Source organism: Tasmannia lanceolata, unplaced genomic scaffold, assembly GCF_043159265.1.
Source record: "Tasmannia lanceolata isolate RefF3 unplaced genomic scaffold, GAP_Taslan_0.1 ptg000024l, whole genome shotgun sequence".
Lineage (NCBI taxonomy): Eukaryota > Viridiplantae > Streptophyta > Magnoliopsida > Canellales > Winteraceae > Tasmannia > Tasmannia lanceolata.
This window is the reverse complement of record NW_027518701.1, coordinates 9,582,389-9,726,567: the sequence shown is the minus strand read 5'-3', so window position 1 is coordinate 9,726,567 and position 144,179 is coordinate 9,582,389. Positions and strand designations below refer to the sequence as shown.

Below are 144,179 nucleotides of genomic sequence, written 5' to 3'. Positions count from 1 at the left end.
AACCTTGTAAAAAGACTTTGTTAAATTCCTTCAGTTTAATTTATATTATGTTTGGATCTGATATTATTTTGTTTTGCCTTGTAAACTTGTAAAGCTTGCTTTGCAGGTATACGGCACTATCATGTCCTACGCCGTGAGTATGGTTTGGAGAGTGACAGAAAAGTGGTATCAAAGCCTAGGCTTTAGGTCTCATGTATAAAAAATCTGAAAGTGAGGATTGAATTGAAAATTTGGGTATTAGAACCATGTGAGTTCTTAACCGATTTTGACAAACTGATTTATGATCTTTTTAGACTAAGAATATAACCGATGACTTATCAACGAAAGGAATTTTAGGCATGACCTAATGCATTATTAGAATCTTGATTATGGTACTAAGAACTAGTGGTATTCTAGACTCGGTTTTGTACATTGTGAGCACTTACGCTTGTGACCATATAGAGTATTACAGGTTAACCTGAGAATTTGGGGATTCGAAGAACCTATCTTATGATCTTGAGAACTATCAGGGCTAGCTCTCTCAGTCCCATTCCTGATCAAATAACATCCCAAAAGAACGAACAAAGAATGGAAGGGTGTGTCGAAGGGTTCCAGTAATTGGTGTAAAAAGAGATGCTTTATGGTCAAGGAAGATAGGTTTCTTTCTGTCTTTCTTTCCTAACTAACATGAAAAGAGAGACATGCGAGTTCGACTCTCGTTCTATGCATGTTCAGCAGTCCTTGTCCATGTTGGAACTGTTGATGGCAGTACCGCTCAACTACGAGATGCTTGAAAGTCGATGTATCAATGTTCCGCATCGAGCCCCGAAATGGCAAGCCATGCTTCAAGCTAAGTCAGTTGGGATCTAATTGATTTCTAAACTGAATGAACTATCTCTATGTGAGGGCTATAAGTCCTAGTTTGAACCCAATAACTATCTGAGTTCAGCTTGGTGACTCTGTAGGTAGCAAAAACATGATTGTTTATTCATCCAGATAAGAAAATATCGAAAATCTAACAGTGCAGAAAATGGGAAGTGTTTATTTGACTATGAGTGAATTGACTACCTATCGATTAGGATTTTGTTAAAAAGTCAGAATTTGGATTTTGAGACAATTATTGTTTAAATTGATAATATTAGACATTAATGATGAATAATTATGAGGATCCCATGATGGACTTGTGTGCACTGGGTATGCCCAGTATGACACACGAGTTAGTTGTGATATTTAGAGACCACACGATAGACTCATGTGCACAGGGATGTTTGGTTCAGCATGTGGGTTATTCGTGTTGGATTGAGATGAGATAGTACAATGAGTTCGTATGCATTAAGGATGCTTGGTTCAGCATGTGAATTGGTTGTACTTGTGTGAGATAGCATAGTCTCTTATAAGGAAGTAGAGCCTTTCGTTTCGAGTATGAGTTAGCTATGTTCGTATGGGACAGCATGCTGAGATTGTACGTATTTGGAGTGCTTTGTCCGGCATGAGAATCTATTATATTGGAATAAGACAATGTAGTCACGGTAAGGACTACAAGCTTTTGGTTTGGAATATGAGCTAGCTGTGCTGGTATGGGATAGTGCTGTGAACTCGAGAACCCCAGGAGCTTTTGAGATATTGTGTTCTGTGTAGGAAAAGAGACCATAGTCAAAAGTTTACTACTTTGTTCATCCGATGTTTCCCTTTGACAAGATTTTGATTGCTTTGCCTTGTCTTATGCTCATCCTCGTCGAGGCATGGCTGATTGTTATCAGATTTGAAGTAACTGTAATCTATCACAATCTAATGAGACATTCCATATCCTATCCTTGTATTTATTGAAATTTTGTTGTCTTCCGAGAAACCTTCTTAATCTAGTTAGATCAAAGATCACTAATGTTATATCTGAATAAATTCCGTTGAAATTGATCTTGAAATTGGAGAAAACAAATTTAGTTACTATTGATCTCTTAAATCATGTGCGTCATTGTAATCTAAATCTAACCCAAAGCTTCACCTCAACCTTAAGTTGTAAATTAAAAAGATAAATGTGTTACTTCTATAAATCTGAAAGACATGTTTTCGAATTAGAACTCTAGGGTAAGTCATTGTAGTACGCCCCTCGTTTCACTCTTATGGTGAGTATATGGTCTTCGCTTGTGAGTAGAAAATTTCGATATAAAAGAAACTTCAAGAAAAATGAACTTAGTATTGAACCGGGTCCGTATATATATATATAATTTGAATAGTACATGTATCCTTGTATTTGGGCCTTGGATTAAAGCCATCTCAGCTTGACCTTTGTTCCACTCTTTAAGTGACCTTCTCATTTTATCTATGAGTAGAAATTTTTACAGATTTGGAATTGAAAAGGAACTACCTGATATTTGAACTCAATAGTGAGACTTGACCCCTCTTAAACCTTGAGATTATGAATGTGCGCCGCATGTGAGATTTGATCCTTTGTCCCGTGCTCCCAAACTTACCTTGTAAGTATCTTACTAGGTTCGAATTTCCCTATGATAGACTGGAAGAGACCATCTTTGTTACTATGAATCATTGATCATTTGCAGTTGGGATACCACCTTCTGAAATGTAGTGGACATATAAAGACAAACCTAATTTTGTTTGAATCCTATAAGTGCATTGTCAAGCTCTACACTTGAAAGTAAGAACTAACTACTTAGTATGAGTATGAAAGGAAGTGTCTAGAATGAACCTTACAGATATTGTGTGAACCTATAGCCTAGAGCTACTCCATTCTTTTAAGATATAATGTTGTCAATTCCTCAGCATGGGCATTCCTCCAGCAAATTACCCTGTTCTCAGATATGCAATCCTTTTTAGTTCTTCTCTTTTACCATTACTGGTTGTTAAAGAATTATTTATCTGAAGAGTAAAGGGGGAATGAATGAAAAGGTTTAACTAGCTAGTCAGAGTTAGCATTGGAAGCCTGCTAGATTTGGTTTTTTAAAGAGTTAAGGGGTGATATCAATTAAGATCAGTGTTGAATGACAGGTAGTAAAGATCGAGGGTGGGAAACACCAAACTATATAGAGATTCAAAAAGGAATTTTTTGGGAGAATAACATGAAAAAGAGAACTAAAGTTTGAAGTTGCGGATAATGTACTTCTGAATGATTCACCCACCAAGGATGTGATGCATTTCGAGATTAGAGTATAGTTTAGTCCAAGATTTATGGGACCTGTTTAAATATTGGAAAGGGTGGGAAAGTAGCCTACAGATTGGCATTGCCCTCATCCTTATCTGGAGTGCGTAATGTGTTTCACGTATCCATGGTACAAAACTATATGCTGGATCCAAGCCATGTAATTGATTTAGCACCATTAAAACTAAGAGAGGATTTGTCCTTTGAAGAACAAATTATTCGCATTGTTGATTGTTAAGATCAAGTTCTCAGGAGAAGGACAATACCATATGTGAAAGTCCAGTTGCAGAATCACTTTAAACGTCAAGCCACTTGGGAGCTGGAGGAGAAGATGAGATCTAAATATTCGTCATTATTTGATGACTTAGGTATGTGATAAGTTAAATTTTGAGGACAGAATTTTTGTAAGGGGGTAGAATGTAAATACTCGAAACTACCCCTACAAGCAAATTCATCCCCCACTTTAAAAGAGGGGCTTTTTTTTGTCTTAGAGTAAGTCTATTTGATTACGACTTCTTTAAGAAAGCCTATAAATACATCCTTTGTGCGTTTGTGAGAACAAAACCAGCCCTAAAAACGTTTTGTTCACCCCTAAGAGAAGAATTTTGTGGGAAAGGAAGAGAAGATAAAGTTTTGTAATCAGAGATCACGGATCAAGGTAAGATCCATACTCGAAGTTGATTTTGATCATTAAAGAACCCTAGAAAGGAATTCTAGTGTATTTAGATGGGATGAGATAATGATTAATTGTGTTCAAGATGAACCTTACGCTTGATCTTAGATTCCTTAGGGGTTATTTTGTCTTTGAATCCTCAATGGATCCATGATCAAAACTTTGTAGTTTTAAAAATTTAGATTTGAGATATTTTGACCTAAAAGCTTAGATTGTTTTACAATAATTGTCTATATAATTTTGGAGCATGAAGTTGGGTTTGGTGGATTCACCCCATCGTAAGGGGTCCATCGGATCCTATCTCATGCGATTTTGATTTCAGAAGAAAAAGTTATGTCCTCTCAAAGTTTGGGGAAAATCGGCCAAAATCTAAAATTCATGGCCCCAGGAGAAAAACCAATCACGCGGCTTTGGACGCCCGAACATCAAGGTTCGGACATCCGAACCAACTGGATCGGGTGATTTTCAAGCAGTATTTCCCGTAGACAGCCCAACTTCAAAAAATCATTACTTCTTCGTTTCTCGTCCGTTCTCGATCCTCTTGTACTCTACAGACATGCCGGAAGCGCGTAATTGCTGTTAAAAATGATTTCAAAAATATTTTAGAACTATACAATGAGTTAAATTTCAAATAATTTGAGGGACCCTAGTTTGGATTACCGTTCTTCTCTCGTTTGACCTCGTTTGGTTTAGGAAATTGGATATTTATGTTTTGGTTCATATTTTGTGTTTCCCTATTGATAATAATGGAATGATTGTGGTATTAGGTAATCTATATTGAGTCTGGAAGAGTTCGAAGAGAACATTTGAGGTACGTAGACACACAATTTTTTCAAGGTGGTACTACTGATAGGTGTCATGAGGAAGAACCTCATGACGAGTCCCAGATCACCAGTTCAGTTTCTCTGAATCTCTCTTTAGGGTATTTGCAAAAGGAAACAATTTTTGAAAATCGTGTTATCTCAAAAATGCAACCGAAATGCCTGTTTTACACAACACTCGCCTTTTGGCAACTGAAAAGCCTATTTTACACAGCACTCGCTTTTTTCGGCATGAACCAGTAAACCCGTCTCGCCGGGCATTTCAAATCAGTAAGTTAGCTTTAAGTAAAAAAACATACATTTTTTACCCAAATACACTTCACCCAAAAAGGTTACAATATTAGACTCGTTGGAATTTCCTTGGAACAAGGAATCCAACGGATCTAACCGCACGTGATTCGGAGTCAAAACGGAGAAGTTACGGACCGCCGAAGTTTTCCAATAAGAGACGAAAAATCACGCTTTTCGAAAAAGCACAAAAGGACGGGAACCCCCACAAAAATACCAAAATACCCTCAAGGATGATGTCATCCATGACATCACCCATTAATTACCAAAATGCCCTCGATGATGTGATCCATGATGTCACCGATGACATCATCAGGGTGAGTCACACCCACCCAATTTCCAAAAATACCCCCCCCACCAAATCTATAAATAGGGGGTAAGTGTTTTCACATCTCCTCCTCTCCCTCTCCCTTTTTTGGTTTTCACCATTCCCTCTCTCTCTCTCTCTCTTCCCCCTTTTTGGTATATAGAGCTTACTTCGATGTATATCTAGCCCAAAAACCCATCTAAAATTCAAGAAAAACCCTAGTTTATTTGCTTTTTAGAAGAGAGAAAGTAGAGAAACACTAGGTAGCTCACACCGGGTGTGGGCACTCTACAGAAATTCCGAAAGTTCGGAGCGACATCCTCTTTTTACGCTGTTGTTCTGCCGAATTTCGCAGAACGACGAGCTACTTTTCAATAGTAGCGTTGTTGTTCTACCGAAATCTCGGCAAACTTGAAGCTTTCTCATCAATACAGCGTCGTTACGCCGTCGAAATCTGGATAACCTCCGAGTTTCTCTTTTTCAAACAAGCGCGGTTACGCTGCCCAATCCTCCACCGGCAAAACTACATTTATTTAATCACTTTCTAGACGCGCTCAAATTGCCTCCAAAATCTATGATATAGATCCCTCTACCTTTCATTTACTTTCTGCAATTTACAGCTTTCTGCGCTTTCCTTTACAAAGTAAGTTACGAGGTGGTGACGTCATAAAATTCGAAGTGTTACGCTAGGCAAATTATGACATAAATCCCTCTGCCTTTCTTTTACTTTATGCAATTTACTGCTTTCTGTACTTTCCTTTACAAAGGAAGGTACGAGGCGATGACGTTATAAGATCCCTGGTGTATATTGCCTACATCTTATAATATAAACCCCTCTACCTTTCTTTTACTTTCTATACAGTCTTTTTCGATAGATTTGGCGCCCCTTTTTGGGATCAGTTGCGAAACCCTGTTTGGGTTTGTGACATATGATCTCGAGTAGGATAAAGCCACAACCGTTTATTTTTTATTTTTTTATAAATTCATTTCATTTACATTCGGGAACTAAGCATAACCAAAATAAAGGATAAAAAGTTAAATTATCCTGATTCAAATCCTTCAAAAAATGCCAATTCAAGTTAAGAGACCGAATTAATCCGGGTAAGAGGGGTGCCTAACACCTTCCCCGATTGTAACCACAACCCTTACCCAAATACATGTAAGGACCACGCCTTAAAACAGAGCAAAATATAAGGTTCAAAAGCCCAGAGCAAAAGAACCCCATTGGTTACTGTTCTTCCAACGAAATTCGAGCCCCAATGCTCATTCATTTGGAAGAACAGACATGGGTCCTAGGCCCTAACCTAGGTGGCGACTCTGAATTCTATATCTCGCGAAGTTAGGACCCCGGTCCCGAGTTCGTAAGATACGTAGATCAATGAACACCCCCTTTGATAACCTGATGTGATGATCCCTTGCCATCCTGCGCAACAAGGGAAAAAACCGGCTCTCACATAACCCTATTCATTTCAATCTATTACTGTCTATGAGACCTCGTACCATATATTGTATCTGCACTATCTTAGAAATTAGCTTGGGTTTAGTATGCCTTTTTGTAAACCTTGGAATCCTACAACTTTGGTATTTGCCAAGTTTCTATTTATCGCTCAGCTATTGCTTGGATTCTTTTATTTGTAATATGAGACTTTGAACTTTTGTCGAGAATCTTTTATCAGCTATGTTTTGGATCCTTTGACACTGTTAGTTATGGACTTTGGATTCATTATCTGAACACTTTTCTGTGGAGGCTTGGTATTTTTGATACCCACCGTGGGGGTTGTACATTGCATTTCTAATACCTACCGCGGGGGTTGTACATTGCATTTCTGATACCCATCGTGGGGGTAGTACATTGGATTTTCAGCCCGTCAGTGGGACAAAACCATGACCCAGGAGCAAAAGCAATTCCATGGAATCTTAAACGCGATAAATATCAATAAATCTTTCCACAACAAAAGACACACATGCTTGATACAGATTTTTCAAAAATATAACATGTTAGTAACGAAATCGAAAATGATTATCTTTCCAAAATATGATTGTTAAGAAACATGAATATAATAATGGAAGCATATATACTATTTTCAATTGACATGGTTTCAAAAGCACTGGTATAGGGAAAAGCACTTACCACTGTCGATTAAAATATTCCTCATGGACAAATTCTCTAAGCCAAATCACCAGGTAATATCCCTCTATAATCAAGATGTAAGCCTAATGGTTTAACCCTTGGCAATCTTCTATCTTGTTTTGATGATTTCAAACCCAAGTGATTCATTGTGTACTAATGATTTTTGTGTTTAGGCTTTGTGCATGTATTGAAGATGACATCATCAAATCAAAGTCTAGGATCTTGGATTATGGCATTGAAGCATTTTTGGAGATCATGGAGCCAAAGACAAGTGAAGTGATCCATGGAGATGAAGTGCTCAAGAGTTGGAACGTTAAGGAGAAGAAGAATGAAGCTCATTTGAAGATCAAGTTCAAAGTCAAGTCCTTTAGATTGTAAAAGTTCAATCCACTCTTAGGATTTCATAAGAGACACTAAGGGGAATTGAATTAAGACCCTAATTAAGTTAAATCAACAAAGTTCAATATTTAACAATTTTTTAAGAGGATAAAAGTGAGTTCTTCATTCTTCTTTGAGATTGTAACGATGGTCTACGATTTGGCCCGTCAAGAAAGGTGAACCCGGTTTTCGTGAGAAGGGGTCTACGATTCGGCCCTTCAGAAAAGGTGAATCCGGTTTGTAAAGAGGGTCTTATCCCTCGTTGGTGGTGATTGTACCTCTCTCTCCGACCCGGGCTTTGTGTGGCGTCGGATTTAGTGGAAAAAAATTCCAAGGAGAACCAACTTCCGGAGTGGAGTAGGCCTTCAAGGTGGAGGACCGAACCACAATAAATCTTTTGCGTCGTCTCTTTTTTGGCAATTGTCTTTCTCTCTTTCTCTCCATTATCTCCTTGTGTAATTGTATGCTTACGCTTTCATTGGCACTTAGATTTATCTTTCATATCTTATATTTTGTCAATTTTAATCCACCAATAATCAAGTTGTTGCATGTTACTTGTTCATTATTTTAAATCAACTTGATTAATCAAAACTTAAAACAAGGGTAATTTTGAGAAAAGCCTTGAAAGGTAATTTTTTTATAAAGACCGGTATTTCAAGTTTCTTCTTCAATTCTCTCTTTCTAGGATTTCTTCTAGAGAAAAAGATATGGGTTAATACTAGTTAATCCTAACTCCAGCTACACCCATTAGCGTTAGCTGGGCAAAAACACCCCAAGGTTTATGGCGTTTCAACTTTGTTTTAGATGAAGGGCTGGTAACACATTGTATTAGTATAGCTCGATAATGTGATTGAATTATTTGGCTAATGAAAGAGAGGTCCATGCCATATTCTCTTCCAAGTTGAGTATTTCTAAGTGTTTATTATTGAGAACTTTTAGAGCTGCTCATCTGGAATAGTTTCTTTTTTTTCATAAAACTCTAAACTCAAAACTCCATGCATAACAGAATTTAAGAAAGTCAAGATGATGAGCACACCTCCATCATTCCTGCCACTTGCTGCTCTTTTACACACATATTAACAAAATTCAGACACACTCATTGACTTTGCTCACATAAACAGCCATAAACACCTCTCTCTCTCTCTCTCAAACACCCACCAACAAACACATCTGGGTTGTTTGTATTAAAAGAAGGAATTTTATAAGGAGAGAAAAGTTTCTTTTGGATCCATGAAAAAGGCATTAAATTCTTCTACCTATGAACTCACTATAAATCACCCACAAAGCTAAACGAACTGTCCCATTTCCTTCCTCCTTTTCTAACCAATAATGCCTGAATCCCAAACATCTTTGCAGTTACCAACCTTAGACCTCTCCCAACCCTTAGACCAGTCTTCTCTCTCCTCCCTCTCTCAGGCATGCCAAAAGTGGGGTTTCTTCCACATCACTAATCATGGCATCTCAAAAAACCTCTACAACAAACTACATTCCCTCTCCAACCACCTCTTCGGCCGCCCTCCTGATACCAAATTCAAACTTGGACCCTCATCACTTCTCAAAACCTACACTCCCCATTTCATAGCCTCTCCTTTCTTTGAAAGCCTCCGAGTCTCCGGCCCGGACTTCTTTGCCTCTGCTAAGAGCTCATCCGACGTCCTCTTCGACCCTCCTAATTCGGAATTTTGGTAAGAACATGAACTCCTCAGACTCCCAATACACTCTATGTTACTGTTATTTATTTGGCTTTGTTGAAGTATAAATGATTAAATAACACCATCTCCAACAGATTAAGCTTTTAGAATAATTGTTTGTTTCACATGGTATCAGAGCTATTGTCTCAAGGCAGGTCTTGGGCTCAAACCCCAACAACTCCTTGATATTGAAAATCCACGTGTACGGCCAACCCAAAAGAGGGACCACACGTGAGGGGGTGTGTTGAAGTATAAATGGTTAAATAACACCATCCCTAACAGCTTAAGATTTTGGAATAATTGGTTGTTTCACAGTTTTTCCTTACATTCTGTTTCTTGTTTTGTAGTGACATATTGCAAGAATATGGAGGCAAGATGACAGAGTTATCAAAGAGGATAGTCACTATTCTCTTAATGAGTATGAGTGATGGTTTTGAAAAGAAGTTCTTTGAATCCGAATTTAGTAACTGTCATGGGTATTTGAGGATAATCAACTACACTCCCCCAAATAGTGTTGAAGATGGAGACGTCGAAGGGCTTGGAATGCATACCGACATGAGTTGTATCACGATCGTCAATCAAGATCATATTGGTGGGCTTCAAGTAAAATCCAAGGAGGGTAATTGGATGGATATAAATCCACTAGAAGGGACTTTGGTTGTGAACATTGGAGATTTACTGCAGGCTTGGAGCAATGGGAGATTAAGGTCATCTGAACATCGGGTTGTTTTGAAACGACCCGTGAACCGGCTTTCTCTCGCTTTCTTTTGGTGTTTTGAGGATGAGAAAGTAATCTGGGGACCTGAGGAAGTGGTGGGAGAAGGGAAAACAAGGCTCTACAGGCCATTTGTTTGCTTGGATTATATCAAGTTTCGGGAGAATTTTGTGCAAGGGAAGTTTGAGAGAGTTGGATTTACTGTTAACGATTTTGCCGCAGCTGAAACTTCGAATGAACTGCCCCCATGACTGAGCTTGAGCAGACTGGATATGGGTACCTATTCTTTTATTTGTAACATAATATAGTGTTTATTTGTTCTTTCTAATGAACTATCTTTCATGGGCTTATAATATAAGAGTTTTGTTATTCCGAGTGTTTGTGATTGAATAAAGACACAATAGGAATTTGGTGATTGAATTTTATATGAGGAAATTCAGGTTGAATAAAGACGCAAGTTGGGATGGTAAGATGGGGGTTGGGTTTATAATTCCTATTGTGTCTCTTGTGTGTGTGTGGGTGGGGTTTATAACCTGTCAAACAATAGATCTTCTAGTCATTCGATCAATGATGAAGACAGTTCTAGTTGTTCTTGATAATTCAATTTTGGCTTCTCTGCATCTTGCAAATTTACTTTCTATTATTGTTTCTGGAGTTTTTATACTCTGCCCGATCGTGCATGCCCTTGAAAAAGGCGCCACCCATGTTTGATCCAACATCAGCCCCCTTTTTCATCTTTTTAAGGGCGGCTGTTGGATCAAATATCAAGGGCAGCCCTTTTTCACAAGGGCATGCCCGATCGGGCACCATATAATTTCTCTTGTTTCTGGAGTCTGACTTATGTTGTATATAGAATTCATATGCATGAAGTTCAAATAAAATGCATTAATTAAAGTTAAAGGCAAAGATTAGAACTAGTGACCAACCAATGATCGTGCAGTATTGGTGCTTGCTTGACCCTTCCAATCTCGTAAGCAGAGAACATGCCCTATCTAAAAGAAGAATGCCTTCAAATTAATTCTAAAATTCAAAATTTTCAACTAGGATCCTTATGAATTGTGGGATCATGATTGGATCTCGTTATAGAGATTGATCTTTGCTTGATCTCCTTCCTCAGTCCCCCCAAGTTGAGTAATGAACCAAATTGTTCAGTCAAATGGACATATTGTGAGAAATTAACCTTGAGCCATATTTTCTATGAAAAAATTAACATATTAATTGTCACAATCCTCTCTCTCTCTCTCTCTCTCTCTCTCTCTCTCTCTCTCTCTCTCTCTTCCATGATGGGATGTCATGCTACACTACCAACTGTTGGTGCAACTACATTGTTAATTTTTCGTGGAGGTTTGCAAACCCAGTCATCTTGGAGAACCAACTCATGTGCTGCCTTGACATGATCTTAAATGAATTGAAAGAATTGGCAACTTGATTCTTTTGGACCAAAGAAAGAAAATAAATTACTGTAAATGGATAACCCACTTGCTTAGTGTGCATTGAATTGAGAAGCTCAAGATTTGGTCACTTGCATTAATTAACCACTTTCTCAACAAATTCAAAGAAGACATCATAAAATAATGAATAGATCATTCCTTCATTCCCACTACATATTTAATAATTGTGTAGTATCTTCACTCCAACTCTCATCTTTTGAATTAAGGGATGAATTCAAATAACCTTTCTATAAAAGGAGATTTTATATGGTGCCCGAGCGTGAAGTCCAGTGCAGAACTTCACGCCCTTGATATTTGATCTAACAACAGCCCACTTTTTAAGAGGATGCTGTTGGATCAAATATTAATAGCTGTAAATTTGTGGTACCGCCCGCACTAGACTTCACGCTCGGGCACCATAGAATTTCTCCTATAAAATTATTTAAATTTGAGAAATGCTAAACTAAAGGGCGCCCATGCAAAAGACCAGCTACAAGGGTGCCTCCATTGGGCCATCTAACTAAGGTCCATTTATTATTCCTTAAATTTATATTTTTCTGTGCTCAATAAATACACTTTGGTGAGATGGTCCGAAGGGGCACCATTCTAGCTGGTTTTTGCAAGGGAGACATTCAGTTTATCCTTTTTATTTTAATTTATCTTGCATTTTATGGTCATTCTGAGGGTTAATAACCAGATTTTTGTTGGAATAATAATTCAAAAAAGTGAATTAATTGCAGCTAATGGGCCCCACCCAAGTCATGTTTACTTTTCACGTTGAAGAGTTAGAATAGGATACGTTTTCCGATTCGGTTCTCAGTAGTTATCTAGAGAAAGTTTAATAAATATTTTATTTAGGTTGAGTGTAGTAGCGTGAAGGTAGGATTTTATGAAAAGTAGAAATGTGTGAGTACTCTTTTTACCGTTGTTGGACGTGAGCACCAACTATATATACGTTTTCTCTTATTATTTATTTTAGATGAATTAAAAGTTAAAAAAAACAACTGTGAAAGTGTTGTAAAAATTTCTATGGAGATGGAGAGAAATATAGAAGAGAAGAGATTCTTCAAGGCGCAATGTCGCTTTCCTTAAGACAATATTCGCCCCCACCAGTAAGTCTGCAACGGGTACCACGAATATGCCTCCAAGATACAATGAAACCAGGTGTAATCACCACCAATATATCTGTTGACGCTTTGCACCAAGTGAAAACAGACCCAAGAATCACCTTAAGAATGGAACAAGTATTTGAGACTACTAGTTACTGTTTCTGCAGAAAACAGTATACTAGATTTTTGTTACTGTAAGAAACATGTAAACAGTAACTTTGAAAGCTTTAGAAGAGAGTTTTTTTTTTTTTTTGGGGGGTTTAGAATTTGTCAAATTTCAAGTCTCACAAGTGGATTCCAAATTGTACTTGCAATGGTATGTTTCTGCTCTTTTTATAGAGCTACTGGTGTCTTTTCTGTTGAAAACACACCCTTACAGGGCACCTCTTTAGAGCGGGTTTGATTCTGGCCGTTAGATCACGCCCATCCACGACTCTACGGTCTAGATCAATCCTGGAATGACTATTGGGTTGTGTAAAAACCCTTTCAACCCTTAACCGCTAGATTTCCCATTCATGGTGCAAATCGCACCCTTTGGTTCTTGACCGTTGTGTAGAAGGGACACAACCCAACGGTCATCATCCACTAGCCGTTGCACTACGATCCGACGGTTCGGATCGCACCCAATCATGCACTATCCGTTGGAGCCTCTAGGCCCACTGGGCCAACCGTTGTGCCCGAACTCAGGCCCAACCCGACCGAACCATTCGGTCCACCCGCTTGAACTATCCAAGACGATCTTGATCCAACGATCAATCTTAGAATGACTATTCGGTTGTGTAAAAACCCTTTCAACCTTTCAACCCTTAACTGCTAGATTTCCCATCTACGGTGCAGATCGCACCCTATGGTTCTTGACCATTGTGTAGAAGGGACACACCCCAATGGTCATCATCCACTAGCCGTTGCACTACGATCCGACGGTTCGGATCGCACCCACTCATGCACTATCCGTTGGAGCCTCTAGGCCCACTGGGCCAACCGTTGTGCCCGAACTCAGGTCCAACCCGGCCGAACCATTCGGTCCACCCGCTTGAACTATCCAAGACAGACGATCTTGATCCAACGGTCCAGATCAAATCAGGAAAAACGAAAGGCTCCAATCGCTCCTCACTACGATGCGAAGTGCAAAGTGCGCCTAAAAAAGCGCCCTATAACCCATTGCCCACGCCGCGCGCGCGTGTGCGTTGCACCGTCTCGCGGGTCCACCCAATGGCTAAAGCCCATTGAGTATTAAAAGAATAGAGAAAAGAGGGAAAAGCTATTTAAGCTCTTCTCTAACTTTTTTCTAATCCGATGTGGGACTATCTTTCACAAGCACCTTTTTCCCTCTTCTCATTTTTACCAAACAAAAGCACCATGTTTTTAAAATACTTTTAAAACACCATTTGTTTTGAAAATTACACTTTTTCCCTCTTCTCATTTTTACCAAACAAAAGCACCATGTTTTTAAAATACTTTTAAAACACCATTTGTTTTGAAAATTACACTAACAGAAAGAATACATACGTTCATTATTTTTTGCTCTTTTCTTTTTAAGAAAAGCCTCTTTTATCCTCTTTCTTGTTCTTTAATTTTAACAAAGTGGTATCAAACCACAAGGTCTTGGGATTTCTCAATCGAGTAGAGAGCATATGGCCTGGGGCGAATTCAAGAAAACATCGGCAAGGGTTCAGTAAGTTCGCAACATGGCAGGTAATACTAATTCTTCAAATTTTCAGCAAAACGTTCATTTATTTAAAGGTGATAATTTTTATGTCATATGAATTATCGGAATTGGTAGAGAATGGGTATGACAATTTTGCAAAACAGGAACGATTGATTGCGGCACAAAAAAATGAATTGAAGGAGAGCAAAAAGGAAGATGCAACGGCTCTTTTCCTCATCTAACAAGCTATGATATCAAAGGAAGCATGGGATTTGCTTCAAGATGAATATCACAAGGTACTTCGAAGGTAATCTCTGTTAAGTTACAAACCCTCCGTCGTAATTTTGAGAATTTGATTATGAAAAATAATGAATCTATTCAAGTTTTTTTCTCAAGAGTTAGTTCTATTGTAAATCAAATAAGAACTTATGGGAAAATTAGATGATAAAAAAATTGTTGAAAAAGTATTCACGAGTCTTCCTCATAAATTTAATCATGTTGTTGCTGTCATAGAAGAGTCTAAGGATTTATCTACATATTCTATAAATGAATTAATGGGTTCTTTGCAAGCACATGAGTAGAATTGAATAGGATTGTAGAAAATCCACTAGAACAAGCGTTTCAATCAAAAATGAATTTGAAGAAAAGATCAGGAAGAGGCCGTGGATTAGAGAAAGAGGCCAATTCAGTGGTCATCAAAGAATTCAAACTGAAGGTAACCATGAATCTACTTCATTATTTTGTTCTTTTTCCAATAGATCAAACCATGTTGATAAGGATTGTTGGTGTAAGGATAGTGGAAATCAAAATAAAAATTTACCACAATATTTTTATTGCAAAAGATATGGTCATATTGAAAAAAAATTGTTATCAAAAGGCTAAGGAACAAGTGAATTTTCATGAAAAGTGATGAAAAAGAAGATAACTTATTTTTATCATGTCTTACTGCCAATATTGAATTGAATGATGAAATATGGTATTTAGATAGTGGTTGTAGTAACCACATGACCGGGAACAAGGATTATTTTCTAGAAATAAATGAAACTGTCAAACTACGAGTAAGGATGGATGATAACAATCATGTTAATGCCCATGGAATTGGTCTTATAGTAGTTTCTACAATGTTCCTGGGTTGGCTCAAAATTTGCTAAGTTTGGGCCAATTGATAAAAAATAAGTATCGTGCTATCTTTGATGAAGGAAAATATAAACTTTATGGTAAGAAAAGTATGAAACTAGTCTTGTCTACTAAGATGACAAAAAACAAAATGTTTCCACTTGTGTTTTCAAAACCAGTATTCAATGCTTTTAGTGCATGTGATGATGACTCTATGTTATGTTATTGAAGATATGGACATGTGAATTTTGGTGGATTGTCTTTAATACATAAATAGGATGGAAAAGTGTGTGAAGCTTGTGTTTTGGAAAAATATCACCGTGAGCAATTTCCAAGTGGCCTTACGCAAAACTTTATCCTTGAGCGAAAATAAATATTTCATTCTATTTGATGATGATTACACAAGAATGACATCTATTTATTTTCTAAAACAAAAAGATGAGGCTTTCTCGATCTTCAAGCAGTTCAAGGCTCTAGTTGAAAACCAAAGTGGCCATTCTATTGTTACTCTTCATATTAACTGTGGTGGTGAATTTATTTCCAAAGAATTTCAAGATTTCTGAAAAGAAAGTGGAATCGAAAGACAATTGACAGCGAGCTATACCCCATAGCAGAATGGAGTCGCAAACCGAAAAATAGAACATTTGTTGAGGCAGCAGAAGCATGATAAAAGATAAGGGGTTACCTAATGATTATTGGGAGGGAGTAGTGGCCACGGCGGTATACATATACAATTGCGCTCCTACAAAAGCAGTACAACAAAAAACTCCATATGAGGCTTGAAGTGGAAGAAAACCCAATTTGAGTCATTTTAAAATTTTTGGTTTTATAGCCTACGCTGTTGTTCCATCTGAAAAAAGACAAAAGTTAGATGATAAAAGTAGAAGATGTATTTTTATTGTCTAGAGTGTGGAGACAAAAGGGCATTGGCTCTATGGTCGTATTTCCAAAAAAGTTGATCATACGTCGTGATGTTATTTTTAACAAAAAAGATGCTTGGAATTGGAAAAATGTTGTGCAAGCCCCTTGAGATTTGTAACGAAAAATGTTCTAAATGGAAATACATCATGTGAAACACCTTCCCTTGACATTTGTTTACCAAATGCTAATGAGTCACCACCAAGTTCATTTGATGATTCCACTCCCACGAGAATGCTGATATATATGATTCGTCTGAATTTGCTTATTTTGCAATGGAGCCTTCTAGTTTTGTTGATGCAGTGAAAAAGAAAGAATGGCGTGAAGCAATGAAGGAAGAGATTTGATGCAATTATGAAAAATAACACTTGGACATTGGTGGCTTTGCCTCCAAATAAAGAAGCAATTGGACTTAAGTGGATCTACAAGTCCAAGTTCAATGTCAATTGTTCTCTCTAAAGGCACAAACCTCGATTAGTTGCAAAAGGTTATGCCCAAAAGCCAGGTATTGGTTTTTTTTAAAACATTTGCACCTGTAGCTAGAATGAATACTATTAGAATTATTTTGGCTTTAGTAGCTCAAAAGAATTGGCAAGTTTTTTCAACTTGATATGAAATCAGTCTTTCTAAATGAAAAACTTGAAGAAGAAGTGTATGTGGATCAACCTCAAGGCTATAAGATCAAAGGCATGGAGCATAAAGTTTACAAATTAAAGAAGACACTCTATGGGCTTAAATAAGCACCAAGAGCATGGTATAGTAAAATTGACAGGTATTTTCTTGAAAGCACATTTCAGAAGAGTGCTAGTGAACCAACTCTTTATGTTAAAATTTATGGTGATGATATTCTAGTTGTTTGCTTATATGTGGATGATATGATATACACTGGAGTTCTCTTGATATGATTAAGGAACTTAAAGAGAGCATGTTGAAAATTTTTGAAATGTCAAATTTGGGTCTATTGCATTATTTCCTTGGAATTGAAGTCATTCAAGGATTTAATGGGATTTTCATATGTCAAAAAACTTATGCTTTGGATTTATTGAAAAAATTTGGAATGGCAAATTGTGCACCTTCCAAAACACCCATGAATACAAATGAGAAGTTTACTTTGCAAGATGGAGTTGAAAAAGCATATGAGAAGATTTTTAGAAGCATGATTGGCGGTTTGATTTATTTAACTCATATAAGGCCAGATATTATGTTTGCTGTTAGTATTATTTTCAGGTTTATGCACAGTCCAAGCAAGCATCATTTTGGGGCAGCAAAGAGAATTATGAGATACATCCAAGGCACAATCAATTTTGATATTTTGTACTCAAAAGTCACTAATTGTAAATTGATTTGTTTTTCAGATAATGATTGGGCAGGTTTCATTGATGATCAGAAAAGTACAACGGGCTATTGTTTTAGCCTTGGATCGGATGTCATAGCATGGGCATCCAAGAAGCAACTTACTACAGTGCTCTCAAGCATGGATGCTGAGTATATTGCTGCCACAACTACAGCTTGTCAAGCAATTTGGCTACGAAGGATTTTGCGTGATTTGAAGGAGGAACAAAGTGGGCCTACGTGGATGTTTTGTGACAACAAATCCACAATTGCCCTGACAAAGAATCCGACTCATCAAGGGAAGATGAAGCAGTTTGAGATTTGTCACCATTTCATTAGAGAAGTCACAGCCAAAGAAGAAGTGGATCTAAAGCATTGTAACACAGAAGATCAAGTGACAGATATTTTCACAAAAGCTTTGCCAGAAGACAAGTTCAAGAAATTTTGTCAAATGATGGGAGTACAACCATTCACTTAGTTTGAATTAAGGGGGCGTGTTGGAATAATAATTCGAAAGTGAATTAATTGGCGGCTAGTGGGCCCCTCGAAAGTCATGTTTACTTTTCACGTTGAAGAGTTAGAATGGGATACGTTTTCCTATTCGGTTCTCAATAGTTATCTAGATAAAGTTTAATAAATATTTTATTAAGGGTGAGCTTTATCTGAAGTTAGGATTTTAAGAAAAGTAGAAACATGTGATTACTCTTTTTACATGTGATTACTCTTTTTACAGTTGTTGGACGTGAGCAACAACTATATATACGTTGTCTCTTGTTATCTATTTTAGATGAATTAAAAGTTAAAAAAAAGTTGTGAAAGAATTCATACGTTCATTATTCCTTGCTCTTTTCTTTTTAAGAAAAGCCTCTTTTATCCTCTTTCTTGTTCTTTAATTTTAACTATTTTTCCATATCCACTTGTGCTTAATCAATCAGCATGCTTGGGTTACAAGGCTTCATTTTCTTTTGTAAGCAAACCCAAGTTATTTTAAAGGCTCTAAAGAGAAGGTTCTTAAACCATTCTATTGCTTTTTATGCATTTTGAATCCAGCAAACAATGCTTAGTGAGAAAGAAATGAGAGTATGAGAAGAATTCCAAACCATTTCAAATCAAGAACTACTTAGTTAAGGGAAATTATATCCACTCACAGTCTCTATCTCAAAATTCATTGATTGGCTATTGGTACCTTTTAGGCACATAAATGTAATAGCCAATGAGAAAAACATAAATTAAGAAAGGTTGTGTAATGTTCCTTTTTTAGAAACATTGATAAAGTGTTGTCAACTTGATTAAGGTGTAAGGATTGGGCCATGTGGGGCCCCTTTTTGTGTGTTTGGGCGTCATCCATGGGGACGGATTGTCTGGAGGAGACCCACTTGATTCCCATATCAACAAATACTTGCTCATCCACTCACCCACTGATGGGTGAAAATATCATTCGATCACCCTAGCAAAAATGAGCAAAAGAGAATTGCCTTTCCCATCAATAGACACACAAATACAAAGGGGTGCCTCTATCATTTTAACGCCAACGTAGAAGCAATACCAAGAGAGTGGTCTTCCCCATTTCATGATCAATTGCATAAACCAAACGGGAGAGGGTGTTTATATCATTTCTGCCTCAAGTTATAGACAAGCACAATAGATGGCCATGTCATGGCCCTTTGGTCCATGCCCTAAAGAGGGACTCCCACTCCATAGGCCGTGAAAGTGTGTGTCGTCCACACAAAACCCTTCCACTGAAACCAGCTCTCCTCTCAAATTATTCTGGTCTCTGCAGCCACTTCAATGTGAATAACATTCCATTATTCAACTCAGGGTTAAAATTTAGAATTAATTCCATTGAAAATTGCTCAATGCCAAGCATGGGACATTTTCAATCTTTTCAACTTCTCAACCATCGTGACAACTTGATTCACCATCGCTTTAATTTCGATAGGCCTTGACTATCACCTTTTGTAAATTTCTAACAATGAAAGAGTGATTGAAGTATAAATTTATGAATCGAACTTCTTGTACCATTGACTTGGAGCCCACTTTAATCCGTACAAACTCTAATTCGATCTTCAAACCATGTGCTCTTTCCCTTGAACTGCAAATCCTTCTGATTGTACCAAACATATCTCTCCTTTTAAATCCCAATGAAGAAAGGCATTCTTGACATCTAACCGATCAAGCTCAAGTGGTCTAAGCTAGTTGCCAAATCCAAAACCTCTCATGTGAATGTCATTTTCACAACTGGAGAGAAGATTTCATCAAAACCAATACATTTCTTCCACCCAAAGCCTTTCACCACCAAACAAGCTTTGTACTTCACTCACTTTTTACTGCCATCCTTTTTCAGGTTGAATCAATATTTGTTTTTAATGGCCCTTTTGCCCTTCGAAATCTCAACTAACCCACACGTATCATCTTTCTACTGAGAATTCATCCCATCCTGCATAACCTTCATCCAATTGCATTTGTCTTGATGAGATTGTATCTTCTGAAAGCATTCTTGCTCTGTACGAAATCTTTGAATAGGAGGTTCTAATACCTATGGTTGAGGGACTACTCCCCTTACTCATGATGCATCATATCATTATGACCATCTACTTCTTGTTCATGATCATTATCATCTTCTTCTTGCACTTCTCCCAATATGTAAGATGTTGTGGATAACAAATAGATGTAAGATCAAGAATATCATCAACTGCACGTTTAGATTTTTCAACCCTATCAAAATTTGGAAAAGTTTGGTCTTCATAGAGCACAATTATCATCTTCACTATCCTCTACCTTTCAATACCTCATAGTCTGTAATGGAATTCTTCATTTCCATAGTCCACAAATATGCGTAGTGTAACTTTACCATTGAGCTTTAATCTTCGCTCTTTGGACATATGAGAAAGGGTGTTGCAGCCAAACAACTTAAGATAGTAGATTCTTATCAGAATTATCATGGTTCACCAAGTATCATCATAATTCAGCATCAAAGTCCTTTTTTTAATTAGAATTTACATTCATTCATAGAGATCTACTTGGTTTCCAATCAAACGACTAGAAATCTAATATTTTGATAGGATAACCTATCTAATATAGATCTTCCAGTAATTTGATCAACGATCTAGACCATTCTATTTGTTCTTAATAATTCAATTTTGGCTTGTTTGCATCTTGAATATTTACTTTCTATTTTATTTTATTTTTAGAAAAGTGACTTTTTGTATTCATACTATGAAATAAATAGGGTACCAGCAGTCCCGCCGAATTACATAGTATGATGGTTGAGGAGCATACTTCACAACCCAAACAGACTGTGTACAAACTTCTTACAACCCTAAATAAAACTCCACCTTCATCTAAATTCCTTCTATAGCAACCCTTCCTTCAATCATTCACTGCACCATCAAAAACCTCCATCCAAAAACGGAAACAACAACTTCATCCGTGAAGAGACCGAGGAGTAATTATGCCTTGAAATACATCAAGGACAAAGCATTTTTACACCCACCTTGTTTAGAATCATCGCCATAGGTAGAAATGGTTATCCAGGGGAAAGGAAGTTAATTCCCCATAGCAGCGAAAGATAAAGTCCCTCAAGGACACTTTGATTAACCTAGTACCCCATCCTTGAATTCTGAATAAAACTTTACACGGGTTTCCAGCCCCCCACAGAAAAACATCCACCCTTGCGGCAACCAGATACACCCATCCGAATATTTACTTTCTATAACAGTTTCTAATGTATGATCTTATATTTCCACATAGAATTCATGCATCAAGTTCAAATTAAATTAATTAATTATAATTAAGGCAATGATTAGAAGTAGAGACCTATCAATAATCAAGCAGGATCAGTGTCTGACCCTTCCAAATTTGTAATCAGCTGAGACATACCACAATCTCAAAGAAGAATATATGCCACTTTGTACAAAGTTAATTTTGGGTCCTAGTCCTTTAACATATTTGGAAAATCAATTCATCAAATGAAGGGATGAATTTCTAATTAACTTGAACTTCAAAATTTTCAATGAGTATCCCTATAAATTATAGAATCATGATTGGATCTGGTTATAGGGATCTATCTTCTGCTATCTTATTCTTTATTACATATATGATCTCCTTTCTCATTCCGCTCTAGTTTAGTAATGAAGGAGCCTGAACACCCAACCTGAATCAAATACCTTGAAAAAAAATCTTGGAAAGAGATTTGGTGAAAATGATACCCAATTGTTTTGTCAACGGATAAAAAATCTTGGAAAGAGGTTTGGTGAAAATGACACCCAATCTTGGAAAGAGGTTTCGAATAAATGAGACTTCATTACCCCGTTTCTGCTATGAAATTTCAAAGGCCTTTCAAGAATGGGCATATTGTGTGAGTAATTAACCTTCAACCCTATTTTCTTTGAAAAAATGATATCTAAATATTCTTTGTACCTTAATTAATACTACATTCCCTTAAGTATGGAGAAAGTAACATATTAATTGTCACAATCATCACCATCTCTCTCTCTCTCTCTCTCTCTCTCTCTCTCTCTCTCTCTCTCTCTCTCTCATTGTGAACTCTCTTACCACATTGTCAACTTTTTTGTTCCTTGAATGTTTGCAAAACCAGTCATCTTGGAGACCCAACTCATGTGCTGCGTGGATATTGACTTAAATGAATTGAAAGTTGGCAACTTGCCTCTTTTGGACCATAGAAATGCAATAAGTTACTGCAAATGCATCAACTACTTGCTTAATATGTTTTCAATTGAGAAGCTAAGCTTTGGTCACTTGCATTAATTAATCACGTTCTCAACAAATTCAAAGAAGACATCATAAAAGAATGAAAAGATCCTTTAGAATGCCTCATGTTTCATTAATCCCACTATACATTCAATAATTGTGTATTACTTCATCCAAATCTCATCTTTTTAATTAATTTAGGGGAAAATTCATGTACCCATTGTGAACTCTCTTTGGTTTATTTAGGAACAAATAAACTATTGGATCCAAAATAAAGCAAACAAACCTAGATGTGTAAAACTGCGAAACAATACTCTGCAAAAGAAAACATTGCACTCTAATCTTTATTCACACGTTCAGCTTTAATATATACATCAAGATGTTTGAATAAAAAGAAACTATTATAAGATAACTACTACCAGCTTATAGTTTGGTCTCAACAAACGAATTTGGTTCAGTCTTTATGGCTGACTTATAGTTCGGTTTTAACATGGCAGATTTTTGGTCCAATGGGACCGATTTGTAATTCAGTCTAGTGTGGCCGATTTATATTGTGAGCAATTTGTGGTCTCATGCAATTGATTTCTAATACGACAGAATTTGGTCTAATATGATCGTTTTTAAGAAGTGCTCAAAGCTATTTGATCTCTGCCAGGATAATATGGGTGTTCGGTTTCTCCAGCATTCTAGCTGTAACATTCCATCAATTGAATGAATGTGGGGGGTCAATGTATACACCAGTTTTGAAATTCTTCAATGGATGTTTGGCGGCGATTATTTTCATACATGATGACCTTTTCAAAGGAAAAATTACTAGTAGTTATTTTTCAAAGTGAAAGCTACAAGTGGAGGTAGCGATACAAGCAGTGGTGTGAAGCTTACAAGCGGTGGCAGTGTCCTTTGGAAGTTACTAGTGGACAAGTTGATAGGGCGCAAGTACGGCTACGCTCCCAGATATCGCCACATGTCATCCATGCACGGATATAGCCCAACCATCATGAAGAAAGGCGTTGGAAAACGGCAAAGACCACACGATCATGACACGTGTCGCCCTCTCGCCGCCCAGGTCTCATCATCAATTATGGAAGGAAAAGGCCGCCAAAGCCATGCGCGCCGGCAAGCCAGGGGGACGGCCCAATCCTGCAAAGGAAGGTTTTCTCTCCATAATGATGAAAAGGGCCGCACACGTCCCTTTAAAAGAGAGGGAAAGGAAGAAGAAAGAGATAGACTTTTTCTCTGGAAAAAGGACCTTCCTCTGAAGAAAAGAATTTTCACCCGTTCTCCACTCTGCCACACCGGAAAAAGAGGCGAGGCAACAACAGAGGAGGCTAGGAACTCAATCCTACTCTCCCTGCTAGTCCCCTCCGACCCACTCACTCACGCACCCAGGAAAGATTCCGCGCGTTGCCCCTGGTAACCCTGATCGGAACCCCTTCCCCCCTCTCGCTGTTCTTTATATTGATTGGTCGAAGGATCTGACTTGGGTGTCGAAGCGGTCGTCCGGGACCCACCCCGGACCCCCCCGACCCCCTTTGTTTGTGATTGCAGACCCCGCGGAGGCCCTCTACCGACCGAGCGATCACAGACCCGGATTCAGACGCCATCATATTGGCGCCATCCGTGGGACTCATCGAGTACTGAACGCCTTATGGCGATGAGAAACCACACCAAACAGGAAGAGATAGGGGTAATGACCAGAAGCCAGGCTCAACGCGCACAAACCAACACCTCAAGCTCCCAAGAACCCAACTCACCGCCCTTGGGCCGACACCAGCCCTCCTCTAGCGCCCCGCAGATGGTCCCCACCATGGAGATGTTTAACGAACTCCGCCGAGAACTACTCCAGTGCTTGCCTCCTCCGGCCCCGGAGAGGCCCCTGACGACACAGGACCAGACGGAAGCCTATGACGAAGGCAACGAGGAACAGCCAGGGGAGCATCATCCCCGATGGAAGCGAGCACCGACTCGCCGGACGCCGTCCCCTTCAACGAACAGCCCTTTGCCCCCCGCAACCAGGGGATACCAGCGAGACAGCGGGAAGCAGGCCACACTAAGCCGCGCCCCCCGTCCAGGCAGCCCATCTCCAGGAACCGCCCCTGGCTCGGGCGGAAGAAGTAGCAACGTCAGCACAACCGCCCGGCTTGGATCCGATAGCCGACCTACAAAGGCAAATCCGAGAGGTAAAGCTAGAAATGAAAAAATCCTATGCCCACGGCATCCTCGATGAGTGGGAAAAGGAGACGACATCCCCATTCACCTCGGAGGTCTTAAAAACCCCAGCAGAAGCAGGCACATACCTCTCCCGCTTCGGTCTATACGATGGAAGCACGAACCCCCTCGAATTCCTGCAAACCTTCAAAAGGGTAATGATGCTCTGAGGCGCGTCGGACGGATTCATGTGCAGAGCCTTTGCGTCCCTACTAAGAAAAATTGCTAACGACTAGTACATGAGATTGGAGCCCAACTCCATCGCATCCTTCCACGAATTCGGGAGGAAGTTCAGCGCAAGGTTCGCCAACAACCACCTCCGCCATGATCCGGCGGACGCCCTCTTAGCCCTCCGGCAGGGAAGAAATGAGACCCTAAGAGACTTCATGTTAAAATTTAATGCCGAACTGGCCCAGCTTTCTAACATGGACGTCCAAATAGCGGTCGCAACGTTGAAGCACGCCACCACCGATCCGAATCTCAAGCTGCATCTCACCCTCAAGCCACCACGGGACCTGCAGGAACTTGAGTCCAAGGCCGATAAGTTCGTCCGAGTAGAAGAAGCCTGCGCTCGAGAGCAAAATCAGCCTGGCCCCGATGAGAGGAAAAATGATGGCAGAAGGGCCATGAGGCCACGCGCCGATGAGAGGCAGGCGGGCCGAAACCCCGTCCCCGTCTTCGAACGACTGGGAACCGCCCCACTGAAGTTCCCCCTCTCCCACGTTCTACTAGCTATCAGGGATCAGGGTCTCCTGACCCCCCCAGGAAGATGGCCACAGACCCAAAGAAGAGGTCCGCCAGGAAATTCTGCAAATTCCACGGGGACCACGGCCACGAAACTGACCATTGCTTCCACCTCCGCCTACAGCTGGAAAAGCTGGCCGAAGAAGGGCACCTAAATCAGTATCTCAGGAGCCCTGACGAAAGCTCGCGCGAGGTCCAGCACCCGCCCGACGAGCCCAGAGGTAGGCATCGGTCACCCAATAGACGCCGGTCCAACAACCGTCACCGATAAGCCGACACCGATCCCCCAGCAGGCATCGCTCCCGAAGCAGACGCCGATCCCGCAGTAGACACGACACGCACCGCCACCAGCGCCCCCGGAAAGAGGAGCCCCCCGAGCAACCACAGGCCCGTGAACAGCCACCCACCATTATCGGAAAAATCAATATCATCACGGGTGGGCCGGCAGCGGGAGGGCCGACAACCGTCGGTCGGCGGGCATATGCTGAACGTGTATTCTCCATGGATATGCCTTCCAAAAAGGCCCGAACAGATCCGCCCCGTGAGGAACAGATCATCACTTTCTCCAACAACGACCTTGACGGGCTACAAGTCCCGCATGACGACGCACTGGTCATCAGGCTAGTCATCGCCAACTTCGACATAGGAAAAATCCTAGTCGACACAGGAAGCTCCGTCAACGTGCTGCACCTCGACACTTTCGAAGAAATGAAACTAGGCAGAGAAAGGTTGGGACCCACGGAGTATTCCATCTACGGGTTCTCTGGTGCGTCCGTACGGGTCGACGGCAAGATCGCCTTACCCGTGACTTTTGGGACATACCCCCTCCAAAAAACCATCCCGGCCACCTTCCTGGTTGTGGATATACCATTCACTTACAGTGCCATCATTGGGCGCCCTGCTCTAAGAGATTTAGGAGCAGTAGTCTCCACCCCCCACCTCAAGATGAAATTCCCCACTCCGACCGGAGTAGGGGAGGTCCGGGGACAACAAATGATAGCGCGCCAGTGCTACGCAGCAAGCCTGAGAGGAACCAATGCCCCGGCCGAAAACTTCGCGATCGATAGCGAAGATCCCCGGCAGCGGGCTCGCACAATCAGAGGACAGCCCACCGAGGAGCTAGACTCCATCCCCATAGCCCAAGATCAGCCGGAGAGACAAGTCCGAATTAGTTCCCTACTCAAAGGCACCCTACGAGATCAGATGATCGACTTCCTCAGAATCAACAAGGACATGTTCGCATGGTCTGCTAAAGACATGCCGGGTATACCCAAGGAGCTAGCCGTTCACAAGTTGAATGTGAACCCAACCCTTAAGCCCGTCCGGCAGAAAAAGAGGAACTTCGCAATAGAGCGTCAAACTCACATAAAGGCCGAAGTGGAAAAGCTACTACAAGTCGGGTTCATCAGAGAAATCTGGTATCCCGAGTGGCTGTCAAACGTCGTCATGGTCAAGAAAGCTAGCGGAGGCTGGCGGGCTTGTATAGACTTCACAGACCTGAACCGGGCCTGCCCAAAGGACCCCTACCCCCTCCCGCGCATAGACCAACTCATCGACACCACATCCGGGCACGAACTTCTCACCTTCTTGGATGCGTTCTCGGGCTACAATCAGGTCAAAATGCATGAGCCGGACATCCCGAAAACAACGTTTATCACCGATCAGGGCGTCTACTGTTACACTGTTATGCCTTTCGGTTTAAAAAATGCGGGCGCCACCTACCAGTGGCTCGTAAATAAGCTATTCCAGGCGCAAATCGGCAGGAACGTAGAGGTATATGTCGACGATATGCTGGTAAAAAGTCGGAAAGCCTCCAAACACATCTCCGACCTTCAGGAAATTTTCAACACCCTGCGATGAGCCCGGATGAAGCTAAACCCCGCAAAATGCGCCTTCAGGGTAACTTCTGGAAAGTTCTTGGGATTCATGGTCAGCCAGAGGGGGATCGAGGCCAACCCCGAGAAGATCCAGGCCATCCTAGGCCTGGAACCCCCGACAACGGCGGTAGAAGTACAGAGGCTCGCAGGTCGAATCACGACCCTCGGCCGATTCATGCCCAAATCGGCGGAAAAGTGTCAACCCTTCTTCAAACAATTAAAAAACATACGGGAATTCGAATGGATCCCGGCCTGCCAAGAGGCCTTCGACTCCTTGAAGCAATACCTTCAGACACCACCCGTACTCGCCAAGCCAGAGCTGGGGGAAGAGCTATTTTTATACCTGGCCGTCAGCCCCACGGCGGTGAGTGCGGTGTTGACCAAGCAAAGCAACAAAAAGGAACACTCGGTGTACTACCTGAGCAAGACTCTCCACGGTGCAGAAATTCGGTACCTAAACATAGAGAAGTTCGCCCTCGCGGTCGTCAGCGCCGCCCGAAAGCTCCGCCCTTACTTCCAGGCCCACCCCATTGTGCTTCTGACCGACCAACCCCTGAGGAAGATTCTCTAGAAACCAGAAACCTCGGGTAGGATGATAAGTTGGGCCGTCAAGTTGGGAGAGTTTGACATACAAGTCCGCCCGAGGCCAGCTATTAAATCTCAGGCCCTCGCTGACTTTATAGTGGAATCCACCGCCCAGGCCGCGGAACCAGCAACAATGGAAAATGGCGAGGGCCCCACCGAACAGACGGCTCGCAAAGGCGTGGCCCCTGACTCAGCGGAACAAAGCGACGAGGTCCTTTGGACCCTACATGTTGACGGTTCAGCAGGCAAAAAGGGCACGGAGCGGGAATGGTCCTCCACGGCCCAGAAGGATTTACACTGGAATACGCCCTCAGGTTAGATTTCAAAGCCTCCAACAACGAGGCCGAATACGAAGCCTTACTAGCAGGACTAAGTCTAGCCGCAGAACTCGGCGCGGGAAAGTTAAAAGTCCATAGCGACTCCCAGCTCGTCGTCAACCAAGTAAACGGAATATACGAAGCCAAAGGCCCCAGGATGAAGAGATACCTCCAGAAGGTAAAAGAAAAGCTGCAAGGGATGGGAGAGGTAGAGATCCTCCAGGTACTGCGAGACATGAACAATCAAGCAGATGCATTATCAAAAATGGCCGCCGAAGAGACCCATGACTTCGGCACCGTGCTCACAGAAATACTGGCCCACCCCAGCATCGACGAGGTGCAAGTTTTGGAGATCCCACCCGGACCAAACTGGATGGACCCCATCATGCGATACCTAAAAGACAGTATACTACCCGCAGATAAGCTGGAAGCCCGACACCGAACCTCAAGAGCCGCCCACTACGTGGTCCACGGGCCCAGGCTCTACAAACGATCATACACATGGCCGTACCTCCGATGCCTGGTGCCCTCTGAATCAGACTACGCGCTGCGAGAAGTACATGAAGGGATCTGCGGAGACCACGGAGGCGACAGGACTCTGGCTCAGAAAATTGTGAGGCACAGCTACTTCTGGCCCACGATCCTCAGGGACGCCAAGGAGTTCGTAAAAAAATGGAGCCCATGCCAAAGGTACGCGACCACCCCCCGCCAACCGGCCACACCATACACCACGATAGCAGGACCCCTGACTTTCGCCATGTGGGGCATGGATCTACTCGGACCCTTCTCGAAAGCCCCCGAGGGGCATACAATGTTATACGTCGCCATCGACTACTTCACCAAATGGGTTGAGGTCAAAGCTGTGGCAAAACCCAATTCGAAAGCAACGGAGAAGTTCTTCTATCACGACGTGGTATGCCGCTTCGGCATTCCAAAGACACTCGTAACGGACAACGGTCCCTAGTTCGCAAGCGCTGAATTAGGCAGATTCTGCGATAACCTAAGCATCGAGCACCGTTTCGCCTCCGTTGCGCACCCGCAGGCCAACGGGCAGGTAGAGGTAACTAACAGGATCTTACTTCAGAGCCTCAAGAAGCGATTGGGAGAAGCCGGGAAAAACTGGGTAGAAGCGCTACCTAGTGTCCTCTGGGCTTATCGAACGACGCCGCGGACCTCGACTGGAGAATCCCCTTTTAGCATAACCTTTGGGGCCGAAGCGGTCATTCCGCTAGAAATTGGCCTCCCCAGCTTCCGTACCGCGAATTATGACGAGCAAGAAAATTCCGAACTTCTCCGGAACACCCTCGATCTCGTGCTCGAAAAAAGATAGCAAGCCCTCCTCCGGACCGCCACCTACCAGCAAAAGGTGGCACGGTACTACAACGCCCGGGTAAAAAAGCGCTCGGTAAAACCCGGAGACCTGGTACTACAACGTACGGAGGTATCCGACCCCCGCAACACCGGTAAACTCGCACCTAAATGGGAAGGACCGTACAGGGTCGTTCGAGCACTCCGCCTCGGGGCCTACCAACTAGAACGCCTCGACGGGACCCCAGTCCCTCGAAGTTGGAGCATGGACAACCTCCGAGAATTTTACCAGTGAAGAGACAGGGTAAGTTCCGTGTTTTTCTTAAAGGCATGACGAATGTTTGTTTTGTTTCTTTTTGTGTCTACTAGAAGCAAGGATGTATTTTCTCCTTAAACGAATCAATGGAATAGCGTTTCTACTTAAAGCTATACGTATCTCCACTTTCCGGCCTATAATAAATGAGGGACCCGAAAGAAGACAGGGAGTGAGACAGAGGTAGCATCGGGGCCGATCCCCCCGAGAATACCCTAAAACGCTCCCCATGAAGAAAAGACCTCCCCTTAAAGGGCAGGCGGGATCCATTAACCCCGAACTGATCACTCGAGGGGAAGATAGTCCTTCCGCAAAAAGACACCCCACGGGGTGCACTAGGAATATTCTCGACGGTCAGATTGAAATTCAATACCAAAAGGCTCGGATAACCGGAGCACGTCGTATATATAAAAAATAAAAATAAATAAAAAAAGAAGAAAGCAGAAAAGAAGAAGAGAAGAAGGAGAATTCAAAAGTTATTACAGACCCACAAGAAAAAGAAAAATATAAGATCCAAAAAGACATCCCGGCATCACTGAGCCCCCTCAGAGGTCTCAGTAACTACAGGATCCGCCAGGGCAGCCACCTCCACCTCGACCAGCTCCGGTGCCTCTACTGGTTCCGGCGGAGGATCGACCTCAGCCTCGTGCATCAGTTTGTCAAGGGGAAAGGAAGGATCAACCTCGTGCACACGTCGCCGGCATTCAGCAAAAGCATCAATCTCAACATCCATGCTAAACGCAGCCGCAGCCTTAAGGAACTCCTCTGATCCACGCCACTCATCCCGCGCCTCCGCCAGCTCCCGGGTATGCATTCGCCGGGCCACCGCCAATTTGTCCGCCGCACGACTTCTCCCCTCCATGGTTTTCTGGAGGTCTTCCCGAAGTTGAGCGACAGTATCATCAAAGGTCGCTCTCTCCGCCCGGGCTCTGTCCAAGTCCTCGCTTAGCTGCCGGTTTCACTCCGCAAAGGCACTTATCTCAGCCTCATCCTTGAGCAGGCACTGCACCATCCTCCTGGCATAGCTCTGGGATTGCAAAAGCAACCTATCAAAAAATTACCGACGTACGTTCTCAAAATACCAAAGAGGGAAACGTACAAACAGAAAACCGGCCATCCGGTACTTACGCAAGATGTTGATTGAAAATAGTGAGCCCCAAGGGCCCTACGATCATAGCCCTCCAACTCAGCCTCGTCGCCAGGAAGGGCGGTCGTCACCCCCAGCTCCACCCCAACCCGGGGATTTGCAAGAACGCTATCCTCGACACCGATCTTCCAGTCAGGCTTAAACAGTTCTCCTCGCGCCTGGAAGCTCTGCGGAGGAAGCACCACTCGTTCCAGAAGAAGTTTGGTCATAACCGCCCCCTCCATCCGACTTGGCACGTCCTCCGCAAAGACAGGAGGACGCGCCACACGAACAACGTCCCCCTGTCAAGCTCCAAAAGATGCAGCCCTCTTGGCGGACGGCTCCGACTCCGAAGCAAAACGCCCGGCCGCCCCCTTTTCTCCTACCGCTCGAGCAAAGGGGCTAGAAGGCACGGATGCCGAGAGTCTCGCTTGCGACCAGCCCAGCTTGGCCGCGGCCATAAAATCAGAAGGGATCTTCTTGTGACTCGTCAAACCTTTCGTCACCACCGCAACTCCCTTCCCCTTCCCAGCGTCGCCGGAAGAAGACATACCTCCTGCCAAAAACGGGAGAACAACAAATGCTCAAAACGAAGGGAAGCAACAAAAAAAAAAGAGGAGAAACAAAGAGAGAGAAAGAGGGGAGGGGCTCACCACGATGACTGGCTGAACTCTCCCCCATTCCCTCACCCGTACAACGGACCCTCCTCTCCACAGCCCCCAGCAAGCCAAGCCTCTTCAGGCTCCTCTCCCATTTAAACTCGAAAACGTCGATAGCCTCCCCGGAGGCGAGCTTCCCCAAGTCAAACTTGCTATAGTCAGACTCGTTGGGGAGGGACTTCCTTCACCACTCAACGGAGCGCCTCCAAGAGCGAGGAAAGCCCCAGCCAGCGTCCGACGGAGGGGTGATGAACACGTACTCCTCCTTCCACCTTTCGATGGAGGAAGGCAAGTTCGCCGCCATTTTCACCTGAGGACGCTGGGTCAAATATAGCCAGCTGTCCTCCCCCTTCACCAATGGGCTAAGGGCAACACAGGCCTGGAGCAGCGGAAGGGTAGGCTGAACCTTATGAAGACCTGCCTTGGCCACAAAGGCCAAGAGAGTGGCCAACTATTGGGCGCCAGTTGGGAGGGGGCCACCCGGTAAAACTCAAGGGCCTCTACTATAATGCCCAAGAGCGGGAACCTAACCCCCGCCCGAAACGCCTCCACGTAGAAAGCTACCTCTTCCTCAGTGGTACCTCCACACACCCCCTCTACAAAGGAAGGAACCCTAATCCCATAATCATCGGGAATGTGGAACTCCCTCCTAATTTTCTCCGCCGCCCCTTCTCCCAAAGTGTTCCTGAAACACGCCACCCGACCAGGACAAATGACGGCACCAGACCGAATATCCCCAGTCTCCGCCTCGCGAGCAGAAGAAACTCGAGCCAGAGATTCCGAAGGAGCGGCCCCCACCGATGACCCAGAGGCCCCGGAGCTATCTCTCAACTCCGTGGGCTGCTGTACATCTTCAAAGACGCCACCCCCACCCTCTACAGACAACCGCCTCCTTTTTCTCGGCAGAGCCCTCTCCACTACTTCTACCGACTCAGAAGAAGGGCTCTGAGGTATAGTCGCGATGGACATCATAAACTATCAAGCGGCAGAGTGAAAAAAGAAAAAAAAGACACAGAACTCACCGGCAGAAGGTTGGTGAACAAGCAACGCGCAGAAAAATCGCCGCGGAGGGAAACCCGTCTAATCCGAGGAAGACGAAGACATAAAGCAAAGAATGAGATCCCCAAAAGCCTTTAAAAAGGGCGAGGGTTTCGACACGCGTCGTTTGGTTTCCCTCCTTTTCTAAATCGATGGGACACGCACACGTGGCGCCGATTGGGAAACCCGAGGGAATCGCCAAAAGTCCCACGCGGAAAAGACGCCCCTACCCTTACATGGCTTCCCCAGCAAGCCATCCTTAAACCCTCACCGCGCTCAACAGCAAAAAGGCTCGGAACCCGTCACAAGGGCCCGGCGTACATATCCACAAGATGGAAAAAACCACGTTCGATGGCAAAGGGCTCGGAACCCGTCACAAGGGTCCGGCGTACATATCCACAAGATGGAAAAAACCGCGTTCGATAGGCTCGAGCCGCGCGGGAAAGCAAACATGCACGGGGAAAGCAAGTGCGCAAGAAGAAGGCAAACATAAGATATAAGTTGTAAGAAGCAGAGAAAAAGAAAAAAAGAGCCATTCATAAACTACTTCCTTCTGGCCCACGGGCCTACAAAAGAGGGGGGAGTAAAGACAGAAGGCACGCAGGCCTGGCCCCCAAGGCCCCTAACAAAAAAAGAGACGCAGAAAAAAGAGGCTCCCTCTAGAACCCTGCTCATCCCGCCACCTCCTGCTCAGATCGATTGGCCGCCAGAAGAGTCCTCCGCATCGGAGAGCTCCTTATCACTCTGCTCCCCCCTCCGAAGAGCTCCCCCAGCGGCCATTCTCAGCGAATCGGGACTGGTCATTTAACTAGCGCACCCGATTCCTCAACAAATCATTCTCCGCCCGCAATGCCGCAATCTCCCGATCCATGTCAATCATCCGACTGCAAACCGCCATCTCCCTACGATAGACATGGGAGAAAAACAATCGGTGGCAATGGACAAAAGCTTCATGGGATTCCCGCTCGTAAAACGGAGGAAGGAGAGAATGCGGGGAAAACTCTGGAGGCGGGTTCCTCTCAGGAATCGTTTGCTGGGGCCCCAACCCGTCGGGGTTACCCTCGGGATTGCTGGGAGGACTCCCCTCGGTAGCAACTCTCCCCCCACCACTGATAGAGAGACCCTAGAAAGACGACGACATCTCTGGCAAACCTGAAGAAAGGCCGGAAGAAAAAAAAATGGGGAAGGCAAAAGGCAACCTGCATGAAAGCAGGAGAGCTCACCCCTTATAAAACTCTGGGGCATGAAAACGAAGCGGTTGCCATCCGCGTGTTCGTTTCCTATTGAATGACCGAGCGGCGCCGCGTGATGGCAACACAATTCCTTGGGAAGGAACCGCCGGACGAGACAGCACGTCCTCTCAAACTCCAAAAGCTCCCATAAATGCCTTCGACACGATGTTCTCTGGCCAGGCAAGCAAGCCCGTTCCCCAGGACCAATCAATGAACTAAAGGTAATATCATGATGAGATATAAAGGCGGCGCTATTCCCAAAACACGCCACGTGTCGCCCCCCACGCCTATATAAAGCTTAAACTCTGTAAAGAAAGGCGAGGGTGTGGGACACGATCCCGCGAGAGGGGTGGGGCGCGAGCCGCCATGCACTCTCTTGGTCTCTAGTACCCACGCGATTGGCGTGTGCTTCTTAGTGTTGATTTAGATTCGTCTTTTATGTGAACTTGGGATCACTAAGGCAATCCGAATTCCACATAAAAAAGACTGACAGAGTCGCCACCTAGATGTGGGATCTAGGACACGTAATTAACCAGAAATCTAGACTCGCTACCTGGTTACAAGAATGGAAGGTATGGGGATTTATCCACCACATGCACCATTCCTGCCCGATAATCGGTCTTCGATTCCAAAAGCTAACTCTTTTAAATTTATTTTAAATGGCTCATTCAACTCTATGTTAATATGTTATCTACGGGACATGCATCCTATGATTTAATTTCAATGTGAATCCTAAATGTGTATTTTGATTTCTTGATTTGTCTGGATTCAATCTAAGTGCAAGTTCTCCTAAGATTCTAATCTCATGGAAGATCCTAAGTGATTTAATTAAGAATTTACAATAAAATTAAAATACAAAACACCACAATTTGTTGTGGTGCCGACTCGCGGTTGGTATGCCGTCAGACATCCAAGCTGCCTACGTACCCAAGCCTCACTGGGATCAGAGTCGACGTAGTTTGGTGCACCTAAGCCAAGCTACTTATGCCTAACTCAACTAGGACACCGACCTAGACAGAATTGACTGTTTCAACAGTTTTGAGAGAAGTTATTTAATTCAAGTTGAGGATTTTATTATCTTAGGATTTCATCTGAGATGCTATATGATTCTTATCTAAATGCAAATTGTTCCTTAGACTAATGCAGGTTTGCCTACATCCTAGGTTACTAGGCTCGTCTTAAGGAAAGATTGGGTGACTAGTGTGACTAGACCTATGGCACGGTTGTTATACATAACAAACGTCCGTGATGAGGCTGGACTCCTAACTCTAGGACTCCCTAAAACTTAGGACACGACACAACACTAGTGTTCCTAAATTGGGCTCTAATGGTTCTTAGATTGGAAACCATAATCCAATGGTTCCGGAAGACTCGAGACAAATCAATTCAAATTCTTGAAGTTAATTAATTTCAGATTTCATGGATTTTCGATTTATGGACACTTGAGGATTACCAATGGTTCTAGGGTTCACCAATTTCGGCCCAGAATAGCATCCAAGGAAGGGAATCGTGCGTTCTTTCCTTGCGCAATTTAATACTTAGGTTATAACATCTTATTGCCTGGCATATCTCAGGATTTCCGTGGACAGTAACCTCGGAGCCAACAACATGCTATAGCTTAAGTATTCAAATTGTCAAAGATCGGTTGCAATTGGGATACGATTATGGATGCACTGACCATTTTTCCAGGGAATTCTAATGATCCTAAGATTTCTGTTTCAATGGATTAAGGAGTTAATGTGTGACAGAGATTTAAGGTTCTTTAGAAATATTCAGATGATTTTCAATTAATTTCGGATTTTCAATGAATTTTATCAATTTTAAACATATGAGTGATTTTACAAGTGAAATTGTAGCAAACGAATTCGAAATGAGTTGAAATTTCTACAGCAGCAAGATATGATGAAATGTAGCTTACGGAAAGAGTTTTACAGATTTTTACATTAAGCTCATATTTAATTTCGATTTAACAATTGATTGACCAGATTGCACAAATAACACAGAAACCACTAGAAATATGAATCTAAATTCAATGAAATTTCTACATTAATAAGATATAAGTAAAAATAACATACTGAGAAATTTTCATGAATTTTGGAAACCATTTACTATCAGTTTCAGATTTTTTAATTTTCAGACCAGATTATGAATTAACCCTACATCCCATATGAAAACAGATCGAAATCACTTGAAACTTTTACAGTAACTAGAAATGTGAGATTGAAGACTACTGTAAAAATTTTAAGAATTTTAGTTGTGATCTGATGTCAGTAACAATTCCTCCAAAAGCTGGTAAATTTCAAAGAAAGCATAAAATAATATACCAAACAAATTCTCAAAATTCTCAAAATTTCATGGTAGAATGTACTGGTATCATATTAGTTTCCCACGAAATTTCATTAATTTTGGAATTCATTTAGTATATATTTTATTTTCGAAACACTTATGGAGATCATGATTTTGAGCATACATATTTAATTTTCAACTAAATCCAATTAAATACTAAAAATCATGCAAATATACCAAATAATTCTAGAAAAATCTAAAAATTAAGTACCTACCTGTGATCGAAATCCTCGCCGAATCCGAGAGCCGAAAAATTCGAAAATCGCACCGCCGCTTGATCCGCTTCCGCTTTCTTTCTCTTTTTCTTTGTTTTATTTTCTTTTATATTTTTTTTTTATATGGAACAAGGGAGAGAGATGGGGAGAAACAAATAAGGAGAGAAAGTAGATAATGATAGTGTGAGAGTGAGAGAGTGAGAGATATTGAGGGAGAGAAAGAGAAAACTATCCAAAAACAATGTGTTGTTTTTTTTTTTTTTCTTCCTCTCATCACCTCTCTTTATATAGTGAAAAACTTAGTGGAGAGGTGGAAATAAACAATGAGAATGGTGGGTGTGGTGGAGAATAATGGAAATAAACAATGAGAATGGTGGGTGTGGTGGAGAATAATGGAATATATAATGGTAATGGTAGGAATTGTGGTGGGGAATAATGGAATATATAATGTGAATGGTGGGTGTGGTGGAGAATAATGGAAATAAACAATGGTAATTGTGGGAATGGTGGTGGGAATAATGGAATATATAATGGTAATGGTGGGAATGGTGGTGGGAATAATGGAATATATAATGGTAATGGTGGGAATGGTGGTGGGGATAATGGAATATATAATGGTAATGGTGGGAATGGTGGTGGGGATAATGGAATATATAATGGTAATGGAGATAATGGTGTTATTTTAAAGGGAAAAATGAAGTTAGTGGAAATGGTAGAGAAAGTTAAGTCATGCTAATGGTGAGTCCCACATCAGCGGGTTCCGCACAAGCGGGTCCCACATCAGCGGGCCCTACACAAGCGGGTCCCACATCAGCGGGTCCCACACAAACGGGTCCCACATCAGCGGGTCCCACACAAACGGGTCCCACACTAGCAGGTCCCACACCAGTGGGTCCCACACAAACGGGTCCCACACTAGCAGGTCCCACACTAGCAGGTCCCACACCAGCGGGTCCCACACAAACGGGTACAAATTCTCCCTAGTTTAGATTTTTCTGAATAATCCTTCTCAACATTTAGCGGGAAAATACGAAACACGACGGAAATGACCAAAAATATTTAGAAATGTAACAAACGGATGCGGGAAAGAAAGACTTTGGAAAACCGACGGAAAACAAACCCTAATTTCTTTATCGATTAAGGTAGAGCAAAATGGGGTGTCTACAGATGCCCCTCTTTGGTAGAGATGACGTAGTCATCGAATACCAAAGTCAAAATGACAGAGCCATTTTGCGTAGCTTTAATCGACAAAAGACTCTACACAAAACGGAACTTAGACGCAAACATTTACTACCTAATGCAAGGCCCTAAATGAAATCCTAGAATTAGAACATAATAAGAAATCCTGATGCGGTGCCGTTTACAAACGAGCAACGAGAGAATGAGATACCACTTTCGAATGGATTCCGAACAGAAAGAACAAAGATCGTTCTCAAGCGGTTTTTTTTTTTTTTTTTTTTTTTTTTTTTTTAAAAAAAAAGAAAATGAGACATCTTTCACAAGCGGGCTCAAGGAGGATAAGAGACCATTCACAAATGGACTTAGACAATGAGGTACCATTCACAAACGGCCTCAAGGAGGATATGAGACCATTCACAAATGGACTCAGAAAATGAGGTACCGTTCACAAACGGGCTTAAGGAGAAGACGAGATCATTCACAAATGGACTCGAGAAACGAGGCACCGTTCACAAACGGGCTCAAGGAGAATAAGAGACCATTCACAAATGGACTCAGAAAATGAGGTACCGTTCACAAACGGGCTCAAGGAGAAGACGAGACCATTCACAAATGGACTCGAGAAACGAGGCACCGTTCACAAACGGGCTTAAGGAGAAGACGAGACCATTCACAAATGGATTCGAGAAACGAGGCACCGTTCACAAACGGGCTCAAGGAAAACATGAGACCATTCACAAATAGACTCAGAAAATGAGGTACCGTTCACAAACGGGCTTAAGGAGAAGACGAGACCATTCACAAATGGACTCGAGAAACGAGGCACCGTTCACAAACGGGCTCTAGGAGAACATGAGACCATTCATAAATGGACTCGAGAAATGAGGCACCGTTCACAAATGGGCTCAAAGAAACAAGATAGCTTCAACCACGAAGAATTTAGAGATTTTTCATAAACTTGAATTTGACGTAGGATTGGATTTGATGAATTTTTGATTTTTCAGAAATAAGGCAGCGTCCACAAACGGGCTCAAGGAGGACATGAGACCATTCACAAATAGACTCAGAAAATGAAGTACCGTTCACAAACGGGCTTAAGGAGAAGACGGGACCATTTACAAATGGACTCGAGAAATGAGGCACCGTTCACAAACGGGCTCAAAGAAACGAGATAGCTTTGATTGATGAACTCAACAACGAAGAATTTAGAGTTTTTTCATGAACTTGAATTTGACATAGGATTGGATTTGATGAATTTTTGATTTTTCAGAAATAAGGCACCGTCCACAAACGGGCTCAAGGAGGACATGAGACCGTAAATGGACTCAGAAAAATGAGACACCGTTCACAAACGGGTTCAAGGAGAAGACGAGACCATTTACAAATGGACGCGAGAAAAGAGGCACCGTTCACAAACAGGCTCAAAGAAACAAGATAGCTTTGATTGATGAATTCAACAACGAAGAATTTAGAGTTTTTTCATGAACTTGAATTTGACATAGGATTGGATTTGATGAATTTTTGATTTTTCAGAAATAAGGCACCGTCCACAAACGGGCTCAAGGAGGACATGAGACCGTAAATGGACTCAGAAAAATGAGACACCGTTCACAAACGGGTTCAAGGAGAAGACGAGACCATTTACAAATGGACTCGAGAAATGAGGCACCGTTCACAAACGGGCTCAAAGAAACAAGATAGCTTTGATTGATGAACTCAACAACGAAGAATTTAGAGTTTTTTCATGAACTTGAATTTGACATAGGATTGGATTTGATGAATTTTTGATTTTTCAGAAATAAGGCACCGTCCACAAACGGGCTCAAGGAGGACATGAGACCGTAAATGGACTCAGAAAAATGAGACACCGTTCACAAACGGGTTCAAGGAGAAGACGAGACCATTTACAAATGGACTCGAGAAAAGAGGCACCGTTCACAAACAGGCTCAAAGAAACAAGATAGCTTTGATTGATGAATTCAATAACGAAGAATTTAGAGATTTTTCATGAACTTGAATTTGACATAGGATTGGATTTGATGAATTTTTGATTTTTTTGAACTTAATGAAATCGAGGATGTTATAGATCGTGCCTGACAAAGATATCGGAAACTAGGACTTTGACGAATGATGAAACGGCAAACCGAAGAACCATTACTAACAAGAATGGATTAGAAACACTTTTATGAAACTTCAACAAGATTTTTCTCAAAGAGACTGCTGGTCTTGTCTTTGGGGATTTGGATGACTGAAACCTTGAACAAGACACTTGAAATTGGTAATCTAGAACAACGGCTCTCTTGGATATAATCATGGAAAAGTGGGACTTGCCTCTTGATAGGTGTTTAGATAAACATTTCTTGACCAGGAAAGTATTTAACTAACTGGAAGGAAATTCTGAATTTTAACGGTTCATCTTTCTGAGAAATTGGCTCGACCATCATTGCATCTGAGGCTCTTCCAAGCTTAAGATGCCTTCCTGGGGTATGATCTTTTTACGGAAGCTGGGCTTTCTGATGTTTCTACTTCTGAATTCTTCTGGGTTGATCATCTTTGAAATATAGCTGTTTGACTAGATTCTCGAACTTTTTCAGGTACAATCGCAGGGAGCTGACGAGGCCGGGCCTCCTTCACCGAGACAGTTGCATCATTTGGACATATGGATGACGATTGACTCTTTTTAAATAGAAAACTTAGATAAAAGGCACTACTCAAAGGATTGAGGAGCTCTAAAGGAGTGAACATAGAATAACAACGATTGATTAACTACACTGACAGACACAGTAATGCTTCTGACTTAGTTAACGTTTTATTTGGTAAGTCTATCCTTTCAAGGAATATTTTTTTCAATTGGTAAACACTGGACTTTTTCCTTAAAACAGTAATGCCTCAATGATTTAATTACAACTCCTAGGATTGCTTAGCTCCAATGCCCCCAGTTTTGAGGATGTCACTTGAATTTGTTTGAACTTCAATTGATCTTCAGTCCTGATACCGGCTGTAACCTTCTTATAAATTTGCTTGAACTTCAGTTGATCTTCAGTCTTGATACTGGCTGTAGCCTTCTTATAATGATTCTCTTACCGTGACCAAGTCACCTCTTCAGGGTTTTTAACTTGGCGGACCGTGGTAGCCTTAACTTTTGCCTGAACCGTCTTTCTAGGTTTTCGATTCAGCAGGCTATCCCCTTAGCTTTTGCCTAAGCCGCCCTTTCGGGTTTTCAACTTAACAGGGGAATGATCTTAAATTTTGCCTAAACCGCCCTTTCAGGTTTTCAGTCTAGCAGATCTTCAAACTCCATTTTTTTTTATTCATCATCATTTTTTTTTTGTTTCGGGACCTAGATCATTAGTTCTGAACACCGGAAGGACTTTATAGGTAGGATAGGGCTTTTCAAAGAATGGCTTAAGGTTCAACAAAGATTTCGACCGAACCTGTGAATAGGTTACCTACATATCCCAAGGTAGGAATCAGGTTGTGTATAGTTCAGGGCGAATGCCCCTAGTTTGAAGATAAATTGTTCGAAAGTTTATTGATTTTTCTTTTTTTTTTCTTCTTTCTGGAATAATTGACTTCTCTTCTTTAGGAACTTGTCCCCTTTTTTTTTTCTGAAAGGATTGAATTTCTTTTTTTTTTTTGGATTGATTGAATTGCTTTTCTTTTTTGAATTGACCGAACTCAGTTTAACCGAGCTGCCTACGTACCCCAGTGTAGGGATCAGGTCTCGCGTAGTTCGGGGCGAATGCCCCTAGTTTGATGGGTTTTCAAGAAAATTTCATTTAGGCTCGAAGGGTTTGCAAACCAGTATTCTTTTGACGTTGGGTTCTGATTTTGGGATTTATTCGGCCAAAGGAGGCCTTCCGATGTTCAGATTGGGAGTCGATCTAGTTTACTAGAGTCCCTCTGGTACTGATTATTTATTTTTTTATTTTCTTTTTATTTTTTTTACGGAGTTTGACGGCATTTCCAGGTAAGAGATAATAAATCTTCTTCTTTCAAGATTCTAATACGTGCCTTCGACTTTCATAGAGCGAAACTTGTTCTTCGACATCCTCCATCTATGGATTTGTAACTCTTGATATCTGATGATCACTTTTCAATGCTTGCTCTTGAACTTCTTATCTCGAATTTGATGGCTTCATGTTATGAATTTGAGAACCAAGGTCATTGATTGGAAATATGAAAGTTGTTTCCACTCCATGCCCCTTGCATAGCATATGATATTCACTTCATTCTTTCTTGAACCTTCTATCTGGGTCTTTCTCTTGGCATTAATGGTAACACTTACCGGACCATCTTTTTATCCTCAAAATGGGTTTACCAATTCTTCACACTTTTCAGAGGGTAATGTATTTTCAATCGGCATTTACTGGATCAAGGTTTCAGTGCCAGTGTTTACCACTTTAATTTCATCTTTGAAAGGCTGAGATTGGCGCTCCTCCTCTTGTTCAAGTAATTGTTGTGACTCAAGTGGAGTTTCGCCAATTTTGTCCTCATTTGAGGAGGGAGTCTTACTTTAAGATCAGAAGCATACTTAAGAAACAGACACAAGTGAACTATTGAAACTTGAAATTTTATTTAAAGGAAAGGCTATTACATCTGACGACCTATCCTGAACATGCTCACGATTCACAACTCTAAATAAGAAAGAGAAACAGAAGATAACTTGCCTGGACTAGGCATTGACCTTTAACTGTAAGACCGGACTCAACAATTATACTGACCATGATGACTGACTCAACATAAAATAGTAAGTGACTAAAACTTTAACTGCTGCAACTGTTTGGCGTTGAAGGCTCGGCGAAGGCTGGTTCGTTCTGAACATCATCATGGCTGATACTTTCAATTTTGGACAATGATGACTGATTCGCATAGGGAAATGCCCCTAGCTCAATGATTCTGAGAGTGAACTCTGAAGGACTTAGCAAAATAATCTTGAAAAAGGTAGCCCCTAGAGGAGGAACAGACCAGGGGTACAAGCAAGATTGGATTATCTGGACCAGGCATGATCAGATCATGAGAACGCATAATCGAAAGATTGTGAGATTCTGCATCTGCCAGTTAGGGGATGGCATGAAGATACGATCGAATCGTATGACAGAAGAACGAAAGACGCACGATCAAAAGATTAGATGAGATAGCATAAGATTGCTTTCAACGGATAGATCATGAATGACTAATCCTATGAGATCTTTGAAAATTATGGGATTTATATCCTAACCCAAAGGGAAATTTTTTTTTTTTTTTTTTCACATTTTATCAGTGTTACCTGAAGGCATCAACCCTAATCCTAATCTATCGGAGTGGAGAGAGAATCTCGACTCATGACTTTGTTCGTGTATCTAAGGACCGATCGTGACCATTGGAAGATGGACCACGGCCTAATCTAGACACCAATGGGTAGGATATCCTAAACTAGGCTCACACACATGATGCACATGTGTTCGTATACTACATGCATGTGTGGGTTAATCTAGGGGTAAGGCCAAGAGTTCCCTTAGCGCGAATCCCTGTTCGATATACTGTACCAGTGTCCGGCGTATCAGTACGTGAACAAGAGATCCGTTTACGTACCATAAAGGTACTAAGCTAAGGGTGGAATGCTTCTCTAGCACAGAGGCACCAGGTGATGAAATCCCAGTCAACCATGCTAGATAACACTCCGGGTTCCTAAAATAGGACGTGTGTGCACGTGAGATGCAAGAGTTTAGATGCAAGTGATGTAAGTGTGTGCAATATGTTTGCGCAATCTATGATGCCCTCAGGTTTTGTTAGGTTAAGTTCGAGTAAAATGTGATGAGAAAATAAAACAAGACAAACTAATCTAACAAGTATAGAGTTTTTATGAGCCAGTTAAATTAAATTCAAATGAATTATCTTTTGAAATTTTAATGAAGTTAGGTGGTCCCCAGCAGAGTCGCCAGACTGTGGGACACGATCCCGCGAGAGGGGTGGGGCGCGAGCCGCCATGCACTCTCTTGGTCTCTAGTACCCACGCGATTGGCGTGTGCTTCTTAGTGTTGATTTAGATTCGTCTTTTATGTGAACTTGGGATCACTAAGGCAATCCGAATTCCACATAAAAAAGACTGACAGAGTCGCCACCTAGATGTGGGATCTAGGACCCGTAATTAACCAGAAATCTAGACTCGCTACCTGGTTACAAGAATGGAAGGTATGGGAATTTATCCACCACATGCACCATTCCTGCCCGATAATCGGTCTTCGATTCCAAAAGCTAACTCTTTTAAATTTATTTTAAATGGCTCATTCAACTCTATGTTAATATGTTATCTACGGGACATGCATCCTATGATTTAATTTCAATGTTAATCCTAAATGTGTATTTTGATTTCTTGATTTGTCTGGATTCAATCTAAGTGCAAGTTCTCCTAAGATTCTAATCTCATGGAAGATCCTAAGTGATTTAATTAAGAATTTACAATAAAATTAAAATACAAAACACCACAATTTGTTGTGGTGCCGACTCGCGGTTGGTATGCCGTCAGACATCCAAGCTGCCTACGTACCCAAGCCTCACTGGGATCAGAGTCGACGTAGTTCGGTGCACCTAAGCCAAGCTACTTATGCCTAACTCAACTAGGACACCGACCTAGACAGAATTGACTGTTTCAACAGTTTTGAGAGAAGTTATTTAATTCAAGTTGAGGATTTTATTATCTTAGGATTTCATCTGAGATGCTATATGATTCTTATCTAAATGCAAATTGTTCCTTAGACTAATGCAGGTTTGCCTACATCCTAGGTTACTAGGCTCGTCTTAAGGAAAGATTGGGTGACTAGTGTGACTAGACCTATGGCACGGTTGTTATACATAACAAACGTCCGTGATGAGGCTGGACTCCTAACTCTAGGACTCCCTAAAACTTAGGACACGACACAACACTAGTGTTCCTAAATTGGGCTCTAATGGTTCTTAGATTGGAAACCATAATCCAATGGTTCCGGAAGACTCGAGACAAATCAATTCAAATTCTTGAAGTTAATTAATTTCAGATTTCATGGATTTTCGATTTATGGACACTTGAGGATTACCAATGGTTCTAGGGTTCACCAATTTCGGCCCAGAATAGCATCCAAGGAAGGGAATCGTGCGTTCTTTCCTTGCGCAATTTAATACTTAGGTTATAACATCTTATTGCCTGGCATATCTCAGGATTTCCGTGGACAGTAACCTCGGAGCCAACAACATGCTATAGCTTAAGTATTCAAATTGTCAAAGATCGGTTGCAATTGGGATACGATTATGGATGCACTGACCATTTTTCCAGGGAATTCTAATGATCCTAAGATTTCTGTTTCAATGGATTAAGGAGTTAATGTGTGACAGAGATTTAAGGTTCTTTAGAAATATTCAGATGATTTTCAATTAATTTCGGATTTTCAATGAATTTTATCAATTTTAAACATATGAGTGATTTTACAAGTGAAATTGTAGCAAACGAATTCGAAATGAGTTGAAATTTCTACAGCAGCAAGATATGATGAAATGTAGCTTACGGAAAGAGTTTTACAGATTTTTACATTAAGCTCATATTTAATTTCGATTTAACAATTGATTGACCAGATTGCACAAATAACACAGAAACCACTAGAAATATGAATCTAAATTCAATGAAATTTCTACATTAATAAGATATAAGTAAAAATAACATACTGAGAAATTTTCATGAATTTTGGAAACCATTTACTATCAGTTTCAGATTTTTTAATTTTCAGACCAGATTATGAATTAACCCTACATCCCATATGAAAACAGATCGAAATCACTTGAAACTTTTACAGTAACTAGAAATGTGAGATTGAAGACTACTGTAAAAATTTTAAGAATTTTAGTTGTGATCTGATGTCAGTAACAATTCCTCCAAAAGCTGGTAAATTTCAAAGAAAGCATAAAATAATATACCAAACAAATTCTCAAAATTCTCAAAATTTCATGGTAGAATGTACTGGTATCATATTAGTTTCCCACGAAATTTCATTAATTTTGGAATTCATTTAGTATATATTTTATTTTCGAAACACTTATGGAGATCATGATTTTGAGCATACATATTTAATTTTCAACTAAATCCAATTAAATACTAAAAATCATGCAAATATACCAAATAATTCTAGAAAAATCTAAAAATTAAGTACCTACCTGTGATCGAAATCCTCGCCGAATCCGAGAGCCGAAAAATTCGAAAATCGCACCGCCGCTTGATCCGCTTCCGCTTTCTTTCTCTTTTTCTTTGTTTTATTTTCTTTTATATTTTTTTTTATATGGAACAAGGGAGAGAGATGGGGAGAAACAAATAAGGAGAGAAAGTAGATAATGATAGTGTGAGAGTGAGAGAGTGAGAGATATTGAGGGAGAGAAAGAGAAAACTATCCAAAAACAATGTGTTGTTTTTTTTTTTTTTCTTCCTCTCATCACCTCTCTTTATATAGTGAAAAACTTAGTGGAGAGGTGGAAATAAACAATGAGAATGGTGGGTGTGGTGGAGAATAATGGAAATAAACAATGAGAATGGTGGGTGTGGTGGAGAATAATGGAATATATAATGGTAATGGTAGGAATTGTGGTGGGGAATAATGGAATATATAATGTGAATGGTGGGTGTGGTGGAGAATAATGGAAATAAACAATGGTAATTGTGGGAATGGTGGTGGGAATAATGGAATATATAATGGTAATGGTGGGAATGGTGGTGGGAATAATGGAATATATAATGGTAATGGTGGGAATGGTGGTGGGGATAATGGAATATATAATGGTAATGGTGGGAATGGTGGTGGGGATAATGGAATATATAATGGTAATGGAGATAATGGTGTTATTTTAAAGGGAAAAATGAAGTTAGTGGAAATGGTAGAGAAAGTTAAGTCATGCTAATGGTGAGTCCCACATCAGCGGGTTCCGCACAAGCGGGTCCCACATCAGCGGGCCCTACACAAGCGGGTCCCACATCAGCGGGTCCCACACAAACGGGTCCCACATCAGCGGGTCCCACACAAACGGGTCCCACACTAGCAGGTCCCACACCAGCGGGTCCCACACAAACGGGTCCCACACTAGCAGGTCCCACACTAGCAGGTCCCACACCAGCGGGTCCCACACAAACGGGTACAAATTCTCCCTAGTTTAGATTTTTCTGAATAATCCTTCTCAACATTTAGCGGGAAAATACGAAACACGACGGAAATGACCAAAAATATTTAGAAATGTAACAAACGGATGCGGGAAAGAAAGACTTTGGAAAACCGACGGAAAACAAACCCTAATTTCTTTATCGATTAAGGTAGAGCAAAATGGGGTGTCTACAGAGGGGAAACGACAGGACCATACGAAATCGACACGTGTCGCTATCCCGACCCCACGCAGGTTCGGGGCCCGGAGCGCAGGCCCAGAAAAAAAGAAAAGGACGAGGCCCGGAGCCCAGATGCAAGGGCACGGCACGCGAGCACAATGAGCAAACGAAAAGGCTCGGAATCCCGCATAAGTTCGGTCAAAACGTCGCGATTCCTTACAAACAAAGATAATCTCTATCAAAATACAAAAAGCAACACAAAAAGACACGGCACCAATTCATAAAGATCATCCATTCACACCCTCCTGGCCCACAGGCTCACAAAAAGAAAGGGAAACAAGGAACAAAGCATAGGGCACGCAGGCCCCAAAAAATATCTCCAACAAGGAAGGAGAAAAGGCACGCAAAAAACACAAGAAGAGCCAGGGATCAATCGGAGAAAGACTCCTCTCCCGAAGGGTTCTCCTCCTCCTCCCAAGAACTCTCCAGCAAGGGGTCCACCTCATACTCAAAAAGCTGCTCATTGAGATGGCGAACCTTTTTCCGTAAAGCCTCGTTCTCCCGCTTCAGGTCCTCAATCTCCTTGCCCATCTTCAAAACACGGCCACGTAGTTCCATTCCCTGGTGATGGGCCAGGGAGAAAAAAGACCACTCCCTGGCAACACGGGACCGAGACGATTTGTCCTCCCTGGGCAAGGAGGAAAGGCGAAGAGGGAGGAAGCCCGAGGAAGGGCACGGTTTTCCCCTAACCTTCTCCCGACGAGCCTCAAGATCCTCCCCCGGATCGGAGGACAAGTCGGGGTCACTCGACGAGTCTTGGAAGAGGCAGGCCTTGCCCCTAACTCGCGAAGGAGAACCAGACATATTGTTGAAGAAGACACGAAAAGAGCCCCTACTGCAAAAGAAAAGAAGAAAAGCGACGAAGAGCCACAACAAAACGCCAGGGTACTTCTCCTTTAAAAGCTCGAGAAAGGGATCCTGGTGCCTCGAAACAACGCAACCCCCCTAACGACGCCCGCTTCCCGGAGACGGCCGCCGGATAAAACTGCACGCCTCCTCGTACCCCGGAGCCCTCGTAAATATCCTCATCATGACTTCGCTCAAACAAAACTTTACTCCCTTGGCCCATTCAATGGACCAAAGGAGTAAGGGGGAGTTATGATAGGGCGCAAGTACGGCTACGCTCCCAGATATCGCCACATGTCATCCATGCACGGATAGAGCCCAACCATCATGAAGAAAGGCGTTGGAAAACGGCAAAGACCACACGATCATGACACGTGTTGCCCTCTCGCCTCCCAGGTCTCATCATCAATTATGGAAGGAAAAAGCCGCCAAAGCCATGTGCGCCGGCAAGCCAGGGGGACAGCCCAATCCTGCAAAGGAAGGTTTTCTCTCCATAATGATGAAAAGGGCCGCACACCTCTCTTTAAAAGGGAGGGAAAGGAAGAAGAAAGAGATGGACTTTTTCTCTGGAAAAATGACCTTCCTCTGAAGAAAAGGATTTTCACCCGTTCTCCACTCCGCCACACCGGAAAAAGAGGCGAGGCAACAACAGAAGAGGCTAGGAACTCAATCTTACTCTCCCTGGTAGTCCCCTCCGACCCACTCACTCACGCACCCAGGAAAGATTCCGCGCGTTGCCCCTGGTAACCCTGATCGGAACCCCTTCCCCCCTCTCGCTGTTCTTTATATTGATCGGTCGAAGGATCTGACTTGGGTGTCCAAGCGGTCGTCCGGGACCCACCCCGGACCCCCCTGACCCCCTTTGTTTGTGATTGCAGACCCCGCGGAGGCCCTCTACCGACCGCGCGATCGCAGACCCGGATTCAGACGCCATCACAAGTGCTCTTCAAATTTCAAAAGGGAAGTTATTGGTGAGAATAACTGCCACTAGATAATTGCTATAAGAAGAGAAGGTTGCATCAAGAGAAAGGGTCACACACAATATCAAAAAATTGTCTTAATTTACTTTGCTTTCTTGTTTTATTTTAGTTTGCAGTCATGTTAATTTGTAGCCCTAATTACACAGTACCGTAATTTGTAATCGTTCTCTGGAAGCACCAGAGTTCTTGAATCGGTTTTTCGACAGTACCGGAAACTTGTTTCGGTAGTATTGAGACGTTGAAAGGAATCATCTTATAAGGTGAGTTGTTCTTCCATGCAGTAGTGATTATGTTTGGATTTTTTGGTTGCTTTTAAGCGCATCTTAATAGTGTATCAAAAGAGTTGGTAGAGCCTAAGGAATAAGTGTCGTTCCCCACTTCATCTCAATCGTTTGATAACCGATCCCAGGGGACAAAAAGGATCAATCATCCTCTTTCTGACCAAATTTTGGGAAACATTTTTCCCTGGCATGCCCCTACTGAAGCCCATTGGTTAGTCCGAGGCCAAACAATAACACACTTTGCATCATCATAAAGACAATTAAGCACCATATATTTTTCAAAAAACTAATATAGGTCATTAATCATGATTGAAATTAATCATAATCAGTTGGCTCCATCGGATGACACTGATCATGAAATCCGATTTGAACTGCAAGATCACAACCAATGAGAACTAAAAGTCAATTGAAATCTATACTGTAGAATCATGACTAGGCATGATCTAACACCCATATAATCGCATGGATTCAATCTAGGCCGCAGACTCGAAAACAGGCACAATAGAATCACGTGACAACTCATATTAATCAGGTGCAACAGGTGGTGCATATCCACTCAAACAATCACCAATTGGTCTATTTAAAGACCAGAAACCCAAAAAATGAGGGGCATTACAAGTTACACATGTTTACAAAGGATTTCTAAACATTTTATCTTCACTCTAGGTTGTCTCTTCAGCATTCTGTTTTTTGCAAAAACAAAAACTAGTGTCTTGGCAAACTTGCAAAATCCTAAGGTATTCAAGTCTTTTGATTTGTAGATATAACACCAACAAACAACTTGTGAAATCTGAAGATATTAGAGTCTATTTTCCTTTTTTTCTAAAAACCCAGATTAGATGACAGCCCTGGGGTACATATCAGAAAAAAATGTACAAGAGATGGGCGAGGAGCATGTTGAAGTATAAATGATCAAATAACACCAACAACCACAAGGTTCTTCTTTTAGCTCCTTACAGGATCTTTGGCTCCAATACCATATGAAACAACAGGTGATTGGTAGTTTGACATATATATTAGAGCTGTCGCAGACCAAACAACTCCTTGATATTAAAAACCCACTTGTATAGCCAACCCAAAAGAGGGCCCACACGTGACACGTGTAGGTCAACCCCAAAAAAAGAGTGGCCAGAAATGAGGGGGAGCGTTGAAGTGTAAATGATTAAAAAACACCAACTCTAACAGCTAAAGCTTTTTCAGTAATTGGTAGTTTTACAGAGCCTAGCCTAGGAGAAGGAGACGCCCAAAAAATAATTGCAACAGATAAAAACACAAGAAGAAGACTCAATCTAAAGTTTCACAGAGCTTTGGGGAGCCTAAATTGTCGACACTAGTGGCGGCGCCTCTAGCATGAAGGGGCAAATCCCTCCAAGAGCAGTAGAAACGGTTAGCTTTGGCTACGAATTCGATGTTAGTGAGTGCCTTGTGTACTAAATTACCCTCCCAGAATTGGTGAATACATGATGGAGAAATGAGAGCAAGCAAAGACTTGATTTCAACACATATTTTATAGGGGAATTGGTAGCGTCCATCGCAGAAGGCATTTCACGAATGGGCTGTTGCATGTGAGAGCGACAACCTCATGAATAAAGACAAAAACTGTTGAAAAGTGAGCCTGCGTGGCTGCTCTCACATGCAACAGCCCATCCGTGAAATGACTTCTATGATGGACGCTATCAAATCGCATTTTATAGACCTGGGGATGGTACTTTACCCACTAAAAGGTCAATGAATACCTTACTGTCTGAATCCACAATTACGTTCGACATGGATGGCGAATCAGGTACAACCATAAAGGCCACCAAGACGGCGACCGAGAAGTGCTCTTGGCTTCCGCAACCATGTTAGAACTTCTCGCGAAATAGTGCGAGAAGGCAAAGAGGATTTTGGCTGAATTGTCACGAATGACTACGCCACTGCTGGATTCACCTGATTTCCCTTTGGCTGCTCTGTCGATGTTAAGCTTGACGACTTTGCATGGAGAACGCCTCCACCAGATCCAACAGTCCTTAATCAGTTTACAATCCCAAGGAGAAAATCCCTATTTGCACAAGAGAGCTTGTCAAGCAAAGATGATTCAACTATAGGCAAGACAAAGGACATTGAACTGAGTCAGTCTTTTAATTCGTAGACGACGCCAACAGACATTACTTATCTTCACCAAGCATTTATTGCATCTCATAGGTAAATTCGTTGTAACATAGGACATCAATTAAGTTAACTAGTAAGGAAAATATTGTCATAGGTAAATGAGTGAAGTACAGCTTTGGGTGCGTTTGGATTGCCGGAATCAGGAATCGGTATTGACATCACATTCCATTCATTTTCAAATTCCCCCATTAAATGGAATGGCAATTCAAGTTCTAGTGTTTGGGTAAGCAATGAAATTCAATTCAACAAAGTAATCAGTCATGATTTCGATTCTAACGTTTAGTGTCATCTAGACGAACGTCCGAATGGAATCAAAATTTCAAAAAAAAAATTAAATACATGTTGATCTAGTCCGCAAATTGTTCATATGTGGCGATCATAGAATTCCATGGCGCCAAATCTTTTCTCCATGGTATCAGATATTTGTTTTGCATCTCCAACACAACCTACTTTTGCATACATCTTGACGAGAGCAGAGCATTGGACAATCTGTTCATATGTGGCGATCATAGAGTTCCATGGCACCAAATCTTTTCTCCATGGTATCAAATATTTGTTTTGCATCTCCAACACAACCTACTTTTGCATACATCTTGACTAGAGCAGAGCACTGGACTCAAAAACATCAAAATCTAACCCACGCTTTACAACGTGCACATGGATCAACCTCCCCATCAAAAGAGTTCATCAAAGGCGTACAAACGGGGAAAAAACTTGAGATAGTAAGGCAATCCATCCACTCCCCCTCCAACATCATCTCCTCAAGCACACCCAATGTCTCACCCAGCTTGCAATTTTGGCAAAACCCAGAAATCATCGCATTCCAAAACCCAAAAATTATACTTGAGATTGTAACAGGACGTTGCATCAAACACTTCTCTTTTCTTTTTCTGGTATTTAACCTTTTGTAGAAACAGCTCAACCAGTAAAACTACAAAACATTAAACTAGAAATGTACCAATAATATACTAAAAATTCCTGCTACAATTGAGAAGTATGAAAAATTTTGGAATCCTACTTGAGACTAATCCTAAAATACACTCAATGACCCAAAAGGCTCCTATTACTACGTTGGGTTTAGTGATGGAGCAGTACATGAATGACTGAGGCAATTTCAAGCTCACTTATGGAGAGACCAAACACCCATAGTGAAGTGTAGAAGTAGCATGCCTGTAACTCATCTTCCTATCATAAATTCACTTGAGGGGATTTCAATCTCACTTAAGGAGAGAACAAACACCCATTCTATGGAGCAACCATACATATATCAATGCATTAGTAAGAAATCCATTGAAAAATCAAACCTCAGAACTTACCAACAACTCTCTGAAGAGCTTGTTTGATCATCCCCGCCGATGATACCGACGCTCCCCTAAACTGCAGGAAAATTGATTAACAACTCAGCATTTTAATCAACATCAATAACCTGAAAAGACAGCAAAAATCATTTTTGAATTATCCAAACCTTAGATCTTAGCATTAGAGAAAGAATGCCATCAATGGTGGATGATTGCACTGAGTAAACATCTAAATGGAGATTGCTTATTGACTCCACTATTTCAAGCAATAAGCATTCCCTCCACAGACAACGCATATCAATCTGAACTTCCTTCTCAACTATGGTGACTGTCAAATCTGCTAAACTATCCTTGGGTAAAACCCAGTTTAGTTCAGCATCTGCTTCGTCTACGTCAGATGCCTTCCTCTTGTTTATGGACAGCTTTTTTCCATTAGAAATCTCATTGTTTCCATAATTATAAGATGTTCTCTCTACTATATCTGGATGTTTCCTTCTTTCTCTTGCATTGGATCCAGCTGAATCTTTGCAAGCTTCCAACTCTTCCACCCTTCTCTCAAGCTCTTTCAAGTACTCTATTGTGTCTCCAAGGATAGATGCCTTATCAACCTGTGAAAACATGAATATTCATCAAGAAGTAGCATTGCAGAGGGATTTGCTTGGCATGGAAGAAACTCTTATGTCACATATACAGAATAAGGAAGCTAAATAAAGTATGAAAGTTTGAATCCACAAAAATTAATGATCCCATGGTTTAAAAGGTTACTGCATCACTCAAATTGACAATAAATGATACAGAAAAAGGGTAATCCACATATTAATTTTTTTCTAAAAAAGACGGAATTCTTCAGAAATATCTTTTCGATTCTATTTAACTCATCACCTTTATATTTTACCTTAGATTGCAGAGGGATTCACCCACAATAAAAATGACACTATAGTCACAAAAGTTTGAACAAGCAGTTTTATTGTCTATTTTAGCAACAAATAAGGAAATGTTTAGGAATATGCATCTATATGTTTTCTTTCCACTTGAAAAATGCAAAATGTGAATATAAAATTTACAATGATCTAACAAGTATTTAGAGTGCTATCCTTTGATCTTAAAAATAATACTAGAAGTGTTTCCAGATGAGGCATCCAAGCTCAATAAGAACGAGATTAAGTGGTTCAATTATGTTTGAGCGCTTTACAATGGAAGAATTTCATTCAAAGCTTAGCTACTTTAGGCCCATTTTACCCATAGTTCAGAAAAAGCCAAATTGTGTTGGTTCGAGATGGTGATATAAGATCGGAAAGATTGAAAGAGAATGCTTCAAGGCGTTGTACAATACGTCTTTCCTTAAGACAATAATCACCCCCACCAATCGAATGATCTGCAAAAGAGATCCACGCGTTCGCCTCCTAGATACAATGAAGCCTAATAGGTAAAACCTATTGATGATTGTTGACACTTTGCACAAGCGGAAACAATCTCGAAGTGCTCTTGGATTTTGCAAGTCTTATAGAATTTCTAGTTTTTGTTTCTGCAGAATAACAGAAACTAGATGTAAATAACAAAAGAAAATAGTAAATGGATGTAGAAAGAGAGAGATGGGAAGCTTTGAACTGTTAGAATTCAACAGAAACTTGTGAATCCCGTAATTATCCTCAAATGGCATGTTTCTGGTCTATTTATAGACCATATGGTGTCTTCTCTAGTGGAAGAGCACTCCTTTATGGTGCCTCTATACAATGAGCATCTTTTCTAGCCATTAGATCGCGATTCTAAGGCCCAAATTGGTCGTGGAGTGACTGTTGGGTTATGTAAAACCACTAGATCAACCATCCACAATGTGGATCATACCCTTTGGGCTCCTAACCGTTGGGACGGCGAGACACAAGCCAACGTTCTAGATCGTACCCGATCGGATTCCACCCAATCCAACGTCCAAGATTGCACCCGCTCGGGCACTAGCAGTTGGCACATCCAAGCAGCGCCTTCCCATGCGATATGCGAAATCGAGCGGCCGGCGTTCAATGTTGCCGGCCGTCATAATAGGAAGGGTCCAGGCCTAACCAAGTAGTGAGCGGCATGAACCTTCCACCTATTCGATCTATTGGAAGAAGTTTTGTGACTAAAGAAGATCAGCCTACGAAAGGAGTCAAGCACTCTTGCCTTAAGAAGGGGTAGCTCTGTTTCAAGCACTCCTTCTTGAAAGAACAACTCAAACAACTCTTCCCATTCAAGCACTACTTGTAGCTACCCGGGAAAGTGGATCAAAGAAAGGTAGCTTGCTTCTCTCCTGGACTGATGGCGGCTTATGTAGTGGTCGGCCTTCCTACCAGAATGCCTCCTTGGTCGAAGAGCCAAGCCAGCGCAGGAAGCAATGTAACGTGGCTGATAACTCATTTTGTGTCTCCGGCTACTTTGAGCTTTCTTTCTTATGTCAAATTCCAATGCTGTTCTGTTTTGAGACCTGCAAGCAGCTGAAAAACGGACTATATTAAGAAGGGCTAAAGCGGGGCCTAGCGCGCAACGGCTTGACTTAACTAATAGGGGCTTCAAAAATGCAATCCAAATCATACAGCTAAATGAAACCAAAAGCAAAGCTTTCAAGCTCCATTCCTAGCTGCTACAGCTAAATCAAAGGAGCTACTATCATCGGCCCTAGCGTTTGAGGAAAGGTGGATTGGTAGGTTTCGGGTTCAGAAGCTAAACGGGTAACTCAAGGACTCCGATCAGAGGCAATCAATCGAATGCGTTATTATCGGGAATCGGCCACTCCAGATCGAAGTACTACGGCGTCGTCATCACCTGACACGTGCTAGCCCGCCTTTCCAATGATTTGAATCTCTCCTGCCCGGATCACTATCGGATCACTCCGATCTCGATCAACAGCTAGCATCAATTTTGGAAAAATCTAAGCGCTCCAATCGCTCATCGCGACAATGCGTACGTGCGAAGTGCAAAGTGCGGCTAAAAAGCGCCAATAAAGCACCACTAACGCCCTACAACCAATGCCGTGAGCGAGCGTGCGTGGAAAGTGCATGGCACCATGCCGTGGTTCAACCCATTACTAATCCATTGTGCATCAAAGCAAATAAGAGAAGTGGGTAAAGCTTTATATACCCATCACTTTCTCTTGAAACTTTCCATGTGGGTTTTCCTAGCCTTTTAGGTACCTTATTATTGCAAGGGTGATGAAGGTGTTAGCCCAAGCCCATCCTTTAGAGGGACTTACTTGATCATGGTGGTACTCTCTCTCTTCCTTCCTTAAGTAGGGATTTCCTAGCCTTTTAGGTACCTTTGAACTTTAGGTCCCTTATTCATTGCATAGGCAATGAAAGAGTTATCTAGAGCCCTCTTTTGGGAGACAAGCTATGCCTCATATAGAAAAAGTCATACCCCTTAGAGATAGGCTTTTTCTCATTAGTGAGTCAACCCATAGAAGACTACCTAAGTCTCGTTGCTAGTACACCCTTATTAGGTTAAAGACTAACTCAGTCTCATAGTAGCCCTAATCCTATTTTATCATTGCAAGGACAATGATAAGGATACTTGGAGCCCTCCATAGGAGACATGCATTGTCTCATTAGTAATAGTGGTTTCTTCTTCTTCTAGAAAATATGTTTTGTCTAGTTACACCCCCTCTTAGGGATACCAGCTTAGGAGTATGTCCATTAGCATAGGAGCCTGTCCTTAGTTAGAGAGTCGATCTTTCAGGAGTCTGTCCTACCGTCATAGGGAGCTAGGATTCTGTTCAACCTTTCATAAGTCATGTGATTTTGTCCAATCCTTGCAAGGCATAGGATTCTGTTCAACCCTTGCAGAGTCGGGATTCTGTCTCCCCGCAAGGTATAAAATTATGTCCAACATTTGCGGGATATTAGAAGTTTGTCATACCCTTATGATGATAGAAATTTGTCCTCTTGAGTCGAAAACAACAAAAACACTAGAAAACATGAAAACTCAAAAACAATCAGAAATTTTAAAACATCAAAACATCTGAAAAACTAAATCATCTGAAAAGTTATGAGTCATTAGGAGTGTAGTTAGGAGAGTCTGTTTCCGAACTACGTTGGCTTGATCCTCTTCCACGAGGTACGTAGGCAGCTTGGGATTCTTATCCCAGGTCCAGTCAAACCTTCAAAAATAAACATTTCAAATCTTCCAAAAATCCTAAAAAATCATTAATAAATTCAAAACCCTAAAAATATAAAAAATCTTCAAAACCTTTTCAAAAAGATCTTCCCCTCGAGTTAAGAGTTTGTCCTAGATGTTTGGGGTGTCTTAGAGTTAGGAGTCTGTCCTGATTGTGTTTGTTCTAGAGTTGGGAGTCTATCTTAGTTAGGAGTATGTTACGCCTCTGTCCGGTCAGTTGGCGATCCACATCGCCGACTGATGACTAGACTAGGATGCGCTAGTGATCCCATTATTTCCTTTAGGAACACAGCCTAGTTATTCATAGGATGTAGGGCCCACCTGCATTAAACTAAGTTAACTTGCATCTAGTTAGGACATATAGGGAGTCCTAAAAATTCAATCGCAAAGGAAGCTATTAACAACATGTCAAGTCTTCTAGGTCGAGTCTAGGATAGCAGTCCTAGAGGGGTTAGGCATCATAGATTAGAATAGGGCGAAGAACTACGTTGCGTTGATTCCTGTAAAGAGGCGGGGATACGTAGGCTTCTTTGGATGAACATCAGATTATCTAAAGACTCGGGCTTAAGTATCAGAGTCTTAGAGTTTGTTGTTAGTTCTTTAGGAATTGTGTTTGTAGATTGCTTATGACTTCTTACATAGGATCATGATAGTGTGTAATCGTTTCTTTATTTAGTCACATGCTTAGCTGTGGCATTTACTTGCTTACTTGTCTTGATCACATGCTTAGCTGTAGCATTTACCCCCTTGCTTACTTTGATCATATGCTTAGCTGTAGCATTTACCCGCTTGCTTACTTTGATCATATGCATAGCTATAGCTCATTTATCTTTCTAGCTTATCATATTGCTATATCTTGTGCAGACCTTATACCTTTAGTTGTAGCATGCATGTGTTTGCCCATCAGAACTTAGACACCAATTAGGCATGACACTCATAACCTAGCTATTCTTAGATGATATTTCTTTCATTTCTTTTGTGTGTGCTTATTATTCATCTCCGAGACATGCATGATTAGATAGACGTCTTCTCATAGATATATGTTCCCATTTCACATGATTTTTGCCCAAAACTCTTCAAAATCAATAAATAATTGGCATAAGAGAGCAGGCGCTTGCACTTGGGCGCGGATGAGGTGCTCTTCGGACCTTTCAAATTCGTATCCAGGCACGAACCTTTTGTATCTCTTGTTATCCATTGCAACAGAGCATAGTATGGGATCCAGGGCCGACTTCCTTAGATGGCGACTCTTGTTTGTTTAAGGTATGTCTCGAATCCGGGCTAGTCCCTGAATCGAGAGGTATCTCACTTTACATCGCCACTCATGCTGTGAGGGGCACTCTTTCAAGAGTTCTTTGGTAGAGCTCTCCATCTCGTGGATGATCTAGAGACTTTCGGGGGCTCGTCCCCCGCCTCTCTTGGGATCGGGTCCACAACAGTTGCACAGATAAGCTATATGTGCATGGCTGCACAAACCATAGTGGGGGCCACATTTTTTGGGGGGATACAAAACATTCATTTGGAAGGCCCTTCCATAGATAGGGTGTGTACCAGAAATCAGCCTTATAGGATCATCCTAACCCAATCAAAGTTGGAGGAGAAAATGGACAAACACTATTTCTGCCCATTTTTTCTCTCCACAAATGGTAGGGTTAGGATGATCCCAAAAAAGTTGATTTTTGGTACACACCCTATCTACCCTATCTATGGAAGGGCCTTCCAAATAAATGCTTTGGATCCCCAAAAAAATGTGGCCCCCATGGCTTGTGCAGCCATGCACATATAGCTTATCTATGCAGCTGCACACAAACCATTTCCTCATATATATATATATATATATATATATATATATATATATATATATATATATAATAATAATAAGCTGGGAGGAAAAGCCCAGGCTTTTTTGAATTTTGTGAAAAATCTGTGGAATTAACACCTCACTTTTTTTAACTTTTTTTAACAAAGGCACCCATTCAACCCACATATTTTCAATCATACCCTCTCCTTTATTCTTTTTAACAAAGGCACCCATTCAACCCACATATTTTCAATCCTACCCCCTCCTTTATGCTTCTTAACAAAGGCACCCATTCAACCCACATATTTTTAATACTACCCCCTCCTTTATGCTTTTTAACAAAGGCACCCATTAAAGCCACATAATTTCAATCCTACCCGCCATCCTTTATGCTTTTTTAATAAAACAAAGTGGACAAAGTCAACATAGTGACATTTTTCTTTGCAAAATTACGGATTGGGTACATATGTTACATAATACTACGGATTTTTGTGTTACATAATACTACGGATTCGGACACCTGTCAACATATTGACGAACCCGATTATTTTTTAATACAGAACGTGTTCATTTAGTACATAATACTACGGATTTCGGCCACCTTTCAAAATATCTCAAGTCCCACTCGAATGCATGGGTTTGGCTATAGATGGTGCGTGAGACTCACATGTCAAAGCATGAGTGTGAAATACTCCACCGCATCAAATGGGAAAGTGATTAACCATTTATATACAGTTTCCAGTTACAAGGGTATTTGATTTATTTTTAGCTACTTTTTTGCTTATTTTTTCTACATATTTTTTAACTAACGTTTTTTTTTTTCATATACTTTTCTTGGCCTTGTCGTGCATTTTTTATTTTTTTTTACACAAAAATTAATTAGAAAATTTTGTATCATATACTTTTTTTTCCGCCGCATCGTGCATCTTTGGTTTTACACAAAAATTAATTAGAAAACTTTTTCTTTTGCATTCTTTCATTACTTGGTAAGCTAACCATGCATCCTTTTTTGCTTATTGTTTCTACATATTTTTAACTAATTTTTTTTGGTGTTATAGTCCTTTTTTTAGCCATGTCATGCATCGCACGTCGAGTATTACTAGTATACTATATAGTAGAAGAGAAAAGAAGAGAATTATTTGAATTTCTCCCAAAATTCTAATAGAATTACACATCACTTTTTTTGACTTTTTTTAACAAAGGCACCCATTAAAGCCACATAATTTCAATCCTACCCCCCTCCTTTATGCTTTTTTCATAAAAAAAAAGTAGACAAAGTCATGGTGGTTTTTTGTTTTTGCAAACATTACGGATTGGGTCCATATGTTACATAATACTATCGATTTTTGTTAACATATTACATAAAACTACGGATTCAGTACACCTTTCAAAATATTGACGAATTCCGGGCATCTTAAGAGGAGCAACATATGATGGAAACCTCAAAAGATTGGAGGGCTAGGATCAGTCTATGGAAATGATTTTACAGGCACATCCTATGTCTGTTGTGTTCCATCACATGGACTGTTTGGATCAACCTATGATGTGGTCCGTACAGTTCTTTGTCGGCCCGTGCATCGCACGAGGTTTTTTTACTAGTGTGTGTGTGTGTGTGTATATATATATATATATATATATATATATATATATATATATATATAGAGAGAGAGAGAGAGAGAGAGAGAGAGAGAGATGTCTCTAGTTGGTCAACTAGATAACGTTCTCTAGTTCGCCGACCAAAAACACAATGGGCCCACATTGTTTGGATAATCCATAACATTCATTTGATAGGGTTAGGATGATCCTCAGAGATGATAAAATGCCCTATTGAATTACCAGAGTCCCTGGTTTTCTTCCACTCCAAGCTTCATAAGGAGTCCTTTTCTTCACCACTTTCATTGGACTTCTATTGAGAAGGTAAACAGTTGTAGCGACTGCTTTTGCCCAGAACATGTTTGGAAGCCCTTTTCCTTTTAACATACTTTTTGTGGTCCTATTCTTGCGCTCTGCTATGGGCCTATCAAATGAATGCTTTGGATCATCCAAACAACGTGGGCCCACTGTGTTTTTGGTCGGCGCACTAGAGAAATTTATCTAGTCTGCCAACTAGAGACACTTTTCCGTCTCTCTCTCTCTCTCTCTCTCTCTCTCACACACACACACACACACACACACACACACACACACATATATATATATATATATAGAGAGAGAGGGAGAGAGGAAGGTGTTTCTGAGCTCGAGCTCAGATAAGCTTATCTAAGCTTGAGCTCAAAAACACCATACCTCTTGTGGAGTATACAACCAATCGCAATAGAAGGTGACCTATTCACCAAGTAACAAGCTGTGTTATAGCTGCTTCAGCCTAAAAGTCTTTAGACATCCCAACATTTGACATCATGCAACGGGCCCTTTCCAAGAGAGTTCTATTCAAATGCTCTGCAACCCCATTCTGATGACGTGTTTTCACAATTGTGTGATGCCTCAGAATGCCTTCATTCTTGCAGAACCCATTAAAGTCACCCTCACAAAACTCCAAGCCATTATCAGTTCTGAACCTCTATTTCTTCTTGCATGTCTGCTTCTCAATCAAAGCTTTCCATTGTTTTTTAAAGTGACAAATACATCATTCTTCTGTTTCAAAAAATCCACCCAGACCTTCCTAGAATAGTTTACAATAAATGTGAGGAGATACCGATAACCACCCTTTGGCTGCATAGGAGAGGGACCCAAAGATCTGACTGAATGTAATCCATTGTACGCTTGGATTTATGAACAGCTTTACTGAACTTCATCCTACACTGTTTTCCAAACACGCAGTACTCACAAAAGTTCAACTTTCCAGTACTCTGCCCACACAACAGTCCATGTTTGCTCAATACTTTCATACCCCAAACGCATGTGCCCCAACTGAGTAGTATCTATGTCTGTATCTTTAGAAGTTTTTAGTGGCCTTTCAGCATTTTTAGTTCATTTACATTTATCTTATGTGGACGCACATATTTAGCACAGTGATAGTTATTATTCGCTATTTGAGATAGCCTTATTTTTGCATTTATGCTCATGCTTATGTGGATGCATGTTAATTAACTAGATGGATGTAGTTAATCAATGAGATTGATTAATGATTTTCAACAGGTGCGGTCTGCTACTCACAAAGCATAGACCGTCCTTGACATCTGAGATGTGCGGGATGAGGCTGATCGCACTTACATCCGGGATGTCCAAGGAGGTCATTGGCTGCCCTGATTTCACAGGAGATCAGGATGATTGACCTATTTTAGAGCCAGGATGAGGCATTCCTGAGATGAGTCGGATGGGCTTTATAGTCATTAGGGACTGATCCTGCATGGCGTAACCGGATGACGATATATCTAGTTCCGTATTGCTATGTGCTTTCTAGATTTACCCATGGCATGTGCACCGGGTGCGACACGTGCTAGAGACCACTACCTATAGATGCAGGATTAATCCTTTTTACGCTTTCTATATTTCCCCATGGCATGTGCACCGGGTGCGACACGTGCTAGAAACCACTACCTACAGGTGCAGGATTAATCCTTTTACCTAGCATCGTATGTGAGGAACCCATTCCATAAGTAGCCCTTGTGCCCTTAGGTACCCTTCGCTATGCTAGAAAGTTGAAGTCTAATGCTCACTACTTTGGCATGCTAACCTGCGATTGTGATCAATTCGACCTACTGTCGCATTGCTGGAAAAGCAGTTTGACTGATACGGAATATTATATGTGGTTGGGGAAGATCCCATGATATTTATAGTAAGGCTGGGCTATGGCGTGCACTTGTATCTCTTTATCGGCGGCGGCATTTTTATTGGGTTTTATTGATTGTTTTGAAAATTATTTTCTAAATCTATTTATATAGTTAAATATGTTTATTTTGGAAAATAATTTTGCAAAATATCAGTTTTCTCAATAAATGAACAAGTGCATGCTGAGGTGGATGGGGCTGCTTACGATTAGAGCAGTTCATCTCGGTGTATAGTGTGTGAGTCTAGGGAAGGCTAGATGGGATTGTGAGGTTGCAGTTCTGGTCAAATGAAAATTTGGTACTGGGCTCTCATTGAGCAGATGATTGGTCCCTGAGGTCTTACCTATTAGGTTCCAGTATTTGAGATCAGGTGTATATGGTTAAGATTGTTAAAGGGTTAGTTTTGTGCCATTGATCTCCTTTTGGGTTAGGCATGTTGGTAATTATCATTATGCCTTGAGTGTGTTTTGGTATTTTAGATCACTAAAGGCACGACTGTAGTAAAGTCGAAGGAGGACTTTTTGTTTGCTCTTGAAAGTGTAGAGATCTTAGGGGAGATTTGGAAATTACCAAGTTTCCTTTCTGTAAGCCCAAGGGTTCCCATGGGTTAATCATTCACCTAACGTTCTTGTTTTGATGCTAGCAAACCAAATTAATTAGCATTACGGACTAATGTGTTGCTTTGAGGTGTTGTGTTATATACCGGATTTTTATGTCATAGTCACCATTACACAACTCTTCTCAACACATGACTTGTGGATCAAGAAGCAAAGGAACTAAGAGCTTGCACCTACAGTGAAGACATCCTCATTTGAAGATGTTCAAGTCAAGAAGCTCAACATGAAGATCCCACAAGTTCCTAGCAAGTGTCAAGGAGGAGCTTGGAGTTGAACATGCCTTGGTGACACCTCATGTACCTCACAACATGCATTGAAGATTGGAAGGAGTCACAAAAGCCAAGACAAAGTTCAAGATGTTCACTCAAGCCGAAGAAGTCCAAGAAACTGCAAAGGAAAGAATACATTTCAAGAAGACTCAACGGTATCATTTTAGAATGTATTTAGAGTCCTCTTGATTTTATGTTTAAATGCACTTTCAAAAGGTTTTCAAATGGTTTTCATACTTAACTTTTTACATCTTTGGAAACCATCAACATACCCAAAAATGTGTTTGAAAACCTAGGACTTAAGCCCAAAGACCATGGTCCAAAAGCCCAGGCTCTTTTAAGTTAAAATGAAATTTTACACAGGGCCGGTCGACCGGAGTGTCCCGGGCGACCACGGCAAGTTAGCTGGAAATCAGCACTTGCAAGTAAATAGCTGACCAGTCGACCGAGGGTTAGCCGAGCGACCGCGGAATAGGTTCTGTCGAAACAGAACCATTCTGTCATGGTATGGGCGGGCGACCGCCAAGGGTCGGTCGACTGCGATAATGTTTTTTAGCCGAAATTTTATTCAAACAGATTGCCCTCGCCGGGCGACCGCTTTAGGGCCGGTTGACCGTGACGGTTTGAAATTTAAATTTCTTCAAGAGAGCCCGATAAGGGCGGGCAACCACCTTGCCTCAGTCGACTGCAGTGGCTTGGAAAAAGAGCTGTTGGGGTTTGCGCAGGTTGACTTTTTCAACCCAGGTTTTTATGGTTCTACCCTTAAACAGTCATATTTCTTCAAGGGTTATATATACACTATCTAAACCTTTCTAACCAAGCTTTTCAACATTTTTGAAAGATCAAATCCCATCTTTTTTAGCTTAAACTTTCAAATCAAAAGGAAGACCTCTTTGAGCTTGTATCTCCACATCTTATCAAGAGGAACTTCATAGGCTTTTTATTTGTATCTTTCTTTGGAATGATTGTGAGCTTACAACTTTGTAAACCACCTATTAAGAGGCATTGAGTATTTTTCATTTTTCTTTATTCTTCATTGATGGTCTACTCTTCGGCCCGTTAAGAATTGTGAAGATATTGTTAGGGTCTCCGATTCGGCCCGTTAACAAAGGTGAATCATGTAAGAGGGTGTGTCCCCTCGTAAGGATTCGTGTAGAAAGGGTTTGTCCCCATTGGAGTTGGAGAAGGTGGTTGTAAAAGCTTGGAGATTAGGCTTGAAATCTCACCCTTAGTGGAGTATCCAAGGAGCTAAACTTGGAAGAGTGAAGTATGTCTTGTTGATAGACCGAACCACTATAAATCTTGGTGTACTCTTTATGGTGTGCCTCTTCTTCTCTATCTCTCTCATTCTTCTCTTGCACGTGTGGTAATTGGTAAACTCTAAACCTAACTTATATTTATGCTTTTGATTGACCAAAGGTTAGTAAATGCAATTGATTGAAATATATAAACCCTAGTTGTATTATAATGTCTATTTGAACAAGGGTTAGTAAATGTGCATGATTAGAATGTATAAACCCTAGCTTTCATTAATATATCTGTTTGAACAAGGTTTAGATTAATTAGTGCTTAATTAACTTTTAATCTTCCCTTAATTAAGCCTAAAATTTCTAATTGACCAATTCACCCCCCTCTTGGGTTGTCACACTTGCATTTCATTTGGTATCAGAGCATAGGCTCTTAAAGAGGTTTTTGATTCAAAAACCTACAACAGAAAAGATCTGTGACAATCTGTGGTACCCCGATCCCGCGAGAGGGGTGGGGCGCGAGCCGCCGCGCTCTCTCTCTTGGTCTCCCGTATCCACGCGATTGGCGTGTGCATTTAATTATTGATTTGAATTCGTTTTTCATGTGAACTTGGGATCACTAAGGCAATCCGAATTCCACACGAAAGAGACTGACAGAGTCGCCACCTAGATGTGGGATCTAGGACCCGAAATTAACCAAAAATCTAGACTCGCTACCTGGTTACGAGAATGGAAGGTATGGGGAGTTATCCGCCACATGCACCATTCCTGCCCGATAATCGGTCTTCGATTCCAAAAGCTAACTCTTTTAAATTTATTTTAAATGGCTCATTCAACTCTATGTTAATGTGCGAACTAAGTGACATGCATCCTATGATCTAATTTCAATGTGAATCCTAAATGTGTATCTTGATTTATTAATTTGTCTGGATTCAATCTAAGTGCAAGTTCTCCTAGAATTCTAATTTCATGGAAAGCCCTAAATGATTTGATTAAGCATTTACAAGAAAATTAATATACAAAACACTACAATTTGTTGTGGTGCCGACTCGCGGATGGTATGTCATCAGACATCCAAGCTGCCTACGTACCCAAGCCTCACTGGGATCAGAGTCGACGTAGTTCGGTGAACCTAAGCTAAGCTACTTATGCCTAACTCAACTAAGACACCGACCTAGACGGGATTGACTGTTTCAACAGTTTTAGGAGAAGTTATTTAATTCAAGTTGAAGATTTTATTATCCTAGGATTTCATCTAAGATGCTATATTAATCTTATCTAAATGCAAGTTGTTCCTTAGACTAATGCATGTTAGCCTACATCCTAGTTTACTGGGCTTGTCTTAAGGAAGGATTGGGCGACTAGTGTAACTAGACTTATGGCACGGTTGCTATTCATAGCAAGCATCCGTGATGAGGCTGGACTCCTAACTCTAGGACTCCTTAAAACCTAGGACACGGCACGACACCGGTGTTCCTAAATTGGGCTCTAATGGTTCTTATGACGGAAACCGTGATCCAACAGTTCCGAGAGACACAAGATGAATCGATTTCAGTTCTTGGAGTTAACGAATTTCAGATTTTGAGGATTTTCATTTTCTGGACATTTAAGGAATACCAACGGTTCTAGGGTTCACCAATTTCGGCCCAGAATGGCATCCAAGGGAGGGAATCGTGCGTTCTTTCCTTGTGCAATTTAGTACTTAGGTTATAGCATTTTATTTCCTGGCAAATCTCAGGATTTCCGTGGACAGTAACCTCGGAGCCAATAGCATGCTATAGCTTAAATATTCAAATTATCAAAAATCGGTTGCAATTGGGATACGATTATGGATGCACTGGCCATTTTTTCAGGGAAATCTAAAGATCCTAAAATTTCTGTTTCAATAGATTAAGGAGTGAACATGTGACAGAATTTAAGGTTCTTTGGAAATTTTCACAATGATTTTTAATTAATTTCGAATTTTCAATGGATTTTATCAATTTTAAGCATATGAGTGATTTTACAAGTGAAATTATTGCAAACGAATTCGAAATGAGTTGAAATTTCTACAGCAGCAAGATGGGAATGTATGTAGCTTACTGGATGAGTTTTGCAGATTTTTACGTTAAATTCATATTTAATCTTGATTTAACAATTAAATGACCAGATTGCAAAATTAACACAGAAACTACAAGAAATAGAAATTTAAATTCCATGAAATTTCTACAGAAATAAGATATGAATAAAAATAACATGCTGTAAGAATTTCATGAATTTTAAAGATTATTTACCACCAATTTCGAATTTGTCAAGTTTCAGACCAGATTATAAGTTAACACTACATCCCATATAAAACAAGATCCAAATCATTTGAAAATTTTACAGAAACAAGAAAGATGAAATTTAAGTATAATGCAAAAATGGGGAGAATTTTAATGGTGATCTGATGTTATTACAAATTCTCACAAAATCTGATTATTTTCGAAGAAAGCATTAAATAATATACCAAATAAACTCCAAAAATCTTTACAAATTCATGGTAAAATGAATCAGTACCATATTATTTTCCCACGAAATTTCATTAATTTTGGAATCTATTTAGTATATAATTTATTTTTCTTCGTCAAAAAGATGTTTTTGAAGAGTTTTCTATTTTTAAAACACGATTTTCGGAAAAATTCGGAAAAAATCGGAACAGTGTACCTACCTGTGGTGAAGATCTCCGCCCAATCCAAGAGTCAAAAAAACAAATCTGAAAACAAAAAATCCCTCCGCCACCGATCCGCTCCGCCGTCTTTCGCTTTCTCTTTCTTTTTTCTTTTTTATTTTTGTTTCTCTCACTGTTGATAGAGGGAGTGATTGGAAGAAGAATTTTTATTAGATGAGCCACCTTGGTTCTTCTTTTTTTCTCTCCCTCCCTCTTCTCCTTTTGTTTTTCAGAATACAAGCCATATTTATAGCTACATATAGGAATACTATTTGAGATAAAAATACATTTTTAATAGCCATCACAAATGACTAAAATTTAAACATGTGTGGTATTGGTAGCCACCATGGATGACCATGACCAACCACCATAGATGACCATGACCAGCCATCATTGATGACCAAGGAAAGAAGGGAGAGAGAGAGAGAGAGGCCTCCAAAAAAAGGTTAATTTTTTTTTTTTTTTTTTGACTTTGGTGTGGGAACATGAATGGAAACTTTGGAAACAATATATTTTCTTCCATGGTGGGTCCCACTTATATTGCATGTATATGGTTGTAATAATAATAATTAGAAATTACTATTTTCCATATGAGAACACGTGGGCTGCTGTTGTGTAGAGAACAAGCTTGCAATTCTAAGTGGGTCCCACGTTTTTATTTTTATTTATTATTTATTTTATTTATTTTTATTTTTTTTAACTTCTTTTTGGAATAATTGATTTTCTTCTTTGATCTTGACCATCCAAGTTGGAACCCACACACAATTTTCTACTTAGATTGTTCCAAAATTGCAATTTTTTCGTAAAATTTCATCCTCATATTTTCCTCGGAATTCCCCAATATAAACTTGAAATACCAGAAACAAAGAAAATCCCTTAGTAGTACAGCTTTAAATGAGAAAAATACATGCTTTTTTTACCTACAATTCACACATAAATGCGCTCATCAACATGTTCAAGGTGGGCCCACTCAGTGGGTACAAACTCTCTCTCGCCTGGAATCTTCTGAATAACCATTCTCAACACTTAGCGAAAAGAAAATGCGGAACATTGCGAAAATGATCGGAAAGATTGAGAAAGCATAAGGGACGGACACGGGAATGGAAAACACTGAAAAAAGACTGATAACAAGAACACTAACTTCTTTGCTGATTAAGGTGGAGCAAAATGGGGGTGTCTACACAATCCAAATGAATTTTGAGAGAGTTCGATCCGCTCTAATTCCTCCATGTTTTTTATGGAACTAATTATAGAGCTTGGAGAGTGCAAATGCAAGCCTATCTCAAATCCATAGACTTTGGCATCCTAGATGTCATTGAAGAGGAAATTTCTTTTTCAAGGAAATATACTAAAAATGATATAAATCTATTTTTCTTGAACTCAAAGGCAATGATCTTATTGTGTTGTGGTTTAACTCCAAATATTTTTTACATTATTTCAAATTGCATCAATACAAAAGATATTTGGACTACATTAGAAAATACTTTTGACAAAAATGGTTGTCTCTTTTCAAATGATAAAACTATTAAACAAAAAGAGATTTCTCAAAAATCTTTTGCAAAAGAAAGTTCTTTCAAACATTCAATTTCCGATTTGAAATCGAAAATAAATGAAAGTTCAAAAAGAAATGAAAAATTAAGTCAAATGAGAATATTTTTGATAAATAAAAATATTGACTTATTTCAAAGGTGCAATGCCTTTGAAAAATAAATGAAAAGCCTTGAAAAAACAAACATTGAATTTATTGAAAAATATAAACATGGTTGTGAAAATGAAGAACAAGAAAATGAAAAACTCTCTACTAATCAAAGACTACAAGAAGAAAAAGATATGCATATTTGCTTAAATTTAAAGTCTTGTGATTCTATTTGTTCATCATCTACCGAACCATACTGTACTCATTGTGGTAGATCTGGACATTACAATCTGAGTGTAAACTTAGATTTGTAAAATCTAACAAGTTTGTTTGGAAAATAAAAGATATACTCCCTCAAACACTTGGATGGAACCAAAGGGATTTGGGTTCCAAAGAATCCCATCTGAACTAATTTGTGAATGAGTTAGTTTAGGGGCTATGCTAAATTGTTATGTCATTCACATTCATACTAGATAATTTAATTCATTGAATACTCTTTGTATCTAGTTTTCATGAGCTTAATTGCTATATCTTTTTATCCATGAATATAGATACTCATATGCATGAAGTTTTAACTTGAATGCTTCTATATTCATAAGAGCTTAATGATCACAGCTTTTACTTGTTATAGTCTAAAAGTAAATCAATGATACATTTTATCTTAGACTATACTTTATGCTTTATTGAATATCATTCTAGAATTTTTAGTCTAAGTGCACATATTATCTTCTTGCACTTAGTACACATCCACAAAGGAAAATTCACAATAGAAAATTCAATGTGAAAACCATATGTGTGTCTTCATAAAAATCAACCACACCCTATTGCCCTTGAGTTCAATTTGATCTATCATATTCATATTTGAACTCTTTTTAGGATAAATTTGGCATTTAATAGATCTTAGAATATTCAACATGGTTTGAATATCATTTTTAGCAAGATTAAGATGTTAAAAGCCATGTCTAAAGAAATCCACTCAAATCCTTTCTTAGATATTTCTTATGCCCTAGGTGAGTAAGTATGTTTATTACTATGCACCTAGTTATCCTTCAAACTCATTCTTATGTGCTTCATGATTATCATTAAAAGGTACAAGAAGTCTTAATGGGTTATAAGTTGATGTATTTCAAAAGCTTAAAATGAATATCTTCTTATGACTAAGATAAAATTATCTAGTCATAGTAGTTCCTTTTGGAATACATGTGTCTAAGGTGTTTATCACATCATATTCCCTAAGAGTCCTTTGATTATTCTCTAGGGTTCTATATGAATATATTTTAAAGAGAATTGAAAATGTGTCTAGATTCAATGAATGAAACTCAGTTGAGTAAAATTGAAAATGTCATAGGAATCTAGTATTATTGTTGGGCAGTTACTCATTGTAGTGGTTATCATGCAATACATTATGATGGGAACACTTGTATCCCTCACATTTTGGTTTTTCATGGGCTTTTGCACTTTATGCTTAAATGCCCTACTTTTATATGGTGGTTTGTGGATGTAAGCATAGATGTTTGGACCATGAAACTTATATGTCATGATCCTTGTGTCCAAACATGGTAGACTATCTATGAATGCTCTTTTTTTTGCATGAGCCATGGATGTCTCTCTTAGACATGGGATTCAATTGATTGAAATTCTGAAGGGCAACACACAAGAGGGGGTGAATTGGGTGTTTTAAAAAATTTCTACTTAAAAGATTAGGGCTTGTGAAATTTACCTAATTAGTTTTAACCCTTGTTCAAAATTATATTCAAATAGAAAAAGGAAAAAGATTACCAATCACACCACAAGAGAGAGGAGAGGAAGTAAAGAGACCACACAATGATTTTATAGTGGTTCGGTCACAACTTGACCTACTCCACCACCCAAGTACTTGGTCTTTCCTTGGGATTTTCTTCACTATGGTAAGGCTCCTCAACGCCGCCTCACAAAGCATATACAAGCGATCGCCGCCTCCACAAGAGGACACACCTTTGTATTACAACTCCGCCTTCAAGGACGTTCTTCTTCGTTGCACCGCGGCCTTGAAGCAAGAAACTCCTCTTTGCGATTCCAAATACAAATAGAAGAAGGACGAAGAAGAAATGAAAAACTCTCAAGCCTCTTTAAGTCATATACAACTCTCAAGCTCACAATGTTCTCCCAATGATTGAAACTAAATGCTTTGGGGAGTTCCTCTTGACAAGAAATGAATGCAAGTATTGAATGCATAAGAGATTTGAAGAATGATCATTTTGATTTTCAAAGAAGAAAGCTCTAGGGTTTGATATTTGCTCAAAAGGTGCAAATGAAGGTCTTTCATGGGGTTTAAATAGCCCTAGTTCATTTTAAAAGAACCAAGGGTAAAACTGTAATAAAACTTGATGGTTGCATCTACCCTCTGCAGACCCCAATGGCTCTTTCGCGATACCGGCGTGGTCGACCGAGCCACCGAGGTCGCCCGCTGTAGACACCCCATTTTGACCGTACCCCAAACCCTTCAATTTTAATGATAGATCCTTGAAATTAGGGTCCCCTAGTTCGATGTAGGGTAGTTTAGGTCCCTAGTAGGTCTCCTTCAAATTTTTGAAAAAATCTAATAGAATTTACCATGTAAATTGATCAAAATTTGTGGTGAATTGGCAGAAGGGTGGCGATTTAGCCACATAGGGGGGTGTGCTGGAACTTAAAAAGCCAATTCAAATTTACTACAGTGGGCTGTCCAGGAGGATATATGGGTATACAGATTAATGTGCAGCAATATTGGGGGTGCATTATCTGGGAGCATGGCAATTTTGTAAATAAGGAAGATTCATTTCTTCCTTTCCAAGTTACAATTAGGCCTAATCATGGGTTAATGGGAGCTAAGGACTAGGATTAGTTGGGAAAGAATATTACGAAGCTTCCTTGGAAGCTTCCTAGATGCTTTTGGGGTTTCAATCCTAGCCTCTTGTTTATAAGGGGAATATGAAGGGATAAGATGATGAAAAGGGAGGAGAAAATGTACCCTGTTTTCTGCTTGGGCCAGCCCCTGCTAGTATAAAGAGTTGTTACACATACACTAGAAGGGGCTACCCATGGAGCAAAAGGGGTTGAATGTATCATTTCTATTTTTCTCAACCGAGCCATCCCTTGACTGTGAAAAGAGAAGTGGTAAATACACTTAAAGGGGCTGTCCATGGGACTAAGAGGGTGTAGAATATGTCATTTCCTTCAATTATAACTCATCGAATTAGGGTTTGAAGAGGAGGGGGGCTCATTTTTGCAAAACACACACACACACACACACACACAGAGAGAAGATTGAAATCCAAGGAGTGACTTGGTTTGGCAACCTAGAGGGGGGGTTAATAGGATGTTTATAAAACTTTTGTCTTTTAGAAACTTTTTCTAAAATTTCACCCAAGACTTATCCCTTGTTTAATTAAGTTTGAAATATTGAACTTTAAACAATATTACAAATTAATATTAGTTCAAAAACCCTTGTTGATTAGAAAACTTAATTAGGTGATTTATAGCCTAGTTAGCAAGGTACAAATATTCAATCAAAACCAAAATGCTAACTACTCACTCAATTCCAAATATGTAAAAATGCAAGCACAAATAAATAAGAGAGTGAGAGGGAGAGAGAGATAGAGAAATACCAACACAAGTGACACAAAGATTTATAGTGGTTCGGCAAACGGCCTACTCTACTCTACTCAAGGTCGCACTTGAGGATTTCCACTATTGAGACCTCCACGACGCCCGGCTCCGAGGCTTTTACACTCCAAGGGAATTAAATAAGGATGCCCTTCCACCTTTACAATGACTCTCCTTCTCCACCAAGTTCTAAGCGCTTTCTCCCGAGGGAATTAAAAACGGATGCCCTTGCCACCAATCAAATGAAGAAGAAGAAGTATTAGCCTCTTACTAGGTTTGATTACAAGTTGTAGCTCACACACTTTCTCTCAAGAATAATTTGCAAATGAAAGCCTAAACCAATCTCAAATGATTTTCCCAAAATCAAGGCACAAGAGATTGGTGAGAGAAATTACCCAAAAATGATTCACAAATGATTTTCTAGGGTTTTTTTAAGTTTGACAATGTTCATCCCATGTTTTAGACCCATTATATGGGTATATATGGTGTCCCAACTCAACATGATCGTTTCAGGGGCAAAACAGTTATTTTCTGGTCAAACAGTCAACTAGCTGTTGGACCACAATGGCTATATTTTTTTGAACAAAAACACTTCTCGGAGTTTCGAAAAATTTCTCGGAGTCCCGAGCAAATTCTAGGAGTTCCGAGAATTCAAACAGAGCTTTTAATTTTAGAGCCTGGATCATTTCTCGGAGCTCCGAGAATAATTCTCGGAGTTCCGAGACTGGATTTCCATCAAACAGTGTATCATTTGAAAATTTCATATCTCCTTCGTTTCGCATCGGATTTCGATGTTCTTATACTCTACGGATATGGGAAAAATAAGAGCTATCTGTTAAAAATATTTTCGAAAATATTTGAAAATATTTTAAACAAGTTTTGATAGGATTTAGTTGCTGGTCCAGGTTGTTGCTTAGGAACTCTGTTTTGTTCATTCTTGTGCTGAATGTCATATGGGTCCCAACATATTGGTACACCACCATGGCCATTCACTTATCCATTTAAGTCCTTAAAGGGTGTGTTAGTCTCTTTGAAAAACATATTTTTAGGGGTTTTAAGATGTGCCTTGATAAGAGAAAACACAAGAGAGAAAGGTGATACATACTACCATTCTAAGTACTCTCTTGTTCTCTTGAGCCAATCTTCATTTAATCTTCAATGGTGTGCTTGGCTTGCTTTAGGATCTTCAAGGTTGAGAGTTTTTGCTTGACACCTTCCAAGGATGATGCCACCATTTGGTTCAAGCTTCTTTGAAAGTTGTTGATCCACAAGCTTTGGCCTTCATTGATCTTCCTTTGTCTGTTCAATGCTTTGAGATGGTTGTGTGGAACTTCTCCTTGGTTGATCCTCCAAGGTATGGTTTGTCCAAGTATGCTCTAGCTCCTTTGTCCTTTATTTGGTTCATCTTCAAGCTTAGGCCATCTGTGTGTGTGCTAGCATGGATTGACCTGTGAATTACCTGTCTATATCACAACACTCAAGGCAAATAATTAGTCCATAAATGACTAATCAATTTGCGTTTGTTAATCATCAAAACAAGGTGATTAAGTGAACCCATGGGGAACCCTTGGGCTAACAAAGATCCCCTCCCACCTCCGACCACCATTTTCTCCGGCGAAACCTCATCTTCTCCGATCAACCCGCACCCACACCCCTATCTTCATTACATCCACCATCTACTGAGGCCTCTCCACCATCATCTTCAAACCCCATTGAATCCGAATCCCACCACCATCTTCACCCAAATCCCCTTCTTCTCCTCTGACCCAAATCCAAGCAAACCTACTCGGCCCCCATTTTCCGGCCATCTTCTCCAAATTCCAAACCCACTTCATTTCCCTTCCTTGCCACAAAAAGAGGAAAAAACAGAGGAGAGGGATTTCATTTGCTGAAAAAAAAAACAGAGAACAGAGGAAGCCTCATTTGCAGCCTCAAGAGAGAGAGAGAGAGAGAGAGAGAGAGAGCTTCCAAGTTCCGACAAACCCACAGGAATTTGCATCCCCACCTTCTTCTCCACCGGAGCTCCGCCCTTGCCACCATCAACCTCCACTCTACAGCCACCGTCACCCAAATCCAAACCCTATTCTGTTTGAGCCCTAAACCCATCTCACCTTCTTCTATACAAAACACATCCCCATTAATTCCGGCCAACACCACCACCTTCTTCTACCTCCACCCTCACTTCCAAAACCCACTTCCATCTTTGATTTTTACAACCCCTTCTGTCAGCCAACATTATTTCTTACCTTGATTTTTTATCTTTATTACTACAAACCCACATCAGAGCCACTACTTTCTCCCGCCGGATCTCCTCTACCAGATCCGCCGCCCACCGGATTCCACCATCTCAGCCACTATCCCTTCGTTTTCACCATCACCTACACCATCAGCTCCTACATCAAACCCACTTGGATTTTCTCCCATCTGCAGCCACTCTCAAACCCACATCAGTCTCCATCAAACCCTCCATTTTTATTATCCTTCTTTCATCTCAACTACCTTTTCTCTTTTCTTTGCTTTGGCCATCAAAGAAGAAATCAAGTGTTGGAGATTTGTTTCTTGAAGCTTTCACTTTAGCATTTGCAAGAGGAGGACAAGATAAACATTATCTCCCTTTCTCTGTCAATTCGATCAGATTTTGTGATGGTTACAGTGTTCCTCTTCTTAATTTCTGTTTTCTTAATCTGCTTGTTAGTTCTGCCGAATTCAGTAGATAGTTAATGTATCTCAATTTCATGTGATTTCTTTGGTTTATTCACGATTTTTTAATGATCTGCACCTTAAATTTTGGGTTTATTTTTCCTCCTTGTGTTTTCAGTCATGTGTATGTAATTCATGAATAGCTTTTGTCAGCGGCTTTGTAGAAAATGGTTTTAGGCTTAATCTTGATTTGGATGATATAGGAATTAGAATGTTTTCTCTTCTATGGTAGAGTCGTATAATTTCTTCTTGAAATCTATGAAAATAGTTTGTTGATTTGTAGAAATTGAAAAATAGAATGTTCTAGTGAAGAATCTTAATTTCGTTCTGATTTTGTGAGAATTTTGCTACAGATTTTAGCAAGTCATAGAACTTCGGTGCTACATATTTTAGCAAGTCATAGAACTTTGGTGCTACAGATTTTAGCAAGTCGTACAACTTTGGTCTTTCATTAGATATTCATTTTATTTGTGAGTGCTATGTCAAATAATGGATTATACAAATCATGTTTGAGATCATAGTTTAAGCACCCAGATTTTATCCTCAAAAGATTATAATGATCATCTGGAAATTTGGTATGGGATGAATGCATTATTAAATAATTTGAGAAGTATTTGGGATAACATCGGATTACTTCTTGAATTATGTTTTGAGAAGAGTTTCTTTTTCAGAATCCATGAGACCATCCTGAATCAGCACAGTTACATTTCGTTGCATACTGAACTCTGGAATATTGTCTTCATTCATTTTCATAGCTCTGATCTAACGATTGCATTTGGTCTGTTTTAAGTTCTCGAAGCCTAAGCTAGTTTATCATACATTTTTCTTCATTCCCCTTGTGGTTGCAAATCCATTGTTATTTGCTATTAATGTCATGTTACCATATTAAGAAAAGAGTGCTCCCACCATTGCTCTGTCTGTTACTTTTATCATTCTTTAAAAAATATATATATAATAATAATAAAAAGACCATTTGAGCATTAAAGATTTAGGGTAAATCCAGTTTCTTGTGTCTTCCCTGTTAGATTTTATTTGTTTGAATATATTGTCCGTCATGATAGCATAGACTGGGACCTCCTCTTAAGCCCAGTAATTGTTAGCTTCATGGTCTTTGCATGAGTAATGTCTACTTTGCCTTGGTCAAATACTGAGTGGAGTGAAGAGAAAATAATATTCTTAATCTTTTCAGATTTCTGATATGTGTATCTAAAGTATTCAAAAAAGAAAAAAGAGAAAAAAAAGGAGAGAAATTTTCTTTTGATCCAAACCTTTGATCTGATCGGATTTATTTGAGAGGAGATCAGGTTGAGTTTAAATCAGTAAAGCATATCATTTTTATATACTGCGTCGTGTGCATTCTTAAAAATGGATGAGGTTAAACTCTAATGTTCAGGATTGACTTTATTTTGACGCTTGGAGGCCAAATTATACACTCAAGTTGGTATAGGTTCAAAATCCGTCCAATTTTGGCCTCATTGATCCCATAACCTTAATCTATAGATCTTCATTTCCAGTAGCATAGAGTCATTGCTCGCCCTTAGTTATGGTCCTATTTGGATTGTGATAGCTTTAATAAAGGGTTCAACTAAGGAAAAACTGAGAATAATTCTTCTGTTACCTTTCCTTCAAGATTTGGAGCATGCGTACTTTCATTTAATTAGCATCTATCCCTAGGGTATGGACTTTCATTTCAATTTAAGGATTAATGATAATATTTGATCTCTCTCTATTGATTCCCTCAAATCTTCTTCCTACTTTCTTTCCATCCTAGGACCTACATAGGGTTGGGGATTTCTTCCTTTTAGAGTCGTTCCTTCTCCTCAAGCACCTTCCCATGTCTTAGAATCTTCACAAGGTTAAGAATTCCATCTTCTTCAAGGTCATTTCTACTTACTAAAATTTCTCCCTTCTTCGTAGTTTCCTCGAGTCGCGACGACGGATGGAAACCTCGTGAGCCAAATCCCCCCTTTCAATCAAAAGGGATAAAAAATAAAAAAAATATCAAAAACACCAAAAGCGTTTTTTGAAAAGCTGTTTCAAACTACGTTGGCTTGATCCTCTTCCACGAGGTACGTAGTGCAGCTTGGGATCGTTATCCCAAGTCCAACCAAACTTGTAAATAAATCATTTGAATTCTTTTAAAAGCATAAAAATCTTTATAAACCTTGTTTTCAAAAGATCTTCCCCTAGAGTTATGAGTTTGTCTTAAATAGAGAGTTTTAGAGTTAAGGGTTTGTCTTTGATGTGTTGTGTGTTTTGTTTGTGTTTGGATTAGAGTTAGGAGTTTGTTACGCCTCCGTCCGGTCAGTTAGCAATTCACATCGCCGACTGATGACTAGGTCTAGGATGCGCTAGTGATCCCATTGTTTTTCTTAGGACACACAACCTAGTTACACATAAGTTGTAGGAACCACCTGCATTAGCTTAGGGCTAACCTGCATTTAGTTAGGGTATATAGGGTGTCATAAAATTCACAATCTACTGGAATTTAAATAATCGCACAAGAAGCTTTAATAACTAGTCCGGTCTTTTAGGTCGAGTCTAGGATAGATGTCTAGATATCTTAGGCATCATAGCTTAGAATAAGTGCGAAGAACTACGTTGCCTTGATTCTCGTGGAGGTGGAGATACGTAGGCTTCTTTGGATGAATATCAGATCATCTAAAGACTCAGGCATAAGTATTAGAGTCTTAGGAACTGTTGTTAGCACTTTAGGGCTTGTGTCTGTATATTGATGATGATTTTTGCATAGGATCATGATAGTGTGTGTTCATTTCTTTGCTTACTCATATGCTTAGCTGTAGCATTATCCTGCTTATTTATTTTACTTGCATGTTTAATTGTAGTAATTCCTTGCTTTGATTGTCAGTTAGCTGTAGCACTTTACTGCTTTACTGATTATCATATCTGTTATTTCTTGTACAGATCTTATACCTTTAGCTGTAGCGTGCATGTACTTGTCCATCAGAACTTAGACATCAATCAGGCATGACACTCATAACCTAGTTATGCTTAGGCGACACTTATTTTATTTATTTTGTGTGAGCTTATTATCCCCGGGTCATGCATGTTTAGGTAGACGTTCACTTGGGGATATTTGTTCCCACTTCACATGATTTTCACCCAAAACTCTTCAAAGTTAATAAATAAATGGCATAAGAGACCAGGTGCTTGCACTTGGGCGAATTGAGGGTGCTCTTCGGATCTTCCTCATTCGTCACCAGGCATGGCCCTTTCGTATCTCTGGTTATCCGTTGCAAACAGAGCATTTGTTTTTGGTTCCATGGTGTATCCATGGATGGCGACTCTGAGTTATTTTGAGGTACGTCTTGGTTTCGAGCCCTGGCTTCGGATCAAGAGGTATCTCACTCATTTTGTATCGCCGCTCGTGCTATGCTGCGAAGGTGGCGTTTGTTTCGAGAGTTCCTTGGTAGAGCTCTCCTTCACGTTGTGGAGATCTTTGAGGATTGCAGGGGACTCGTTTCCACACCACTATTCTCTCAGATCAGGGTCCACACCCGCCCTTATTGGGTGCCTCTTTTTTATTTTTAAATTTTAAACGGCTGCGGTCGACCAGGGTCACCGCGGTCGCCCGTCGATGGCTATCTATTCGAAAACTAGTTTGGCTCGAAAACAATATCGCGGTCGACCGACCTTCATGGTCGTCCACCCTTGGTTATTTCAAGATTTGAAAGTTTTGGTTCAAAAACATTAAGCGGTCGACCTCCGAGACCAACCTGGATTATTTCTCAACATTTTGAGAAATCATTCTGCGGTTGACCGCTATTGTCCCGGTCCCAGTCGACCGGCCTGATAAAATTCGAGATGCCCTGGCATTGCAGGTAGCATCCCGCGGTCGCCCTGCCTAGCCCGCTCGACCGGCCCTGCTTTAAAAACTTGTTTTTAAAATATTTGTGAGAGGGACTTAGGGCCTTGGTCTTTGGGCTTTAACCATGTGTTTTCAAATACATTAATACACTTAGAAAAATGGTTTTAAGAATGATTTGAAAACAACAAAACATGCAAAAAACAACAAAACATGCAAACATTTAATGCCAAGAGGACTCCTATGCATTCTAAACATATGAACCTTGAGTCTTCTTGATCTTCAATCTTCTTGGGTGATTGCATAAGCTTCTTCTTATCTTGAGATAGTCTTCGAACATGTTCTTGGACTTGTAGTTCTGTTGATTCTTCAATACACCATACGGCTTGAAGGATGACCCCCAAGACTTGACTTTCTCCAAGACTAGCCCTTGTTCTTCTTGCTCCAAGTGTTGATATGAATGAGATCTGTCTTAATCACAACACTAGAGCAACCATTAGCAAACTACCATCAATTTGGATTTTTTTATCATCAAAACAAGAGAGGTATGTACCCTTGGGCTTACATTCTCCCTCTTTTTGATGATGACAAACCTAAATTGATTATGGGGTTGGAGGCTCCCCCTTAATAAAACAATTATGCACATTGTGCCTCCCCCTCAATATATGCTTATCATAAGTGTGAAAATTAAGAGATTTATGTATTCATTTGGATCATAAGGCAATGAGCACAAGATGAGCATAGGTAGAGCTAAAATGGTGGCTAAGATGGTGACAAAGGAAATTATATGCATGGAACATACCAATGAAACAAGTGAGCACACATGCATACATAATCAATTTACCATTCTTCTCCCGCTTTCGTCACATAAAAAAGAATGGGGAAAGATAAATCAAGTGAAAATCCCCATTTTTTTGTTTCTAAAAAGAAAAACTTTTGCAGAAAACTTTTTCTCCCCCTGTTTATAGAAGACATGCCTAAGTAAATATAGTATTAATCAAGGAAATAGACATGTTCATGGTCTTGATGAGGCAATAAGCCAAATGATTAGATGTCTTAGTTAGAAGGTGAGGGTACACTCTCCATCTTACTGTGTAAGATGACTAAGAGTACCAATTGAGTATATTTTAAAATTAAATTGACATCGTGACCATGCATTCATTAGCACACAACCATTTAAGTACATAGAATATATGTATATGCAAGCTAGTTCAAAATTCTTTTACCTATTGAAGTGACCACATATTCAAACCACTTTACGATCACAAGATCTTTCTTCATTTAGAGAGGTTTGGTGAGTATGTCTGCAAGTTGAGCATCAGTGTGAATGTACTCAATTGATATGTCACTTTTCTGTGAATGATCTCTAAGAAAATGATGTCTTATCTCTATATGCTTTGTCCTAGAGTGTTGAATAGAGTTCTTGGTTGCACTAGTGTTATCACAATGGATTGGAACACAATCAAATTTGGGACTATAGTCTTCCAAGGTGTTTTTCATCCAAAGGACTTGTGCGCAACAAGCTCGTACAGCAATATATTCTGCCTCTGTAGTGGATAAAGCGACCGAATTTTGCTTCTTATTAAACGAAGAAACAAGGGATCTACCAAGGAACTGACAAGTGCCACTTGTACTTTTTTGATCCACTCTACATCAGGCAAAGTCAGCATCTAAATACCCTACTAGGTTAAAATCATTAGAATTTTCATACCATAAACCTAAACTAGGAGTCCCCTTGAGATACTTGAATATTCTCTTGACACCTCGCAAATGGGATTCCTTAGGATCTGACTGAAATCTAGCACATAAACAAACACTAAACATAATGTCCGGTCGGCTAGCAGTCAAATAGAGTAGACTCCCTATCATACCCCTATATTTCTTTTGATCAATAGATGGGCCAAGATCATCTTTGCTTAGTTTGGTGGATGTACTCATAGGAGTAGGCTTTGTTGGAGAGCTATCCATCCCTAACTTTTTAAACAATTCTCTTGTATATTTTTCTTGATTAATGAATATGCCATTCTTCAATTGATGAATTTGTAGACCTAGGAAATATTTGAGTTCTCCCATCATGCTCATTTCAAATTCATCTTGCATGCATTGAGCAAACTCTTTACACATACTCTCATTTATTGATCCAAAGATGGTATCATCAACATATACTTGTACAATGAGTATGTCATTTTCTTGACGTTTGATTAAAAGGGTTTTATCTACCTTACCCATATCAAAGCCCTTGTCCAATAAGAATGAACTAAGCCTGCCATACCAAGCTCTGGGAGCTTACTTTAGTCCATATAAGGCTTTGTCCAACTTATAAACATGGTTACGGAATTTAAAATCTTCAAATCAGGGAGGTTGTTAAACATAAACTTTCTCCATTATGAACCCATTTAGGAATGGACTCTTGACATCCATTTGATATAGCTTGAATCCTCTATGGCAAGCAAATGCAATAAGCATCCTAATGGCCTCTAACCGGGCTACGGGTGCAAAGGTTTCATCATAGTCGATTCCTTCTTCTTGATTGTAACCTTGGGCTACCAATCGAGCTTTGTTACTTTGAATATCCCCTTGTTCATCCAACTTATTTCTATAAACCCATCTAGTGCTAATCAGGGGATGGTCTCTGGGTCTAGAAACTAATTTCCAAACTTTGTTTCTTTCGAATTGATTTAGTTCCTCTTGCATGACATTAATCCAAAAATCATCTTTCTCCATCTCATCTATATTTTTAAGCTCTATATAAGACAAAAATGTAACAAACTCACACACATTTCTATAATGAGACCTTGTTTTGACTCCTTGGGAGGTATCACCGATGATTTGGGTACTTGGGTGACCGGATAGAATCTGTTTCCCTTTCCCTTGATCATCAACCTCTTTAGAAGGACTTTCTAGCTCTTATGTCTCTAAGGTTTCACTAATATTATCAGCAGGCACTTCATTTTCAATTTTATTTTGGTTTGTGTTTCGGGGGGTAACCTCATAATCTTCATCATCATGTGATATTTTCATTTCTTCACTAAGTTCATCAACTTTCACATGGATGACTTCTTCAACACATAGTGTTCTTCTATTGAATACTCTATATGATTTGCTTCTAGTAGAGTATCCAAGGAAAATACCTTCATCGGATTTGGCATCAAATTTGTGAAGGTTATCTTTTATATTTAAGGTATAACACTTACATCCAAACCCCTTAAAATATCTGATATTGGGTTTTCTATCATTCCAAAGCTCATAAGGTATTTTGTGAGTGTGAGGCATAATCATGACTCTATTAATGACATAATAAGTCGTGTTAATGGCTTCCGCCCAAAAGATTCTAGGCACATTTTTGTCATGAAGCATAGACCTAGCCATTTCCTAAATAACCATATTCTTCCTCTCCACTACACCATTTTGTTGTAGGGTTCTAGGTGTGAAAAAGTTGTGATCAATTCCATGTTCTTTGCAATATGAATTAAAGTGAATGTTTTCAAATCCAGTTCCATGATCACTCCTAATTTTTGAAATCTTGCATCATTTTTCAACTTGTAATCTATTGCATAAAGTACAAAAAATTTCAAACGTTTCATCTTTGGATGCAAGAAAACAAACCCAAGTAAATCTAGAGAAATCATCAACAATCACAAACACATATCTTCTACCATTAAGACTACATGTTTTCATGGGACCAAACAAATCCATATGCAATAATTGTAATGGTCTAGAAGTAGATATGATATGCTTGGGTTTGAAAGAGTCTTTATGTTGTTTACAAAGTTGACAACCTCTACAAACTAGTTCATTTTCATATTACAATTTTGGTAAACCTTTTACAATCTCTTTTGAAGCAAGCCTCGACATTAGATCCATATTCGCATGGCCTAGCCTTTTGTGCCAAATCCATGAATTGTATTCCACGGAGGAAAGACATTTCACATCTTGGTCATCTTGCTCTCCTAGGACCAATGAATATAGACTTCCGTCTCTAGCCGCTACAAATTTAATTTTCCTTTATTTTTATTTCTTAACTATGCATTTGTTATTTTTAAATAAAACTTCACAATCAACATCGCATAGTTGGCTAATACTTAGCAAGTTTTGGTGTAGGCCTTCAACAAGAAAAATATTTTTTATACTAAGGCTTTTAAATTTGATAGTACCTTCCCCGATAATTTTTTCTTTGCCATTGTCTCCAAATGTAACATGTCCTTGGTCTCCCATGACAATGCTTGAGAATTTGGTGGGGTCTCCGGTCATGTGCCTTGGGCATCCGCTGTCCAGGTACCATCTATCCGTTGTGGGTCTTGAGCTCAAGCACCCCTATAAAAAAATAATTTAAGTCTTGCCCTTAGGTACCCAAGCTATGTTAGGTCCTCCATTGTTAGTATCAGAAGACTTATTATTTCTTACCCAAACAAGATTAGATGAATTTCTCAATCTACATTTATAATTATAATGTCGAAATTTTCCACAATAATAGCATGTAGGAGAATAAGTGTTAAAATTCTTGTAAGGGGTTTTGGACTTAACAAACTAGGTTTTATGCGCAACTTTCTTTTGGGAATCTTGGTAACCAAGACCTTGTTTCCCAATAGAAACCTTGCTCGCTAAAATCTCATCAAGTTTGTCTTTTCCACATGAATGTCTAAGAACAAGTTTATCATTTTCACTTTTAAGTTTCTTGTTCTCATCACATATTTTTTCAATATCAATATACAATTTTTAATTTTCTTCTTTTAAATGATCAAACTTACATTTCAAGTTTTCATATTTTCCTTTAAGCAAGGTGTTTTCCATGAAGAGTTTATCATTTAGAGAAGATTTTTCATCAAGCTCATTCTTCAAGTTTCCAAAGTCCTTGGTTATATTTTCAGGTATCTTCTTTAATTTTTGGTTCTTAGAAACTTTAAGAAGTAGTGCGTCCTTAACTTGTTCACATGTTTCAATTAATTCTTCAATGGTAGGCTTTTCATTTTCATTATACTTTCACTACCATTACTACTATCACTGTCACTATTAGGAAGAAAAGAGTCAAGAATTTGGCTTATATTGAGTTGAGATGGATTGCTTGCCATGTAGCATACGAAACTGGACTTCTCATCTCCACTCGAGTTGCTCCGTGATGTGTCACTTAAACCATCACAATTGGCGCTGAAGCTCTTCTTCTTTTTGTCATTTTTTCCTTTTCTTCTATCTGAGTCCTTCTTGAGTAGTGGACACTTAGTGCGGATGTATCCCTCTTTGCCACATTCGAAGTATCGGATCGGATCATTTTCTCTTCTTCTTCTATCTTTGTCTCTCTTTGGGGATTTGCTTCTTCTTGATGATTGATTCTTCCGATTGAATTTCTCAAATCGAGAGATCCTTTTGGAGAGGAGAGCCATTTTCAAGGTTAAGCTTTTCATGATTAGCTCTCTATCACTATCATCTTCATCACTGTGAACTTTGGCTTTGAAAGCCACATCCTTCTTCTTTAATTCTTCTTTCTTTCCTTTTCTTTTGCTTTCCTTCTTCTTCATCTTCATTTCATGGGTGATTAGGTTCCCCATGAGATCGTCAAGTTGAAGGGTATCCAAGTCTTTTGATTGCTCAACCGCCGTGATCATTGGATCCCAAGAATCCGGGAAGCATCTAAGTAGTCTTTGAACCAACTCATAATTTGTGTACATTTTTCCTAGGGCATTCAACTCATTTACAATATTAGTAAACCTTGTGAATATGTTGGAGATGGACTCTCCTTCATGCCTCTCAAAGGCCTCAAAATCACTAATAATGTTAACCTTAGATTTCTTCACTTGAGTCGTCCCTTCATGAGTTGTCTCAAGTGAGGTCCAAATCTCCCTAGCCGTCTTACAAGTTGAGACTCTATTGAATTCCTCAGGAGAGAGAGCACAAAATAGTAGTGTTACTCCTTTGGCATCCAATGTAGCCTTTCTCTTGTCGGCGGGACTCCATTCCTTCCTATATGTTGTGGGTTCAATGTACCCATCTTTGACTAGCTCTCAAATTTTAAAATCTATAAAAGGCCATTCTAATTTTCCATTACCCGTAGTTTAGTCCATTAAAATACGGAGGCCTATTTGAGGCATGACCCTCAATATACCCCGAGGGAGCTACCAGAGGAGGAAGGAGATTAGATGGCGATGGAGGAGAACCGGTTGCCATGTATCTTTCTCTTGTAGATTTTAGGATCTAAAATCTCTATAAGACCCTTTAGCTTTGATACCAAGTGAAATTCCGAAGGGCAACACACAAGAGGGGGTGAATTGGGTGTTTTAAAATTTTTCCACTTAAAAGATTAGGGCTTGTGAAATCTACCTAATTAGTTCTAACCCTTGTTCAAAATTATATTCAAATAGAAAATGGAAAGAGATTACCAATCACACCACAAAAGAGAGGAGAGGAAGCAAGGAGACCACACAATGATTTTATAGTGGTTCGGTCACAACTTGACCTACTCCACTACCCAAGTACTTGGTCTTTCCTTGGGATTTTCTTCACTACGGCAAGGCTCCTCAAAGCCGCCTCACAAAGCGTATACAAGATATCACCGCCTCCACAAGGGGACACACCCTTGTATTACAACTCCACCTCCAAGGATGTTCTTCTTCGTTGCACCGCGGCCTTGAAGCAAGAAACTCCTCTTTGCGATTCCAAATACAAATAAAAGAAGGAAGAAGAAGAAATGAAAAACTCTCAAGCCTCTTTAAGGCATATACAACTCTCAAGCTCACAATGTTCTCCCAATGATTGAAACTAAATATTTTGGGGAGTTCCTCTTGACAAGAAATGAATGCAAGTATTGAACGCACAAGAGGTTTGAAGAATGATCCTTTTGATTTTCAAAGAAGAAAGCTCTAGGGTTTGATATTTGCTCAAAAGGTGTAAATGAAGGTCTTTGATGAGGTTTAAATACCCCTAGTTCATTTTAAAAGAACCAAGAGCAAAACTGTAATAAAATTGGGTGGCTTCTGCAGACCCCAACGGCTCTTTCGCGATACCGGTATGGTCGACCGAGCCACCGTGGTCGCCCACCCTTACCGGCCGCCTCTTTTTTATTTTCAAATTTTAAACCACCGCGGTCGATCTGAGTCACCGTGATCGCCCGCCGAGGGCTACCTGTTCGAAAAATATTTTGGCTCAAAATATCACGGTCGTCTGCCCTAGGCTATTTCAAAATTTGAAAGTTTTGGTTCAAAAAAACTAAGCGGTCGACCGAGGGGTTAGCGGTCGACCTCCGAGACCAACCTGGATGATTTCTCAACATTTTGAGAAATCATTCTGTGGTCGACCGGTATTATCCCGGTCGACCGGCCCGATAAAATTCGAGATGCCTTGGCATTCCAGGTAGCATCCCGCGGTCGCCCAACCTAGCCCAGTCGACCGGCTCTGCTTTAAAAACTTGTTTTTAAAATGTTTGTGAGAGGGACTTAGGGCCTTGGTCTTTGGGCTTTAACCATGTGTTTTCAAATACATTAATGCACTTAGAAAAATGGTTTTAAGAATGATTTGAAAACAACAAAACATGCAAACATTTAATTCCAAGAGGACTCCTATGCATTCTAAACATATGAACCTTGAGTCTTCTTGATCTTCAATCTTCTTGGGTGCTTGCATGAGCTTCTTCTTGTCTTGAGATGGTCTTTGAACATGTTCTTGCACTTGTGGTTCCCTTGATTCTTAAATACACCATACGGCTTGAAGGATGACGACCAAGACTTGACTTTCTCTAAGACTAGCCCTTGTTCTTCTTGCTCCAAGTGTTGATATGAATGAGACCTGTCTTAATCACAATACTAGAGCACCCATTAGCAAACTACCATCAATTTGGATTTGTTGATCATCAAAACAAGAGAGGTATGTACCCTTGGGCTTACATTGATTCATCTCATTATGTCTAAGTTCTATAGAATTGTGCTTAATTGATAATATATGAATATTCTATAGCTATTCCTCTTGTATGGTATTGGTTGCATGGTAAAGATGGTAAACCTAAAGTTAAAAATCACTCAATTGGTACTCTTAGTCATTTTACCTTGTAAGATGGAGAGTTTACACTCACTTTAATTAAAACATCTAATCTCTTTGGCTTCTAGCAAACATCTTCACCATAACAAGCCATATGTGCATTGAAGTGTCACTTATACATATAGTGTGTGTGTATATATATATACACACACATAAGTAGGGGGAGTATGATCTGCTAGGCTGATATTTCATTTGATATCACGTGATTACCCCTAGCAATCATGCATTAGTAGCCCAATGGTGGTTTGTCAATCATTCACCTCAAAATCTCTTGGTGCTTTTGTAAAGGACAGCCCTTTGGATTCATACCTTGTATGAATCTTTAACATAGGGGGAGCTATACATACAATATCTGTCCTTTTCTATCTTATCATAGTTTATCATGTATACTACATTACATATGATAAGTGCACTCATGTGGAGCTCCATTACTCCATATGTGGTGTTTGGGATTTTGTCCTATGCCTACATTTTGAGGTCATCTATCATTTATGTTAAAATCCCTTAGCATGTGCCTTATTGACATATCATCTTAGGCTTTATACTTATCTTAGATGGACTCATATGATATCATCATTTCAAATGATAAGTATCTTGTTCTAGAGTTTGAAAAATCTCTAGAACTCTCCTTCATAGGGCAGTGCTTGAGATGATCATCTCATTGCCTGTGAAGTAATCTCTTATCACGTGCTTTTAAAGATAATAAAATATTTCATCATGATAAGATCTTGTGGCTATACACTAACATTCATATCTATAGCCACTCTGTTTGGTTATGCCTTACATTATAGGCTTTATCAAAGGCTATGACAAATACTTAGGGGGAGAGTTAATGGCCTGAAGGACTTCAGTAGATTGATTTGCTCATCAGCAGACTTGTCTGTAGAAGAAAAGACCAATTCAGATAATTGGTCCTTCACAGCTTGTCTAGGGTACTTGTCTCCCTCCATCATGCCAGATGCAACAAGATGATAAATGTACACAATTTTCCTCTGTCCAACTTGATATTCTTTCTACAGTGAAGGATGAACAGAGACTAGGAAAATTGTGATTCATGACTAAAGGCTGGCATGTACATTACCTAAATCCTCTCAAAGATGACATTCTGATGAGATAGAGGATTTAAAACAAGTACACAATCTCTCAATCCTGGAAGATATGTAAAGATGCTACCCTTACATGGAAGAAAGGGTTAAGCATTGATCTAAGTTCTTCTATACATTCATCAGTAGAAGAGTTCCGGATAGAAGAATGCGAAGTTCAATTTTGCTTCTTTCGAGAGATTTTCAAATACCACTATTATCATTTCAAGAGATATTAATTGAACTGTGGTATAAATCTTTCATCATTGGTTCATGTATATAGAGCTTCATCTTGTTCTGTCATATATATACATGATCCTTCTTTGCCATGGATAAGTCTTGGACTTCACTCTTAAATTCTTGTATCCATGTGCATTTTTGGTATCAGACTATATTCACCTCAACCCTATATCTTTTTGTCTAATATTCCTCTATTCACATTCTAAATATATGACTCTTTTGAATGGATCAATAATAAGTGGTTAAAGGTGTTAGCCCAGAACAATAGTCATATGTGCCTTCACTACTACATTTAGTATTTTGCACATAATCAGGGGGAGCTCTTGCATTCTAAGGGTAAGCGACTTGCAAACTCGAAAGTTATTTTATAGTTCTGAGCATATCTATCCTCAGGAAGAGACTTGTCTGCATTTCGTCAAGAGAACCCTTAAATAAATGTAATCCAAGAGTTCAAATCATTCACATTTTCAACCACATTGCCTTGTCATGCCCTATCACATAGGTTTCACCTAGGGCCATTAAAAAATAAATAGGGGGAGAGCCAAATGGTATCTTATTCATGTTTATGTAGACCATTGTGATGTGCTCACATGGTTTGTTGCCCCCATAGTTGTGCTTAACTTGTAAATCTTTTAAAAAAATGGCTTATCATGCACTTTACTTTATTTTCTATTTTGATAAGCATATGCAATATCATATACTTGGCACGTAGCTTAGGTAAGCAATTATTGATCTTGACACCCCACTTGCACTTTCACTTGCATATATCCCTACCTTTTTGTTGTTGCCAAAAGGGGGAGAGTTTTGGAAATTGATTAGGTAGTCCATATTTTGTATGCACCATATGCTTTACATTCATGTATTACTCTTGTGCATATGGTGAGGGGGAGCATTGCTTCATTGTTTATAGTGTTTAAGGCATATTCATCTATATGTTTAATATCTCCTACCTCACTAATCAATTTGTTTGCCATCATAAAAAAAAGGGGAGAATGTAAGCCCAAGGGTTCCCATGGGTTAATCATCCACCTTATCTTCTTGTTTTGATGCTAGCAAACCAAATTGATTAGCATTTATGGACTAATGTGTTTCTTTGAGGTGTTGTGTTATATACCGGATTTTCATATCATAATCGCCATTATACAACTCTTCTCAACACATGACTAGTGGATCAAGAAGTAAAGGAACCAAGAGCTTGCACTTACAGTGAATACATCCTCATTTGAAGATGTTCAAGTCAAGAAGCTCAACATGAAGATCCCACAAGTTCCTAGCAGTGTCAAGAAGGAGCTTGGAGTTGAACATGCCTTGGTGACACCTCATGTACCTCACAACATGCATTGAAGATAGGAGGGAGTCACAAAAGCCAAGACAAAGTTCAAGATGTTCACTCAAGCCGAAGAAGTCCAAGAAAGTGCAAAACAACGAATACAGTTCAAGAAGACTCAACGGTATCAATTTAGAAAGACCCAAAGACCATGGCCCAAAAGACCCTGATCTTTTAAAGTTAAAATAGAATTTTACACAAGGCTGGTCGACTGGAATGTCTCGGGCGACCGTGGCAAGGTAGCTGGAAATCCAGCACTTGCAAGTAAATAGCGGGCCGGTCAACCGGGGGTTAGCCGGTTGACCGCGGAATAGGTTCTGCCGAAACAGAACCATTCTGTCATGGTATGGGCGGGCGACCGCCAAGGGTCGGTCGACCGCGATAGTGTTTTTGAGCCGAAATTTTATTCAAACAGATTGCCCTCACCGACCGACGGCCATAGGGCCGGTCGACCGCGACAGTTTAAAATTTGAATTTCTTAAAGAGAGCCCGATAAGGGCAGGCGACCGTCATGCCTCGGTCGACAGCCGCGGCCTGGAAAAGGAACCGTTGGGGCTTGCGCAGGTTGACTTTTTCAACCCAGCTTTTTACGGTTTTACCCCCAAACGGTTATATTTCTTCAAGGGTTTTATATACACTATCTAAATATTTCTAACCAAGCTTTTGAACATTTTTTAAAGATCAAATCCCATCTTTTTGAGCTTAAACTTTCAAATCAAAAGCAAAACCTCTTTGAGCTTGTATCTCCACATCTTATCAAGAGGAACTCCATAGGCTTTACAATTGTATCTTTCTTTGAAGTGATTGTGAGCTTACAACTTTGTAATCCACCTATTAAGAGGCATTGAGTGTTTTTCATTTTTCTTTGTTCGTCATTGAGGGTCTACTCTTCGGCCCGTTAAGAATTGTAAAGATATTGTGAGGGTCTCCGATTCGGCCCGTTAACAAAGAAGAATCATGTAAGAGGGTGTGTCCCCTCGCAATGCTTTGTGCAGAAAGGGTTTGTCCCCATTGGAGTTGGAGATGGTGGTTGTAAAAGCTTGGAGATTAGGCTTGAAATCTCACCCTTAGTGGAGTATCCAAGGAGCTAAACTTAGAAGAAAGGAGTAGGTCTTGTTGATAGACCGAACTACTATAAATCTTGGTGTCCTCTTTGTGGTGTGCCTCTTCTTCTCTATCTCTCTCCTTCTTATCTTGCACGTGTGGTGATTGGTAAACTCTAACCCTAACTTATATTTATGCTTTTGATTGATCAAGGGTTAGTAAATGCACTTGATTGAAATATATAAACCCTAGTTGTATTATAATGTCTATTTGAACAAGGGTTAGTAAATGTGCATGATTAGAATGTCTAAACCCTACCTTTCATTAATCTATCTATTTGAACAAGGTTTAGATTAATTAGTGCTTAATTATTGGATTAACTTTTAATCTTCCCTTAATTAAGCCTAAAATTTCCAATTGACCAATTCACCCCCCTCTTGGGTTGTCACTTGCATTTCACTTTCTCTATATAAGTGAGTTTATGGCTCATTCTCTACACATGTAATATTCTATCCTCCCTCTTCTTCTCCTCCCTCTAGCACCTTTCCATCCACCCTCGGTCTCACCCGTCCATCTTCTTCAGAATGGAATCTAACAGGGGTACAGTTACAAACTCCCTAGTGGTGTGCGTGCAAACCCCCTCAGAATTTTCTAATCATCGTCCATCCCATCAGATTGTGGTTTTGATTGCGGCTTTGGTGTGATTACGTGTCCGGTTCAGCGATTCAACTGGCAAATTTTTTTTTAAATCAGAGCTTTCGCATAGTTTAGTATCATCTGCACTTGTGATTGTGCCTCCCTTAAGATGATAGAGACCATGTAGCAACTTTACCTTCATCACAATCAGGACACCTTTAGAAACTTTCAAAACTTCACCTTCAGCTGAGAACTTGTACCCATTGGAGTCTAAGGTACCCAAAGAGATAAGGTTCTTGTTCAAATCAGGAGCATGCATAACATTTTTCAATGTCCTCACCACACCATCATGCATCTTAATTCGAATAGTTCCAATCCCAAAATTTTACAAGCAATGTCGTTTCCCATCAACACCTTACCTCCATCCACTGACCGGTAAGATAAATACCAATCTCTCCTTCAACATACGTGGAAGGTGCAAGCCGAATCAAGCAGCTATTCATTCCCCGAAGGGCCAACTGTGACTGAACATTATCACCATCATCAAAACTCTCAGCTATAACCACATCTATAACACCAGAAGAGTTATCTTCCTTCTTTCCCTTACCTTTTCTCTCTAGACATTCCTTTCTACAATGCCCCTCCTTATGACACTAGAAACACTTCAACTTTCTACCCTTAGATTTCGATCTAGATTTGTCTCTTTTATTGAAGTCCCTTTTCTCACTTCTACCTCTTACAACCAACCGGTCACCTGGGCTCTCTTCTACATTACCTGACACCTTTCTCTTCAACTCTTTAGAGTTCAAGGCTATCTTAATATCCTCCATGGAAATTGTATCTTTTCCATACAGCAATGTATCAACAAGATGCTCATATTAAGCAGGTAATAAACATAATAAAATAGGAGCTTAGTCCTCATCTTCAATTTTAACATCAATATTCTTCATGTCTATAATAGTTTTATCCAACTCATCAAGGTGTTCGAAAATAGGTGTACCTTCCCTCAAACATAACACGTAAAGTTTCTGCTTCAGATATTACCGATTGGTGAGAGACTTGACATATACAGAGCCTCTAGCTTGTTCAAAAATCCAACAACCGTATCCTCATCTGCAACTTCTCGTAAAACCTTATCCGATAAACATAGATGGTTATACCCAAAAGCCTTATCCATCAAATCATCTTTCTCTTCATCCGATAATTTTTCTAAGAACACCTCCTTACCCTTTAGCGTCTTTAACAACCCTTGTATAACCAATAGGGCATGCATCTTCATCCTCCAGATACTGAAGTTGCCCTTTCCATCGAACTTCTCGGCATCAAGCTTCGCACCACCCGCTATGATAGAAATCCAAATCGTAAACCAGAGATTAATCAAAAAACACAGTCCAGGCAAAAACGGAAGCTATGATACCAATTTGTTATGAAAAAACCCCTATTCTCAAGTGATCTAAGATATTGATGGCAAAGCAAAACTAAAGAGCAAGCACAAGCAATTGCACAAAAGGCACAAAGATTTACGTGGTTCGGCAAAGCCTACGTCCACAACAGAGGCAACGAGAAAGTCCACTATAAGATCAAGAGATTACAAGAGAAGATCATTGTCTTTCACCAAACCCACACATGAAACCCTAGCACACCCTTTTCCACCTCTGAGCTGAGCTCTTAACCCTATTTGCAAGACAAGACAATGAAATAAGACCTAAAAGCCTATTTATATAAAAAGGGCCATAACTTATTCTTATCAGGCTGAAAATACATAAAACGGGCCGAGCCAATCAGCCAGGTCGCACTCAATATTTCGGAACCCGACCGGGTTTAATTCAAGACACCCAACTCAACATATACACATACATACATAAATATATATATATATATATATATAGGGGGGTAGTGAAATACTCAAGAGGGGGGGTGAATTGAATTTAACTCAATATTAGGCCTTTTGAAAATTATCTATAAACCCTAATTGGAATTTTTCTTCACTTAAATAAATATTTGGTTAGTGCAAATATAATTGAAAGAACAAAGTGAAATGCCAAACCAAAACAATAATGGAAATGCAAGAGTGAGAAATTGACACACCGATATATAGTGGTTCGGCCAACGGCCTACTCCACTCTACTCAAGGTCGCACTTGAGGGATTCCACTATAGGAGACCTCCACGATGCCCGGCTCCGAGGCGGTTACAAATCCAAGGGATATTAAACAAGGATGCCCTTACACCTTTACAAAGACTCTCCTTCTCCGCCGAGTTCTAAGCGGTTGCTCTCTAGGGAATTAAAAAGGGAATGCCCTAGCCACCTACACTAGATTTAAAAGAGAATAGCTTGGCTTCTTCTTGAAAGCTTGATGCTCTTTGTAGACCCTTGATTGCTCTTCAAAGATGGTGATTTGCAAGTGAAAGCACTACTATATCCAAACTCAAAAGATTCACAAGTGAAAGGCAAGTTTGGGATGAAAAACAAAAACTCAAGCTAAAATGGATTGCAAATGTTTTTGATGCTTAAGGATGTTTTTCAAAGATCAAGAGAGAGTGAAAAACTTCTCTACATGTTGTATATATAACCACACCAAAGAATATGACCGTTTGGGGGTGGAAATATCAAAAACCAATAATTAATTTGAATCCCAACGGCTATTTTTTAGTCTGTCGCGAGGTTCTCGGAGTTCCGAGAACCATTCTCGGAGTTCCGAGAATTCTCGGAGTTCCGAGAAATATTCTCGGAGTTCCGAGACAACGGCCAGAAGAAATAAAATTTCTACTGGACCATTTCTCGGAGTTCCGAGAAATTGTCTCGGAGTTCCGAGAAAGTGTCCAGATGCTACTGGACCTTTTCTCGGAGTTCCGAGGGAACTCTCGGAGTTCCGAGCTCGGAGCTCCGAGAAAAATTCTCGGAGTTCCGAGAAGCCTAAAAATCCGCACTTTTTGATTTTTATTGCAAATTTGATTTTTAGCTTTTGGAACTCAACTCCTATGGTTATTTTGGAATGTTTATGAGGGTCCCAACATGTTGGTCCACCACATAACCATTCACTAATGCATTTTAAGTTCTTAAGTGTTCTTTGAAAAACAAGTTGAAAACACTTTGCCTTGACTTGGAAATCTAAAGAGAAAGGATGTACAATGATACCTATGCAATCTTCAACTTCTCTTTAGTCTTGGTCTTCAATTGATCTTCCATCTTGTGTATGCTTTGCTTGAGAGATGAGGTGAGCTTCACTTAGCTCCTTTGACTCTTGTATGGGATATCTCCAAGCATGACCATGTTGTGTGTTGGTTTCTTCAATGATCAATCCTATCTTAAACACAACACTTCAAAGCAAATTGATTAGTATTCAAAAACACAATCAATTATGTTTAGAATCATCAAAACAAGATAGGAGAGTAGACCCTTGGGCTTACAATCTCCCCCTTTTTGATGATGACAAACAAAATTGATTATGAGGTGTGTGTGGAGTGACATAGTAGGCAAGTGAATACTAGAACTCCCCCTCAATATATGCACACATATAAATGATACAAGTTATAAGCAAGTGGTGCATATAGTCAATTGAATAGATAATCAATTTCAAACTTCTCCCCCTTTTGTCATCGACAGAAAGGGTGTAAAAAAAATAGGAGTGGATAACTCCCCCTGAATCAATGCTTATGGTATAAAATTATATAACCAAGTAATGCACATATACCTGTTCATGATCGAGATGTTGACATATGTCAAGATGTTAGGTATTTTAATTAAAGTGAAGATACCTCTCCAACTTAGAAAAACTAAGAAGGCTAAGAATATCAATTGAGTGATTTTTAAGATTAAAAATTTGACATCTCATTCATGCAGATACTACCAAACAAAGATTATATATATAAATACTATATAGATAGGCTGGTTAAAGGCACAAAGTATTTATTTGGCAATTTCTTTGATTTGATCCGCACTCCATATGTTTAAGGCACTTCGGATATAGCAAATTCTATCATCACTAAGGGGTTTTGTAAAGATATCCGCTAATTGTTCTTCAGTGTTGATATATTTTAAGCAAATATCCCCTTTTTGTGAGTGATCTCTGATGAAGTGGTGCCTAATTTCAATGTGTTTTGTTCTTGAGTGTTGTATGGGGTTCTTTGTTAAGCTTATAGCACTAGTATTGTCACATTGGATGAGAATATTTTCCATTTTGATTGCATAGTCCATCAATGTGCTTTTCATCCATAGGACTTGAGCACAGCAAGCTCCAGCTGCCACATATTCTGCTTCTGTTGTGGACAGAGCTACTGAATTTTGCTTCTTGCTAAACCATGAAACAAGTGATTTACCCAAGAATTGGCAAGTCCCACTAGTGCTTTTCCTATCTACTCTACATCCAGCAAAGTCTGCATCTGAATATCCGATGAGAGTGAAGGAAGATGATCTTTCATACCACAGTCCTAGACTTTGGGTTCCTTTTAAGTACTTGAAGATCTTCTTAACTGCCGATAGGTGAGATTCTTTAGGATCCGATTGAAATCGAGCACAGAGACAGACAGTAAACATAATGTCTGGTCTGCTGGCTGTCAAATAGAGCAAACTACCTATCATACCCCTATACAATTTCTGATCCACAGATTTGCCAAATTCATCTTTTTCTAGCTTAGCAGTAGTACTCATGGGAATTCTTGATGTCTTACTGCTATCCATGCCATACTTCTTTAATAACTCCTTTGTATATTTTTCTTGATTTAAAAATATTCCATTTTTGTATTGTTTAATTTGAAGTCCTAAGAAGTAGGTTAACTCTCCCATCATGCTCATTTCAAATTCATTTTTCATTAAGGTTGCAAATTCATCACACAATTTTTGATTAGTTGAGCCACAGATGGTATCATCCACATAGATTTGGACAAGGAGGATATCATGATTTTCTCTTTTGATAAATAAGGTTTTATCCACCTTTCCCATCTCAAATCCCTTTTCAACTAAGAAAGTGCAAAGCCTCTCATACCAAGCTCTAGGAGCTTGCTTTAATCCATATAAAGCTTTATCAAGCCTGAAGACATGATTTGGATGTTTGAAGTCTTCAAAACCTGGAGGTTGCTCAACATACACTTCCTCTTGGATATAGCCATTTAGGAAGGCACTTTTGACATCCATTTGATATAGTTTAAATCCTTTATGAGATGCATATGCCAAAAGTATCCTAATAGCCTCCATACGGGCAACAGGAGCAAATGTCTCATCATAATCTATCCCTTCCTCCTGATTGTACCCTTGGGCTACAAGCCTAGCTTTATTCCTAGTGATAATTCCATTTTCATCCAATTTATTTCTATACACCCATCTCGTGCCAATGACTGGATGATCACTAGGTCTAGGTACTAGCCTCCATACCTTGTTCCTTTCGAATTGACTCAACTCTTCTTGCATGGCCATCAACCAATATTCATCCTTTTCTGCTTCCTTGATGGATTTTGGTTCTAATTCGGATAGGAATGCCAAATTATTGCTCACACTACGATAGTATGATCTAGTTCTTACTGGCAATGTGGCATCACCTAAGATTTGGGATTCAGGATGATCAACCAATGTTCTCCTATCCCTAGGTAATGAGGCATCATCTTCATTTTCTACTTCCTCACTAGGTGGTGTATGACTAGTAGATGCATGAGGAGGAGCACTCAATTTTGGAAAAAGATGTTCAACGGGTTCATCCTCATCATGTGGCATTTCTTGAGGTGTTGGCTCTCTTTCATCAAATGTCACATGCATGGATTCTTCTACTACTAGGGTTCTCCTATTAAATACTCTATATGCTTTGCTATGAGAAGAATACCCTAAGAATATTCCATCATCCGACTTCTTATCAAATTTATGTAAATTATCTCTAATGTTCAAAATGAAGCATTTACATCCAAACACTCTAAAATAGCTTATATTTGGTTTCAAGTTTTTCCAAAGCTCATAAGGTGTTTTCTTAGAGATTGGCCTTAAGTATACCCTGTTTATGATATAGCAAGCGGTGCTAACCGCTTCCGCCCAAAAATATCTAGGGAGATCATTTTCATGCAACATTGTTCTAGCCATTTCTTGGAGAGTTCGATTCTTTCTTTCTACTACTCCATTTTGTTGAGGTGTTCTAGGTGCGGAAAAATTATGTTTAATGCCATGTTCATTACAGTAAGTGTCAAAGTGTACATTTTCAAATTCCGTTCCATGATCACTTCTAATGTGGGAGATGGCAACACCTTTTTCATTTTGAATTTGATTGCATAATGTTAGGAAGTTTTCATAAGTTTCATCTTTATGTCCTAGAAATATGACCCATGTGAATCGTGAGTAGTCATCAACAACTACAAACACGTACCTCTTTCCACCTAGGCTACTAGTCTTCATTGGTCCAAAAAGATCCATATGAAGTAGCTCCAAAGGGTAGGAAGTTGAAATCATATTTTTAGGTGCAAAAGAGCTTTTCAATTGTTTTCCTAATTGACAAGTTCTACAAATGTGATCCTTGATGAATTTGAACTTAGGCAATCCTCTAACACTTTCTTTTGAGGAGAGGGTCGAAATGAGATCCATTCCGGCATGACCCAACCTCCTATGCCATAGCCAAGAATCCTCACTAATGGCATTTAGACAAGTCACTTTTTGGAGTCTAAGATCATCTAGTCCAATTGTATAAATGTTATTGTCTCTAGACCCTATGAATTTTACTTCTCCATTTATCTTATTTTTAACAATGCATTTGTCGGGATTGAAGACAACTTCAAAACCATTATCACATAATTGACTAATGCTAATAAGATTATGGGACAAGCCATCAACAAAGAGTACATCATGTATGGGAGAGGTAGAGTTACCTATGGTGCCTTCACCTTTGACTTTTCCTTTCTTGTCATCTCCAAAGGTAACTTCTCCACCATCCTTGAGTGATAGGGATGCGAATTGAGTGAGATATCCGGTCATGTGTCTAGAGCATCCACTATCAAGGTACCATGTGTTCCTCTTGTTGTGGCTTTTAAGGCATACCTACATAGGAATAGGCAAGTGAGATCCCTTAGGTACCCAAATCTTCCTAATCTTGCTATGTTCATTTGTTTTCACTTTAGAGTTCAATTTGATCTTATCTTGTTTAGCATGCAAGCAAGCAACTTTATAATGACCTAACAATCCACAATAAAAGCAAATTTTGGTACTACTAGAGGAGGTCTTTTCAAGTTTGTTTTTATAGTTAGATATTGTGGTATTCCATCTATGTCCAAGTCCACTTTTGTCACTTGACATTCTTTGAAGATTTACAAGTTTATCCAATTTTAATGAACTATTTTCAAATTTTTCAAAGAGTTTCTTGAGTTCATCATATTCAAAAGATAGTTTACCGTTTTCATGCTTTAGTTTGTTATTTTCAATGGAAAGATTTTGTCGATTTTCATTCAAAGTCTTAATGGTAGCATTTAGCTCATGAATCTCTACTTTGCATTTTTCATTTTCATTATCTAAGAATTCATGATCCTTTTTTAACCAACCAAATTCTTTTGTCATGTTAGCAAGAGAATTTTCAAGTGATGCAATTTTATCAAATTGAATTTCAAGTTCATCATTTGCACTTTGTAAGGAATCTAAAACTTCTTGTAAGATAATGACATCATTTAAAGTGTTTACCTCATTGTTGTCATTTGTTGAGGCCATGAAGCACACATTTCTTGCTAATAGGCAATCTTCCCCATCATTTTGTTCGCCTTCGCTTTCAATCTCCTCATCCCATGTGGCGGACATTCCTTTCTTGCCTTCTCTTCTCTTGAAGCGGTTGTTTGAAGTAGGTTCATTGTTGAGTGGACAATCCGGGCGAATGTGTCCAAGCTTCTTGCAACCGTAACATCGGGGTTGAGAAGATCCATCACCAACTTCTTCTTTCTTCTTGAATGGAGGATTGGTCCTTCTATTTCTCATGCCTCCCATGTTTCTTTGCAAGAACTTGATCCTTCTTGTTAGGAGAGCTACTTCATCCTCGATGTCTTCCTTTGCATCTTCACTTTCACCTACATTACAAGCAAAAGCAATTCCTTTTCCTTTTTCGATTTTAGTTTCGATTTCGGGTGCTTTTGTTTTGAAAATCATTTCATGTGTGATCAAGGACCCTATAAGTTCATCTAGGTTCAAAGTGTTCATGTCCTTGGCTTCGGTGATTGCGGAGGTTTTGGATTCCCAAGACAAAGGTAGGGACCTAAGAATTTTAGTTACTAAATCTCTATTGGAAAATTGTTTTCCAAGTCCCCTTAATCCATTTACAAGGTTGGTGAATCTAGTGTACATGTCGGCAATTGTTTCATCGGGTGTCATTTGAAAAAGTTCATATTGCCGAAAAATATGGTTCATTTTAGATTCTTTAACTTGATTGGTTCCTTCATGGGTGACTTCTAGAGTGTCCCAAATTTCCTTAGCCGAATTCAAATTTGATACTCTATTGAATTCTCCGGGAGATAGAGCACAAATGAGAGAATTCATGGCTTTGGCATTATAATTCGAAGCTTGTTGTTCGGCTTCGGTCCAATCATTTAAATTTCTTGTGGGTAGGATATATTCATTATTAATTGCTCTCCACATTTGATAGTCTTGAGTTAAAAAGATTTTCATTTTAGTTTTCCAAAAACCATAATTTGTACCATCAAAATAGGGTGGCCTAGTGTTTGAATAACCTTCATGATGTTGAGGGTAGTTTGCCATTTTTGAATCTTTACTCTAAACCGGTTAGGGTTTTCAAAAAAAATAGAGACGAGGCTTTGATACCAATTGAAATACTCAAGAGGGGGGGTGAATTGAATTTAACTCAATATTAGGCCTTTTGAAAATTATCTATAAACCCTAATTGGAATTTTTCTTCACTTAAATAAATATTTGGTTAGTGCAAATATAATTGAAAGAACAAAGTGAAATGCCAAACCAAAACAATAATGGAAATGCAAGAGTGAGAAATTGACACACCGATATATAGTGGTTCGGCCAACGGCCTACTCCACTCTACTCAAGGTCGCACTTGAGGGATTCCACTATAGGAGACCTCCACGATGCCCGGCTCCGAGGCGGTTACAAATCCAAGGGATATTAAACAAGGATGCCCTTACACCTTTACAAAGACTCTCCTTCTCCGCCGAGTTCTAAGCGGTTGCTCTCTAGGGAATTAAAAAGGGAATGCCCTAGCCACCTACACTAGATTTAAAAGAGAATAGCTTGGCTTCTTCTTGAAAGCTTGATGCTCTTTGTAGACCCTTGATTGCTCTTCAAAGATGGTGATTTGCAAGTGAAAGCACTACTATATCCAAACTCAAAAGATTCACAAGTGAAAGGCAAGTTTGGGATGAAAAACAAAAACTCAAGCTAAAATGGATTGCAAATGTTTTTGATGCTTAAGGATGTTTTTCAAAGATCAAGAGAGAGTGAAAAACTTCTCTACATGTTGTATATATAACCACACCAAAGAATATGACCGTTTGGGGGTGGAAATATCAAAAACCAATAATTAATTTGAATCCCAACGGCTATTTTTTAGTCTGTCGCGAGGTTCTCGGAGTTCCGAGAACCATTCTCGGAGTTCCGAGAATTCTCGGAGTTCCGAGAAATATTCTCGGAGTTCCGAGACAACGGCCAGAAGAAATAAAATTTCTACTGGACCATTTCTCGGAGTTCCGAGAAATTGTCTCGGAGTTCCGAGAAAGTGTCCAGATGCTACTGGACCTTTTCTCGGAGTTCCGAGGGAACTCTCGGAGTTCCGAGCTCGGAGCTCCGAGAAAAATTCTCGGAGTTCCGAGAAGCCTAAAAATCCGCACTTTTTGATTTTTATTGCAAATTTGATTTTTAGCTTTTGGAACTCAACTCCTATGGTTATTTTGGAATGTTTATGAGGGTCCCAACATGTTGGTCCACCACATAACCATTCACTAATGCATTTTAAGTTCTTAAGTGTTCTTTGAAAAACAAGTTGAAAACACTTTGCCTTGACTTGGAAATCTAAAGAGAAAGGATGTACAATGATACCTATGCAATCTTCAACTTCTCTTTAGTCTTGGTCTTCAATTGATCTTCCATCTTGTGTATGCTTTGCTTGAGAGATGAGGTGAGCTTCACTTAGCTCCTTTGACTCTTGTATGGGATATCTCCAAGCATGACCATGTTGTGTGTTGGTTTCTTCAATGATCAATCCTATCTTAAACACAACACTTCAAAGCAAATTGATTAGTATTCAAAAACACAATCAATTATGTTTAGAATCATCAAAACAAGATAGGAGAGTAGACCCTTGGGCTTACAGGTAGATTCTCTAGTGTGCATCTCAGAAGGCATTTCGCAGATTGGTTGTTGCATGTGAGCAGCTATGCGATGAACGGGGCAGCAGAGAAATAAGTAAATGAAATGTAAATATAAAAGGGAGACAAATAGAAAGCAAAAGAACATCTCGGTTAAAAATCTCATATGAGTAGAATGTGATAGATTTAAGATGAATATCTGTAAATGAGATTTTATCTGCACCAAACAAACCTGTTGTTTAAGAAATATTTAAACGTTAGCAGAAGCAAAGAGTGGAATTCACTTACCAATTTCAAATTGATTTGGTTGATGACAGGTTGTAGCCTGCAGCTGAAATTCTTTATACAAAAATCACATACTTTACAAAATTAATTGTATGATTTCCTAATTCCATCCCCTCTTCCAATGTCTATTTATTCAAGTCGGCACCCCTCTTCCCAATGTTTGTTTAATCAGTGTTACGCATATGATATCTAACACATCAAACTATTTTGGGGATATTTAATTGTCGTGCCCCAAACCACTACCATTGCTTGGAAGTTGGAACATAACAACACCACACACCTATAAAGTAAACTCTACAAGCATGCAAGGCTCAGTATACAGAACCATGGTCAAAACTATAATAAATCAAATCCATAATCCATTCATCAATCATTTAACAAAATAATTTTGAGTAATCAATCTCTCACTCTCAAACCCAAACACTGAATAAATGAATAAGAACCATGTCCAACTACTACTCACTCAACAAACTAAAAATAAAGTCTTTCTCCACGCGGTAATCTTCCCTCACCACTCCAACTTCAAGCTGGAATCACGCCTCAAGATATGAAATTTGAAAACCACGGGTGAGCCAAAGCTCATGTGAAGTATTAAGAACTACATTAACATATTGAATATCAATAACGGAGATAATCAAAAGCAAAAGGTCATAATCAAATTTCAAATGGTATTTCGATATGCATTCCCCCACTGACTGGGAACAAAATTGGCCAATAGTTCAGATTGTTCAGTATGTCAATGCATCGTGCATTCCTCACTGGCATGGGTCTAGAAATAAACTTAAGCTTCCCAAGAATTGTCAATACTCAGTGGTTCAATATTCAATAATGGTTTTCAATAAATGAGAATAGTGAGTTCGATACAATAATAACTCAAAAGAGTTAATAGGGGAATTGTACCCTCAAACATTCAGAATCAATAATATAATGGGCTCATAATTCAATTTGAGGTATGAATATCAATAATCTAATACAGGAGGAAATCAAAAGAATCAATAAGCATCCAAGAGGGTTTGCGAATAACCCATTAGAATAATCCCTCTTACTCACCCCGATTGAAGATCAAAATCCTTTTCACAGTACGCCTCGGTCACCTACAATCAATAGTACGAATATTCCCTATGAGCTCCATCATTAATCTCAATCCTATTAGGCATATATATCCTCTCACTTACACAAGCCACCCTTTGGTGCCCAATCGAAAAAGAAACGTTAAACCATCATAGGGTTCTTTTTAGTTTCTTGGAATTATCATCATTATAGAGTCTCCAAATATTTTTTAAACTATTTTTAATAGAAAATATGTATTTCTTGCATGTCAGTAGAGTATAAGAGTGGCGAAAACGGACGAGAAATGAATAGGTTATGATTTTCCGAAGTTTGGACTGCCAGTGGAAAACAGGCTCGCGGACATCCGCCCCTGCGCGGACTCAGTTTCCTCAAAACGCGATTTTTCACAATTTGGCACTAAAACAGCCATAACTCATTCTTTTTTCATCGAAATTGGGTGTCGCCATGCTCGGTAGAAAGATTAGAGCAAGGAGCTTCCAAAGAGACCAAATACCACGCCAAAATTCCACTGGACAGCGATCTGAGGAGTAACTTAGATCTGGGGTTTAGGCAAAAAATCCTAGAAATCCAATTATAATGGTCCAAACAGATTGATTTTGGGTTCGTTGGACATCCACGAACAAGGTAAACCCCAAGAAATCCAAGATCAAGAATAGAGTTCATCTTGAGCAAAGTCTAACATCAAATCACATTTTCCAACTGCACTAATCCTTGTTTTAAGTTTCTTTAACACACATCAGTCATCCTTGAAACATAAATCTTACCTTGATTCGCGTTTTTTGAACCTTGATCTTGGTTTTCTCCTCGTTCTCCTCGAAAACCTCCTTCTAGAGCTGCAGAAACATTGTTTAGGGTTTGTTTTAGTTCCAAAAACCCTTAAAGTAGTATTTATAGGCTTTTTAAAAGAGCCTAATCCACTTCTAATACTATAGGACAAAAACTTCCTCTTTTATTAGAGGGGGGATGAATTTTTATAAAAGGGTTATTTTTGAGAGATTTCATTAACTATAATCTTTTACTTTGTTTGCTCTGAGTGTAAATACGAATGTACAAATAGTCATTTGAATAAATGCATCTTTGAGCAAATGAATTTTTCCTTACCAAAATGAGGCTTTGCTCAGTGGCATGTAGATATACTAGTATATCAATTATGTAGTTGAAGAATAAACATCTTCAGATTGGGAGTTGCTTTGAATCCATCAATTGAAAATCTGTACACATTTAGCTATTGGATGACTTGTAATAGTAAGTGAAGTTGTTATTTTGACAGGTGATTTTGTTCATGGCAAGCAGACCAGATATCAACACATACTACTTTTACCTCCATGTTGGGCATTCAACCCCAATACCTCTCCTTGGAACCTGAGCTACAGTACTGGTTGGGACTAGTGGTGTAAACGGATCGAATTCGGAGCGGATATGGCTATATCCGAATTCGATTACAGTATACACTATCCGAATTTGGATTCGGATTCGGATTCGACGGATATTTAATATCTATTACCGAATTCGTATCCGTCGGATATTGTTCGAATTCGGATATTATCCGTATCCGTTTATCCGGTAAATTCGAACATTTTATTGCAGCACTGTATCTTTTTTCTCCTACTTACTCGAATGAATTTTCCAAACCCTAAAACTAGACCTCTACATTCTCTTCACAAAATTAACTCTCAAACCCTAAAATATATGAGATCATCTTCTTCCTTTTAAAACAAAGGCAGAGAGAGAGAGAGAGAGGGAGGCGATGGGGATGGATGATAGTGTTGGTAGTGGTCTTTGGGTTTTTTTTTTTTTTTTTGTATATAATGGAATGAGTTTGGGTTATTTTGATGGAATGGGTTTGGGCTATTTTTGTTTTTATTTTTATTTTTCTAAAATGAATATTCACTTTTCTTATAGAAGCAAAAGATAGTGTGTCATTACTAAAAATAAATATTAATGATAAATAAAAAGGATTTACTTCTCGGATTCAGATGTTAAACGGATCGGATATACCATTTACCAGATTCGCATCCGCTAAGAGCCGGATATCTCATAAACGGATTCGGATAATATCCGCTTGAAACGGATTCGGATAATATTCGCTTTAAACGGATTCGGATTCGGATGCGGACGGTAATCGAATTTCCGAATATCCATTTACACCCCTAGTTGGGACTGAAATTTGGCCGTTGTTGAATTTCCTCATTGGTAGCTCAAATTATCGTTGTAATTTTGCATTTTTATCTTGTTTGATTTACTTTTAATTCCAAGATGTCTCATTAATAACTTGGGATTTCAAGAAAGAAGCATATGTAACAATAATCCATGAACACAAAGAAAAGGATTCTAGGAATACCGTAGATGACCATGCGAGAAAGAGAGAGAGTGATTTTCTGTGGTTTTTCTCAAATTGAAGAAGTGGTTCATAAACAACACAATGTTTTGTGTGTTGGAATTAGTAACATTACTTAACGCAGAAACCTATCGAGAATTCTTTGGGTGAAAATTTTCACATTTAGGTACTGTTTGGATTGCAAGGAAAACATTTCTAATGGATTTCTTTGCTTGGGATTTTTTTTTTTTTTTCATGATTTAAAGGGAAATGATATGATTATGGTTAATTTAGAGGGATATTCTCAAAAATTGAAGGGACATCTAACTACAAATTGAACAGGATTGGTTTCCTTTTCAAATTTTTCCTAAAAATTCCTGCAATCTATATTCCAAAAACTGGAAATACGAAAAACCTAAGTTGGGCAACGCTTCTTATTTTTCCAAATGTTTAATGTGTTGAGAGTAATATGCATGAGATAATCAGAAGCAGGACTTGTTTAATGATTTATATCCAAGATAGGCAAACCAAGACGTATCAAGGGATATTAGAAGAGAGAGAAAAAAGAAGAAAAAGCATAAAAGATATAGAAAATAGAAATTAGAAACATGGAAGAAATTGTCTATAGCTGATCAGTTGGGTCAGGCTACCACCTGTTTATGCTGGGCCAAACAACTGAATGGTTTAGATCTTCTAAAGAGGTGGACCACTCTCTATTTCTTTTTCTTTTTTTTTTAAATATGTGCACCTACGTCCATATATCCTAGAAGGCATATATATTAAAAGCTTCATTAGAACCCATCTTCTCCGAAGATTTAAACTGTTCATTTGTTGGACCACAAAATAATTAGGCATTTCCCCACAAGCCATCTGCATAGGATTTTTTTTTTTTTGAAGAATCCATCTGCATAGGATTTGATATGTAGAGTTTTATATGTGTTGTAGTCTGTCTATAGTTCGTAGGGTTAGGATCCTCCTACGAAGATGATTTCATGGGCAACACCTATCTATGTTTGGGCCAAACAAAATGAACTGTTTGGCTCTTCGAACAAATTCAACTCATGTGATTTTTAAAAAAAAATGCTTTATATGGTGCCAGACATAGGTGCACCTATTTTTTTTAAAATAAGCAAACAATCAGTGTGATCTATCATGTTGAAAGATTTTTACCGTTCATTTGTTTGGCCCCACCAAAGGCATGGTTTTAAATTTCGACCGAAATCCGAAATGATTTCAGTGAGGACCAAAACCAAAACATACCTAAAGCGAAATTCCTAAAATTTACAAAATTTCGTTTGAAATTTCAGAAATTCCAGTGAAATTTGTAATAAAATAATATTTTTTTATTCCGTTAAAGTATTTCGAACGAAATTACCGAAATTTCGCTCCGTTAAAGTATTTGGAACGAAATTACTGAAATTTCAGGGAGAATTTCGGTAATTTCGGTCGAAATTTCATCCCAAAAAACCGGCATTTCGTGTGCTAGTACAAAAAAACCATGACCAAAGGTAAAGCTTTGCAGAGAGAATGCTTATTCTTTTGAAGTGAAACCAACCTTTTCGTGTAAACGGTTTTCAAAGAGTTTCAAAATCTTTTTGAGTGACTTCCACCGTCCATGTTTTAAAGCTTTCTACTTTTTTCTCCTTATTAAAAATAAAGCTGCCCCATCACCATCACCATCACCATCACCATCACCATCACCTGAATTTGAAACTTAACCGGGAAGGAAATGAGGCGAATATGTTTTTGCAAGATAAAATAAGTTACTTTTTTTTTTAAAAGGGCAGCAGTATATATATATATATATATATATATATATATATATATATATATATATATATAAAGAAGCAGAACCGAGATGGTCCGGGAGGAACTAAGATAATACAAGCATAGCATTACAATAACTCAAGGAGGAAGATAGTCAAAGCACTCGAACGCGGCCCGAAAGACTCCTTTCTTGGCAAGGGAGTCTGCTTCCGCATTGGCTGATCTCCTGACATGGCCAAACGCGATGGATGAACCCTTAGAGCTATCCTCTATTTCCTCTAAAAAAGGCAAAAATCGCCGCGGGGGGAGGGGGGGGGGGGAGGGGGAGTAGAGACGCCCGAAAGCCAATAAAATAAGTTACTTTGAAGAAGGATTTAGTCTTGGATTGAGGTTCTTTCCTACAGGGTCTCTATAGAGTATCATCACGCGCACACCTCGTTTTCTTCATGAGTAAGCAAACCATTTCTTCTACTTGATTGCTATTAAATGAGATAGGGAGAAAGATAGTGTCAGTTTGGAAATCTTTGTGCAATCAATTCTTTGTTGCATCAAGCCATCAACTAAAATTTGATCTCCTTTTCCAAGTTCTGGTGGGAAATCTGTAATATCATTTGCTTTGATCCTCTATAGTTCTCAGTTTGAAATTTGGAAAAACAGAGAAGGGAGGAGGCACTTTTTCTGGGTCAAGGGGAAGGGGGAGGAGTGATGGAGCAAACCACTCAGGATGCTGAAGCATTTGCACAAAAGTGAGATTTTCTTCCAATTTTTTTCTAATTTTCTGATTGCCTTTTTGAGGAATAGTGTTGGTAGTTCACGGGACTGATTTTTTTTTTCTTTTTTTTTTGGTAATGCAGTTATCATCTAGAATCACTGGAGAAAGTGATTATGGAGCCAGAGTCTGATTATCTATTAACAGAGTCTTATGTGGAAAAAGAAGATGAACCCAAGAAAGTGGTATATATTTCTTTCTCCTATCAAACTTGCATGTTTGTTGCGAAAATGTTGATTACTCAAGCTTCAATAGGGAACATTTGTTGCATTTCACTTAAATTTCTAACACTTTCCTTTAATTTCTGATGTTCCTGAAATATATTTCATTCAGTTTCTTGATGTGTCATACAAATATTTTGATCCCAATTGTTTTCTTCTACCCAGTGACTAATTCAGATGAGGAGGACCTACATTTTGATTATTTTCCAGGAGAACTGGTTGGCCCTTGCCTATCCTTTTCTAAAGAGGAATTGTACCATTGCTACTCATTTCAATTTAAGCAGAATTTTAGCTATGATGTTCCCTTGAGAGACATTACTCTTCTTGTCAAGAGCGATCTAGGAACAGATTTTGTAAGTACAGAATTTCAGATGCAGGTTCGTAGGGGCTTTGTGACTCTGGGCATTGAATATACTGGTACTATTCATCTTAGTGCTGAGCAGGCAAGTCATCAGTTTTAAATTGTGTTGTGGTTGGGTAAATGGTGAAAATACATCTATCTCTTACATGGTTGATTGTTGTATTGGCTGTTTCCAGGTCCGTATTGCAACAAGGTTTCAGATTACTATACTCAGATTGCTTATTGACCATAAATTGAGTAAATTAAAGGATGCTTTATATGGACATCTTCAGGAGGAAGGTCTTGCAAGGATTTCTTATTTACTTGTCCCATCTATTTCTTCCCAAATTGATTGGGATTGTGTTAGTTCGGCCTTATTTTGTTCCAACGTAGTTTGCTCTAGTTCTATAGCTGGGGGCTATGGCATTCCGTGTTGTTCCTGTCCCAAAGAAGATATTCATTTGATGCGTACGAAAGATGGTTCTTGATGTAGTTGTATGCTTAGGAATTCGTTGGTATTTACTCAACATAATGAGCGTATATATTGCATTACTGGTATCTTAGATGACCTCAATGGAGACTCCACCATGAAGCTGAATAGCAGAGGCGTACTTACATACAACGAATATTTCCAGCGCCAATGAGTTCTTCTATGTCCTTTGCAATTGAAATTCAATCACAGTTTTGTTTATAGCATTTTTATTGAATTTTAATTTTGTTTACTTTGTGTACTTATCAGATTTATCTTTCATGTGTCCTAATTTTTCAGCATGCACGGTGTTACTTTGTCTTACAGTAGAGAATCATTACTTAGTGGGAGACAACTTTTTACGCTGCAGAATTGTTTTCTTCAGAGGCCCTTCGGTCAAAAGGAGAAAGGTGTGCTTGCTTTGTTCTTATGTTGTGGATTCAAGTTCTCTTCTTTGGGTTCATATAAGTCTTTTTTGCCTTTTTAGGAGTTCGATCCATCTATTTACAATGATGTGTTTCATTTGAACTTGCTGGCATGCTAGACTTGTATATATATAGTTCCGTTCAAAATAAAATCTCAATTCCTTCTTTAGATGTTGTTTCAAACTTCCGCATCCACTTTCACATGTTAACTAAATTTGTATGATACCGTCTTGACCCTTTCATGATTTTCTTTTGGTGGCAGTCTAAAGTGGTATGGAATATATAAGTTGCCTATTGATCTCTTTTTCTCTTAAGCTTGTCTGATTCACATGTTATTGAGTGGTGTCACATGGTGATAGCACTTGTAATTCAACCTACTTGGCTTACTGTTTGCAAATGACAAGAGGAGGAAGGACGAGATTTTATTAATAATAGGCCCACTTACAAATATTACAAAAAATGCAACTAGTAAGTGACCTAAGTGGATGGGCCCATCTTTATGATAAAATAACTAATGAATTAACTCATCAATCAATAAGTGAAGTCTACAATAGGGCCCATGAAACCAATCTGAAGTTTGAGTTGATGGTGGATATCTCCCCCTCCCTTTCCCCTATCATTTTCCTTCTTTTTTTTTGGCAAATTTTATGAATCAAATCAACCAACAAGAGTTCAATTATACAGGTAATAGCACGTTCTATCAATGGAGAGGCTAACCAGGTAGCCGACTCCCTTGCGAATTTTGCTTGTGACAATAAAGGTAATAGCACGTTCTATCAATGGAGAGACCTCCCTAGATCGGGTAGGGGTGCTATGAGGTGTGGCTTTCTAGGGTTTGAGGTAAGGTGTTATGCCCTCACACCCCCCCAGCCCCCCCCCCCCCCCGACACACACACACCCCACCCCACCCCACCCACAAACCCCCCAAAAATGAGTTCAATTACACAAGCGATAGAGGTTGCCCTTTACATATGGTTTTTTATCAATTTCTGGAAGAATAGCATAGGCTTATTATCAGGACTAGGGGTTTCGTCTCTTTGAATGCTGAGTTGCCATTCCCTTGTTAGCTTGTGGATGATGCCTAAAGTATCCTTCTATCATTTTCTAGGGCATCATTCATTTTATTATTTTTTGTGAAAAGGATGCATTTGATTAAGTTTTGTGTGGATTAAAAACGACACACAATTTTCTCAGATGAAGCCCCACATCTCTTTCTCCATGAAGCTGCACAGCTTTGGCATGTACATCTACAAATTTTCCACCAGATGTGTTGTAGTAAGAAAACTGTCCTTCATAAGAAATGTCCAACTAAATAATGTCACAATAAGATGCTCTTGACAAAGCCATTTCTGAGTTACTCCAATAGAAGTGTATGTGTCTCTATGATAGAAATGAAAGGCATCCCGTGAAGGTGTACCAGAGAGGACACAAAGGACCCACCTTCATAACTCCAAGATTGATGTGGTATGAGGATGGAGGAGAGCCCACATGAGAGATTCCCTAGCCATTAAGGGAGTGCATTTTCTTTTGCTGTGAGGTCAAATTAGCCCTATTATTACTCTGCTGTACAAGTCCTTTATCTTCTTTGAAATCCATCAGTAGTTAACCATTCGAGACTGTTGCATATTTACTCCATCAGTTAAACACTTATGGGCAAATCGTGTCTCTGAAGCATACTGCGGATAAAGGAGTGAGAGAGCACATCATGGAAATGCTCAATATTGCTGCGTGATTGCAGGCCCTGAAAATCAAAATCTTCGAGTCATTCTTGGTGTTCTTTATCCTCAACTCCCGTTACTATCACATTTTTACTGAACCTAAATTCTGTCACCCTCCGCCCTGTAATAACCTGAAACAGTTCTCAGCAAACCTCGCTTCATCGCTCCATTAAAGCGTGATAAATCACCAAATTGTCAGCCCAGCAGCCCACTCTTAGCACTATTTATTAGACCCTCCTTGCAAATTTACAGTTAACTTTCCCAAAAATCCAGCCCAATCCACGAACAAGAACCATGAACCTTGTTTCCTTTTAGACCTATCATAAATCCTAGACTTTACCCTACACCTGTAAATCACCAAAAAAAATCACAGATCTGTCCTCAACCTGGCCTCGAAACCCATCCTATTCTGACTGCCCAAAAATATCAGACCTGTTCGATTCTCTAGAAAACAGCCCTATATGCCCCAAGCTGTTTCCTTATTTCCCTGCCCTAAATACCCATCCATTAGACCCTAATCACTTTAGTCATCGTCAACTGTGATAAAATCTTCAGACCTAGTGCTTTCTGCAATCAATTCTACATCAGTTTGTCTTAGAGCTACAATATTTAGTTGTCTTCCCTTGTGGTCATCCATCTCTGCACGTGCATGCATGTGGCTGATTAAATAAACATTTACATACATTGGCGTGTCTGTCCATATTGTGGTTGTGGTTACCTTTGGTCTGTCAATGTTTGCGTGCATCTGTGTTTGTTGGATATTGGGGAGGTAAATATTGTCATTTTCATGTAGTGTTGTCCTAATTTTCATCTTTCTATATTTTCCTAAAATACACTTTCATTTTAAAATTTATCGTCTTCTTTACAATTTATAATCCTATTTCCCCTTTCCTTTTGCAGAATCGAGCAATGCTGATGTTGAATTGCCACCTGAACTTTGTGAGGTCCTTATGTCTCCCATCACCATTAGTACATTGTACTCTTTCTCATTTGTTCCATCTGTAATGCATCGCATCAAGTCTATGCTTCTCGCTATGAGATTGAAACAAATGCAAATGAATCACTGCATGCAAAATGTTGTTCCAGCCATCAAGGTATGTCACTATTTTATCTGCAAAAGCTTCTCAAATGATGTGGGTGATATTTAACATTGTCAGGGTTAATTTGAAGCAGTCATCTCACAGATTTCATTTTTTTTTGGTTTCGTTTGGTTTATTTTCAGTAAGGACTACAAGGTTTAAGTTTGCCTTTTTTTAATTTGTCCAATAGGATCTCACTAATGGAGCCTCATTGCAATCCTTTTTCATCATTCTCTAATATTTAAATATACTTGTAGTCCTCTGTTGACTTTTTTGAATCGCTCAACATTTGAGTTGCCATAAGTAATTCATGTAATAAGATCAATGGATTTGAACTAAATATGCAAATAATTTTGTTCACACTAATCCCAAAATCTGGGTATTAAAGATTCCAACAAAGACGGGAAAATTGTTCTCTCAGGTTTGCTAACTTTTATTTATTAATAATAGGTTTTGGAAGCAATTACCACAAAGAAATGCCAGGAGGAATTTTCATTGGAGTCATTGGAGACACTTGGAGACTCTTTTCTCAAATACGCGGTTTGTCAACAGCTATTCAGAGATAATGTGCATGATAATGAAGGTCTTCCTAGTTCCAAGAAAGACAGAATGATATCTAACACTGCACTTTACAAGCTTGGGTGTGAGCGCGAACTGCCGGTATTATATTAACCTATAACTACAATTTATTGTGTTGTGTTGATGATGTGCATCATTGTCATGGATAAATAGGAAAATATGGCTAGAGAAGTAATATATTCACCCCGTTTTCTCCCCCGGGCTACCCTCCTTTAGTGTATTTATGATGACTCTTTTACAGTAGAAGGCGGTTGCCAGGGGAAGAAAAAGGCGCAAATATATCATTTCCCATGTGGATAATGATTTTGTTATATTACGCTTGAACTTAAGACTGATTAGTTAAATGTGAATCTTCACTCCATATTCCTTTTCTATAGATATTTCCGAAAAAAACATTTCCTTTTTCATCTTTCTAGTGGTATCTGGTTCACTTTATTTCTAGTTTATATTAACGAGTGAACTCAACGGTTTGGCTAACATATCTTCATTTATATTATGGAAAAGTTGATTTAATGATGCAGGAGAATAAGGTCACATGCAACCATTTATTACTTGGTCTTGTAGTCTTTATTATTTAGTCTTTGGAAACTGATAGTTGTTTAGTAAGTTGTGGTTTGTTTTAATTACCTTGAAAGAGTGCTTTGACTAGCTAGTAAGTTGTGTCTGTCTAGAAAATGTGTCTAGCATTTATGGAGTCTTTGACTACAAGTCTTTTGACGTAATCTCTATAAAAATGAATGAGAATAGAAGGTTAAGTGCAGAGAGGTTAAATTTGCTCTTGGAGTGGAAAGTGAAAGGTTAATAGGGTTGAAGTTAATAAAGACAAACGGTGGAAGCACACCGAGTATGTATGTGCTTCTTGAGGCTGAACAAAAATGTGTGATTTTCTTGTTAGGATTAAAATAAGAAGCCTAGGTCACATTGTCAAGTCCTTCACCTGTTTCTTTTTTAAATATTCTCATTCATTTGTTATTTTTGATTCTTTTGTCCTCTCTAATAACTTGAAATGTTGGTGACCGATTGGAACAAAAGTAGTGACACCCTATTAATGATTTTTTTTTGAATGGCACCCTATTAATGTTATTCAATGAAATAATATCACTCTCCAGTTTCAATGACTAGGTTTTGTTTCTCAAATATATGAGTTCTTATTATATTACCAAGTCGGTTTGTATATGGGGTGTCCCACAAGGCATTGGACCCACATTGACCAAAATATGTCTGACATCAACACTTTCAATCTTGATCTGATTTAATGGTTTCGGAAACAGCATACACATTGCGACAAAGGGAATTTCCCACTTCAAGATAAATGGTAAAAGTAAAGAGAGGCAAAGGGTTCAGAACTTAAAACACTTAGTTTGGGACAAAGGCTTAGTTGAGTTGAGTTGAGAAAACAATTAGTTAAAACGCCTGCCAGAGAGAGAGAGAGAAGGCAAAATCGCCTTGTTTTGAAGGAAATCCGGGGAGAACGAGTAGGCATGCCTGGAAGGCAAAATCGCCTTGTTTTGAGGGGAATCTGGGGAGAACAAGGGGACTGGACGATCCTTTTGCCCTAAAATATGGAGAGCCATTTTGTGGTTTCAAAAGCATCTTATAGCTAGCGTGACATGGGTGCCAAGTTGGCACTGCATCCATTAGTCAATCATGGTGCCATGTCACTGCCAGAATACTAGACGTCTACACAACTATATGTGGAAGTGATATATTCACCCCCTTTTCTTCCCTAGGCCAGACCCCTCTAGTGTATTTAAGACTACCCTTTTACATAAGAAGCGAGTGGCCCATGTAAGAAAAAGGGGCGAATATCAATTTCCCACACACACACATGTATATAACAAAGGTAGAATATTAGGGCTTTTCCAGGGGTTACTACTTGGGATGTGCGTTGATATCTCTCTCTCTCTCTCTCTCTATATATATATATATATATATATATATATATATATATATATATATATATATATATATATATATATATATAGAGGAAAGTGAAGCTACACCACCGGTGTAGCTAACTTAGCTACACCGCCGGCTTAAAATACAATGGGCCCACATTGTTTTGGTGATCCAAAACATTCATTTGATAGGCCCTCACATTGATAGGGTGTGCCCCAAAAATCAGCTAGGTAGGATCATCCCAACCCTACGATTTGTGGAGGCAAAAATGAACGTGTAAAAACCTTCACAAATCTGTCCATTTTTGCCTCCACAGTTTGAAGGGTTGGGATGATCCTACCTAGCTGATTTTTTGGGCACACCCTATCAATGTACGGGCCTATCAAATGAATGGTTTGGATCACCAAAACAATGTGGGCCCATTGTATTTTAAGCCAGCGGTGTAGCTAAGTTAACTACACCGGTGGTGTAGCTTCACTTTCCTCATATATATATATATATATATATATATATATATATATATATATATATATATATATATATATGTGTATGAGAATATGGTTTGTGAGCAGCTGCTCAGATAGCTTATCTGAGCAGCTGCTTCAAAAACTCATGTGGCCCACTTCAGAAATCACGGATTTTTCATCATCTTTTGTTTTCAGAAGGGCCACCTCCTCCTTCACACTTGACAATTCTCTAGATACTTCCTTCAGAACTTCTACCACTCCCGCTAGGATGTCCATAGGTACAACCATTTTATCTGGGTAAAATGAAAGGAAACAAGTGCAGCAGATGGGTAAGGTCAATTAGGTCTGACTCCTGTCATGGAAATGACAAACACTAACTTTAGTGTAAGGCAATCTTGTTGAATGTTATACACAAATTGAAACAAGAGATAATACAAACACAACTCTCCCTTGGGTAAGAACCAACAACATAAATTGTAAGAAGGGTCATGGTAAGATAAACACATGATTTACCAATATCGCTAAAGGATAGCAATCACACTGAAAATGTGTTGGGTAAAATCTGGCAGCACGACAGCTATATAAAGAGATCCCCACAAGTCATCTCAAGGGTATATGAATAATCTCTGTAGTGTAGGACTCCCAACAATGATACTTGCACTCAAATGATGGTGGCAAGATAGGCTCATGAGTGGTAAACAGAATATGGTCATCAGAGGGATGTAATCAAATGAAGGACTGACCATGAACAACGACATTTAGAGATTGGTTGAATTTGCAACCAAATGATCGAAGGATAGATGGTGACCATAAGTTGCTAACACTATTGAGGAGCCATATCGGTATTGACAGAGGTTAATACGTGAGCGAGCAGCGGATAAACACAGATTGATGCGTGAAGAAGCCGCTCGATGTAAACAAGAAGCCGAAATTGAAGCAACAAACAGATATCTAGAGCAGGTCGCATACATGAGCAGGATTTGCAGAGCCACTTGACGACTACTTCTCTACCACTTGTTGATGATATTAGTTCTCATGAAGGAGAGAAGGAAGTTGCTAAGACTATTGAGGAGCCAAATACTAGTGTTGACGAGACCATTATCGACGTTGAGCCCATGATTATGTCAGACACAAAGTTTATGATGGCAGATACAGAATCTGAGATGGAAGATATAGAGCAAGAGAGTCCAATGATTGATGAGGCATTACGAGAGCATGGAGAGCTTGAGCATTGCACTGAGGATATCTCTTCCACATCAGAATAGGCTCATAGTGGCATTGTTGAGTCTCCCTTGGATATCAAGACAAAGGATTTTAGCACGCCGGATGACGGCACTGAGCCAGATATGGTTCTCATAAATGACTTTTGTTGATTTCACCGAGCCTGATGAGATACCAACGGATGTAGATCTTTTGGAGGATAGCAATACATTGGAACTATCTACAGTCATCATGTCAGTCCAGGATTAGTTGCCATCTTTCCAACTTTTATTTTCAAGAGAGGTTCGTGTCTCTATGATTCTACATGGGCGATTTCTTCCATATCGCTCTACCAGCAGATCAAGCTAGCACGGTTATCACGGACATTAGACATCAGAAGTGCATCCGACGGATTACGACTACTAATGCTTCAGTTGATCATCTACATATTTGATCTAGGAGGACTAGAACTCGAGGGCGAGTTCTTTTCAAGAGTGGCAGAATGATTGTAGGCCCAATAAGAGATATATTTCCCAATTTGGATTTATTTACATGTTATTTAGTTTCTAGGATTTTATTTCCATGCTTTTAATTTTAGGGCTTTTATTTTTCATGGAATTTTATTTCGATTACCAATATATCGGCCTCATGTATGGAACTTTAATTAGTTTTTGATGAATTAAAGATTGATTGAGATTTCTCCCCTATAATTCTTCTCTTCTTTCACTTCTAGTTCTCCCCTCCCAAGAATTCTTCTTCTTCCTTTCCCTCTTTCTCCTCTATTCTTTCTCTACTCTTCTTCCCCTATTCTTCTTCTATTCTTCTCTTCTCTTTTCTTCTTCTCTTTTCTCCTCTTTTTTCTATTTCCCTTCCCGGTCCTACATCACATTTGAGATGGCTTCCTAATTTGCTTCCCCTTTATTATTCTAACTAAGAGACAAATTAACTGCTATGTTTCCTACATGGCCATTTTAAATTCCTTTTTTAAACTTGAAGGTTTAGGTTACTGATGCAGGTGCTTAAGAGGGAATAAGAAGAAAATTAGAACTCAAGAACACAATAAAGAAGAAGAACCAAAATAGGAGCAATGCTCAACCCAATTGATATTTCATCAATTACATAGGTTTATCAAATCCAAAATTCCCCTTAAAGATGGTTTCTAACCCTTTAAATAAAATACAACCAAAGAAATTCGTCCACCTTATTTCACAAGCTAACTTAGGGACTAACATAACATTAATTGCATTGGAACTCACTAACTTTGACTGGTTTGGGAACCCACACACAGCCCTCTAAAATGCCATAACTTTCTAACCACTTGTCCAATTTACGAGCACAAACACTTGTTAGAAACAACTCAAAAAGACCTACAACTTTGTAGTTTACCATTTCCATGATTCTGCCATTTAGAAGTCCAAAAATCAGGTTAAAAAACGGGCAACAACTTTATTGCGGTAATGCACCTTGGAACTCCACCAAAACCACTTAGGTTTGATATGGCTACCATGTTGGCACTGCATCACATCTCTGGGTGAGAAAGAACTCAGCCACGAGTTCTCATCAAGCTCGCCATAATAAGTTGTCAAGTCTTTAACATTGAAAGTTGAATGAGTATTGATATTTGGAGGGAGCTCAATTTTCTTAAGCAATCGAAAAGAGCCATCCTCATGATCTTAAAATTTACCAAACTTCCTTGGTTCAAGAAAACTCGCCCTTGAGTTTTGAAGTATCGAAGAATGTTCATCAATTGAAACTTTTGAAGATCAAACTCCTCTTCATAATCTCCATGAGGAAGTGATCATTTGTGTAGATTTTGAACATGTTCGAATACGTAAATATCCATTGTGGATTTCAACCTTGGATCAAATGAAAATCGGCCAATGTAATTGGATGAAAAAATTGTCGTAATTCTTTTCCATTCACCCATCTCTTCAATGTCCATTGGTTCACCCAATATGCAATCGGATCCAATTTCTTTGGTGATGAATTCATTGAATTGTCGTTGAAGCTCCTCGTGCTCCTCATTAGCTTCAATAACAAGTAGAGCATCAGATATACCATTATCCTTGGTCTCTTGATCAAAGTCGTTCTTGGAAAGAAAAAAGTTACTCTCCTACCCTTTCTTAAACCATGAAATCCGATAGGGCTTTGGATGTGGTTCGATTTTGAGCTTGAGCTTGAGCTTGTTCGCCATTTTATGAGATACGATGTTCTCACACCTCCCACCATTGATCGCAATGGTGCAAACCTTGTTATAAGATTTGCATCGAGTCTTGAAAATATTGGAACAAAACCAATCATCATCGAATTCAACCTTTGGTGTAGCAAGTGCTCTTTAGATCACCAAACTTTCTCCTTCTTTGAGTCCGGTTTCTCTTCATGTTGTATGTCATCTTCCTTATCATATATGGGCCGATTTGATTCATCAACAAGATCCTCATCATTTTCTTCATCACCAAAGGCCACTACTTGCCTCTTTGGACAATCTTTGAAACGACTGCCAACTTGACCACACTTGAAACAAGCATTTGGATTGTTGGAATGATTGGATTAATTTCCAACATGATGTGTAGGGGTTGATTTTGTAGACTTTATGTTGGCAAGTTCGGATTTCAAATTTGCACCTCCATGTGAAGTTTCACCTTTGGAAGAAGGATAGAGACTGTGGAAATCCACATACTTCTTAGCACCACAACGAGCAAGCTTAGCCTCCACCTTCAAGGCTAATTGATATGCATAATTGACACTCAATGATCGGTGCATTTCTCCCTCATCATGAATAGGAAACTTCAAACCATTAACATACCATGCCACAAGTTGATCTTAAACATCTTGAATATCATTACGAGCCATGAGTTTGCAGAATTCTTTAGTATAGTCCAACACACTCTTGGATTCTTGGCGTAGGTTGTTGAATTAAGAAAAGATAATGTGAGAAAATTCCAATGGAAGAAATTTCTCCTTAAGCCTTAACTTCATTTTCTCTCAAGAAGAATCTTACGTTTTCCTTTGCGAATTCTCAATTCTTGAACTTTATCCCACCATGTTGAAGCGTAGCCACGAAGCCTTGTAGTCAAAAGCTTCACACGTTGCCTTTCGGGTGTCTCCTGATAAACAAAGAACTTTTCAATGGCACTAAGCCATTCAAGAAACTCTTCGATTTGTAGATGATCATAAGTCCGGCAAATTAATCTTGACGATATTGAAATCACGATAGAACGTTCCCAACCTAGTCTCTTCATGAGTATTGGCAAAGGGATTCACATTGGACTCATCACTAGAACCTCCACGACTTGATCCACCACGCTCACTACGATCCTCTTGGCATTAAAGTCGCATGATAAGTTGCTCAACTTGTCTTCGAAGCGCTTAAAGTTCATCAACTCTTTCGTCTCTCAAATCTTCCATCATTTGGTTACCACGCCTTCCTCTACCTCTTTGTACTGCCATGAAAATCAAATTGAAGCTAGCCCAAGAGAGTAACGTTGGATTTGATACCAGATCATGTGGGTGCTTAAGAGGGAAGAAGAAAATTAGAACTCCAGCACAACAAGAGAAGAGCCAAAATGGGAGCAATGATCAACCCAATTAATATTTCATCAATTACATAAGTTCATCAAAATCCAAAATCCCCCCAAAAGATGGTTTCTAACCCTTTAAATAAAATACAATAAAAAAAAATTAGTCCAACTTCCTCCACAACCTAACTTAGGGACTAACATAACATTAATTGCATTGGAACTCACTAACTTTGACTGGTTTGGGAACCCACAGACATAGTCCACTAAAACTTCCATAACTTCCTAACCACTTGTCCAATTTTCGAGCACAAATACTTGTTGGAAACAACTCAAAAAGACCTATAATTTTGTAGTTTACAACTTTCCATGATTTTGCCATTTCGAAGTCCAAAAATAGGTTAAAAACCGAGCAACAACATTATTGCGTGAATGCACCTTGGAACTCCACCAAGACCACCTAGGCATGACATGGCTGTCATGTTGGCACCGCATTAGTTACTTTTGAAACTTAAAAAGCTAATATGAAGAAAACATATTCCTACAGATAATTAAAAACCTCCACCAATGTTAAACAACATTTGCAGATATAGAGCAGAGAAAACATAGAAAAATTGCAGGAAGAAATTAGAATAGGAAAATAAAGTAGCTTTTTATGTCCTTTTCCATAATTCCTAAAAAAAACAAGGATCATATAGAAAACAACTGTTCCTTTATGGAGATAACCTTTAAGGTAGACTATATGGGGAAAAAAGCTTAAAGTTGTAATTATGGTGAGAATATACATCAATTATAGTGCTGGTAAAGGATCTTATTCCCTAAGGAAAAGGTTAAAGGAGCTTCTTTCTATAACAAGTCACCTGGCTGGGATGAATATCGGATCACCACCTTTTAGAGTTCCACAAATATCTTGAGCAACAACCCCATGGAAGTATGAAATCAACTTTCCTAGGTTGGTTGGTGAAGGGTTTAACCTTTTTTGTATATCTTCAATCCTAAAATTTAGAAATGCCATATCATTGTATATAATTAAAGTCGTTTTCTTAGTGGTTTCGAGTTTCGCCCATTGAGAAATGATACCATTTTATTGTCAGTGTATTAGTATTTCCTTTTTCCTTTTTGTGATCCTAGGAATGAGAAAAACATGGATAAAGGGTAATATCATTTCAAGTTTTAATGATTTTTTCTTTTTCTTTTTTTCCTTTCTGAATCTAGAAACAATGAAAAGGATAAAGGGTAATATCATTTCAAGTTTTAATGATTTTTTCTTTTTCTTTTTTTCCTTTCTGAATCTAGAAACAATGAAAAGAGAAAATAAGACTGCTTTAGTCTGTCATTATCACCTCAATGTGCTTAATTTGATGTGGAGAAAAAAGAAAGGATCACTTAGAGAGAACAGGAAAAATTCAAAATTATTTTTGGTTTTGTAAATAACATTATAATATCATAACTTCTATTGTTTGGTTAGTTTTTGAAAGTTAGTTGTCATCATTAAATTGTTTTTCCTTAATTTTTGATATCTTGTAGATGCAATTTCCATGTCTCTTATCATTTACATTTTTTGTTTAATCAAATCAAAAGTGGGATGAACTAAAATAGTTCATTGTATCAACCCACTTGATTATTGGCAACCCGTTTCATTTTCCAAAATGTTAAACTTTGCCTTAAGCAGCAATGATGCATAGATTTTTTAAGGGAAATGATAAATGTGCCCCTTTTCTTTACATAAAACAGCCAGATGCAGTGTACGTGGCAATCAAGTCCCTTGAATTCTTGCCATGTGAAGTACATCAGCTCCTCTGCAGTCATAGCTATACAGCGGCTGTATGTCCCTAGTAAAAAAAGGGGGGCGCATATATCACTTCCCTTATTTTAAAAATGCAAACAAAGGCTAATGATTCAACAAGTCTACTTCAAAGAAATCTGGAACCAAGTCACACAATGCTTAAATTCTCTTTCATAACTGGAAAAACCAACCCTCTGAAAACCTAGGAACCAACCCTTGCATCCTTCAAAAAAATTTCTTTGTTTGGATTGCAAGAAAAAAATTTCTTATGAAAAATTTTTTGATAGGGAATTTTTTTTCTTTCCATGATTTAGAGGGAAATGATATGATTATGGTTAATTTAGAGGGATACCATTATAAATAAAAGGTCCTTCTAAATAAAAATTGAATAGGGTTGGTTCCAATTATCTTTTTTTGTGTGTAAAAAACAGTAAGAAATTTTAGAAATATTTTTCTTTTCCAAACTTTTCCACAAAACTCTTGCAATCCAAACAGAGCCTTAAGGAGCCCTTAAAGATCTTCAATGGAGAATTTCCTCAGCGAAGAAATATTGTGCATCTTAGTAATGATAGCATAAATAGAAACCCAGTGAGAAAAAATGAACTATTAATTATAGTCTAAGATGAGATTCAAGTACCTTGTCGATCGAAGGAACCAGCGATCTAAGAATCAGAAACTTCTCGTTAATTTTCTCTCTTTTTCTCCTTTCTGAGAAAACATGGTCCACACTAATATCATCCCCTTCCAGTGTCCAATCTCTGTCCATGCATTCAAGTGACATCAAACAAAATTTTCTTTAATAATTTTTGTGACATGCTATTATGCACCTTCTCATTATCCAAGTCCTTCATCCAATTTGTAAAGCTGGACCCACATTTACCATGATAAAAGTAGGGCTTCATAATTAAACAGTGGGAATTTCTAAAAATGGCAGAAAGGGTTTTTGAATAGTGCCAATCATCAGCTCCGAGATCCAATGAGCTATATTTTGAGTGATTGCAGTCTTGAAGCTCTTGAAGAAGAATATTTTAATCTTTTCACCCTGTGGAGAAGATATGACCTTTTCGGGATTTGTTAAGGACTGAGATATACAGTCACTTGAATTTACAGAACCATGGATACAATTGCTTACTTCGTCATCCATGAACTGCCAGTTCTGAACTTGAGAGGTGCCATTAAGCCCCTCCAACATGAAAGAGTCAGAACCATTAGACCTATTGTCAGAAGAGCCCGTTTCAAACTCCTCGCAGATATTAGCATGCAATTCTTCTATTCTTTCAGGCACTAATTCAATTTCTTCATCCTTGTCTGCTTTCCGAGGCTTGACGTAGACTGCTCAGAGAATACAGGGTTTGGAAACTCCAAAAAGGAAGTTATAATGTGTTGGATGAGTGGCGTCCTCCGAGATCTTTAGATGATAAATACACTTAGAAGCGGAATTACTCATTTAATTAATGCAAGTGGCAACAGATGACAGTGATAACAGTATTGTATAGTAGGAAATCTGACACAGAAAGTTACCAGTTGAGTCACACCGAGGTCTAGTACGCCGCCCATAAGACGAAAGCATACAACGGTCTGCAAATCATTTTCAAGAGAAACCTTATTTCAATCCCCTATATCAATTGTGCTAATTATTAACATGGGTTTTCTAATATCATTGATAACTGTAAAATAAATCATACCTGAATAGATGCACTCTGAGGGTTATAATTGATGCCAGTAAAGTTCTTGAACAGAAATCAAATAAGACAAATGCATCAGCTCATTCTTTTGTTTTTATTGCACACAAAAAAGGTCTACTCTTCTAAGAATTGGAATAAAGGAGAGTTCACTCAAGGAACAGTGACCTTTGCTAGAAGTGAGCGAGTGAAGACTTTGCTTTTTGCATAATGGGCATTGCATAGCCAGATATGGTGACCATTTGCCAATGCCCTTCCGGGCAATCTGGGATCAAACATTTAGAACAACAAATGAATGCCAATATATCAACATAAACAAAAATTCAAGAGTAAAAATTAGAATAATCCATGAAACTTTAGCCCATGAAGGACGCATGAGAACTGGAGGCATTATGTTCATGGTAAACAAAATGCAACGGTGATGCTAGCAAACTGAAGAAAAAATTATTTTTGAGGGGTCCTAATTCCTAAACAAGAACAGTTAGTAATAAAGAGAGGAAAGTTGGGGAAACAAGAGTCAATTAAAACAACTATTGGATTTCTTTGACAGAACTAAATTAGAGAAAATTAACACAACACAAAAAAAATATTGTTGTCACCATCGTTATCTTTGAGGCTCCATAGATGAAGAGAAAACAATAGAGAAAACTGGAAAACTTGGCCATGCTAACTGTTCAATATAAATCACAATAAAAGAAACCATTATTTCACCAAGACAAGGAAAAAGCCACCTTTTCTGCTACCAACAGAACTACCACTCTTTCCAGAGTTTGTATTAGATCTGAATTTAAGTTTAGTATAAGCTCTCAAGCTCAGGGTACTTGTCTTTTGTTCCTTAGATTTGGGTAGTTTCTTGCAACTCAATGATTTACATGTACCTTTTTTCCTATTGGTAACATCATACATTGGGTTAACCCTTCTCATTTGTTAATGAGATCATAATTTTCATGTTAGTCTGTCACATAAAAATGTAAACTGAAACATAAACAAGTTCTAATTTTGCGTTCAAAGATGGAAGTGTATTTTACTACTCGAGAAAACACCTCATTATAGTCCCCACCTTGTTTCTGCACATGGCCTTTTGGTACCAATTATGCCTTGAACCTATCTCCAGCAACCCAGGGGATCTTATTTTTTTGTAAATTCATTTGCATTCAATTGCATGCTTTCCCTCAGGTAACTTAAATCTCATTACAACATTTTATTCCTCATATCGAGATCTGAAATCTCATTACAAAACAGAGGGAAATGGCTATTTATAGCCAATTACAATGGTAAAATGACTCAAATACTCTAATTAAAGTAAAATGACTACAATGCCACTCACATAAGCAAAATAACCAAAATACAGCTAGTAAAGGGAAATGACATAAAAGGGCATAAGAAAGAACTAAAATGCCAAGCTACCCTGCTAGCACAAGTAAACGAAAGACAAGACATGACCTTACACTAAGGGAGCAATATCGAAAGCCGATGGGATAAGGGATGCTCCTGCATCACATATCGTCATAGCCATATCGGGCAAGTAACAAAATCACACTCTCTTTGGTTTATTGTATTTGAATTGTTACTTTTGTCGCAGTTGCTCTACGATCACCTGAATTGAGGCATCTTTCAATATCCTAGGTGCTCCTTCCTTCTTTCTCCCCAAGCCAAGAGTGTTAGACTCCACCTCCACGAGATATCTATAGTAACATTTCCTTTTCCACCATTCTACTTGCTTTGCTGTAGTATAGAAGACTCGTGAACACTGTTTAACACTGTTTTCAAACTAAAACCTGGATTCTAAAATGCGCATATCCAAACGGCCCCTTAATTTTCCCAAACTCCATTGCAACCCAGCATTGGATAGCATATAATGTGCCTTTTCAAGACGAGTTCTATTCATTTATTATGCAAAATCATTCTGTTGTGGAGTAATGATACCGATGTAGTGACAAACAGTGTCTTAATCATTTCAAAACTTCTCAAAATGCTTCTCCTGAAATTTAGTACCATTATCGGTCCTTAATTGCTACAACTTCTTCCTAGTTTGGCTCTCGACCATAGCTTTCGAATGTTTTAATGCGAGGAAGACCTTATCGATGGTCTTCAGGGTATATATCCAGACCTTCCTCGAGCAGTTGTCTACAAATGACACAAATACCAAGATCCCCCATTTGAAGCAAATTTTGTGTGACCCCATCGATCTGTGCGGATGTGGTCAAGCATTGTATTGAACTTCACCGTGCACTACTTCCAAAACACAATGCTCACAGAAGGTTTGTCTCCGCAGATCAAATCCCATTTCCACAACTCGGTCAAAACTTGCTAAGACAACTAATTCGCCGCCATGACCAGTAAAACAAATCACAGATTAAGAAAATACAAGCCATGGAAGTTTGGTGTAAAGAAATCAATAGGCTTTAAGAATCACAAAATGGATGGAAAATTAATGGTCCAAAATAGAAAATGTTAATAAAAAAAGTGGCGATATACTTAAACGCGCACCCCCTCTCATATACTGGATTAATGACATTCTGAGTGGGCTCTGATTGCAACGATGTGGAGTTAGAGATTTCAACTGAAAAGGAAAGTTGCCCCAGAAACTGATGAGTCAGAGAAAGAAAAGGGACAGATTACCAGAGTCCTAAAACAACAGAAGTGGCAATCGAAATTGCTCCCAGGCAACCAGTAAAGGATATGGCTATAGAAGATGGTCCTTACCAATCAGCAAAGGAAGTTGCTCGACTCTTATGAGGAGCAGAGAATGAACCTAAAACACATCAGAAGCTTTGGTGAGATGTTAAGTCAAGAAAATGCAGAATGAAGAAGTATTGAAACCCTTCAAAATTGCAACAGTGTAAACCTATAATTTACAACAGAATACAAACGAGAATGCCAAACCTTTAAGAATAAATGCATGAGGATAAATGAAACGACTGATGCATAATATCAGAATAGGCATAATATGAGACTAATTTTAACAAACAAATTCTAGTGGCCTAAACCATTAAAAAACATATTATCCTCAAAAGCCTCACCAATAACCTCAATGTACATGTACTATTAATCAGCTCTCTTAAATATAATCCAAAAAAGAAAAAAAACAGCAGAAATTTTTTAATTAGCACAAGCACTAATATAATTTCTTTCTTTTGGACCAATAAAGATCAACGACATGTAAATAACCCATTTTATCACTATGGAAGAAAGAATTACCCTTGGCCAGGATTGAAAGTGAAGGACATGCAAACCAAATAGTACCATTCTGAGTCTGAAAGATCTTAGGGTGATAATGCCGCAGAAGGTCTCTTAGCATGTTGGTTGTTTTCACCCATTGACAGAGATTCGTAAAGATCTCTTAATTGCTCACTCCTCTGCAAACCCAGTTGGTCAGCATTAAGCTCCATGGGCTGAACCGTTTTCCTCGTCTTTATATCGCCATTGTAGTACCCAGCACCCCATTCCAACATCCTAGAAAACAAAATTTCCACCAAAAAGAAACAAGAGAAAGATTACAACTATAACAATGCAAAAGATTCTAAAACCAATTTCAATGTATTTACTATAAGCATTCTTATATGGACACGGATCATAGGATAGCTCATATTACAGAGTAGTTACTATGTCAAGGTTGCATCTTTTCAAAATAGGGACCATAAAGAATAACATAAACAAACTAAATAAATAAAATAAGAAACAAAGACCGAATTTGATTCTTGGAAACCGATTTGATATCATAAACAGAATGTATAGTTCATGTTTCAAAATGCGGATGCAAGTCAAAAGACTCAAAAAACGGTCGAAGAAAATCATAGTCGACTCGGCACGACACGATCGAGTACTCGGTAGACATGATCATAACTCGGGAGAATCAAAGGATTTTGTACGGACTCTGTAGGGCAAAACGTGGAACACGGTGGCAAAACACGACCAAGGGAAAAGGGAGTCGACTTGGGGGAGTCCACGATGACGAGGGGGAGTTTTAAAACTGCAGATAAAAGGAATTGCCAATTTAAAGCAGTGGAAATAGAAAGGTGACTAGAAAAATCCAAGAACATACAGTAATTGGGCAGAACTAGAATAAATGATAACATAGCAAGATAGATTTCAAAGGTCACCAACTAAATTTTCATTTCTTAAGAGACCAGGTAAAGCATTATTCGCAATGCCCAATAACCAGTTGATGGTTTCAACAATTTCCACTACACAGCTTCCACATTACAAATTATGCTGCCGAAAAGCAGCTCAAAAAATCTGAAAACAATATATTCATACAGAAGGAAAAGCCATTCATCTTCATTCACTAAAAAGAACACTACCGATGTTTTTTTTATATCAGTACACTGAAAATTAAACTGACCCAGATGCAAAGAAAAAATAGGTAGGACTTTAAAGATTCTATACCCTTGTTGTCTACTTGAGGTGGACCAGAAGACTCCATAGCTCCACTGAATGCTCCTGACAATAGCAAAAATCTTTCTCCTTAAGTGATTTTCTAGCACTCCTTCCTGGTTTTGGAGTCCAGTAGCCATAGCCCAATACATAACCCGGCCTCCACAGCAAGTTCTCAGTTGAAATTCTACTTTTGTACCCTTTTTTTTTCAGCCCAACAACCAAATGAGGTTGAAACTTTGAACTACTCTCAGTTTTCTTAGGTGGTATCAGTTAGTTTTTGCAGACAGAAAAGCAAAAAGTGAAGAAAACAGCAACTATTAGTGACTGAGAAAACTGAATAAAAAAGAAATAGAAAAATATTTTTCTACTTTTCTTTTCATCCACAAAAAACAAAACCCAGCTCAAATAATGCTTTTAAAGCCAAGAAATTTAAAAAAGAAAAAAAAAAAACATAATGGAACAAAGCTTGATAACACTTAGCATTAAGTGTCTTTTTACTATTTTGCCTGGTTTGGGACCTCAGAAGACAAACCCAACACTTAGAAATCAGATTTCAAGCTTAGAAAACTGAAATAAAAAATCTCTGATTTTTTTTCTGAGGTGGGTTGTTGTTATTAGTTACTCAGCAAAACAAAAAAAAAACCCTACTTCAGATCATGGGTTCTAGCTCAGAAATTATTCATGGCAAAAACAAAAACTCAAAAAAGGTATGACTAATGGCCTCTTTCAATAAAGTGGTGTTTCTGGCAATTTTTTTCCTGGCTTTTGAACAAGACATCAAAAACCATCTACAAAACCTTCCCTTTTTCTCTTCTTTGGGTTGAATGGAACAAAATAAAGGCAATAATGATATAAAAACAAGAGCAAACTGATTAGCAAAAACAGTAAGAGAGGCATTTGTAAGACTCCTTGAAAGGGAAAGAAAACTGGACCATAGTAATTTTTTTAGCAGTTGCAGGGTATCTCATATGATTGAAGTATTTGGTGCAAAAAAAAAAAAAATTAAAATTCCACCTGAGAAGAAAGATTTCCATCTCCAATCTGTACTACTTTTGTCTTTTGCACGAATATGTTATTCAAATATCATTCAATGAAAGAGGTTGTGGGCTCGAATCTCCATCTCCTCGACTTCCTGGATAATTGAAAGGACAGATGCAAACAAACAGAGAGATTATGAGCTCAGTTAAGGCTTGGCTTGAACAAAAGCTCTGCTACTTTGCATCTGTATTTTTCTATATAATGACAAACAGGTCCAGATAGATAGTTTGTCATTTGCACTTAAAGGAATTTATATCATTGGGGGGAGTTTTTATATGATGTCCGACCGTCACTGCCCTTTGATTTTTGATCACGTAAAATCACCTTTTTTTACTTCCCCTTTAGATCAAAAATCAAATGGCCAGGGGTTTTCACCCTGCCCTTATAAATTTGACGGTCGGCCACCATATAAATTCTCCATTCGGAAAATTACAAAAACCTCTCTATTTCTTTGACTTACTTCCAGGCATGTACAAAATGAAAAGTTATTCTTAGGGGTGCAACCTGGCCCTCGGTCGGGTTGGGCTGAGGCCAAACCCTAACCCAACCCGTGATGGCATTCTTTCAACCCTAACCCAACCCCAACCCATGCCTCGGGTTGAGGATGGTCAACCCTAACCCAACCCGCCTCCAAGTCGTGTCGAGCTGAGTCGGGTTGGGTTCGGGTTGAGTCAGGTTAATCTCCGGCCAAATAGAAAAATACAAGAAAAAAAAGCATAATCTTAAAAAAACATGTGAAAACTAGAGGACGAAGGTTGGGTTCGGATCGGGTCGGGTCGGATTGCCTAGGGTTGATAAATTGGGTTGGCTTTTCCCAACCCAACCCCATCCAAGAAAATGCCAACCCAACCCATGCCCAAATCAGGAACCCGTCCGGTTTGAGTTGAGCCCAACCCAAGTTACGCTACTAGTTATTCTCCGTTTAGGGGTGTAAACGAGCCGAGCCGAGCTTGGCCCAACTCGGCTCGGCTCGTTAAGCTTAACATCTGAGCTCGGGCTCGGCTCGGTCAGGCTCATGAGCAGCTCGCGAGCCTTACCGAGCTCGTCAATGAGCCAATTGGGCCCCAAAATCCTACATATTTTGGGCTATTTTGGACCTGTCTTGTACAATCAAATGATTCAAATTAAATAATTACATAACCTGTAAGGGATCTAGGATTATAACTTATAAAATTATATATATAATATATATGTGTATATATAATATATAAATTTAATATATTAAATTCTTAACGAGCCTTAACGAGCTAAACCGAGCTGAGCCTGGCCTAGCTCGGGCTCGGCTCTTTAAGGATTTGAGCTGAGCCCTTACCGAGCTGAGCTCGAGCAAGTTTCCGAGCCCGAGCCCAAACTGACACCCCTATCTCCATTCCATAATTCCACAATAGTTCTATGATGCTGATATGGGAACTACAATGTTTCGATAATTGTGCTAACAAGCCTCGTCTTTTTTTAAAGTGGCTCTTAGAGTTTCATAGGGAATGATAACTGGTTAAGTGGTATCTATTATAATATAGCTGGATGGGGGTTTCACTGTTCACGCCCACGTGGACAGCTCCCCCATCCAGCCTTCAATCCAACAGGGCACCCTCTTTAGAAAAACGCAATTGTATCTCTAAAAAGTCGACCAATAAAACTCATATCCCTAAAAAGTCTCTCCTAAAATCAGCAATTAAACTAGAAAAGATAGGGAAATGTTATCAGCACTACTGTATTTTGATGAGGGCACTCTTCACTTTATTAAAAGTACGGTATGGCCCGCACCATAAGATGATCCAAACCGTCCATTAGATGGGCCACAGCATAAATAGGTTGTGCCCCAAAAACCATTTCCATAGGTTGATCCTAACCCTCCGATCTATAGAGGGTTAGGATCAACACTCTAACATTCAGATCGGAGGTTAGGATCAACCTATGGAAATGATTTTTGGGGCACAACCTATTTAGGATGTGGCCCGTCTAATGGACGGTTTGGATCATCCTATGGTGCGGGCCATAACATACTTTTAATAAAGTGAGGAGTGCCCTCATCAAAATACAGTAGCGCTGATAACATTTCCCAAAAGATATTCCTAAAATCTCTCAATCTCCACTCTAAAAATATGTGGGACACTCAATAGCAATTAACTTGTTTAGAATCCCTTAAAATCAGCAATAATATCTTCACGACGATTCCTTTCTAATTCTCTCAAATCATCTTTCGGTTAATTCTCTTATGTTTCTAATTCACCTCTAAAACTACGCTTCTTATCACAAAATAAATTTATATTGTCCCCCCACTGGAAGAAATTGCAGTGGACACAAGAGGGCTCCTTGAATATTCCATGTTAGTATTGGTGGGTATCGAACCCTTCTTTAGCTCTTGACCAGAGAAATTCTAAGATCCAAAGTGTGATAAATTGATATGACAAGGTTTCCGAGAACTGAATGATAAATTTGCCTCATGTTTTCGTACGTTCAGTCCTTTTTTTTTTCTTTTTTTTTGTGATATTTTTAATGGTTTTTGAAGGAAGATCTAATCTTTATTCTGTTTTTAAGGAATTGATTTTCTAACCTTTTGATTTGGATTGGATGTGGGTTTTGTGCAATATTATTTTTACTTTTCATGATTAGCAAAAGCTCAAAAACCCAAGGTGCAATCCAAGGGGAAGTGTCCGGAAAGAAGAAGGGTGACGAAATGCTTACTATGTAATATCTCTTCACATTTCTACCCATACCAAATTATATTGTTCTTCTTTTTCTTTTCTATATTTTATTAGGATTCATTTTGATTCTCAATTGTTGGTGTGTGCAATTCATATATTAGAGCTCGTAAATTTGTCATGTAAGAAATTTTCTGATCGTAACAAAATTTTGAACATGTAACAGCAAGTATTCTTAAAGTGGGTGTTTGTTTTATTATTTCCTTTAAGGCCCTGTTTGTTTTAGCTTTTGAGAATTAATTTTTGATCCAAAGTTGTTTGGGGATTTCTTCCCCTTTCGTTCACAACGTATGGGTTTATATTTTTCAGTTCATGGGAGGATGCAGAGGCAGCTTTTTATAACCGCTTTTAATGGGAAGGTAATTTGGGTTCCAATTCTCCAAATTATTTTATTTGAAAATATGGATCTGATTGAAATTCGTGGCTGACTGTTGGAAATGGGAAATTTTAGATAGCTTTTACATTTTTTTCCCATTTATCTACTCTTTTTCCTACAAAAACTCTGACAACTTGAAATTCTTCTCACAAATTGGAATAATAGAAGAAATGAGTCTTCTCATTATCCCATCTAAATGAATTTTGCTACTAATCATGAATCGTATTGCATTTTCGCTTCTTTTTGTTTTATGTTCAGGTGTTTTTTCAGGTATTTTCTTCTCTTAGGTTGCAATTTTTAGCCTTCCCTGATTATAGTCTCATTGTTTCTTTTTCTTCTTTTCAATTTTTTTGTAAGCAAGTGAGGAACAAGAAAGCCAAATCATTGGAAACTCTTCTTGGCATCAACTCTCATGTTAGGAAGAAAGATTCTATGAAAGTATGATTCATGTGTTGATGATGATACATGTATGTATATTGTGATAGTTAAAAAGGGAAAATGATGTTTAGGAACAATTCATATCATCATTCTTAGATTTTTTTTCTACTTTTTTTTTTTTTGAAATATATGAAGCTTGTAAGGTCAGACACGATTAGGCATTTTCTAACCATGTTTAAAATTTCTTGGCCACTTTTTCATTAATTTACATCTAATCGTTCGTATTGACATTTTAGGAGAAAAGGACATGAACACGACTATAATGGTTAATCATTCTTGGAATCTCCAACTTTTTGAGATAATTCTATCGGAATCGACTTCTCTCAAGTACGTATTTCTTCTTCCTCTCTTGTTTTTTAACTGATGTAATTTTTGTATTTTTAACAAGGTTTGAATGTGGTAATCTTTTTTTATAAAATGGCTAAAGGTGGCAATCTTTTTTATGTCTTTTTCTTTTCTGAACATTTTTTCCAGTCTATGCGACTTTTTAGTTCCTCAAAAATAAATAAATGTGAATTAGGGGTTTTTTGGATCATCTGGTTTTTTTCTTTTCCATTTCTCTTCTGCTAAGTTCAGGTTAGGGTTTAAGATCTTTAAAATATCTATGGTTTTTGTTCAGGATGCTGATGTGTTGTGCTTTTCTTTTCCATTTCTCTTCTGCTAAGTTAAGGTTACAGGTTAGGGAATTTCACTATTCACGCCCCACGTGGACAGTCCCCCATCCGGCTTGAGATCTACGTGGCACTCTCTCTATATCCGTTTTGTTTCCAAAATTTATGGCATTTTTTTTTTCTTATTTTTCGATTGTAAAAGGCAACCAAATTCTTTTAGTATCCTAACGTTTCATTTGATTGATATACATGCCTTTTAATTTTAGCATATTCATATTTAAATATGGTGAATCTAAATCAGCAAAACTTATCCAATATCTTCTAAAGATGGTGCCTCGATTCCTTGTTTAGTTTAAGAAGGTAGTGCCAATGGGCCCAACTCTTTAAATACAACCTTCTACAATTTGCCATGTTAATGCTATGTTAAATGAAACCATTTTCTTTCTTTTTAGGAAAAGACAAGCAAGCTAGGTGGAAATATCATTTCCGTTAACTTTTAATTTATATAATAGTTTCCGGTCCTTTTTACACATGTTTTTAAAACTCATTTCTTCAGCGCTCCGTACGTCCCACTAGTAATCAAAATATGGCAGTGCGCATCTGTTTCTTGTTGTCGTTTTTCCGTATTCGCTCGTCCACCACTCAATTTCGTCACACTAATTCAAACCTTGATCCTTTGACAAAGACCTATTTCCCCTTTTCACTCCTTAGAGCGTTGCAATATTGTTCTTAAATTCATCCCATCTGCCTTTAAAATGGCATAATGTAAACATCAACATATGAATTATGAAATAGTGGCCCATTTGGATACCTTTCGATTTGGATTTGAGATTTGTAAATCTATAAATTTGAAATCCAGAATTTCTAAACCACTTATTTGTGGGCCTAAGAATAATAGTGTAAAGCTGGTTGGGTGGACCCTCTGATCTGATGAAGGGCCCACCATATGATGGATACTAATATTGGCACTACAATGTTTTGATAAGGGGGGCAGGTTATACATTAAGGGGGCAGGCTTCAAATTTTAAAGGGGGCTGGGCTCAATTGAGTTGGGCCTATTAAGGAGTTTGGCCCAACTCAATAGGGGCAGCTGCCCCCTTATGCTACATGTAGCTCCTCACATTGTGTTTGTGGGCACGGTCAAAATCAACCGGGGGAACCCTACACTAAACTCCATGTCCTACCATCAATCCTTGCAAATTATGAAAATATCTAAGATTAATGATCTTGACCACTGATCCGAATGGCCATCTACGGTCTACCCAGTGGGTCCATGTGCCATGCAGAACCGAGACCTCGTTAGCAAAAATCCGGCTTAATTATATCTTAAGAGCATCATACTAGATCAAAGGTTTCATCCAACAGATGGCCCACAGTATTCATGGACCCTATCCGTACACGTCTCAGATGGCCCACAATATTCGTGGACCCGGGCCGAGCCCAGCCGTAGTTGAAAGGGTAGGACCCACGCCCTACGATAGCTACCATCCTCTCTCTCTGCTGATTTTATATGGAGTAAGGCCGTAAAGTAGAGTATTTTTCAAAGGTACTTTACGGCTTTACCAAAGGATTTTCCAAACCATACTTTAGCTGGGCCACAACATAACTAGGATGTGTTGAGTTTTTGTATGGTGTAAACAGGGTGAAAGCCCTTGTGGTCCCTTTTATATTCTGATTTTGTTGAGTTTTTGTATGGTGTAAGCCCGTATAATCCAACAATTTTCAAAAAATACTGTATCGGCAACACCATAGGATGATCCAAACCGTCTATTTGATGGGCCACAACATAAATATATTGTGCCCGAAAAATCAATTCCATAGAATGATCCCAACCGTCCAATCTATAGAGATTTCAGGGTATGGATATGATTTTGGGGAATAAAATATTTACATTGTGGCCCATGAAATGAACGGTTTGGTTCATCATATGGAGTGCCCCATACCGTACTTTTTGAAAAAAAAAATACTGGATTATACGTGCTTACACCATATAAGATTTCCTCATTTGTCAAACAGAATTCTAGAGTACGAAGCCTTGGGATTGGTCCCACGACATGATATTAGCATGATCTGAACCACTCATCTACTAGATAGCTACTTGGACCCCAAAAATCAGATGATTCTAGCCATTGTTTAGGTGGCATTAAAATGGATGATAGGAAAAATATTTGCCAACAATCTAGATGAACATTGATCCAGTGGTTTGGGGTGCCTGATTTATGAGAATTTTCAATCAACACCATTCGCATCAATGCCCGTACTCTTGAGTCTCCTTATTCAAGGAAAAAATTAGGATAGTGATATTGGCACTACAATGTTTTGGTAATTTCCCTAACCCATCGTCATTTATTATTTAAACAGCTGTCAAATGTTATTGCAGTTCCCAACAATATTCCAAAATTCAATTAAAAAGAAAAGACAAGCTGAGTTTGTGCAATTATCAAAATATGGTAGTGCCAATATCAGTATCAAAACATAGTAGTGCCAATATCAGTATCCAAAACTTATCAGGAGTACAATCCTTTGTGCAATTATCAAAACATGGAGTTGCCAATATCAGTATCCAAAACTTATCATGAGTACAATCCCCTTACCAACTTATGGTGCAACGTTCCATCGTTCTCAATTGGATCAAGTAGAAAACGTCGTACTTAGTGAAACTGTGAGATATTTACTGATGGGGTGTGAAAACACCAGCCTCTCACAGGCCGCCACCTGTCCCAGAGTAGGTGAGCTGCAGCCTCTCGCAGGCCGCCACCTGTCCCAGAGTAGGTGAGCTACAGCCTCTCACAGGCCGCCACCTGTCTCAGAGTAGGTGAGCTGCAGCCTCTCACAGGCCGCCACCTGTCCAGGACACCTGTCCAGGACACCTCACCAGATTTTCCCTATAAATAGAGGGTCAAAGCTCAGACCAATGGGTAATAAAAAATCCCTTCTCTCCCTAAAAACTCTTAGACATCTCCCCTTCACTCCTGCTCATACTGACTTGAGTGTCGAAGGGCCTGTCCGGAGTAAAACCCGGTCTGGTCTTCTGACCTCACTTGCCTTGTGCAGGACTCAGCCCTCATAGCAGGACTCGTTCTCGACCACCTCACTCCTCGTTCACTCCGGTCCCCCAGGACTCAGCTCCCCTAGTCATCCAGCTCGGCTCTTACGTCACTGTCGTACCTGTTACCGATTTTAGGTATAACAGATTGGCGCCATCCGTGGGACCCCAGAACTAAAAGTCGTTCTCAGACATCTCACAAAAATGGCAGGGTGCAAGAGTGTGCGGATACCTACTGCACGGACTACCCAAACCGTGCTGCCCCGCAGGACCCGGAGTGAGCGAATCGCCTCGCTGGTAGTAGCAGCTTCTGCTACAGCCGAGTAGAGTCCTGCTCACTCAGAACACCTGAATCCCCTGCCCACTCCGGAGCAAGTTCAAGCTCTTTTTCAACAAATGACAGCTCTCGTTGGGCAGTACCAGCAACTGCTTCAGATACCTCCGCAACCTCCTCTAGAAGCTCCGCGATCTGTCCAAGAAAGGTCAGACATCCACAGGGGAGAGTCATCGCGCCATGAGGAAGATCGAACTCACCACTCCACCAGACAAGTCCATCACCCCACGACGAGGCATGCCCAAACAGAGCCTCATCACCGTGAAAGGTCGCGGTCCCCCTCCGCACAGAGGCGCCGAGCTCATCAAGATCGTGCGCCACCAGCGAAACGTCGACCTCGTTGTATGAGTCGGGAGAGCCAATCCGGCTCCGCGGCGAGCCAGTCTGTGGAAAAGGTCATGTCCTTGGACCATAGGACGGATTCACTACTACAGAGAATGGAGGAGATGGATCATCGGATAGAGGAACTGGCGAAGGACCAGAGCCGGCCCGTCTCCAGGGCGTTCTCAAGCAGGACGCCATTCACTGATGATGTTCTAGGTGCCCCAGCACCCAAAGGGTTTAAAATGCCCGCCGCCCCTCAGTATGACGGCACTACAGACCCCGTGGACCACTTGGAGACGTTCAGAACAATTATGCTCCTCCACGGAGCTTCCAATGGCTTTCTTTGCAGAGCGTTTCCAACGACGCTAACTGGCGCGGCAAGAGACTGGTATTCCAGGACCAAACCGAACTCCATCAGCAATTTTGATGATTTTGGAGAGGATCTTGTCCGCCACTTCATGAGCAGCCGCAGGCCAAGGAAAACAACAGCTTCCCTGATGGCCTTGCGACAGGACGACAACGAGCCTCTGAAGGTGTTCGTCCGCCGATTCAACAGGGAGGCACTTCAAGTGCCAAATCTAGATCCCTCAGCAGCAATGAATGCGCTCCTCGCAGGCGCCAGGTCTAATGATTTCCGTCGAGCGGTGGCTCGACAAAATCCGCACTCACTAGCGGATCTTATGGCCGGGGCAGAAGAGTACATAACGGTGGAAGAAACACTGACAGCTCTTAATTCAAATCGGAGGATAACCTCTGAAGAGAAGAATCTCCCTAAGCAGCGCAGGGAGGATAAACCTCCAAGGAGAGAGAAGTCTCCGCCTCCTCAGAGAAGAGAAGAAAACTTCACGCCTCTCAACACCTCCAGAAAGCACATACTGGCGGCGATCAGTGAAGAGGAGTTCGTGAAGTGGCCTGCTAGAATGATCTCCAAGGGAAACAGGAGAGAACCTTCAAAGTACTGTCGGTTCCACAAGGACCACGGCCACGACACAGATGATTGTTGGCAACTCAAGCAGGAAATTGAGCAACTCATCAGCCGGGGCTATTTGAAAAATTATATCCGAACTGACAGCCGCAACCAAGAACGCAGAGGAAAGAGCCCCCAGGGCCGCAGCCCTCGGAGATCACAGCAGTCCCCTGCTCGGGACAAAACCCCTCAGCCGGCCAATGCGCAGCTTGAGGCACCCCGATCTCAGCCAAGGGGGGTCATCGGTACAATTATGGGTGGGCCTGCCTCTGGGGGCACCTCCTCTACCGCTCGCAAAGCATATGCACGGCGAGTTAACGCCGTGCACACAACCGCAAAAAGACGAGAACGGAGAATGAGATCTCCTTCTCAGATGCAGATCTTGATAATCTTATCCTGCCCCACGACGATGCACTGGTTTTAACCATGCTCGTTGTCAACTGGGAGGTGAAGAAAATCCTCGTAGACAATGGGAGTTCAGCGGACATTCTATACTATCACGCCTTTCAGAAAATGATGATAGGCGACGACCGTCTGAAGCCGGCGAACTCAGATTTATTTGGCTTCTCCGGAGAGGTCGTGAAAGTGGTGGGGCAGGTCGAGCTCCCTGTCCTTGTCGGAGACCCACCTTGTCAAGCTTTCGCCATGGTCAACTTTCTGGTAGTAAGGGCCACTTCGGTCTATAATGCTATCTTGGGACGGCCTGGCCAGAACCTCATCCGTGCAGTAGCCTCGGCCTACCACCAAAAAATGAAGTTCATAACCCCCAATGGTGTGGGGGAAGTTCGAGGAGATCAGCCTCAATCCAGAGAGTGCTACGCAATGGCACTCAAAGGCAAAAATGCAGTGGAATCACTGCCAATTGAACTGCTCGATGTAAGGGACGAGCTCAGAGGGACTCAACCTGCTGAAGACCTCCTCTCCATCCCACTGTGCCCGGAGGACAGTGAGAAAGTCGCTCTGATCGGTTCCTCCCTCAGCAGCAGCATTCAGCACCAGCTCACCAATTTTCTCCAGGACAATGCAGATGTCTTTGCATGGGTTCCTGCCGATATGCCCGGCATTGATCCAGAGATCAGCACGCACAGGCTTGGTGTTGATTCAACCTGTAAACCGGTGAAGCAGAAGAGACGATATTTCGCCTTCGAAAGGCGGCAGGCAATAAAAGAAGAAGTGGAGAGGCTTCTGAAGGCTGACTTCATTCACGAGATTCGATACCCGGACTGGTTGGCAAACGTAGTCCTAGTCAAGAAGACTAACGGGAAATGGAGGACCTGCGTTGACTTCACCGATCTGAATAAGGCTTGTCCTAAGGACAGCTATCCACTCCCGACATTTCGCAAACTGTTGAGCTTCATGGACGCCTTCTCCGGATATAATCAGATCAGGATGTACGAGTCGGATATACCAAAGACCTCCTTCGTCACAGATCAAGGGACTTACTGCTACCGAGTTATGCCCTTCGGCCTCAAAAATGCCGGAGCTACTTACCAAAGACTTGTGAACAGACTTTTTCAGAACCAGATTGGCCGTAACATGGAAGTCTATGTAGACGATATGCTGGTCAAAAGTCGGAGTGCGCAGGATCATGCGGCTGATCTCAGAGAAACATTCCAGGTCCTGAAGAAGCACAACATGAAACTTAATCCCACCAAGTGCACATTTGGTGTCAGCTCGGGGAAGTTCTTAGGATTCATGGTGAGCCAGCGAGGGATAGAAGCAAACCCAGAAAAGATCAGAGCCGTGATGGAGCTTACTGCTCCAAAAACCATCAGGGAAGTCCAGCGGCTCACGGGAATGATAGCGGCGTTGGGTCGCTTTATCTCCAAATCAGCGGAGAGGTGCCTGCCCTTTTTCAGCGCGGTCAAGGGACTCAAGACTGCGCCCTGGACGGAAGAATGCCAGATCGCATTCGAAGAGCTGAAAATGTATCTGTCCTCCCCGCCATTATTAACAAAGCCGGAGCCGGGCGAGGAGCTATTTTTGTATCTCTCCATCAGCTCCACGGCTCTGGCAGCTGTCCTCGTCTGTGAAGAGCACCGCCAGCAAAAACCTATTTACTATGTCAGCAAGGTTCTTCACGACGCAGAAACAAGGTACCAGCGGGTCGAGAAATTGGCTTACGCGCTGGTAATGGCTGCCAGGAAGTTAAGGCCGTACTTCCAAGCTCACACTGTAAAGGTCTTGACTGATCAGCCACTTCGACAAGTTCTCCATCGACCAGATATCTCCGGGCGACTTGTGAAATGGGCCGTAGAGCTAAGCGAGTTCGATATTCAGTATGCACCCAGGCCAGCCATCAAGGCCCAAGTACTGGCAGATTTTGTAGCCGAGTGCACCATCCCCCAGCCGGTCGCCGACCCTGAAGCAGTGCAGCTCCCAGTTGTAGAGAAAGCAGCTCCTGAAGAATGTATAGCAGAGGAAATTCAGACAGAAATTAGGCCACCGTCAGCCGAGCAGGACTCCATAACCAGCACACCGACTTGGGAAGTATATGTCGACGGATCTTTAAATAAAAACGGCTGTGGAGCCGGCCTCATCCTCACTGGGCCTGATGAATTCACTGCGGATTATGCCCTGAGATTCGGATTCCGTGCATCAAACAATGAGGCAGAATATGAAGCCCTCCTTGCCGGAATGAGCCTAGCAATTCAGACCGGCGCCCAAAAATTAAAAGCATACTGCGACTCGCAGCTGGTAGCAAACCAGATCCAAGGGGTCTACGAAGCCCGAGACAAGCGTATGATTAAGTACCTTGCCGAGGTTCGCCAACTTTCCAGCCGGTTTGCAAGTTTCGAGGTCATTAGAGTACCAAGAATAGAAAATGCCAAAGCTGACGTGCTGTCAAAACTGGCTGCCTCTGGATATACCACTCTCGGAAGCATACACATGGAGTTTCTACAAAGGTCCAGCATCGACAGTAAAGCCACGGAAGTCATGCAGGTGGAAGATGAGCCGTGCTGGATGGATGAGATCATGGGTTATCTGTGCGATGCTAGACTCCCGGAGGATAAGAAGGAAGCTCGTAAGGTGATACAGAGAGCTGCCCGATTCTCCCTCAGTGGTGACAATCTATACAAAAGGTCATATACTCTCCCATATCTGAAGTGTCTGAGGCCGAGCGACGCCGCGTATGCACTACAGGAGACTCATGAAGGAATTTGCGGAGAACATCTGGGGGGCAAAGCTCTGGCGATAAAGGTGCTGCTCAGAGGACTGTATTGGCCTACTATCAGGCAGGATGCCCTGTATCTGGTTAAAAGGTGTGAGAGGTGTCAGAAGTTCTCTCCTACCATCCACCAGCCCGCCGTAGCAATGGCTCCAATTATTAGTCCACTCCCCTTCGCAATATGGGGGATGGACATCCTGGGCCCCTTCCCACCGGCTTCTGGAAAGCGCATGTTCGTAGTAGTGGCAATCGACTACTTCACCAAGTGGGTGGAGGCAGAACCTCTAGCCCAGATCACTGAGCATAATGTGCAGAACTTCTTCTGGAAGGCAGTAGTCTGCAGATTTGGAATTCCCCGTGCCTTAATCACAGACAACGGTAAACAGTTCGACTGCCGGAACTTTCGGAAGTTCTGCTCGGACCTAAAGGTTGAACAGAGATTTACTTCGGTTGCTCACCCCCAGACCAATGGGCAAACGGAAGTAACCAATAGAATCCTGCTTCAGGGGATAAAGAAGAGGCTGGATGAAAAAGCTGGCCGATGGGCAGATGAGCTCTATCACGTCCTGTGGGCTTACTGCACTACTCCTCGCACGACGACTGGTGAATCACCATTCAACCTCTCCTTTGGAACTGAGGCTGTGATACCGGTTGATATAGGCACCCCATCTCCCAGAGTCACCAGTTTCAACGAGCAGCTTAACGGCGACGGGCTCCGTGCCAATCTCGACTTACTAGAAGAAATCCGGGAAGAATCTCGAATCCGGGTCGCCGCCTATAAGCAGAGGGTATCAAATTATCACAACTCCAGGATTCGCCCCATAGAATTCAGGACAGGAGATTTGGTCCTAAGAAAGGCAGCCGTCTCCAAATCGACGAAAGTCGGGAAACTCTCCCCGACTTGGGAAGGGCCATATCGAGTGAAAGAAGTTATCCGGCCAGGAAGCTACAAGCTAGAGACACTGGAGGAGCACTTACTACCTCACGCATGGAACTCCAAAAATCTCAGGAGATATTATCAATAGACAAAATGTCCCGCGTAAAAAGGTGACTTTGTAAATTTGTAAATTTGTTATTATTATGAATAAATAATGTTTTTTTTTTGCAGACTTAGTTTCACCCTTATTCATTGGAAACCCGGTTCACAAAACTTGGGTACTTATTGGAAACCCAGTTCACAAAACTTGGGTACTTATTGGAAACCCAGTTCACAGAACTTGGGTACTCATTGGAAACCCGGTTCACAAAACTTGGGTACTTATTGGAAACCCAGTTCACAAAACTTGGGTACTCATTGGAAACCCAGTTCACAAAACTTGGGTACTCATTGGAAACCCAGTTCACAAAACTTGGGTACTTATTGGAAACCCAGTTCACAAAACTTGGGTACTCATTGGAAACCCAGTTCACAAAACTTGGGTACTCATTGGAAACTCAGTTCATAAAACTTGGGTACTCTTTGGAAACCCAGTTCATAAAACTTGGGTACTCTTTGGAAACCTTGTTCTTAAACTTGGGTGTTTGTATCTGGAAACCTAGTTCCTAAACTTGGGTACTTGCTGAAAGTCAAGCTCGTCACAATTCGGCTATCAACAGCCTCAGTCCCAGGTTATCAAAATTAAAAAGACAATTTGAGCAAATCACTCGGTAGAGAAATATCAGAGACAAAGAAGGACAAATGTGATTTCATTAATCAGAATATGTGGGGCCTCGAGGACCATTACAAAATGAGGTCAAAATGAAAACAGAAAAATACTAAGCGTCTGGAAGAGAGGTGATGTCAGCAGGAGTGTCAGCAGGAGCATCAGTAGGAGCATCTGGCTCCTCATCAGTAATCTTCGGCCTGGCAGGAAGAGTCATATTCTCCATCACTAAGTTTGGATTGCAGGCCTGGAGCTCCTGGAGGCAGTCGTAGTATCCAAGACTATAAGCCTCGCTCGACAGGCTAAAAAGTTCAGCCTCCTTCGCCTCTGTGGCCTCCTTCACTGCTGTCGCCTGCCTCTCTTTGGCTCTTCCTCTTTGGGCCTCCATGGCTTCGGCAGCCTTGACCAGTTTCTTCTTCTCTGAGGCCAGATCCTCCATCAACAACTTCTTCTCCTCCTGTACTCGCCCGATGCTCGTTTGAAGCTCCTGGACCTCAGTGGCCAACTTTCCGTTCACCTCTTCAGATGCGGTGATGGCTTCGGAGAACTTCTTACTCTTCTCCTTGAGATCATTGTAGTAGAGCAAGATCTGCAGAAAGAAACAGGCATCAGTATGGTCAAAGGAAGAAATGGGCAGAGAGTTAGCAAACTGATCACCTCTTCCTTACCTGGTAAGCTGAGGATAACACAGCCTCCTCTCCTGTAGCTGGCGGCTCGTGAAGGACCTGTTGCTTGTCCTTCCGCAGCAGACACTTGCTCATGATCTCTGCTGCTACTCGGCTCTCGCCTAAGGCAGTATCATCCTTCAAAACGGCCCAATTGGGTCGACAGACGTTCTCACTAAGTCCCGTAGGAGGACGAGCTCCAGATCCGGTTCCAGTAGAAGCACCACCGGACTTAGAAGAGCCACCGCCCTAGGCAAATGGGCCTATTAGCTTCACCGTAGTCTTGGCCCTCTGAGATGGGGGTGGAGGAATGCCCTGTGATGGGGCCGGACTTGCCAATACAATCGCCTTTCTCTTCTGGCGGTCCTGTTGTGCCTGTGCAGCACCCTCCTGTGCCCGTGGCTGGGCTCCCTGTCTTATCTTCTCAACGGTCGATTGTTTCTTCATTTCTGCAAGACAAGCGAGCAGTCACAAGCAAGCATATAAAAGTAAACATATTCTAAAAACAAGTCTAGCTACATACGTTCTGGAGTCGCGGCACTCACGCCCAGTCCAACTAGCACCTCCTCTCCTGAGAACTCTGCACAGCGGATAAGACCTGATTGCTCAATCTCCTTCCGCATCAAGGCGAAAGTCTCTCTGTCCTCACTCTCGAGGCGCGGCTTTTGACTTAATTTGGAAGTGTCCGGAGTGTCCCACACTAGAGGGACAGGCCAGGGCTCACTGGCCTCCTTATCCTCGACGTAGAAGAACCTATTCTTCCATGAATGTATTGACGAGGGGATGCCGGTAATGATTTTTAGTTCAGGGCGCTGGCTGATGTAGATCTAGCCCCCTTCCTTATGCCTCTTCAGATGTGCACAAGCACGGAATAGCGACAAGCTCACGCTCCTCTCTAACCGGCCGTGGACGAGATACAAGAACCCAGTCAGTAGTCTCCATGAGTTCGGAGCTACTTGAGCTGGGGCCAGTCCGTAGTATCGAAGCACCGCTGCGAAGAATGGGTGCAAAGGAAATCGGAGTCCCGCCCTCATCGACTCCTCATAGATACAGAGATCTCGGCTCTCGTTACAGGCTCTGTCTCCCTCTATAGCTGCCTTCAGTTCAAATCTTGAAGGCACACAGTACTTATCCCTAATGTCCCCTAGCATGGACCTGGTGAGGTAGTTCTCCTCGACTAGAGCTCGCAGGTTGTATTTTGGGTTGGCATCCATCCGCGCTCTAGCGACCACCTCGACCGCCCGGCCAGGAGGGAATGTTGTAGACGCCTCAGCAACGTCACTTTCAACACTACCTTCTGTTCGGGGGAGACTACCAGTGGGGAGTGGAGTGGCGTTCAAGTCTAAAAACACCTCGTCCCTGTCCCCTCCATCGTCGCTATCTACAAGATCTATCCTAGCGGACGTCCTAGCCATTACAGGCTCCTGCGGCGGCCTAAATTCTGAACTATTGCTAGTGGAGGACT

At 39.9% G+C, this 144,179-nt stretch overlaps 2 pseudogenes; one reads left to right on the top strand and one right to left on the bottom strand.

Moving 5' to 3' along the window:
* Positions 1-9,060: 9,060 nt before the first annotated feature.
* Positions 9,061-10,388, top strand: LOC143857003 (gibberellin 20-oxidase-like protein pseudogene; annotated as a pseudogene).
* Positions 10,389-30,284: 19,896 nt separating this feature from the next.
* On the bottom strand, positions 30,285-127,669 carry LOC143857002 (uncharacterized; annotated as a pseudogene).
* Between the last annotated feature and the right edge of the window lie 16,510 nt (positions 127,670-144,179).